This window comes from Phodopus roborovskii, unplaced genomic scaffold, assembly GCF_943737965.1.
Source record: "Phodopus roborovskii unplaced genomic scaffold, PHOROB, whole genome shotgun sequence".
NCBI classification, from domain to species: Eukaryota; Metazoa; Chordata; class Mammalia; order Rodentia; family Cricetidae; genus Phodopus; species Phodopus roborovskii.
Genome location: NW_026126629.1, coordinates 4,086,222 through 4,230,400, shown reverse-complemented (window position 1 = coordinate 4,230,400; position 144,179 = coordinate 4,086,222). Strand labels below are relative to the sequence as shown.

The following is a 144,179-nucleotide window of genomic DNA, read 5'->3' as shown; positions in this document are numbered from 1 at the left end:
CCAAGTAGGCAGCACAAGAGAATGTCTGCTAGTTCATCAACTAGCTGACTACACAGCCAGACAAAGAAGCGTTTGAACATCTCATGTGTAAAATAAAGGTTCGTGATTGCCCTAGTCAAGAGTCTTAACTCCTTAGTGCTCTTCATAGCAACCTCTCTGCTAGACCACCAGGCACATCTTCCTCTTCTGTCCTAGATGGAATGGTTGCTGGGCCATCTATTTCATGACTTGTGATAGCAAAATTACCAGGACAAATGAGCTGGTGCTGGTTGGGCTGCCCTCTCAGAAGCTGGACTTCCTGCAGTCTTGTGAAGTCTTCTCAAGGCCATGCTCGTGGTGGCTGTTGCTGACACAAGGGTGTCCTCTGGTTGTTTGACATACAGTCATTTTGCTCATGACAGCCAGCTAGACCAGGAAGACAGCATCTAATTAGAAAGTTCAATTGCCCTCTTTCCCAGTGCCTTTGCTTATTTCTAGGAAAGGGACCACAGAAAGGAATGTTCACTACAGTGCTCAGAGAACCGAGCCATTAACACTGAGTGATTTTAAGTGACTAATACATTGCCAAGTGCCCCAGAGAGAGGTGCCCTCCCACATGTCTCAGCTTAGCTCCAAGAGAATCTCTAAAGTGGTGGGACCCTTGCCAACGGGAACCTCAAGGATGCTGTGAGAGGTTCACAAGGACTATGCCACTTCCTGTCATGCCCCACAGCTGCACACTGCCAGATTCCTCTCCATCTTTCTAGGTAAAGAGCTAGCTGCAGGTGGGCTTTGTGTAAAGCATCAAATTCCTGAATCCTGCTGATTTCCACCATCAGCAAAAGGCAGTTATCTCGGAACAGAATCTACAGCATGCAAAATATCAAGCAAGGGTTGATTAGGATGATTTGCTTTTACCTATTTGTTTCATTATCTTACATTTATGTCAGATAGTAAGAGGTATTCTTTACAACAGGAAGCATTTCCTTATAAAGAAAGTTTATTGATTAAACAAAAGCTGAGTCAATTCAAAGAAGACATAAAGGCAGTACAAGAGGGTGTGACTGCACATGCTGGTAATCTCTGCTATTCCAAAGACTAGAGTGGGAGGATAGCAGGTTTGAGGCCAACTTTGTTGACTAAGACACTGCCTCAAAATTAGATAAGAAAGGGCTGGGCAGTGGTGGTGCATGCCTTTAATCCCAGTACTTAGGAGGCAGAGACAGATGGATCTCTGTGAGTTCAAGGCCAACCTGGTCTACAGAGTGAGTTTAAGACAGCCTACAAAGCTACAGAGAAACCCTGTCTTGAAAAAAAAAATTAGTTAAGAAAGGATGTGTCTCTAAGGCAGACACTTGTCAAGCATGTGAGTAGCATCAGATCATCCCCAGCATCACATGATCAGTGTTGCCAAGAGCTATGAAGCTGATTCCCACAGAGACCCGTTAGGAACCTCCACCCTGAAGCAACAGTTCTCATTATATGACCTGGGACTTTCAGTGTCATGTGTGCTACTTACTCACTCCCTGTCTGGCCACACTGATGAATATTGTGTTCTCTGCAGCTTGTGTCATTGCAGATATGCAGGTCCCTGGTCCTTTTTGTCAGGCAACTGATTCTGAATTCTTTCTATTTCGGTTTACTTTTCTTTCTCCAGAAAATTCTCCTGGTCTGCCTGCTCTTTATTTCAATTGGCTGAAGCCAGTGGATAGGCTTTGGAGGGTTATTATTTTTAATTTGCTACATTACAGCTATCTTATAAAAGCACAGTGCCAATGCATGAGGACCAGCCCCAAGGAGCCAGGAGACTGAAGAAAGAGGGGCAGGTACACCTAGGATTGCACAGAGATAAAGAAAGGCCCATGAGACACTTGGCATTTGGATCTGGAAAAGGTGCATGCTTATGGATTAGAAGAAGAGTGACATCATCCTTCCTGGAATGTACCAAGCTCATCTTAAGCTGATATTATTGTAAGACATGTCCCAGAAGCAACCACTGTAGTGATTTTTGTCAGTGTATAGTTTGCTGGAAAACTACGTGGAAAGACTGGCAGGAGTCACTTTGGGACAATCCTAGAGATTATGACTCAAGGAAGCTTTAGCATGACAAGGTGAACCCACTCTTAGGTCATCTCCTTTCCTATTTCTATAGACCAGTCAGTCTAGTGGACTTGAACCTATGTAAGGGAATGATTACAATATGGTATAGTAATCACAATGCCAGAAGCAAAGAAAGTTTACTCCATGTCTATTATGCACATTCTTATACATGATGCTGAAGTTATCATCATAGTAGTAATAGTAATTGGGAAGGGTCCAATCAGTATCAGATCTTTGAGAATACCACGTTATGGGGATTCTATACCTGCCTCAAGGCCAATGAACTAGCAATGAACAGTTGAAAAGGGAAAACAGCAAAGATGGCTGTTCTTATAGTTGTATATTGATTAGTTCAATGCACACTTAAATAGAAATGCACCTGGGTGTCATCATCTTAAATATGTGACAACATGCTGAGAGCAAGAGTCATGGCCAGAGATCTTCCCTGAAGCAGGACCCACAGCACCCAAGAGTTATTCTTTCCACTGCCAGGCTGTGGCTTCCATATTGGAACCTCTGACTTTCTATCCTGTGAAGCCACTGTTGTACTGGTGGGGACTTTAACACTTAGGATATAGACTAGTGCCTGGAAGTGCTGTAGTGATTGCCCAAGGCAGCCTGCTAGAAGAAGCAAATTGCATTCCCCTCATATTAGAAAATGACTTTCATTATCTCTTCTGCAGCCCAAATGCAATTCACTGCAATGGAATAGCATTGAGTTTCATTCCATTATCTCATTTCTGCGTATATGCACCCTGGGTTGGCTGACCTCTCCTTATAAAGTAAGGTATGCTTTCTTAGCCCTATTTTATAATTAAGGAAAGCAGCACTCAGAATGCCCAATGTCACACAGCTGCCTCCTGCTTGGAGTGAGGACTTGAATGTGAACAGTTATTTCCAGACCCAGAGCTTCTTTCCACAAGGCAGTACACCTTTAGCATTGTTTGGTATACAGTGGCCTCTATGAGGAAACATCAGTGTTTGTTATTTGTGGTTCGTACTACCTGTAAAAATGATAACAGCCTAGGAAAGCATGAGGAAATGTTAAGATCACTAACAACAAATCCTGAATTGGGCTTCTTTGTGCACCACAATGCAGCCACACTCTGGTCTGCAGGAAGGTCATGTTTGGACTGTCTCATAAGGGGAAATCTTCAGTGTTGCTACAGGAACCAGGACTGATTCCTTTCCCCCTCACCAGATGCTCTGTGTGCCCAGTGAGCCATCAGGCAGGTGGCTAAGATCTGGCCCTTCCTATCATCTGCCTTTTATTTGCTTCCCATCAGAAGATCTAGTCTAAGGAGCTGGGTGCTAGCAATCCCCAGTGTCCCAGAAGCTTGGCTCTGTGCCATTGTCTTCAGACACTGATGCAAAAACCTGTCCACCAGAGGCACAATATGGACAGCATTCAATGCTCTCTTCCTGTGGTGCACTGTTGGAATATCTTTGTCTCCAGTGTCCCTCTTACCTTTGCCTAAAATTTCTCTATATCCATAACATTCATCTCTCTTCCGCAGCTTTCAATAGCTTTCCATCCCCTTAGCCCTTAGAGCACCACACCTCCTCATGCAGAAACCCCAGACTGAGAGGCAAAACCTTAAAGTCAGCTGGTCCAGTTTCAGTCTCCTACTCCTCCAGTTTAGATAATAACCTGGAGAACTTTTCATTGCTCTGAACATCTCTGATGAGGTGGGATCTGAATGACATAGTGCCACAATGGAGACAGTTTATTTTCTGTATTTTGCTATGAGTAAGATTTAGCCCTATAAATGTCAAGAAGCAGTCCCCTGGGTGCCTGCCATGTATTTACTGAAGCCTCCATTTCCCAGGTGGTTCTGACTTTGTACATCCCAAAGGGACTGACTGGAGAATGAGAGGAGGAAGGAAGATGCAAAGATTGAAGCCAGTACAGGCCTTTCCTTGCCATTATTGCCCATTTCTTTCTCCTCGTATTTATCTGGATCCTCTTCAGACCCAGCGCTCACATACTATGGGCCTTGGAAGACACACACTGCTTCTATGAGCTGTTACTGCAGCAGCAGCATCTTTCACAGTGCTTCACACATGGGCATTTGGCACACAAGTGAATAAACCCGGAGACCACGATGGTCTACTAAATCCATGGGGAGCAGTATACACCATCACATTTCTGCAAGCAAAACCTGCACTCTGTACTTTTACAGCCCCTCCAACATGCTAATAATAAAGGCTCTGTGTGTGCTACTTGGAAGAATGAATGAATAAATAAATAACCCTTTTCTTTTCTGGAAAGCCAGACAAAGCTCCTGGCCCTTCCCTGGTCTGACTCTGGTGCATCAGCCCCTACGGCTTCATCTGGGTAGCTTACTCATGTTTAAAAACGAAGATGACACCTCATATTAGAAACACTCTAGTCTCCCGCTGCTATTTTTAAAAGGGTCAAGTGCAATTGTGGGTATGGATCTATGTGAGGACTTTATTGTTTGTTGTACTGTGAGGTGATTCCAACACTATGGTTCATTTCTTCCCTTTCTCTCCTCATTGGGTTTTCTTTTCCCAAGCTAGATAATGTGCTGCCATGATCAGAAGAAAATAGCACTCAATCTGTAAGCAGGTGTGTGTCTAGGCGGTGTGGGAAGCTCCCCCCCACCTCACTCATACAATGAGGAGCATACCCTGACCCTAGTCACATCCAATCAAAGTTATGCAAGGCACTGGGAGAGATACAAACAGAATTAACTTTCTTTTCCATTTCTCTATGTTATGAGAAGGATAAGGAAAAGCCCTGCCCTCTACATTCTGAATACAGGTATGTCAAAGGAGGGAAACCTCCACCAGGGCAGCTGTCAGATTTCTTTAAAGAAGCAACTTTGGGCTCTAGTCTGTAACTCTGTTTTGACCTCTGACTCTCTGTATCTCTCTGACCCTGCCTGCCTGTCTATCTGTCTCTGCCCACTTTCCCACCCCTACCTTTCTCTCTCCTGCCCCGTTTCCCTCTCCCTACTCTCCCTGTTCTTTGAGTAAACACGTGCAGGTGGTGAGAAGTGAAGCTTCCTGAATGTTTGTGAGTGAACAGTGATCGTCAGTGATGCTCCATGTTGTCTCCAACCCTGAGCAATGTGTGCTAGCACAGCTTCAAGAGACCCTCTGCTAGGACCATCCATCAGAATCATTCTAGAGGATTCCTGAGGCTTGAAGTGTCTGGGAGAGGTCATCAGCATGCCATTTTAATCTGCTAAGAGTGAAAGCAACTTGTTATGCAACAGCAGTTAACGAACACAGTTTGGTGCTTAGTGCAAGTCAGAAGCAAGCCAAACAGGAAAACCGTCATTTGTTAGCTATGACTGCAGTACACTGAACACATTCCTTACCTTTCTGAGCCTTAAGTTTCTCCAAAAAATACAAACTTCATCTCATAATACCCACCATAGAAAGAGATGATTAAATTGAGAGAAATGTGTTCCAACAGACTCAGCTCTGGAGTTGCTTCTCATATTTCCAAGCTTGTTCATTCAAAACTAATCTACAGAATGCCCAAGATTAATCAAAATAGTAACAAACCACCTTCTTCTATCTGCATCTAGTGTAAAGACAGTTCTAATTAGGATTCCAGTGAGCATAACTAAGACATTATGGAAAACAATATAGAGTCCACAAAATTATACACACACACACACACACACACACACACACACACACACACACACACATATCAAGTAACCCCGTAAGTGAGCACATGCACAAAATGCTATCAGCATGTTAAGATTTCTGCACTCCAATTAACATTGAAGTACCATTCATAAAAACTAAGAGAAACAACTTATGTTTTCATCAACTGACTGATAAAGCACACCCCCCCCCCGGTGCATTCTCTCTCTCTCTCTCTCTCTCTCTCTCTCTCTCTCTCTCTCTCTCTCTCTCTCTCTCTCTTCCTCATACACACAACAGAGAGAGAGATGTTATTCAACTATGAAGAGGAATGAAATCTTGACATTTGGATTCACCAAAGTTGAGAGTAAGTGGAGGTTCCAGGAGGGAGGATGCTCTGAAGAGTGAAGATTTCCTGTAGAGAGCAATAGTAGTGGTGTCTCCTCTGTGTTGGTCTTGGATATGAAGATTTCTTAATGATCTTATCCCTAATCAGAACTTGAGAATCTGAAATGGCTGCTGGATTTGCAGACCAATTCTATTAAGCTACCAATTTCATGCAAATATTTTGGGCCATTCTACCTCTCAAACTGGGACTTCAGACAGGGGAATTTGCTAAATTTGTGGTGGTTTGTTTAAATTCTCATGGAATTGGGTCCATGCCAGTCTGCAACTGGGCTGAGGAACACACTGCTTGTTTTAAAAGGCCTCAGCCATTGGATCCACAGAGGTTCACAAAGATGCTAGACCCACAGAGGAGTTCCCTGCAATGTGTTCTCCACTTTCCGGTTTCCTCACATGATTTTCTCCTTTGCCTCCTCATATATTTTCTCAGCTCTGTGGACGGATTTTTGATATGCATCACAAGTATTTATCATAATGTTCAGATACATGATTCCCTTGTGAAATGATTTTCCCAGTCAAGCTAACTGCCCTGCCCATCAGTTCCTGTCATTAGCTTTCAGCATGAGAACACTTCAAGACCTACTTACTGGATACATATAAAGCAAAGAGTTCATTTTATTAACATTGTGATGTGCCACAGATCCTGAGGAAGTAGTTACCTCATAGCTGAATGTGTGTGCCATCAGCACACAGCTGTCAGTTTCCCAGCCCTTCCATTTCTTGCACAACTGCTCTACTCTCTCTTTCTCATGGCTCAATCATTGTGGAGAAGAGTATGTACTATGTGTTTTTCCATTCCTGATCTATTTCCTTTAGCATCATTTCCTCTCAGCTCACCCATGCTACAAATGTAAAAATAGCCTTTCTTAACAGAATTGTAGTTCATGGCATGCATATGCTTGTACATGCATGATGTTCACATGTGCACATGAACATGTGTGTATATACATGTAGGCCATTTCCTTCTTTGCACTGTGGTAGATAGATAGATCTGCAATGAACATGGCAGTGTAGATATCTTTTAGACATTCTGGCTTCTCTGTTCCTCTGGGTGTGTGTTCACCAGTTAGATTACATGGCATGTCTATTTTTAGCTTTCTGGAAGTATTAAAATGGCTTTCCATAATGGCATCACTGGCATACATCCTCCCAACAATGTGCACTGCCACCCTTTGCTCTGAAGGCTCCCCAGTGCTCCTTATGCTTTGGCCTTTTTACTTTAACTGTCCTAAGGTGTGGTTTGATACTACATGGCTCTAATCTGCACTGAGGATTAGCAACTGACAATGCTAAACGTCTTTTCATGCATGTTGCACTTTTTAATTTTGAACAAGTTTGAGTCCTTTGCCTGCCTTTTAATCAGATTTTTATTTTTTCTATTGATTTGTGTAAGTTACTTACATGATTTAGATTTTAACTGAATCCAATGAACTGACCGTGAGTCTTTTCTCACAACTTTAAGTCTGTCCTTGCATTTTGCTGTTTCTTTTACTGGTGTGGCTGTGTCTGTCTCTTCTTGTCCCAATTTGTGACTTTGCTGTCTCTTTCCTGGTCTCACTAGAGTTGTCACATAACTAACTATTACTCTGTTAGTTGCCACCTCTGATGCCTGTACTGCTTCTCCCATGTGGATCATGTGATACTTAAAGGTAGATAATCTGTACATTGTCATCTGCAAGCAACACAGAGCATTCTACTTCCTAGACATACGGGAAATACATGCTAAATAGGACACTCTAAGCACAACTGAACTGACGAATGTGTATTGTTTTAAAATAGCCTATTACAATGGGGCACACACACACATACAGAGAGAGAGAGAGAGAGAGAGAGAGAGAGAGAGGAAAGGAGAGAGAGAAGAGAAGAGAAGAGAAGAGAAGAGAAGAGAAGAGAAGAGAGAGACGAGAAGAGAATTCAAACCCACAGGAGACTCACCAAAACCATAGGAAAGAAGGCAGAAGTCACACATAAAATTCTTCAAAGAATTTGAAATCTACCTTTAGAATACAACTGTAAACATACAGAAAAATGACCAGTATCATGAATGATATAAATAATGAATGCCAGGAAGCAGAGAGAACAGAAATAGCTGCACTTGATGGGCAGGCCATACTAACATCATAAGTAGGGACTAAATTGGGCTAAAACTTTAGGAATGAGTAGTGATAAAGTTTATAGAGAGGAACTCTGTGCTGGTACTTTTATATCAACTTGACACAAGCTAAAATCATCTGAGGGGAGAGAATATCAGTTAAGAAAATGCTTCAGTAAAATCAACTTATAGGCAAGTTTGTAAGACATTTTCTTAATGAGTGATTGATGTGGGAGGGCCAGGCCATTGTGTATAGTGCCATGCCAGGATTGGTGGTCCTAGTGTCATAAGAAAGCAGGCTGAGCAAGCCTTGAGGAACAAGCCAATAAGTACCATCCCTCTGCATCAGCTCCTGCCTCCAGGTTCCTGCCCAGTTAGAGTTCCTATTTTGGCTTCCCTCATTGGACTGCGGCTCAGGATGTAAGTTAAATAAACTCTTTCCCATCCAAGTTGCTTTTGTCATGGTGTTTTATCACAGCAATAGAAACTCTTACCAAAAGAGACTCAGAAAAGGGAAATGCATAGACTTCTAAAGATTCACTATCACAGAGCAAAGCCTGAACTCATTTCCTTGTTTAGGGTCATTCCTTTCCTTAACTATGCAGCCTGTACCTTCCAAGTACACATCCCCAGGGTCAGCAATTCTCTATCACAGACTTCATGTTGGGTGTTGTAGATACAGTAGTGATCCAAACTTTAGAGGGTCTGTGTCCCCCACAGAGGGGAGTGAAGCTGCAAAGAATAACTAGGGCAGGCCACCATGAAGAGGGGACTTGTAGGTTTTCTCTGAGGACACATTGTGTTCTGAATTGGTGATGAGAAGACATTCATCCCAAGGAAGGGGAGAACACTGGGAAACAATAAGCTAAGGTGAATTTTGTCATTATTGAGGAATGCAAGTCAGCCATTGTGGCTGAGGTGAGGGGAATGGTAAATACATCCCAGGGAATCCAAGATGGTGCCACACCCTACATACTTAACTTGGAGTTGAGGAAGGGCCTTTGAGCTCATAGCACAACTTGATTCTTATTTCAGCCAATTCTTGAAAATATTTTTGAACTGGGAATAGAAGCAAAAGTGGGAGTAGAAATTATATCTATGGAACCCTTGCATCCAGCAGTGGACAATCCCAGGCCATGCCTTATTAGTGCCAATGGGGATAATAGATAGATTCAGAATGAACAAGAACACCCTGACCCCACCCTAGATCACTCATGATACATGCTCCACATCCCTACTTCTGGGAACCCATCAGATTTGGAGTCCCCAAAGGCCTTCCACAGCATCCATTCAAATTCATCTCTATTCCTGCCATCCCTGTCTATACCACACTTCTAGTAATTGTGACAATTGGCTTTTAAGTGGAGTTATTAATATACACTGTCTCTCAGACTAGAGCTGGTTGCAGCCGAGTGTTTCTTGCTATTATTTTAGATGCAGAAGACACTGAGTACCAGTCACTTCCACTGAATTAAAGTAACTGAGATAAAGAGAAGAGTTCCAGCTGTTGAGCTTGGAGAAGCCCTCATAGCCTGATAAGGATCACAGGGATATTGATCCCAGCTTCCAGTTACAAAATGTAGGTTGACTATTGTGCTGAGTACCTTATGCAGTCAAGCCTCACAGTACAGCTAGGCAGAAATCTTGGCTGTCCTTCCCAATTAATCATTATTCACTGTCATGTAGAAGCTGGGAGTCATGGAGGCTTAAAGTACACTACCTTGCTTATGACCTTAGCATCATCCAGAGGGTGGATATGTGGGAGAATGTATATGCTAGCCTTTACTCTTGGAAAGCTCGCTCCTATGGAAAGATTACCCTTTTGATTATGTGAAAGATCAGGTGTAAGGTGACAGGAGTAGAGATAAGAAAACTAAGTAGGACACTGTGTGAGAACTCATTCAATAACTGGTAAACTGGAGTCTGTGGTTCTGACTTAGATCTGAAACATAATTATTAGGCAGCAATTACAATAACTGGTGGCTAACTAGATGCAGTGAGTTTTTGAAGTCAGGAGAGTAGCTGTGGATTACCTTGATTGATATTGTAGAGAAAGTGAATCTTGCAGAGGAAAATGTCTGTAGATATTATGGTTTGATGTATTGACATCGAGAGGCTGGGAGGCCCGAGGTCTGTAAAACCCTGATGTTGTCAACATAATATCAACACATTAAGGAATCATTTGAGCACAGGAATAAGGCTACATCTGCATGGTGTGAAGTACTAGAATGCAGGAGGAAGACCTACCTGTTCTGGGCCACAGGAAAGTGAGAGGACTCATATACATTCATATTCAAAGAACTTTACACTACTTGGATGTGAGACACACCTACCCACAGTTGATACTTCAACTTTCTGATTAACATCACAGTAACTCACAGAAAACAGCCACTCCAAGGCACATTTCTATAAACATCCAGGATTTCTTCAGGGTAAAGTACCTTATTGGAGACTTCTGTATGTTAGTTTCTTGGCCATTCAACATGTGTACAATTGTGATACTTCTTTACTCAGGTTTCTCCTTTTTCTGTTGAGTATTGTGTCATGAAATATTAGTTCAAGATGTGTTACATTAGTTTATACTGTGGAATATTTGTTTAATGATGCAATGCTGTGTTGTATTGTTTAATGCTGCATTTGTTTAACTCTATAAAGCAGTGCTACTTTGCCTGTTTAAAATACCTGATTGGTCTAATAAAGAGCTGAACAGCTAATAGCTAGGCAGGCGAGGGATAGGCGTGTCTGGCAGGAAGAGAGAATATACAGGAGAAATCTAGGCTCAAAATGAGGATGAGGAGTGAGAAGAGAAGGAGAGGAGGATGCCAGGGGCAGCCACCAAGCCACACAGACACACACTCATCCACCCACATAGCCACACAGACACACAGCCACCAAGCCACACAGACACACAAACACCCAGCATTCAGCCACACACACACACACACACACACACACACACACACACACACACACACACAGTATCCAGTCACAGAGTAAGAAGGAGAGAAAGATATAGAGAATAAAAAAAGTAAAAAGTCCAGAGGCAAAACACAAAGAGAAATGGGATAATTTAAATTAGGAAAGCCTGGTAAAAACAATTCAAGCTAATACCAAGATTCATAAATAAGAATAAAGTCTTCATGTATTTATTTGGAAGCTGGGTGGCAGGTGCCCCAAAAATGTTAAAAAAGAAAAAGAAAAACCAACTACAGTATTGAGTTGGTCCATTTAGGCTACTACAACAAAGTAGCAAAGACATGGTATTTTATAAAGAAGAATCATTTATTTCTTTTAGTTCTGGAAAAATCAAGCCACCTGAAGGTTCAGCAACATCACAGTGTCCTATCCTTATGATCTAACTACCTCCTGAGGCCCTCACCTCCCAGTGCCTCCTCCTCGGGGGTTAAGCTTGTAGCTCTTGAATATGGAGCATACAAACTCAGTGTATCACAGCTATTGATGGGGCTTGGCATTGACTTTTATTTCATGATTTTTTTTCATGCTGTCAGAATGCATCTGTCTTATTATACCAGAACACAGAGTGGTTAATTGGTTGGTTGGGGGATGTGGGTCATAGACTTTTTAGTCATAAGTGGGTTGGTGGTGTCAAAGTCAGAAACCACTAAGAGTTCTTGGAATGATCTTTTGGGGAAAGGAGAGCACTGAGCATGGGCTCCAATACACAGCACCTACACAGATAAAGAACCACAGAGATGAACCAGTGAGCCAAGTGAGAGGAAGGATTTAGAATCCACAGAGAAAGGACATTTCTAGAAGGGAAGTATGGTTATAAATTGTAAAGGTCAGTGTAGCAATCTTTCTCGTTGGACATTCTTGGACCTCCAGACCAGATATAATGACATGGAGACTTACTGTTAATTATGAAAATTTGACTTTAGCTTGGGCTTTTTTCCCCCAATTACCTCTGATAACTCATATTAACCTGTTTTATTAATGTAAATTCTGCCAAGTGGCTCAGTTACCTCTTCTTAGTATGGCACATCTGGCTTTCTCTGAGTCTGCTGGTGAAATTGCATGCCTAGATTCTCCTCCACCCAGTTTTTCTCTCTTTCTCTGCCCAGAAATCCCACATATTCTCTCCTGCCTAGCTACTGGTCATTTAACTCTTTGTTTAACAAATCATAAATCATGTTAGGCAGAAATACATCTTTACAGTGTAAATAAATACTCCTCCACAGATCATATGTAATCTGTTGGTCAAAGAGAATGAGATTAAGAAATAGCCATGGGAGTCTCTATTTGATTATTGATCTTTCTGTTAAAAGTACAACCAGAAGAGAAGACCCTTTAAGTACCCTAAAAAGCAGATATCAGAGCCATTTCACATCAAACTCAGACATACATAACTTATAAAAAGATTTTATTTAAACTCCAGGGAAACTGGAATTGGAGGAAAGGTGAAGGGAGAGGACCCCACAGTAATGGGACCACAGAGTTGTCACTCTCAGTTCCCACACTGAGAAGTTTATGATATTAAGCATATCTAGACACCGTTCTCTAGAAATGCATCCTTGCATTATAATTTATGAACTGTGTGATTTCTACATCTAGCCAGAGAACTTATTGCTTTGCCATTTTTACAAAGGATTGCTTGTCATACCTAGTACAACACCCACTTCTGTGTAAGCCAAGCCATTTGGATCACAGTGCCAGAATGAAACTTTACCTACTTGTCAACAATATCATCTAATATCTAGCAAAGCCTTGGGTGCCTAATACAGTTCCCTTATAGAATCTAAACAAAGGCAGGAAACTATGAGTGGTATGTTTCCTACTTAGCATGAATTGTACTTCTCTCTTTCTCTCTCAATATCAGGAACTTAAAGTTAAGCTGTACAACATGTTCTTATAACTCCAAAGTAGTTCTTACTAATTAGCAGAAACAAAGACAAGACAGTGAAATGATCACTGCCCAGTCCTAGGCAGTAGCAGCACTATCCAACAAAACATTGGTGCATTAGTGTGCAAGAAAATGAGGTCAAGGCTTAGAATGATCAGATGTGGTCAAGATACAACTAGTGAAGGCATCTACCATTACCATAGAGGTTGTTTTATATTCCTTTAGCTTCTCAATCAACTATGAATATGATGAGGTTGGAAAACCCTGTGTAAGATCATATTTCTCCAAAGACATAAATAAAAAATAAATGAATAAAATATAGAATGCAAATAGGATTTCTGAGGGATGGCTGAAATGGCTTCATTTAATTATTATTCAAAGTTGGTAATAAAATGATCTCTTCTCATCTTTAAATCAGATCTTCTACCAATTTGCTTAGGCCCCTCCACTGTTACCTGAGACTTGTTAAAATGTCTCATTGTAAATCACTCAGAGCATTTCAAGGAGAAGGTGCTAGCTGGGATTGCAGATACTGCAGACATGTTGCCTTGCATTAGAAGAATTTCCCCAGGACATCAGCCATATGATGTTCAAGACCACTGTGAATAGCCCTGTGCCAAGTAGCAGGACTTCAAGATAGTACTTGGGGTTATTAAAAATGGCTACAATTGTGAGCTATGAGTCTTTGATATTGGTAAACATGAGAAAATACTCCTAGTGTGACTCCATGTCCCTCTCACATGACAGGAGCACACCATCATACCTGTGCTGTGAGCTTGGTTGCTGCAGTCTCTAGTTAGTGAAGAATAGTATGTGGTATAAGAACTTCTCCCAGTGAGATGATGTACTACAGCCCCTACTCTACTGAGCAGACAATGGCCAAGGCCGCCTACTTTCCTGTTAGATGAACCAGTTCTGTGCCATATCTCATACTCCAGGATAGAGGACACCAGTTAATCTACTTAGATTCCTTCCTTCCCTTTCCTGATTCTGCTTCCTATGTTTTTCTTCCCCGAGTCTATGGAAGCTGATTCAAAAATGCAGGGAGTCCAGATACCAGTGGCTAGGTATATGCTTGTGTGCCCATACGAAGGTCCTTGCATCTCAACTCCATCTCTGTGGTAGATACAGTGAGCAAGAGGAGGAACAGGAACAATTGGAGCTCAGGGGACTGTAGAAAGAGGTGACATCATGTTCTTTTCGATGATCAAAGGGAGTGTGATGAACCCTGAGCTGTACAGACTTCTCCCAGGGAGAAATTTGTCTCATTGGCCTAAAGCCAAAGCTCCAGGCAAGTACAGTTCTGTCATCCTCCAAGCTTGTATCACAGTTAATGGGAAGGATTTTTCCCTGCCTCACCATTCCTGTTCAGTTTACACATTTAGTATCATCAGTCCAAAACAGTCCATGAAATTTCTGTCTTATTAATTTTGTATTATTAAAAGTTTGCCTTATTAATTAAAAGACCATGTGTCTTACATGAATTAAAAATAGTTGGAGATATCTCCTTTTGTTCATGACTCATCAAGTACCTGAGAAATATCTTGACTTATTGGTTATGCTTAGTCCACAAAGATAGATGTGAGTCCTGTTAAAGTATAATTTTACAGTCTTGAGTGAATTTAACATGTTCTTGGACAACTATTATTTTTAAGTGCATTGTCACCAAGTTAAAGGGGAATTTGGGTTTTCTCTGTGCTCTGAACACACTCCACACTTTTGGTAGACATAATTGCTATGAAAGTAAAGATAAACCCTCTCTTCTCCATGCTGAGAGCTGGTCTAGGAACTAAACACAATGGAACAACCAAAACCCCTGTACCCTCAACACTTCCTTTCTAATAAATGTATTGTACCATGACAGCAAGCATGCATACATGAGAGGAGAAGACACAACCAGAATGTTCCTCCCCTCAGAGGAGAGACAGTTTAGCTAAGATAGTGAGCTAATGATGTTTCTTGGACGATGTGAATATTCAGGTAAGACTGACAGGAAGTGAAGGTCCAAGACTCAGATGTTCAGAAGAGCTTTCAAGTTGGAATCAACCAGTTTCCTGTCCTGGAGTTTGAAACATGATTGATTGGCAAGTCCTGAACACTCAGGTCAGTGAGTGGAGCACAGACAGCAATCGGGGTATAAAGTATTTTCTATACCCTGATTTAGGAGTTCAAAAATACCTTCGGCTAATCATCTTTACAATCTCTCAGATGCAGAAAAATTTCCTTGCAGCCTACAGCAAGTCTGCCCCATACTTGTCTTCATGCACTAAAATACTATGTTAGTCCCACTGGACAACTAAGGAAGGAAGTATGGCAATTGTGGCTGCTGAGTAGAAAGTAGAGTGAATGGGTGGTGAAATGAAAGAGAAAAACCCAGAATGTAGCTTAATTGTGTCTTCCTGCTATGCATGATGCCCTGAGTTTGACCCCAAGCATCCCTTAAACCAGACATGGTAGCACAAGATATACATGGCCAAGAAGCTCATAAGCAGAAGAATCAGAAGCCCTAGATCCCAAGAGAGGGGTGAGAAGTGCAGATATTAATAAGACCATTCATGATAAGAAAAGATGGAATGGTAAGAACTCAGTGAGGTGGGATCCAGCTGGTGTGAGGACTCGATTGAAAGTGGAGCTGTTAACTTGCTGACGCTGGACATGAATTGTTGAGAGTAGAAATGAAAGAGAAAGGTTGTAGAAAACTTTCAGATCTACGGTTTTTACTACTCTTGATTTTGTTTATAAGAGCATGTTGAACTACTATAGGAGCTACTTATCCTTCCCTTGTGGGTCTTGAGAAAGGGGTGTATGGGGAAGGAGACTGTGTGTTCATGTGTGTTAGCCTTTACACACTGCTAAACTGCCTTGAGTTCCTGTCTTGACTTCACTCAGTGTTGGAATGTCAATTGTGAGAAATATAGTAAGCCAAATGAAGTTTCCTATTTTGGTATGCATGTTATGACTAGATTCTCTCTCTCTCTCTCTCTCTCTCTCTCTCTCTCTCTCTCTCTCTCTCTCTCTCTCTCTCTCCTCTGCCCTTTCTCCCTCTATCTCCCTCCCTCTGTGAGTGTGTGTGTATGTGTGTGTTTGTGTATGCTCCCTCTATTTGAATGACCTGTATTAAATACAGAGTTTCTACTTCATTAAATCTTTCAATGCTTTTCGTTAAGTGAAAAAGTTAAATCGATTTTCTATATTTATCCTTGCATCCTTGCTCCTGTAGGCTCAGCCCCTTTTAAGGAAGGCAGTCTGCTAGAAGGGGCCTTCCATTTGGGGCCTTTCGTGAGTTCTGTGAGACCAGGGATTTCCTTCCTGGTCTTATTCAGCAAACAGAGTTTGGTGCTAAATCCTGAATTGATCTGGGGCATCGATTGCTTTCAATTAAGCACTTATATATCCAGAGCAGTCCCTTGAGGGCTGGATCTGGTGCCTTTGAAAGAAGCAACCTTGAAATGTCTTTCATTATTCCAGTGTCAAATAAGCAATGTTGTTTTAGGAAGAGCACAGGGATGTGGACCCCTGTACAAAACACTCAAAATCCATCAGGCATATTTGTTGAGGAAGAGCACTCCTGCAAAGGTGGTTTCACAGGCAAATAGGAAACATCTGTAGCCTAAAGCAAGCTTCAGAATCTTTTGTGCCTAGTTACTAAAAGTTCATTGGCCAAAGTAAAGGCTAAATATTTTCATATTTACTGCTTTAGTCAATAGACATTTGAATGTTTAGTTTCTGTGAAGCTAAATGATGGGTAAAAAGAGAAATGCAGAAGTAGACAGGTGATGGTGTCTACCCTTCAGACATTCATGGGGCTGTAAGGGCTAATTGCCATGCCTAGCTCCCAAAGTACTATGAGTATACTGTACTGTAAGTGACAACATTAAGTGTCTTGCTTAGAGAGTGTGGTCAGATACTCTAGAATAACAAAATAAAGTACAATAATTCCATTACACACAGAGAAGTACATTGTAATAAGAGAGTACTTTCTGGTGGTATGAAAGAGGAATTAATTCTATTTCACACAGAGCAGTACATTGTAATGAGAGAGTGCTTCCAGGTGTAAGAAATGGGAATTATTTCTACTTCCACACAGAGCAGTACATTGTATTGGGAGAAACAGGACTCCCGATTCTAAGTGGCTTTAGCTTGAGCTGGTTATCTGGTTAAAAATGCACACACTATTCAGTGGGATAATTATCAAGATTCTTTAGTTTTAAGTTCTAGGCATTAACACAGTTGGTTCACTGACAACTTTTGGAGTAGCAAGAACTGATGGGGTACGTCCTTCTGTATATATGTTTCTCTTATTAGTTAATGAATAATACACTGTTTGGACAATAGAGACAGGAAGATAGGCGGGACTAGGAGGCAACAAGAATTCTGGGAAAGGTAGGCAGAGAGGTGTCAGAAGAGATGCTATGTAGCAGAGGAAGGAATAACAGGTCTGGACCTTTCTCTGGTAAGATAAGACCACGTGGAAATACTTAGATTAATAGAAATGAGTAAATAATTAAGACAGACCTAGCCAATAATAAGCCATAGCCACTGGCCAATAGTTTTATAACTAATATAGCATCTCTGTGTGTTTATTTGGGGCTAAAGGGCACTAAGACCAGACTTGGAAGAAAAAAAGCAGCAACAGTGAACTTTAAAATATGTTTCTGTACTATTTTTACATAGCCAATGCCTGGCTGTATGTCATTATCACAGTATTAGAATAGTTCAAACAATGCCTTGAAGGACCTTGGCCATTTCTTTTCTTTCAATCTTCTGTCCTTGACCTACTGAGTTTTGCCTTCTGTATTTCACCTCATGATCTCCAGATGGTTGCACTGCTTCCAGGCATTAAGTAATACTTATTGCAGGAACATGACCAAACAGTGTTTTGCTCCTCTAGAATTCTTTTAAGGGTTGGGGGGGAAGCTTTGTCTAGAAACATCTTTGTCAATGTCTAGGTTCACACTGATGCTTGTTCTTCCAGTGCATGGGCAAGGAGGAAAGTAGACTTTTAGCATACAGGAGATACAAGCTATGTGGAAAAAATCTTGGTTATTGGATTTGCAACCCACTATGTCTGCCACAGAGGAACTGTGATGGCATGGGGATCCTGTAGAATGAGGATGACCCCCTAACTTAATGCATGGACATTTTGCTAAGATCAGACACATTTTCTTGCTGCAAAACTTTCTCCCTTCATTTGTCCATGCCTCACCAAATCTCAGACTAAAGTTGGAATACCGGCTTCTCACCTTGAATACTATGAAGTTGTATTAGTCACTTTTCTTGATGCTCAGACAAAATACCTGAGAAAGGGACCTTGAGGAAGTTTTATGTTATATTATAGTTAGTGGGTGTAGTTTACCTCCATGAGGAAGAGCATAGAGGCAGGTGCTGGGGGCAACTCACCACATTGTGTCACATTCAAGAAGTAGAGAGACATGAATGTTTGTGTTCAACTCACTTGTCTTTTAGTTAAACCAGGGCCCCAGTCCATGAGATGGTGCTATCCCATTATACCTCAGTTATTCTAATTTGGAAATCTAGGTGATTCTAGATTCTGTCAGATTCACAGTCAAGATGAACCACATTAGACTGGCTAGACTGCTCTGGAAAATCTACTTGACACACAAGCCAGGCAGCCTGAGTTTGATCCCTAGAACCCAGGTCAAAATAGAACCCAGGCTTTACAAGGCTGTCCTCTGGCCCTGATATACACACATACCCACACAATATAATAATAGTTTTAAAAAATATATTGCAATTGCAGATGAGTTTTCAATGACCTCACCATCTCCATCCCTTAATAGAAACCTTCCATCCACCTCAAAGTCACAGCCAGAGATGTCTATCCAGTAAACATGGAGAGATGCACCTTGTTCAAAATCTACAGTAAGATTCTCCCACAATATCCCTGATGAGGTCTTAGCTCCACCATGCATTCTTACAACTCCTCACAATTCCCTTTGTGTGGCTTTCCCAATCTTATTTTCTGTCCTTCTCCATTGGAAGTGACAGTTGCATTCTTGAATATTTAAGAGAACTGATAAATACTTTTCTACAATCATTGCATAAGATTTGTATATTTGAGAAATTCTCTCAGTGTCTAGTGTCTTCCCAGCTCATGCTTCCAGGATTCCGCTCATATGTGTGACATCTACATTTGTAGTCCAGTTTACCTGATAGATGCCTAAGCAATGTCATCTTTAATTCCTACACAAACAAGAGCACTTTCTGTCTTATTTTTTCAACATGTATAATTTTTGTTAAAATTATCTGCTCTCATTACTTATTTTTTTTTTTTTTTTTACTTTTATCTGCATTTATTTTATGCCGAGTTTATTCCTGTGCCATAAGTTTTTGTTTCTTCAGTTTCTTCTGGGATATCTTCTCCTTCTGTGCAACGTCCTCTTCTGGTTTTGGAATAATCTGCTCCTTTTCCATGAGGATCATCTTAATGTGGCAGGGGGAGCTCATGTACGGGTTAATCTGCATCTTAGGTGCTTTGTTCACCTGGATGTGTTCAATGACCAGAGAATCTATGTCTAGACCCTTAAGCTCAGCATTACACTCTGCGTTTTTAAGCATATGCAGCAACACTTCAGCACTCTTTTTTTGGCTAAGGACCCTGTGTCCAGCCTTTGGCCTGGGCACACCTGCCTACTCCACCAATGTACCGCCGGAATGGCACACATTGCTTCTTCAACGTGACATCTTTCAGGTATTTGGTGGCTTTTCGGATATGCATGCCATTGATGGCCTGGGCAGTTCTTAAAGTGAACCCGAAAATTCGATCCTCTTGACTTGCATGATTTCGTGGGGTTTTATGGGTGGAGAGAATAGCAAACCATCTTCACAGGTCACCTCAGGCCACTTACAGGAAGAGGAAGTCTTCATTACTCTTATTATTCTACTAGATCCATCCAGTCTAGTCTTCTTTTTCTTGTATGCACAACCCAAATGTGAAAGCTTTAATGAAAAATTTGAGTGAGGAGACTAATATACTCCAGGTACTTCATGAATGCCTTTTCCTTCTCTTCTTTAGGCATTCTGGGAGTGCCCATTATCTGGTTTGGTTATTGGGAAATCCAATCCATGGTCATAGTTTCAGGTAATTATGTTCAAGGTCACCATGAAAACTCTATCTAATCTCATGATTGCTATGCTGTAAGTATGTAGATGGAACAGTGATTATACAAACAATGTTAACTTTAGAAATGTAAAACCTAACTCAAGGAGATATCAGAAAACTACCTCAAGAGGGTGCTGGTAGGTGATGCCTGAAGAGTAAGGAGAAGGTGCCTGAGTGAGGTGCTCAAATCAGAAAGCATTCCACAAGGAAGCACGCTGTGACATGTGACTTTGCCTGAACCACAGGAGAAGGGAGACTAGTAAACAATGAAGCTAACAGAACAGCTAGGGACAACTGTAATTCAACTTGTTTGATGAAGTTAAAATGTTATCACTAACCACTGAAGAATTCTGAACAAGACATGTCACAGTCACTTTTCAGACTTGACGCTGCTGTACACAGAATGAGGGTGTGGTAGGCAAGAGAAGAGGCAAGGGTGGGGTAGGGAGACCTCTTAAGGAAGTGAAATAATGCTCAAGTGAGGATTGATAATATTCTCAATCAACATAGCAGTGTAGGAGAGGGAAGAGAATGATATGATGTGGTCCAAGAAGGAGGGATGCTTGGTTCTAGTTGAGGGTGTGGATGGGAGAGAAAAGCACCTGTGCAGAGAGAAAGGAAGCTATTCTTCTGGTGCTCTTGTCTTGAGAAAGTCCTCCTTTGCCGAAGTGCTCCCTTGGCCCCTCATATGCAGAGTATGGGCCAGACCTACTCAAGAACCTGCTTCACAGAACCCCATCTCCTCGCCAAGCAAGCCAGCTGTTCCCCCTTTTAACTAGTGTGGAAGTGACGACAGTGACTCATAGAAGCAACACACTGGCCACATCTAACTGTTGTACTTTTTCCTCTCGGAATATGATCTCAAATTTTCTTGAACTACTGCCAGGAGGCCATGCCACATTGCCAGCAAGCACACTGAAAATAGAATGAAGGCAATTGCCTTAGGAAAGATTAAGGCAAAGAGTAAGACTGTACTTATGTAATACTCACCCTCCAAGTACTTGGGCAGCCTTGTGGAAGTCTCTTCATAGCTGTGTGGGTATCATATGGTGTGGGTACACCCTGCTGGAGAGGGTGTCTGTGTGGGAATCTGAACAACACACGGGCCCGCACTGGAAGGGATACCTGTGTTGGAGTCTTCTAATACAGCATACCATCAGGCCCAAACTGGAGAGGTATCCCTGTGGCTCTTCTGACATAGTATCACACATGGCCCATATTCTACAGAGAGCATCTGTGTGGCTATCCTGACACAGCATACCTCCCAAGCCCATGCTGGAGAGGTTGTCTGTGTAGGAGTCTTTTGACATAGCATACAACCTGGGCCCACACTGAAGTGTGTGTCTGTGTGGATATCCTGATAGAATTCACCACCCAGGTCCATGCTGGGAGGGAACATCTGTGTGGGCGTACCCTGACAGAATATACCACCCAGACAGGGCTGAAGGAGGCATTTGTGTGTGGGTATCCTCACAGAGCACACCATATAGGCCCACCTGGAGAAAGTGTTTATGTGGAAAGACCCAGACACAGTACCCAGCCCAGGCCCATGCCTAAGGGGTTATCTTTGTGGATATTCTGACAAAATACACACTACCCAGGCCACACTGGACTGAAGGTTTGTGTGGTTGTAACCTGGTAGTTCCCACCACCCAGGCAGGCCTGGAGGAGATATCCATGTGGCATCCTGTCAGCACACCACTCAGGTTCATGTTTTGGGAGTCCCTCACTTTAACCCACTATTCACATGCTTGCTAATTCTCTTGGAGGGAGCTGATCTCAGAACACAAATCTGCTTCAATTGCTGATATCCCAGCAAAAAGCTACCCAAATGAGACTTCATTAACCAATAAACACATCTGCACTCCATTGTGTTTGTCAGCTTTTGTTTGCAAACCTTTAGAGATGCTTGTGTTTGGAGATTATGGAGCCTGTTTGGGGAATACCTGTTCTAAAAGGAGCTTTGGAGACAGTGGAGCAAGTCTCTCATTTTCTGTCAAAGTAAACCAATGGCTGGGAAGTCCCATGGCCTCCCCGGAGCTTCCTGTGTTCTTCAAGTTTAGAGGAGGGTCTATAACCCCAGCCTGTAATATAGGAAAGGCTTTTCCCTCATGCCCTTGGCTTCTTACAATGAAATGTGGACAGCCAGAAGCTTCCTTGTCAGATCTTTTGAACACCCCCGGGGGGTGGAGAAAACATTAGTACAAAAGAAGGAAATTATAGATACTGAACTGACTCCAGGCCAACTAGCAAGAGTATTGTGCTGGCTTCCCTAAGCACCATAGAGGGAGGGAGGTGAGGCTGCCTCAGCCAGTCACAGCTCATAAACAGGCATAGAGCAACAGTGGCATGTCTGCAATGCCTGACTGGAAATGCAAACTAGAATGAGTAGCTGCTGATGAGGACCTCTGCAGTATCATTTGTTAATGTCACTCAGCTTTCTTTTTTCCTTTCCTTTAAAACCTTTGACATTCAGACTGAGCTGGCCAGTTCCACTAAATGGTAAGAATAAAACTCCAAAAAGACCTCATAGGTCCAAATATCCACCTGAAGAATGTCAAGAAGACATAGTGGATAAAGGCAATCCAAAGAAAAAATGAGATGATCAGGACATTGAGGTGCTTCTAGCGTCTACTCCTAGGCTGTTATCTAGTTGGAGAGAGGGAAGACCAGTAGAGAGAGAATAAGTAGAGTCATCATGTATCCTAATATAAACTTTGCCATCACGTGTATGGAACCACAATAGCTTTGTTTAGATGGAATCTATGTGCACATGTTTCTACGACTTTTAGTATATTCACAGATCAGTACAATTGCTGCACTGGGAGATCTTAAAAAAACAACCATCTCTTCAAAAGGACCCTTACCCACAAGCCCAGCCCCAAGGAACCACAAATCTACTGTGAGTTTGTAGATCCCGCTGTTACAGTATGTGATGGAGTCAAACTGCATGTAGTCTTAGCAAAGTAGTTTCTTTGGTAGACAATGATGCTTTCAAGGTCTACCCATGGACTTCACTTAAAAAAGTATTTCTATTTTTAATAGACATTTGTTACCTACCATATGTATCGGGGAGTACAGTGTGATAATCCAACACATTTACATAAAATGGAATGATGCAATCAGGGTAACCAGCACACCTCTCACCCTAGTCATGTGCCATTTCTTGGTGTAGGAAATGTGACCACTGCCCTTGGCTGCCCCCATGATATTAATGGTAAGATTGTATTGCTGAAGACTCTACACACATTGGAGGTGGAATGAAAATAAGCCATGTTGGATGGGCTTCATTGAAAGCTTCCTGCTGTTCTGCAGACAGTGGGGAAAGGAAAGGTTGGTGATTATCTTTTCCAGCTTTGGACTCTGCGTACAATGGTAATAGCTTGCCAGGCAAGCTGTGCCTCCTCATGGAATAGTGACACAGCTGTTATGGGTAATCAGCCGATTTCTTTTCAATTGATTCTTCATGAATTTCATATCATGCACTGCAATCTCCTTCATCTCTCCATCCCTTTGTCTGCCCTATGCCCTTACAACCATCTCCTGAAAGAAAGCAAATAAATAAATAAATACATAAATAAATAAATAAAATAATAAAATAATTTAAAAATAAAAATCAAATTAGAGACAAAAGACAAATACCAACTCTTGCAGTGAAAGCTGTGATGTGTAACTGTGTGTCACCCACTCTATCCTTTACCTAAATAGCTTTGCTCATAAATGTTCACTGCAATAAGTGAATTCATATTCTAGGTCAAGGCCACTGCCTTCTGCTATACTATCAACACTGGAGCCACACAAGGATTCCTCTCCAAATCCCTATTGTTGCCCCGTGTCATGGAGAAGCTGCAGCTTTGGTTCTGCAGGGCCTTGACATGCTCTAGCCCGTCACAGGTGGGGTGGAAGTTGGGATGGGCTGACTCAACACTCTGAATCTGGACCTGCACTATAGCTGAATTGGTCAGTCTGTCTGCTCTCCTCTGCCAGAGCCACCAGCACAATCTCTCCAGCTTTGTTCAGGTGAGAGGCAGACCCAGCTCTTCCACTATTGGCTCATGCCCTTGGTGCCCACTCACCCATTTACCTGCCTTCACACCACCAGGGCTAGTGTACTGTCCTGGCAAGGTGTAAGGCCCACCCTCCTGAGTGTTGCAGCTAGCTAGGGGTGGGGCCAATCAACTGATTTCCTAATTGGATCTGAGACCTGCTCTAAAGGAGGAATGCCATTGCTCTGGTCAAAAGTCCATGTTTGGGGAGATCAAAAGCACTAGGGGTAACCCTACTTTATCTGTATTACTGAATTTGTTACCAAACTTCCTTTTAACTATCAATGTTTATTACCATAGTTTAGTATTATCCTCAGCCTTAGTCAAAGAAGCTTATCTTTGTAGTGAATGCAGTTACTATGGAGACTTGAGGCTAATCGAGGTATTTAGTACAAGTCACTACTGAGCACTCAGACTTAAGTAGGACACCCACATCATATGCTGAAAGTTCATAGGACATCACAGCAGAGTGGACAAAAAGAACCTAAGAGCTGGGCAATAGAGAAGAGCATGGTGAAACACTGTCTTATAGGAGTGACATGACATGATGCTCAAACACTCAAGGCTTGTGTGAACACTCAGTCATAGATGGGAGGGATTCATCTGGCCTCACCTCACTCAGCACAATTAACAGCAGTCAAGGACTCTGCTTGTAGGAAACCATCTATAACCACTGAGGAGCTACGTATGCTACAGCAGATAAACTCACACCCATGTCCATGACAGTATCCCTAGCAAAATCTAGTGGGTAAAAAAGCAAATAAATATCACAGAGACAGATGGATCTCTGTGAGTTCAAGGCAAGCCTGGTCTACAGAGCAAGTTCCAGGACAGGCTCCAAAGCAATAGAGAAAACCTGTTTCAAAAAACAAAAACAACCCCCCCAAAAAAACAAAAAACAACCAAACAAAAAAAAAGCATAAATAAATAAATTTTAAAATAGAGACTTGTTGGGGAGGGTGGGTAGGTACGAGAAGAGAGTAATGTGAGGGAGTGTAACCGGAATGTGTCATATACATGTATGAAATTGTTCAATAATGAATTAATTAAAATAAATTTTAAATGTCCCAATCATAAAAATGCTGAGAACAAAAGAGGAAGTTTCATAGGTGTAAAAGCAGGGGAAAGCTTTAAATCAGAGAAAAGACGAGGTAATGACGGCAGAGGATGCTAGAACAACAAAAGAGCCTGGATAACCCAAGACTTACAGGTCAAAATGGGAAGGCCACTAAACTATCAGATTCTAATTGGAGGTCAGGGAAATAATTTTTATAATGAATAAAAGTGCCACCTACTTCAAAAGTCCTTTCATCCAGATAGTTTGAAATAGTAAATTAACTTTAGTCCTTCCTATAACCAAGCAATATTCCAAATGATAATTGCATAGATATATTTCATCTTCCTCTCAGTTGATCAATGTTTGGGTGGCTTTTTCACTGCTATGAGTCATGTGGACCTAATTTTGATAGAGATGAAAACATCCATCCTGATGCTTTTGAGCCTTATTCAAAAATATGATCTCGGCTCTCTGAAGTAAGCTGGCTTGTCTATTTGGCCATTAAGACATTCCCAGGAGGGATGTCCAGGACATCACAGAGGGCACTCTAAATCATGTGCCCTATATTTGTTAAAGGGGGGAATCCAATTCATAAAGATACACCGCGATCTGACCCTCTTCTTTGGGGACCAAGAGTAAACAGGCCAGAGGCATGCTCAGGTTAGCCGGGAGGCAGATGCTGCACAAGGGTGTGGATTTGAGCAGTTTGGTCTGCTTCTGAGAGAGTAGAAAGACATGGAAAGGAGAAAAGCTGGTTAGTTTTATGGATAATGGGGACTTACCACCCAGAACAGGTTTCAGCTTTTTAGTGAGCTACATTAAGAAGATTGTGGTACAATAGATAAAAAAAAAAAAAAAAAAAAAAAAAAAACCATTTCAGAGACATTAGGTTTAAATCATGATCACAGCAAAAAGAACATGGGTGCCCTAGAGCAAACTATTTAATCTATGAGAACAAGTCCTCTTGATCCATAGCCGGCTGGGCCCACACCCTCGGGGCTGTAAGAAGCTGAGTGAGGTTCTGAGAGTGCTTCAGTACAGTGGCTGGTTTATAGATAGAATGAGTTAGCAAAATGTAATTTTTCATTATTTCCAATGGGAGTGAGGAGGAGGTATAAACGTGTGAACTCACTAAGTGGAAATGCACAAACGTGCAAAATTCTCTTGGAGTTGTCAGGGTACAGGGGCAAACAACCCAGTCCTCTGCCCTCAGGACGCCTTCATTTAGCCAAGTGCCTTTTCTGTGGCTGGGTTCTACATTTGAGGCAAAATTTGTATTTCTAGAAGCTGACTTCTATTGTGTAAGGTGCTTTTGACTTCCTGAGAGGAAACCCTCCTGTGGAAGCGTATGAGCAGATGCTGTCTCTAACCTTTAGTCAGATGTTCCCTGGGAGGGAATGCAAAAAGTGGCCCCAATAGCTGAAGCCAGGGTAGAAGGCCATCTAAAGGCCATCTAGGGAGCCACTACCTCTTACATTATCCCAGTGTGACAGCTTAAGACTCATTTTGCAGATGGTGGACAAACATGTATATTCCAAGTAGGCTTCACATATGGTAGATTCAGCTGCCATGGTCTAACCTGATTCTCACAGGTTAGAAAATTTCCAGAAAATTCAGCCAGACAAGGATCTCTATTAGACTGTTAGGTCGCTAGGAAGATGATAGGATATGGTCAGAGCACTTCTGCTGCCCATGGGTACCCATCCCGACTAATAAGACAGAAGCCGGGAAGCCTGAGGTCATGTCACCTTCTTGGTAACCAATGTGCATTAATAGAAGCTCTCCACACTAAAAAGTGAGTAAACAATAGAGCTAGAAGAGGCCACAATGTGTCCCTAAGAGAAAGGAGCCAACAATATGTGTTGAGTATATTCACAACAAAGACATTAAGAGGGGATTATTCACCATTTATATGTCAGGGAAGTAGTAATAATGTTTTTATTACACATATTAGTGTTCTTGAGTGCCTTTAAAGTACTGTGAAACTTCGAAATATTTTCTAGTTTCAGAGAATTAATTAGCTTCCCCGTGGAGTAGCTCAGAAGTGATGTTGCTGTTTTGGAGATAGGAAAGGTAAGGGATTCCAGATTGTTCAGCTTTTCAGTAAGCTTGTAGCAAGTTTATGCTCTGTGCATGAATCTGGCCTTCAAGTCAAGGGGGCATGAACTGATTGGTGGAAAGCTAGAGGTATTTATGAGACCACAGGGAGTGTTAAATTACAGAGTTCCTTAAGATCATGGTAAGGACTTTAGTCTTTACTATATGGAACCATTGTTAAAATCAAACAATATGTAATATTATTAATGTAATTAACTGTCTAGTTCTCCAATTCTTTATAAAATTAGCCCTATACTTGGGAAGAGTTGATTCACTGTCAAAATTATTCAGATATTTGATGATTCTCTAGTTTGTGTGCTGATACTTTCTGGATTAATTTTTATGACATTATGTAAAGACTGGATAAGCCTGTGTCATTTTTATTCATGAATCATCAGATATTCATTATTTGGGGGAGATTTGATTACACTTGAGCCTCCCTGTCCTTGTGAATCAAGCCACACCCAATGATAAAAACCTAGAGCTCCCTGAGAGCTGTGTGTATAGAGATCACCACCAGGCCCTCAGCTCCCATGGAGCTTAGTAGAGCCCAGCCTTCTTTTGCTTGAGGGTGAGCTCTACAGCAAGCATGCTCTTAAGGAAACTCCTTGCCCAAATTCCAGCTTTAGATTGCTTTTCAATGGCTTCCCATTAACTGGAATATCTTCAGCAAAGGTTTTGTTGAAGCAATAACTTCATGCCTTGAGTTTTTTCATTCCATAGACAACAGGACTTCGGGCAACCCAACTGTCTGAATTTGAAAATTTTAGCCCTACCTCCTCAAGAGTCAAGCATTCACACTTTTGTAGAAATGTTGCAATTGGGAATATGATGCAGAATTGAAGGAATTTCTTGTACATGCAAAGGTTCTTAGAACATATTGACTGAAACAAAGCATTCCATCCCTAAAGGAAGTTAAACAGAAAGAATCACTAAATCCCATCCCCTGGATATCTTTGTAACATTCCTTGAGTGTGCAGACAATGTTTACAAATGGCCCAGCTCTTAGGCAGAAGAGCCCTGAAGGTGAATCTGAAGGTCAGTCAGTTTCGTGATCCTTTCACACTAAGTTCCTTCTCTGGTTCTCCAATTAAGTTTTAGGTAGCGCTTCCAAGACGCGTCCTTTCTCCTGTTTCATTTTTTAAATTGCATGTTAGCACAAGCAGAGGAAACAACCAATCAAGAGTCTCATATTAAATACCATATTTTGCTGAGCTGGACTTGATTCCTGGTTGCTACAAAACAAATCTAAGTTTATAGCAGAGGTGACAAACTCCATGCCCTGTCATTTATCCTTTTTATAGCACGGGTGTCACCAATAGTCAACAAGTCATGTTGACAACTTGGTGAGGCAACCAAACCATAAAGGTTATCTGAGACAGGGTCAGAATATATTTTTTAAGTTTAACTAAATTTATGCGTTATGGACATTAGTTCTATTTCATTTAAAACACAGCATCAATATAATCACACAGCAGAGAAACTAAAGCTTTAGATGAAAGGTTGTATAGTCAGCAATTGGGAAGCCTGGATATAAGCCAGATCTGTAAAGCCCAGATTCTGAACCTCATTATGTTCTGTGTCTTCTTGTGCCTCTGGAACCCTCCAACTAAACTTCATCCATGATAATACTCATCTATAACAACTCAACATGTGAAATAGTTCACTATTCATCTCTCATTCCTCTCAGTCTATCAAGCACCTCTATAGATGAGTCTGGTTATATGTTCCCAGTTATCTCCTGAGTTGTGAGAAGTAGAGTCATTGGCGCAGTATCACAAACAAATTTTATACTTTAAATAAGAATGTCAAATTTCCCTCAGAATACTTAACACTACATTGCATGCCTGCTGTCCATATGTATTTATTTCTAGGTCATAAGAGTCTCAGTTTAGAACTGTAAAACACTGTTAATGATAATTCAAATCCAGACTAATCAAATCACATCATGAAATATTAGAAATACAAGCCATGGAATATAAGAGTGTCTAATACGGGACTTTTTGGTAGGTGTGTCAGTGGTTTTCACTTTTGAAGTGTGTCTAGAACCAGTATTCCTACCTCTTCAGAGTTCAGCAGTGAAACACTGCCCAACTTCTAAATGTATCTGCAATAAGAAAGCATTATTGCAAGTATGGGGAATGTCACCAGGCTTTCAACAAGCTTGATACAGGTCACCAAATGTTAGACATTTATGGTTAATCCCCATCTGGAATGGGTTTGCTCTGGGTGCTAGCTTCGGTATGCTTGACTTGCCCTGTGCTTGAGCTCAGCCTGTGGCTTTCTGGCCCGGGGGAATGAACTCAACAGAGAAGTGAGATGGTCACTGGGAGCAGATAAACTAGGAACAAAGAGGAAGGAAATAGCTGTGTGCTGTCAGCAAAGGGGCCTGTGGAGATCACTGTATGCCCTATTGTCCGATTCCTTCATAAACTCCTAGAGGTTCCATCACAACAACAGTCCTTTTTTCCAGGGACACTGGGTTCACTGCTCTTGAAGGAGAGGATCTTTAGACAAGCATTCTTTGTACCCGGTGGACTCAGCAGATACCATCACTGTTGAATGCTGCACCTGGAAGGGGTCTCACTGGTGAGTGAAATGATAAAATCTATCAGTGTGTCAGTCCTACAAGTGATGGGAGATGAAAGTCTGTGACAGCATAGAGAAGAGAAAGTTTCATTTGGCCTGGGGTGGAGGTTAGGAGGAAGGAGCCTTGATTGTTGAGGCTGGAAAAGCTAGGTATTCAACCTTAAATTGGTTTCTGGTGCTGATCTTATAATTAAAGTCATGAAACAAGAATATTATGGAAACCAGTAATCATTTCTCTGTCTCAGTCTCTGTCTACCTTTAGTACACATACACACACACACACACACACACACACACACACACACACACCTCAAGAGACTATTTCTGTTGCACATTTAAAGCCATCCGTGGGAGGGACAGGGACTCCCTAAATGTTGGGCACCATGAATTCAGGGTACACTCATCTGGATATCGGACAACTGAACCGTGGGTTGGAGATATGGAGCCCTCTCTCTTCTCTCACTCATCTTCCTTCACAACAGCCTAGCACAGTACTTGACACCCACTAAGAAGTCATTTGTAGAGTTAATTTTAAATATTTGCTTTTTCTCTGTTGACAGCAATGAGCCTTGGTTAAACAGTTGCCCTGTTTAGTAATCAGGAAAACGGGGGGGGGGGGTAAATAAATAAACGGGCCCGTAGCAACCTGTCCTGGAACTGCACAAGGGGATGCTAGAGAGAGGAGGCGGCTAAGGCTCCTGCCTCAGCTCTGGTTTCTTTAGCAAACACTGAAGTCCTTCCCCTCCCTATTTAGGACCCTTCAGCTAGAAGACAGAAACCGGTGCTAGCAAGGAGATAGCCTGTCACGTTCACTCGTTCACTCCTAGCTCTTCTAGTCCCCAGAAGCCTCGCCCCTCCTCCATCCCCAGCCCAGGTTTGGAGGCGAGTCCCCTCTAGTGACTGAGCCGCCTGCATGTTGGCGAGTGGCTTTCTGCCTCCCTCGCATCTTTGTCTCCTCCTCCAGCGAGGCTCTTGCTCCCGCACAGGGTCTGCAGCGGCCGCCGCCGCAGCGAAAGCCAAGTCGTGCCCCACACGGCAGCCCGGGGCCGCACCCTCGCTTGGTGGCGGCGCGCAAAGACGCCAGCCGCGCCACGCACAGCCTGCGTCCTGCGCCCTGGCCACAGCGCATCCACGCCGCCGCGGCGGTCGCTCCAGAGCGGAGCCCGGCCGGCGGGCCGGGTCACGGTGGGCAGCCCAGTTTGCAGCCTGCTGGAGGTGGCGGCCGCTGCAGCCCTGGAAGCGCGCACGCCCCTAGGCATACGCACCAAACGCCTCCTCCCTGCGCCACGAGGATGGAGCAGCCATCCCAACCCAGGACTGGCGCAAGGTAAGGTGCAGCCGCCTGTTGCTTTACGCAGAGCGCGGGATCAGATCCTAGTCAGGTAGTCTAGGCCATCTCTCTGGAAAGCAGAGAACCGTCACCGCAGCTCTGAGTCGTAACAGTCCAAATCCCTGGTCCGTTTGACACAGATCTTTGGAGAGACTCTGCCTGGAGAAGAGAAGTCGACCCTTTTCGCTCTTGTGCAACCAGGTGCCATGCAGCAGTCTGCAAACTTTTGTGACCCTCCGTGTGGTTCTCACCTGGTGCGGTGCCTGTTCATTTCTTGCATTCGCCCTTCCCCCAGCTCCCCTTTCCTTAATGCATTTGCCCATTTCTCTCACTGTGTTCTTGCAGTTCGACTTTTCGCTCCCTGCAGCTCCAGTTCCCAGGGTGAGGGAGGGCTTGGGATCTAGCGATGCTTCTCCTGCCTGTCACAGCTGGGTAGGGGCAGAGAAGAACCAGGAGAGGTGGGACTTAAGGGAAGGCTGCTGCCACCCGGGGTCAGCATCCAGAGCTGTGGGGTTCAGACCACTTGAGCTTGCCATCCCCAACTCGATAATAAAATCCTCGGAGTGGCTTTCGGTTATGGTTTGTGCTATGGGAAACGCAAGTGCGGATATGGGTGGGTGAAGTAAGTGATTCTGGGAGGAAAAGGTCTCTCTTGAGGACGCCTGAGGCAGCTGGAGGGAGCGTGAGATCTGCCTAAGGATGAGGGGACAGAAAGGCTCTGCTAATGTGGGCAAAGGGGCAGCCCAGCGTGGTCATTGAATGGGATTTAAAAGAGATTGAAAGTCCGGTGGGGGTGGGGGGCGCCGGCCTGGATGTGTAAATACAGGGGGAGGGGCTAGGTACCTGAGAGGTCCAGAGGTTGGAAGCAGGAGGTGGGAAGCAGCTCCTGGAATTCCTGCCCCTGGGTATTTAGGAAGATTGGCTGCTTCTGCCTAGGGTAGAAAGAGCTCCCTCCCCAGGAACAAACAAACCTCTCGGCTACATTCTGAATGCGTTGGCATCTTGGGCGGTGACTGAATGTTCAGATCATGGACCGAGGTCGCTGTTCCTGGCTCCAAGAGGACCACAGCCCCTCTCCTCTCCTGCACCTGGCACCCGCTCGCTTCTACTCCCCTTCTTCATCTTCGCAACCGGGTCGGTAGATCTATACCCGCAGTCCCTAACAGCACTGGGGCTTCAAGGATGTCTCCAAGTCCCCGTAATGGGAAAGGAGACTCCTACCTGATCCCTAGGGGTGTGTGTGTGGAAAGCAAAGGGGAGTCCCCAGCGCTCAGCATATAGGCTGGGGTCCCAACTCTCCAGAGGAGAGTACAGGGCGGAGGCTGCACCCAGAGCCACCTTTCCACTGATGCTTCAAGGTTTGCACCTGGGCGGAGCAAAGAAGGGAGTGGGTGAGCACTGAGCTGGGCTGGGGAAGATCTTTAGCTTAGAACTCGAGGGTGTGTGGAGAGTCTCAGATGAAGGGGGTGTGCACAGGTCCTCTTATGAAGGAAGACCCATCGTATTGACTTGGCCTCTGCATGAGATGTGGGTCTATCCACTTTGCAATCCCCAGATAAATGGTCCTGGTTGTTTCTGATGGTTTGGCGGATGTAGGAATCCTTTTCATCCCAGCCATATGGCCTTCAATACCACTTGTGGGAAGGGGCCTAGTGTGCCCATTTCCAAGAAAGAGCATCCTCCGTGGGTTTAACTCCAAACTCCTCCTCTCTTTCTGGCTGGGGAACACACCACCATGGCTAGGAGAGGAGGTGCACAGCCCTCCTCACCTTATCTCCCCAGACACTTTGCTTTGAGAGTCCTGTCTATCTCCAGTGGGTGGGGAAGCATTTGAAGGTTGTGCTGGTGTGGGGCTGTGGACAGCTCCCAGGTTCTTCCTGCCTGAACTTCTCATATTCTAGTTTCTAGGAGAACAGCCTGTCCTAGGTTGCCCAGTGACAGCCTCTCCTATCCTGCATTAGCCGGAAGAAAGCAGGATTGGAGTCACTTTGCTTGCCTTTTTGGTCAGAATCTCCTAGAAGAGATGTGGACTATCAGGGCTCTAGGAGGAATTTTATGGTAGTCACTCCCATCCATCCCCAAGCCTACCTGGAGCTGCTAGCTCCCTGCTTCAAAACAGTCAGCTCTAGAGCCAGAGGAGCAAGAATGGGGATTCCCTTCATACAAGCTTCTGATGCATTTCTGGGGCACAAAGGCCACACCTTCACCAGCCAGACCTGGCTGGTGACAGCATGCAGCTTCTTCTGAATTACCTGGATATGGAGGTAGGATCCTAGACCTCAACCACTCTGAGGGGTTTCTGGATGTTTCTCGCCTGTATTAGAGCTCTTCCCTTTTCACAGAAATATACCCAGGTGTCTCCTGTCTTGGGAACTTGCCTGCAGTGGCTTTGGGCTAGTGGTTGATAGTGCCTCTTAGCATTCATTGGGTTGGTTCTGCATACAGGGCCAGTCACTACCCTGGATATTATACATACTTGTATCACTGTTATTTACACAATAGCCATGAAAGCTAGGTGAAGTGATTTTAAATGACCTATAGGTGGGGAAATCAAGTCATGGAGAATCAGTTTGCTCTTTGTCACCCAGGCAGTACATCGTAGGCTGGGTTTCCCTGGAGGGTAAGCTGTAGGTCCCAAAGTCACAGGCAGAGTTTGCAAGAAAGTCTGCTCCAGAGGGGAGGATGAATGAATGCTTCTGTCTAAGCCTAGAAGTGTATCGTGCATGCTAGCCTCTCCTCTAGACTCTAGAGTGTGGGACTAACATTGTATGTCTAGAGTCCTCTGGGTGTACTAGGAGCCTGTCTAAGGAACTGCTTGTTGTTGAGCTTCTCCTTTCAACCTGTTGGCAGATGTTTCTTTTAAAACTCAGAGCTGGATGTCTATGTGTGATCTGCTATGTGCTAAAAAATCAGAGGCATTTGGGGTAGCAACGGTACTCCACAGGAGAATGAATGCCGTTCTGGGAGCTGAATGAGAACAGAAGCACTGACTGAGAGCTTAGAGACCATGGTTCCTCCTGCAGAGGCCAGTTGGTGCTGGGCACCACTCTTCAGTGAGCTTGTGGCATAAGTAGCGTGGGAACTATGGCCTTTCGACCCTTGGGTTCATTGAGCTTTGTTTTATGCACAAATAGTTGTTTATTTCTGATGTTTTCAGCATCTTTAAAATACTTGGTGGGAAAAGTCTTTCTTACTTTAAAAATGAGAGTTCTACTTAATTTTCCTAAGCTACCACAAACCCAGATCTTTGTGTATGTGTGTGTGGGGGGGTGCAGTACACTATTTATAATCCTTCAAATCAACAAAATTTAACTAAACATGTAAACCTTTAATGATTCCAAATAAGATTGAGAGAATCCCCAGCCATTTTTGAAAGGTCTTATCAACTTTGAGAGTTTTGTCCTACCCTACTCACAACCATTTATAGAAGTAGAGAAACTTTAGAACATGGCAGGGAAGGCTCCTTTTGATGAAACCAAACACATGGGTAGATTTCTCCCCTTTATCTGGCCATTGCATTAGACTTCCTGGCTGACATAATTGTAAGTGTTACTCTGTACTTAGGACTGGAATACTTCCCTATAGCGAGCACTTCCCAGCTACCTAAGCACTCTGTCATCCTCTAAGCTGCTATGTGGGGTAGATTTCTGGCTGCTATGGCTAGGTCATAGATCCAGGATGACTTCCTCTTGAAGAGAAACAAAGAATATCCAGCTGGAGAGTGAGAAAAATCCATTTCTCAGCTTCACCAGGATGGCAGTGGTTACAAGTGAACATGGACACTGAGTTTGATGGCATATCAGTACCGAGATCCTAGGAAGTGACTTATGGGGGAGAAGAAGGTGAGGCCTGCTTGAGACTCTGGATGATATGACCTCCACAAGCAAGGGGTATGCCAGCAAGACTATTCATCTCATCTCTTTCATCCATTTGCCTCCACCTGCTACCTGTGTCTGTCTGGAAAATCCCAGGGTCCCAGGTCTCCAGGGGCTGCATTCACTTTCTAGAGAGTTCATTAAAAATGAATCATGATTTTATGTGGGTAGGAAAATTCATACACCTGCCCCACTCTTTCAGGAGGGCCGTGAGCAGTTTCCCCCACAAAATGTAACTGTCTCAAGGTTGGGACCCTGGTTTTGTTAAGGCACAACAGCTAATGAGTACGATGTATCCTTGAAATCCATTGTGACAGCATGCCAAGAGATGTTCTCTATTCTCAGCCACAGAAAGGGGAATCCTGAGAAGCTGGGTGGATTCCCTGGACAGCCATTTCAGGCTTTTCAGAGGTGGGAGTTAGCTGCAGTCTCTGCCTCCTGTGACCCATGTCCCCTCTTCTTACTCGGTGGGTATGTCTGTGATATCTTATCAAGGGGCTCATAGGAGGCTATCACAGTCTCAAGGATGTATTCATTCTAAATCCTAACATGTGAGTTTGTGAACAAGAGGAAAACTAAAAAATTATGAGAGTACTCACAAGAAAAACGAGGACTTCTTTTGGAACACGTTGCCTGTAAATGCTCACGTTCTAATGCTGTGAATATACATTATTTTCATTTCAGGTTAATTTTTAAAAATTAATAATTAAGATCAAGAGTATCCAACTTAGATTTTTGATAATAGCAAGATAAGCCAAAATATATTCTAAGGAAGGGTTTGAAGACAATTCCATAAATGAAACAAACAAACAAAACAAAAGAACAAAAGAGAACCAGAGAGGTTTTAGCCTTGTCAATTCTATCTTAAACCATTATACAGTATTTTAAACCATCTCTATGAGACTAAAAATTTAGCACTGTATTCATTTTATCTGTAGATTGTGACTCTGAATATATCTTGACAATGCAGGGTGGACCAGGCTTTTAGATCAGAAGATGGCCATCTGCTTTGGTGTACTCTTTACAAAAATGTTAGAAGATTTATACATCTCAGCCTAGCATGTGGCATGGTCATTTACTGACAGTGAAGTCTGAAGTCTTCTCTTGAGCCAGTGGTCTGTCCCTGAAGGAGTAAATTGATAGGAAGGCCCATACAATTCTTCATAAATGAATGACTTAAGTCTTGGAGACAGAACTAGTCCCATAAGAATGTATTTTTATCTTTGAGGGATAAATGAACAGATTAGGGAAGGTTACAATGTTTATGGTTCCATTCCATGCTAAGATCCTAAGCACATTTTATGTTAATACTTGCCTAATAAAAATGTCACTACACTCTTAGGCTGGTTTTGGTTGTGTTGTGTGTGTGTGTGTGTGTGTGTGTGTGTGTGTGTGTGTTTTAGTGCCTTTTGTTAAGAAAATACAATGGAAACAAATATGTATCTCAAATTATTTCCAATATCATGGAGCAAACTTGATAGTGCACTTTGTTCCCAAGTATAGGATGGCTTCCCGGTTTTCTTTCCTTTTCCCTTTCTCCAGGCCTCCCTCCCTCTTTCCTGCCCTGTCTTTCTTCCTTGGGTTAGTGATAGGATAGGCATTCTCTCCACTACCTTACAGGGAGAAGCATTCACAGGACATGTCTCTGGACAAGGGAAGGGCTTCAGGAACAGAGCCCTGTGTGTTTATCTACAGCATGAGTTGTGAGGCTTTTCCCTGGTTCTCCCCCAATCTTCTAACCTCACCTCTGACATAGAGGAACAGGCTTTCTCCAGGCCTGCACTAGGAGCTCCCTGCTTGTAGTGACTAAGCAAAAGTCCTTGGCTGAGAGTTTGGACAGGCGCATGGTCCTGGTCTGGCCTCTGGGGTTTCTTAGAGTGGGACCATTAGAATTAGCCAGCAGGATGCTTTCCACCCACCTCACAGGTTAAGCTTTCATCTCCCTGTTAGTAGTAGTGTACAGGCATTTATCAGGATGACCAATTTATTCTTCCTACTGTGTCTCAGAAATATCTCCCATCAGTAACATGTATTTTATTCCTGAGTATAATGGGGTCTATCTGTGACCAACACTTCTGCTGCAGAGACTAAGGAGTGGCCAGCAGGTCCTGGAGGGACAGGCGACAGGCAAGAGTAGCAGAGAAGAAGGCAGGCCCAAGAGAAGCAGAGAGACCACAGAGAATTGAACCAGGCAAAGGAAGGAAGCCTCAGCACAAGAGAGTAACACCTATGTCACTCCCAAACCCAAGGACAAGGAAGAAACCAAAAAGGAGACAAACACAGTGTGAGGTATGTCACCTGGACTGGTGATGAATGTTAGAGAAAAGTGAGCTGATTGTATAAATCTGCTCAGAGGGCCAAGTTTCTTTCTCACATGCCAGAACAACTCATTACTGTCACTCCCCTGTCCCCAGACCTGGACTCTCATGGCCATTTGTGCCACAGTGCCCTTGGCAGATCAGATGAAGCCATGGGACACTGGAATAAATTGTTCAAATGTATTGCATATATATATATATATATATATATGTATATATATATATATATGGTTACAGATAAGATTCATTTCCAGCCATCATGGCTGCCATCCATGGTTCCCATGAAATGCATGCATTAATATAACTTCTGTGGTTGGAGCAGGTGCTGCCACTTCAAAGTAGCTATGGGAAGCTGCACTAAGGACTGGGGGGAAGAGCATTTGAGAGCAGCTGCCCCAGGAGCACCTGTGATCATGTGCAGTGAGCACTGACTGCGTTTTAGCTTCCAGAAACAGCCCCTTTGGATATGAGCCCCATGGCTTTGCCAGCATGACCTGAAGTGACCTCCAACATGTTTCCCTTTCAGCTGAACTATTGGTAGTTTTGAAAAGCTTACTTCCTTTCCTGGAACACTTACTTTTAAGCTATCAGGAAACTTCAAAAATTCAGGCAGGTGGTTAAAGACCCATAGAAAAAGTCCAGGATCTAAAGAACTCTTAAGCTGAGGGATGGCCAGTGGACTGTAGTCATGGTGTGTTTCCTAAACAGATGTCTCTCATCATCCAGCATTGGGGACAATGAGTGAATGTCCAGCTCCTGAGAGGAAATGAACAGTTTTGTTTGCTCTGACTGATGAAACAGAACCTCCTTAGCAAAAAAAAAAAAAAAAAAAAAAAAAAAAAAGTTCTTCAACAAAACCTTTGGCTTGGAGAGGCAACAGCTCAGAAAACAAAGTAGTTTTCATGTGTATGTACGTTCAGCTTTCTGATTATATGCTGCCTTTGGGTTTGTGAATAAATGCTCAGTGAGAGGACTAATTGTAACTCAGAACCTTCAAAAGCCTCCAAGCATGGGCTGTAATGATTAAGGGTGTGTCTTTGTGTTTTTAATCCAAGCATGGGCTGTGTGTCTTTGTGTTTTTGGTCCGTTTACTAGCTTTCCCATCCTGGAATCTTGAGCATCAATGATACCTGGAACATATTTTTGCAACCCTAACATTAGCATATGGGAGCAGAGGTTGCAGAAATTTAAGATCTGGGTGGCAAAGGGTGGTATGGGGAAGGGTATGAATAAGAGGGTTGCATCTCTAGGATGGCCTCACAGTCCTTCACTGGCTGTTCAATGCTTCTTTATTCTTTGGCATGCTATTAGCACCTCTGAGCTTATCTGTACAGACAAATGTCCATTCTTCTCTACAGCTCTGTGTTGATATTTAGCCAATAGGGCCAGTGTTTAGACACTTGCCCAGAAATCTAGTGGTGAAATTACCTTGCACTCACCACAGCCTTGCTCCATTCTTACCATCTTATTCTCAAAGGTGTGCCGCTCTCTCCATCTCTCCCTCCCCTCTCTTTGTCTCAATGTGGAGCTTTCATCTACCTACCCACAGGTCCCTGCACCTACAAATAACCCAACTAGACCAAATACCAGCGCCGCTCCTGTCATTAACAGCCAACTGAGCGACTGGGTCATCCTCCTGTCCTTAGTATGTCTCAGTTTTCTCTATGTGAAATGGGTACGGGAGTAGACAGTTGAGAGACATGAGAGTATTATGTGTGCAAAGTTCTTTTTACTGTGTCTGGAAAGCAGCAAATAACACTTAAGGCTTTGTCATTGACTCTAGGCAGAGCAGTATTGACAGCTGCCTGTGCTCAGCATTGAACATGTACCAGTGAAAGAGATGAAAAGGCAGCCCCATGGTTCAGAGAACCTGTTGCTCTTGCACAGTACCTGGGTTCAGTTCTTAGCATTTACATGGCAGCTCAGAACTATCCATAACTCCAGTTCAATGGGACCCAACACCCTCTTCAAGCCCCCATGGGCACTGCATTCATATAATACAGAGACCTACATGCAGACAAAACACCTGTACACATAAAATCAAAATTAAAACAAACAAACAAATAAAACGAGCATAAGAGGAAGTTCCAGAACCCCAGAAAAGCTTGTTGCGTATTCCAGTGTTATCAAAATTGACTTCCTAGAGCCTAAGGCAGTTAGGCTGCCTCCAAAAGGTGATCATAGGTACCCATCCAGTAGCGAAGGTAGATGAGGCAACACATTAGCAGAGCCCAAGAGGAGGCCAGATGAAAAGCCTATTAGGATTTGGTCCTAGAGCCTGTGCTTCTAGAGGAGGAGGATTTAATCTGCTTGAGGCTCCAGGGAGTAAGCTGCTGCCTCCTCTGGTCTATTGACTGGGCCAGGGCAGAGCTTCAGCACAGGTCTGAAACCAGCATTCCTCAGTTCCGTGGTTGGATTCAGTCAACTAAAGTGGTCATGAGATCCTGCATGGCACTATGTGACTATAATCTCAACCCTCAGAAGCTGAGGCAGGAGAATCTTGAGCTTGAGACTAGCTTGGGCTACGTAGTGCAGCCTTTTATTAGTGCAAACAATAAGAAAGCAAGAGAGGACACAAGTTCAGGCTATGTTCAGTCTCCCACCACAAAGGGGAGCCTGAGTTCCCAAGCCTGTTTAAAGGTACTAAGATATGCAACTGAAATTCCTCATTTTGAATGTGATTCTGCCTGCCAGTGTATGTGAGCACAGGCGAGTCCCATAAGCTCTGAGCATCACCTTTCTGCCAAATGCTTACTGTATTTCTTGTCCTCTGTACCTTACTGTGGGAGATCTTTGGATGGTGGATATCAAGCCCATGCAAATCAGACAAGTGTTGGTATAATTCACAGGTCCCTGGGTGCTGTGACAGCCGCACACCCAGAGCAGACCCAAAATAGCACAGTCATTCAAGGATTCCCAAATGCCCACACATACCTCTTAAATTCCAACAGTGGATGGGGAGAGACCCATAGGTGTGTTCCCTGCTTCCTTCTGTGCATAGCACTCTGAGAGTCTGTGTTTGCATACTGGAAGTCAGCAATCCAGCCTGGAGTCACTGATTGTATGGCAAGGATGCAAGACAATGGGTGGCACTGAGCTCCTCTGAGTATATGCAGCTAGCTCCTTCCAGGAGACCTTCTGCTCAGGACTCATCTACATCCAATCCGTCAGGGAGATCTCACCCTGAACTTGGCATTGTCACTGTTCTCCCTTAATCCTAGTTTTGACCATGCAGGATTTCAAGGAGATGATCAAATCCTACAAGAGTCTAATTTTTTTTCTTTTTCTTTTTCTTTTTTTCTTTTTTTTTGATTAAGGGACTGAGCTCAGGGGATACTGGCTTTGATGTTGTCAGGAGACAGACACACACCCCACACACATCACTCCACCCACATCAATCACATCGTTGGATTGAAAGAAATCTGCGATTGAAGCTTTGTGAAAACTGCAGGCTTACTATACCATTAACCATATTGTTGTCTAATTTGTGTCACCCTTATTTGGTTTTGTGTTGCCCAATTCTGTTTGGTCACAGGCAGTTTCAAAGAAGCAGGCAAGTCCTGAAATGGAGGTAACTGACTCACAAAAGCTCCGTTGTTGAACTTTGACCCCAGTATTTCAGGAGCTCACTCGAACTTTGGAGTTCTACTTAGTGCTACACACTCAAAGCCTAAGCCGTCTGAGTCCCAGGTACTGAAGAGTCTTTTGTCTTTTTAGATCTTCCTCAGCTGTCTTTCTGACCACTGTAAGTGCTGGTCCCTGGAGCAGTCCATGCATCCCTCTTCTGGGTAGATACATGTCACACATGACACGTGGCCTGCTAGGTATTGGTAATATTGAATGTCCTGGGCATAGTGATGGAATAGCAAGATTTGTATTAAGTATGCATCATAATTCAAGCTGCTGTTGTGACGTTTTGAGATGCATCTTTTAAAACACGGTTAAGAGCAGAGGCGGCCATAAAGGTGGTCCTTGAAATAGAGTTGCTTCCCCATAAGAAGAGACACCAACCCTTTCTTCCTCCTTTACACACAAAGAAAACCATGCAAAGGCCCAGTGAGAACACATTCACTGCTATCCAAGCAAAACCCATGCCAGACTCAGCCCTGCTGCACCGTTTCCAGAAAGATAAGAGAAAAATTCCTGTTGTTGAAGCCACCCTGCCTAATACCACTCTGAGAGGAAGTTACTATAGGCTAATTTGGGTACTTGCCCACTTATTGATAAAGTCTGACCTGCAGTAGCCTTTCAATAACCATGTACTGACTGAAACTCTAGCAAAGCAAATATCATATACCCACCTAATAGTTTGGAAACACTTCATCTGATGTTAAAGAATTCCTGCAATGGTAAATAGAAATATGATAAGTTTGATTATCTTAGTGATGTATAGACACACAATCTCTCTCACACGTATACCACACCCCAAGATGTTAATGAGCTCTGCTTTTCTTGCTGGCTCACCCCATGGAGACATAATGATAGTAAAATAAATGCAGTCAGCATGCTTTCCTATTTCCCCAGCATGCAGCAAGTAACTGTATCTACGCATTAGTGATTTCATCCAGGTCTCCTAGAACTAACTCTTCTCAGTAGACAGCTTTCAAGTCTGGATGCTAACTTGCCAAATCCTGCTGTCCTGGAGCTTAAAGAAAGAAAACCCTCTGATCCTTCCTTTCCCAAAGCTTAGAACTCTGGTATAGACAGGCCCTGTCCGAACCCAGTGGTCTGTCCAGATCCAATGATCTGTTCCAGATCCAGAAGTCTGTCTAGGTCCAGTGATCTGTCCAAGTCCAGTGGTCTTTTCAGGTCCAGTAGTCTCTCCAGGTCTAGTGGTCTGTCCGGGTATATTGGTCTGTCCAGACCTAGTGGTCTGACTTTCACAACAAGTAGGATTTTCTGCCAAATGGTGGCTGTAAAATTCTGTTTTTCTATAAGAAGTGACTTAGACACTCCACGGAATTCACTACACAGGGCTTGCTGCTTGTCGGCAGAAGCCTCTTTTCCTCAAGGTACTCTTCCTCGCTACCACACTGGGTGCAGCTGAGTTCAGAATGTGTGGGTGTGAGGTTTGCAGAGTTTGATGTGCTTAGGTAACAGCATTCCAGTTGTGTAATGAAGAAAACATATTGACAGTATTAAACAGTGGGCTGAAACTCTCTCTCTCTTCATGTGTGTTAAAACAAGGGAAAATATTTCTAAAGTCAATAGTGCTGTTTTTGGTCAGGGCTGTTTCTGTCTGTTGGGCAATAGTCATGCTATGCAGGTCTCTGGCATGAGCTCCTTTCTCTTGTCTACTGAGCCTCACATTGCAATCTGTCTGGAGGGTACTACAGTGCTATGTGGAGTAGCTGAGGGAAGTCATTTTAGTTATACCAGGGAAGATGAATTCACTTTTCTTGCCGAAGGTGGAAGAGTCACCTGCTTGCTGGAAAAACTGCGGATTTATTGAGCTACTAGGAGATTGCTGTTAGCTGCCCATCATCTAAAAGCTTTCAGTTGCCATCAGCTCTGGGACTTCCTTCTGTGAGCCTTTCTTTTAAAAGTCCAGTTCCTTCCTTCTCTTTCCCCTGTGAAGACGGCAATAATGAACTTCTCTTTAGTTTGCACTGAGTTGAAAGCATAAGCATGACTCTGATCAGGGCCAGGTACAGAAGTGGACTATACAGACACCAGGGGCTTCCAGCCACTGGTCCTCTAGAGCAGGGATCTAAGCCATTGCTCTTTCAGAGGACCCCTTTGGCAGTCTGCTTGAACCTGCATATAACTTTGTCATGTAAACATGGAGAGAGAGGCAGACAGACAGACAGATAGACAAGACAGAGAGCCCAAACTGACCTCTGACTCATAGTCCTCCCACCTCAGACTCCACTCCTAAGTGCCAGGACTACCAGCACAAAGCACCCAGAGCATTATACAAGACTGTGCTGTTGCCGACTGTGTTATCACTAATTAAAAAATTATCTTAAGTTTCACACCAGTAAGTTCTCTTAGGCACTAGACAGATGTGTTTGACTTGCCTGGGCTTGCCTAGTTGCCCACATCCCTATCATATTTGAAAAGACAATTAATGAAGAATTAAAAATTCTGATTTGAATTTTCTAATTTTGTTTTAATGACCACATTCTTCTGGCCTAGGAATGCAGATCAAGTGCGCACAGGAAGGCTTGCAGCATCACAGACACCTGCCCCTGAGTATCAGTAGCTTCCATTAAAACCCTCTATGGAGTATGAGTTTTGAGATCAGGAGGGACCAACCACATGGTCTTAAAGCTATACTATTTAATTTTACAGTTTCAGGAGCTGTATTGTCCTATGTAAAACTTGATTTTTATTGATGACTTCAAGGGAACAGATAATGGTGATGTAATCAGTGACATGCCTTTAGCATGGAAGAGAACACCCAATGCTAGTTAGAGGTCAATGGGAAAAAACTCAGAAAATATCCCAGATAATTACAAACTGGCATTGTCGCCATGCAGATGAAACCTGTACACAGATTCTAAAGTATTGTCTGTGTTTGTTCATTTTTAAAAATATAGGTACCGTAATTCAACCTAAAATGTGGTTAGCTCATAATTGGTCCCGTAGGGGAGAAATACTTTTTCATTTATTTAGAACAAGGTTAGGTCATCTTTAACAATAATGGAAAATGTTTTAAATATCCTCATCACTGTTTTCTGCTATTTTTTATCTAGTAATGGAGACTGAAGTTCATGGCTTTGCACATGCCAGGCCATTACTGTGCTGGAAAGCACCCAGCCACCAATGTTTATTCTTCAGCTTCTTTGGAGTGTGAGTGGTGTTTGGAACGTACAATATTATCTGGAATAAGGATGCTGAATATGGATGTGACCAGGATACTGGAATAAGACCTGAAACTCTCTGTTTCTTTTCCAAATGACTCATAAATTGTTCAAGCTTCTCAGGCATAGGCAGGGCCAGCTGGACAGGGTTCAGCTAGCCTTGCATTTTCAGATGATGGTATCCTTGGAGTCAACCCCTGGAGTGGCTACCTTAGATACAGATGCTCATTACCCTCCATCATAGTGTTCTACTAGTTTTTTTTAATGCTTAGTAACAATATTCAATAATCATAAATTTGTATATTTTTTGTTTTTAAGAGACAAGTTCTCTCTATGTAGCCCAAGCTGGCCTCGAACCCACGATCATCTTTTCTCAGCCTCTTAAGTGTAGGTTTACAAATGTTTGTTGTCATGCCCAGCTTTTAATATTCACATTCCATTTGGTCTTGGATAGTGTTGTATTGTTCAACAGAAATTCATTGTCACTAGCTTTTAGATAATTAAATTTTTTCTTAGTTAGGATATTTATTGCTCTGATAAATACTATAACCAAAACAACTTGGAGAAGGAAGAGTTTATCTGACCTTCTGTGGCCTGGACATAGTCTGCTATGAAGGAAAGTCAGACATGAAGGAAAGGCAGAAACCTGGAGACAGGAACTGAAGCATGGTCATAGAATACTGCTGCTTACCAGCTCTGCCTGCTCTTATATAACTCAGCACAACCTGCCCAGGATTGGCACTAGCAAGAATGTGCTAGACCCTCCTATACCAATCATTTGTTAAGAAAGTGCTAGACAAACTCATCTACTGACCAATCTAATGAAGGCTCTGAATTGAGAGTCCCTTTTCTGAAATGACTCTGTCTTGTATAATGTTGACAAAACAAACAAACAAACAAAAAACAAAAACAAAAATAAAAAAGAAACCAATAACACCACACAAAGCATGTAAAAAGGAAAATAAAAAATTAATTTCAACAATATGCTTGTCTCAAATACATTAAAATATTCCAACAAATAATCAAATTAAACGTTACTGACTTTTATTTATAAGTTTCCAAGAGCCTACATTTTGACTTACACAACTCAACGTGGTAATTTCTGAACTTCCTTCACAAATATTTGGCTTCATTTTATATTTCATAAAATGTATGGTTTATGTATATGGCATATAGCCATGGTTAGCCCTATATATTTAAACATTATCCAATGATTTAAAAAATGTGTTTCTACATTTGGTTTTATACTCAAAACTCATAGGCCTGGCTGTCCTGTAACTCATTTTGTAGAACAGGCTGGCCTTGAACTCATAGATATCTCTACCTGCCTCTGCCTTCCAAGTACTGGGATTAAAGGCATGCACCACCACACCCTGCTAGAAAAACTATTTTTAAGTTTAACTTAATCACAATTAAATATAATTAAGCAATTTTTTCTTCATTCACACTAGACATGTTCTAAGTGCTCAGTAGCCCAACATGGCTAACAGACATATGTTGGGAAGGGTTCATGGGCACATTGTTGACATTGGCCTGCACTTTTAATTTCTTTTTAATCTTTTTTGTGAACCAAGTGTTTTCCCTAAACCCTTCATCATCTCTCTTTTATATTGCCCCCAAAGGTTTCCTCATGACTATCATTATTTGTATACTGGGTACCCAGTGGTTTCTGTTCCATAGGCAGAAAGTTCAGGGACAAGTTTGGGTGGAGAAATCAAGGATGAAAATTGATCCTTCTACTCCTGTCATAAAGAAAACTCTTGTTTTTCTTCCGTGAGTTGGGCAGAAGGAATCATACTATAGATATCTTGGATTCTGAAGATATGTGCTGGAGATAGAAAGCCAAGTTTTTCTGTTCTCCTTCCAGCCCCCAAACTCTCCCTTAAATGATCTAAAAGATCCTCATTTTAGAACTTTGCCTTTAAGCACCCTTCCTTGTGGTTCTTTTGGAAGTGGCTCTCAAGATGTGTTCCAAAGACTTTGTTCATGAGGACAGAAGTTCTATACCCTGCCTCAAACCAACTAGGGAAGAACATATAAACATATAAAGTACCTTGTTTTGAGCAAACTCCCTTTGTAATTCTTATACCTAAAAACCTCAAAATCGATTGCTATATGTAGACTCTCAACTTATAAATGTGAGTTTTGTGTTGGCATTGTTATCTGAGGAAGGGCTCCATCATTTCATATAGGCTAGCCTCCAGTTACACAGCCTCCAGTCTCAGCTTCCTGAGAGCTGAAAGAGAGCTAGGATGGCATCTGTGTACCACCATATCTGGTCTGGATTCCTCAGCCCTGGTTTCTTTTCCATCTTCTTTCTCCATTCCTGGAATGTGAGTCCTCCTGAAGGGCTCGCAGTGTGGTGTTTACTATACTGTCCAGGTCATCTAACTGGTGCTGGGGCTCACACTGTGGTATATTCTATACTGTTTAGGTCATACAACTATGGTACTTGGGTACCAACATATGATTTGTGAGATACTTTCAGATGCAGAAGGCAGAGAAGCCTGTGGCAAACTAAGTCTATAAGATGGTTATAGATGAAAGGGCTACACAGGCGTTCTGTGTGCCATGAGGATATAAAGATGAGAGTCATATCCCCTTTGGTTGGTAGTTGGGCAAAGAGACACAAATGGCCGAAAGGGTTCTGGGTTGGTTAAGAAAAGATGCATTTGGTTTTCTGCCAAACATGGATCTGAGAAAGAACACTGGAGGCTTAAGATAAATTAAGATCTTAGCAGGGAAGCAGAACTTGTGAATGATAGGGATAATATATTAATTGCTGAGTCAGATACTTCACAACTGTGGGAGATACACAGAGTGCGAGGGCCTGATTTGAGGATCAAGGGCAAGTTAATGATCAGGGACCATGAGAGAACAGCAAGAGACCCATGGACAACAACATACCCTGAGACAGGTGATGGGCCTAAATTGATTCTAGGCCAGTTGGGCTCAGAAACAGGTCAGGGCACACAGAGGGAGAAGCCATGGCTGCCTAGAACCTGAGAATGGGAACTATGTCCTATGTTTTAGCAGCCCAAGTAGCAAGAAGAAACCCGAGACCTTGGCCTCAGAGTTGCACACACCGACAGACACTGAGGCTGTGGAGCCAGGAGGAGCTGGGAAAGCTGCAGGATCACCGAACTCACAATGTGTGATGTACTAGCAATGCTATGGCACAGAGACTGCCTTCTCAGTTCTACACTTCCAAGTCTCGGGCCGACTTATCTTACCAGGAACCCTATGGCCCAATACCAACATGGGGTCCACCACCAAGTCAACAGAACAGAGTCACTGTTCCACATACCCAGCTGGGTGAAGAGCCACCTGCCTTGGACCTAGCTCACAGAGCCAGAACCATTCATCACACTCAGATAAGCAAAAAATCGTGCCATTGGTCCATGCAATATGGAGTCACCCATCCATGCATCCATTTCAGTGCAAGCCCTGGACTACATGTGGCAGAATGGAACATGAAAAATGTTGGGGAGAGTAATGAGATAGTAAACCGGGTGTTGGTCCCAGTAATGATGGGGCTCAGGGCCCTGCCAAATACTCTGTCCACTGCCTTCAGCATATTAATGGACTAGAAAAGCAGGGTAAATTGATTAAATAAGTGTTCTCTTTAAAAATCACTATTACGTGTGGGGTTTCCTGGGGTTTTTTTGGTTGTTTGTTTGTTTTTGTTTTTTAACAACAGAAACTTATAGAATCAAAATTTTTAGAGTTTTGGGTTATGTGATAACCATGATAAGAATGAACACATATAGATGTTTATTAACTTATTAAAATAACAATAATGAAATGGTTATTAAATTCATGTAAAAGGAATTATTTTTTCTAAAAACTTAAATATGAATAGGAGCTGGGCATAGCTCCTATTTTTGTGCTGCCTGGTGTAACAAAGGACAGCTGGACACACATATGCTTCTGTGTTCACTGTGTCTTTTAAAGATGTATTTATATTGTGCATGGCTGTGTGCTAGATGTGTAGGTACCAGCAGAGGCCAGAGGCATAGGATTTCATACAAGCCACCTGAACATGGGTGGTGGTAATTTAACAGGGGTTCTATACAGCCACTGAGCCATCTCTCCAGCCCCGTGTGTTCACTGTGTTGCCATGTACATGTGAGGAAGCTTTCAGAACCTTCCATGTATACTTGTAAGAGAACAGGCACAGAGAAAATGAAGGCATGTATCACAGCATGCCCACAGGGAAGAAGAAAGGGATGGAGACAAGCTAGTAACCTGTCACAGTAACAGAATGGAGGACACAAGAATCTCTGAAATGCCCTGGCCAGTGACAAGCAAGCTGCCTGCAGACTATAGGTATGGATATGGGGATGCTTCCCACACCAAACAGTGCTGTCCTGCTCCATGAGGCTGGCCTGAGGTGAGACAGGGGAGAGGTCTAGTGTCAGAGCAGTGAGCCCCTATAGCCTAGTCTCACAAGGGCTGGAGTCAGAATGAGCAGTTACTAGGAGCACTCAAGTCACCCTGTAGCTGTATGATCTTGGAAAGCACACCCATGGTCTCTGTGCTCAGGATCCCAGATTGGTAAGAATAGAGTGGAAAAGGACAAGAATTATGTGACAGGTCTGAAGAGTGATCTGGTAGACACAGGGATTCATTTTTGTCACTGTTTGCTGTAGAAGCATTTTCTTGAGGCCTTTCGAGGCTTGGAAATGAATAAGAAACCCAACAGTCAGATTTCAGAGGAATGTGTGACTCAAAAGGTGTGGTCTTGTTGGCTTAGTGCAGTCCCCTTAGGCCTTAAACCTGGCACCTTCTTTTTTTTCACACTCCCTATTTTAGTTTTTTTAACACTTGCTTTGGAAGGGAGGGGTTGAGGCGAGCATATGTAGCATGGTAGTATGTGGAAGACAGAGGGGAATCCTGTGAGAATCAGCTCTCTCTTTCCACCATGTGGGTTCTGAGGATGAACTCAAATCATAGGGGCTGCCAGCAGGTGCCTTTCATTCACACATCATCTCACTGGCTCCAGTGTCCATACTTATTGAACAAACGTTTTGCCAGCTAAGAATGCATAGACACAGGGCCATATCTGTTCTCACACATTGCTTAAGAAATGGAGCCATGTTCTGCTCAGTGTGCCCTAGCATACATAGCACCATGCTGTTTGAAGGGATTTCAAATGGGTAAACTTTTGCGCATTTTTATAAGTACTTCCATAGTCATGAGAAAAAATACAGCAAGCATTGCAAAATCATTCATATTAATCTCAATTTTTGCTGGTAATTTAAGAAAATGGCATTTGAGAGAGAGCTCATTGGCAGTAGGACAAATGGAATGTGATGCAGTAAAGCCCCCATGCTTGTATCAAGTAACTGGCAGGTGGGAAGCGCTAGCATGATCATGTGATGGAGGCTTTTGTTCTGAGGACCACTTTAGTAGGTGACCACATGACCAGGTGACATATGGCACCTGCCAGGATTGTATGTAATCTTCATTGGTTTGAAAACTTATCCTAAAACATCCTTTTGGAAACCTGAGCTGTTTCACATTTACTTCTGAGGTACTTAGAATGTTAAACATTAACCTGGATATAATTAGAGGAAACAAGCAGACAAATTAAATGAAAAGAAATTATGTAATATAACTGGTCCTAGGGTCTACACAAATATCAGTGTCGTAATATACAAGGAAAAACTGGGCTGCAGGCATTCAAGTTAAAGGAGATTGGAGAGAAATGGCCACAGAATCAGCTCTTCATGGGACCCAGACAAAAATAAAATGCTATGAGCACATGCTGGAACTCTTGCAATTTGAGAGATGAATTGCTTACTAGAAAACGGGGTAGTTATAAACTTTAGACTTCCTAAATGTGATAATATTATTACAGACTATATTCTTAACTTCAGAGCTTCATCCTGAAGTACTGAAGTCTGTAATGCATCCATGTCTCCAACCATTATCCCAAAAGCTCAGTCAGTGTATGCATACCCACACTAATTCTCACACAGATTGTTCCCATATATAGGTATATGTGTATAGGTATATGTGTAAATAATGCACACATGTGCATATGCATACACATATATACAAACATAGATCCCACAGGCACATAGGTATATAGGCATTGATTTAGTCATAGACATATGCATATACATGATAACACATATGCACATATAGATTCATGCAAAAATGTATACACAGACATACATATTTAAGCATATATCTAGACTTCTACATCCTTGCTTATATACTTAAGACAGAACAAATATGATAGGCTATAAACAGTCAATTTGGGTCATTCTTTTTCCATTATTGCAATCTTTGTGCAGACTTACACTTAAGATATTTCAAAAATAAGTTTAAAAAAAAACTATTAAATCATTTTGAGTTTGGCATGTCTTAGACACAAATTCAAAAATCTAAAAGGTTTCGAGGTGATGCATAAAATTTTCCTTGAGCCAGAGGAATGTGTCTTTACCCTCCTGAGACCACATAAGGCCTTTTAGCTAATTATTCCACAAGCAAGCTCTCATTGCAAAGGTGGGCTCTGGTTCCTGTAGTTGAGGACAGTTTTGACTGACTACCTTCCAATGGGTTCAGACATTGCCTAGTATCATTAATCAATGAATGCCCACACCCACAGCTCAGACTCTGCTGCTGTCTGCGTGGTTTTGTGAATTTGCTGTTCCTTCAGTGAGTATTTAGCATGGTCAACGTGTACAGGTCTTGTTCTGAGAGCTGGGGATAAGGCGGCTCATATTCCACTTGCATTTTGGAGATTGAGGGAGAGAAAGTAGCTGAACAGATCAGTAAGTGGATGAGAGACCTCAAACACTGTGACATATTTTAAAGGAAGCACAAACAAGCAAGGATCAGAGCAAGCTGTCCTCTGAGGAGACCACCAGCCACCATGTTCAAGGGGGAAATGCCTGATTCTTGTTTTCATGCCTTTTTCCTGACTGACTGAACCCTAAGGTCAAAAGCAAAGAGTCATCTACATCTCCTGACTCTGCTGGACCAACACAGGTCTGTGTTCTGGGCCCTCGTCACATGACCACAGGTTGGAACCAACTGAAGATGACACACTTGTTCTCTTCCTCTGACAGATACACATGTTGTCCTTGTCCCTTAGTACTGCAGCAAAGCCCCAAATGTCTTCCAAGATGCTGATCTCCAACCCACCACAAATCCCATCCCTCTTCATACTGAAAGGGAGAAGAAAGAACTAGATCTCCCCTACCCCCAAAGATGCTTTAGGAAGCCTTTCCACAGCAGTCCTCAGCACTGCCACCCTGGCATGCCTCTGAATTACTCTCTGCTTTTGCTAATTCGATGTGACAGGTTTCTAAAGCAATTTCAGTTTGTGTCCAAGCAGGGTGGGGGAGAATAGACACTCCATTCGCCTTGTGATGCTCATCAAATCCATTTGGACTCGTTTCCTGGAGGCATTAAATATGTTTTATCTTTTCTTCAGTCACCTTTCCAGTTTGCTCCAGTAATTATATTCGATCTGCAGTGCTCAAGTTTCCCCCAGAGTGTGGAGCCCGTGATGGGACTTCAGCCAGGAGGCCACCAAGGACAAAGAACAAAAGCAATACCTCTTTGTATTGAGGAGAATTTCAGATTTGAAAGCCAGGAAAAAAGGTTGCCTCTTGTGTGGGATTTGAGGAGACAGGCTGTGCAGGGTTCAGTCACTCTGATTCCATGTACTTGTTTCTACCTGCATGAGCCATGCTGTCTCCAGATGGTTGGGCTTGGAAGAAGCAGCATGAAGTATCCTAAGATGAGTAGGAGTTGGTCATCATGGGACCATGAACCTGGCTCAAGGCCCTTGTACAAGTTGATAGCCTCCTGCTCCATCACGATTCCTTGTCCTCAATGGTGGTCCCTTCCCACAAGCCCTCCCCCCTCCACTACAGCAGTCTGTGTGTAGAGAACCCCACCATCTCTCTGCAGAGCTCCTGAACTCATACTTCCTACTGCTAGGCATGCCCTGGTTTCTGATGAATCACCCACCCTTGCTGTTCAACTTTCTGAGTTTTTAGCTCAAAAGTCACTACAAGAACAGTGCCACCCGTAGTTCTTTATCCTTTAGCATTTTACCTCGATGGATTTTCTTCATAGCCTCTTGGACAAGACTTACTTGGATTCTGTAAGAAATAGAACAGCCCCACATGCACATTCTTGGGATCAAATAACAAGGTTTCAGTATAAACACTAAGAAAACTACACTTTATTAATCTCTGCCATGTTGCTGGTGTACATCACTGTAGAGATGTTATGTTCCTGACAATCCTGATGCAATCCATAGGAATTTTGGAGGGAAACTTGAAGCAGGAGAATCTTAAAACTTGCTACCCAACCAATAGCTCATAGATACCAGCTCCAGTCCCACAGAGTACATGACATTTAAACAGTGTCCAATGCCATGTAGTGACTTTGTTCAATTTAAGCCTCATGCAACTTAACTGCACCAAGACTGGACTCGGGAAAATAACATCATGTCCCAGAATTGAGGAGCAGGGAGTGGAGCATAGAGACCAGCTCAGTGACAACTCTGTGGCTGGCTTATTGTACCTCTGCGAGACAATAGTGCCATAATGAACAGCACTTGATGGCGAACACATCCTGGCTGTGGATGGCATATGTGATTTTCTTCATCTACTTACCTTTGTGGAAAGTTTTCAACCTCTGCTATTTATAACCCTTTCAGACTTCAATCAGTATGTGGAGTATGTTGGCTCTGAAAGAGGCTTGATTTAAATTGTGGAGGAAGAGGAAGGGGGTTTCAGTAATCTCAATCCATTATTCATGATGTTTAGAAAGACATGGATTTTTTAGAAGTGTGAAAATTATCCTGGTGGAAACCGAATTAGGCAGAGTGCTGATGTCAAATGGTAGGAACCCTTCCTTCATTCCCTGGTACTTGCAGATAAGGTGTTGAAGGTGCTACCAACCCCCCCCCCCGCCCTCATTTTCATAAGAACTGAGAAAGGTTCCTTCATTTCAGAGGAAATGAACAAACCCAGCCTAAGAGAATGGGACCAAGTCTTGAGTCAGGGAAATTACTTTACTTTGAGCTCTAAAACTGTTTTCTTTCTATTTCCTGAAGCTCAAAGACAGCCTCTCTTGCTTGTCTGCTTGTGAGAGAATCAGCATCCTGCCTGCAAGGCCTCCCATGTGGGGTCTCTGTTAATCTCGGGAGAGGAGCCCTCCCAGGAGTCCTCTCCAGCCTCTGTGAAATGTGTATAGCACAGATGTTCTTGACCATAATATTCTCACTGAAGCATTTTCACTTCTAATTTGCCTGTCTTAAACAAACAGCAGTTACCACACCAAATTTGTCCTGTGAACTGTGCTTTGGATAGGGCAACCTACTCAGGACAGAGATAATAACTAACCTGGCTACCTTAAATCCCAACAACATGCATTGCTCTGTTAGGACATCTTATGAATAACAATGGGTATGCATTGTGGGGGCAGCAACAGGTTCCCTAAGAGCAGCAATATTGGAGTCACAGATAGTACAGTTAGAAAATGACCACCTCCCAGAGGATGGACTAACACAGCTTTTAGAAATGTTTCTAATTGGGAGCCACTTACATAATCAAGAAAAATAATTAGAAGTAGAGGCTGGGGTTCCGGTTGGCACAGGCTCTCCTCTCTGTATCATCTGACTTAATGTTGGGCTGTCTGAGAAGGCAGAATCATCTCACAGAATTTGCTTAGAATGGTGTGAGCCATCCTTTCCCTTGTGTATAAGTCTGGGAAGCTATTGTTCTCATGGAGAAACTGACATTTGCATTCTGATGCTGACAGCAGCACCTGGCCCCTTCTCCTTTCTTCTGTGTTCTGTTTCCTGGAGAGGCTTTAACTCAGAGTCTTTAACAAGTAAACCCAAGTGAAGGAACCGAAGAGCACATTCCTAGATGCCAACTGAGTATCTATTTTTACCAGACCCTTTTTGTTATATTCCTCAGAATAAAAATAGACACATGTTCTGCGTTTCGGTTTCATGACAGGAGACCTCTTGGTGGACACACATTTCCATTACATGGGGAAATGGCCTTCCTCAGTTGGGTTCTTCATCATGCACACCTGGGTTCAAAACTGCTCCTTCTTTGCCCTTCCTCTTGGCTCACCCTGCGCAATACCACCAGATCCATTTTCCTAAGATGCCACTTTAATTGATTACCTTCTTGTTTAAACCATTTGGTAACTCAACTCTCTGATGCCACATGTATGTCTGAGTTCGTGAAGCTGATCATCGAGATTGTTGCTTTACTTTCTGCTTCCCGCCATCTTTGGTGTGGCCTCCACTTGGAACATCCCTCTTCCTTTGTCCTCATGTATCCAATACTATTATATCCTTGTGACCCAGGACAGAAACTAGAATAGAAGTTTCCCCCAGCTCTGGGGATAGTAACCCCTATTTGATAAACTAATACCTTTTACATTTACTTCATTTGTATTTTCTGCCTCATTGAGTAGGCCATATATTTGTATTTTACATTTCAACCTTGATTTAAAAATAACCACAGATCTAAGATGATGTCCCACACTCTGAGTACTCCCTCATCATCCCAATGATCTCTAAACTCCAAGCTCTGCAGGGTCATGTGATGCTCTGTGTCTGTGTTGCTATTCAGCATCTACAAAAGTATCTGGCATGAAGTCGGTGCCCAGTAGGTATAACATGAGTGAAGCAACTGAAGATTTTGAGAAGGGCCACTATGCCCTAAGACACTTGTGTTCAGATTCGTATCCTGGGGGTTAACCTGAACTGTCAAGCATGAAATGAGCTTCCTGTGGGCTACAGAATGTTCTTGTTCTTAAAGAATGGGATCCATTTGTCTGTTGATAGATCAGGAATTTTATTCAGGTACAAAGAAAAATGAAATTGTGGTCATTATATTAAGTAAAATCTGCCATAGCCAGACAAATTGTGCATTTTCTCTCATATAGGGTGTTTATCCATGTGTGGTGTGTGTGTGAAGGCTATGAAAATAAAAAATAAAAAATGTCTTAGTTAGGATTTTGTAGCTGGGTTAAAACCATGGCCAAAAGCAACTTGAGGAGGAAAAAGTCCATGGTGGGGACCCGGTAGTAGGAAATGAAACAGAAACCATGAAAGAATACTGCTGGATGGCTTACTCTGATTGCTCTTTTTTTTTTTTTTTTTTAAACTAACCTAAGTTGTTCCCAGGAGAAGCACAACCCACCCATGGTAGACTTAGCCCTTACCCATCAATCATCAGTTAAGAAAATGACCCAGCATACTTGTTTACAGGCCAGTCTGATGAAGACAAATCCTTAATTAAGATTTCCTCTTCTCCACAAACTCTGGTTTATGACAAACACTAACCCTATCAGGCATCTTAAGAGGGATGCAAACACCTTAGCAGTGGGGGAGCTTGTGTGACTAGAAAGCCCAAAGGGGTATACTTTGGGGGGGGGGGCTGCAAAGAAGGAAGAAGGCAGCAGCGGGGAAGGGGAAATAAACATATAAATAGATTCCTTAATGAAAGCCGTTAGTTTGTATACTAACTTAGAGAGGCTTTTAAAGGTGGGGTTCTCTTGAAGTGGTTGGAAACTGCTTCTGTTTCTCTGCTTGTCAGCTAAGCCTGTACACCACACTAAGGAATAACTACAGTTGGGATGTTTGGTTTTTATTACATCCCTGCCAAGTGACCACACTAGAAAGTACATGGGTCCTATTACCAACAAGTAGGAGAGCCTGGGATCGAACCCAGGACTGGCTGCAGAACCACTTTCACTATCACAGGTGTCTAATGTCTGGCCTTCTGCCACGCTGTCCTCCCTCCTCCCTGGTGGCAAGGGAAGCCAGGGCTTTGGAGACAGTATGTGATCCCACAACACCTCCTGGATCATGAAGAGGAAACAGCTAGCTGAGGTGGCCTTTGGCTCCTGCGAAGCCCAGAGAAAGCTGTGTGTACCTGTGGAACCCCAGCAGTGCAACCAGCTGAGACTCTGTCCCAGAGGCCTGCAGGAGAGCCATCCCACCCACACGCCTCTGTGGGATCCTCTCCTTCTTACAGACTCTGCTTTGGCACCTGTTCCTGGTAGCATATGCTGCAGGAAAATGTTAGATATCACCCCATAGCTGTGAAGTTGGGTGGAAGACAGAAGCCAAGGAATGGCACCCTGGAGCTGGGAAAGAAAATGCTGGCTGAGGAAAGGAGGGAAGGCAAAGGAAGTGGCAGTATCTGGGAGGTTATCCCTGCAGAGCGTGCACTGGAACCCCTCAGTCCACACTCTGGGACAGGATGGATGGCCATCCTTCCATGTTTAGGTATAAGTCAACCCTGGCAAACATGCCCAGTGTTAGGATGACTTTAAAAACAAACAAACAAAACAACAGATATTTCAAGGATGGAATCTATTTTTCATTTAAAATTCTACTAACTACATCATGATAGCTTAAGCAAAGTAAGCTGTGTTTCCCCGAGTAGCACCCTGCTAAAAACACATTGATTTTTTTTTCCCCATTTGGGCTCTTTCTCGGTGCTGTTCTTGATTATATCCATGCACGTTTTACCAGGGCAGAAGCCCAGAATTCTTATGTGCTGGAATCTCTTTCTGAAGGAAACTTGCCAGTATACAGCATCACCTGGGGCAAGGATAAGGGGGTAGGGATGACAGCATACCTGGTAAATCTACACATAGGTAGAGGTGGCCTCCAAACTCAGGATGAAATGGGTGGAGTGAAAAGACAATGAATGAGCATCCAGGGGAAAAGGGGCCTGGTGAGAGGATAACAATGCCTAAAAGATGTGCACAGCTGTGGAACCAGGGAACTAGGAAAAGAGAAAAGGGGAAGGTGTGAGTAGCAATTAATGAAAAGACATGGCTTGACTCTCCCTGCACATTAGCCTCGCTGCCTGTGGTAGCCAGGGCCAATTCTGAGTAGATTCTCCCACAATCAAGAGTGCTTGTCATTTTACCCCAGATTGAAGTATGCAGACAAAGAACAAGTGGATATACACATGAGTTCAGATGGTGCAGACACTGACCTATCTTTAATAATGGTTTAGAAGTAGCTGACATGTCAATTCTCACTTACCTGAGCCTTGGGGAGGCAGATAGAGGACTATAACACACACACACACACACACACACACACAGAGAGAGAGAGAGAGAGAGAGAGAGAGAGAGAGAGAGAGAGAGAGAGAGAGAGAGAGAGAGAGAGAGAATGCACAGGACAGAAAGCCAACATTGTCCTCAATGCTTCAGTAAGATAACCTGAGGTTCTGAGAAGCCTTGGCTGTGACATGTGATTCAGGGTCTGAAGTGATTTCTCTGACACTAGCTCAAAGCCAAGTTTGAGATTATTATTCCCTCTAAGATCTGTCTATTGACAAGAGCCAAGTGTCTCCTTGGTATGTCGAGCTCAGTGAGGCTATGGAGATACTCTGTAGTTTCTACAGAAATGAGTTGTGTTTTATGGGTAGTGGAGAGAATTCTTATAGTGTCCATACCTGGTGGCACCAGATGGCTCTATTTTTTCCATGACTAATTAACAACCTAAAATAACCTGCATGATACATTTCCTAGATGGGGGGAAGCAGTCCAGAGCCTGGCAGAATTGCTGTGATGTTCTTCCGTTCCCAGTCTGATTCTAATAACCTGCAATAATGGAATGGAATCATGATTTCAAATCACTCGGAGATTAGGTGTCCTTGAACAATGCTGGGGTGGACTTAGAAAAACCCTGAAGTGGATACTCAAGTATTTCCCTGCTGCCCTGTCTAAGCAAGTCAAGCAAGCAGGTGCCAACTGCAATTGCAAGGGCTTGGCAAAAGTCTGGCTATGTAGTGCAATGACACACACACTTCTCTCTACCCCTAGACTTTTCCTGAAAGATTTAACACATCTAAGCTCCAAGCTACAATCCATACAAATTGAGTCAGAATTTCCAAGCTGGGACTAAGGGACCGATTATTTAAATTTTTCCAGGTGGTTCAGATGCTCGGCTATAAATAAGGTGTGGTACAGCAAGCCCGATGAGAAATGCCAGTATACCACAGAAACGCTTCATAGAGAAGAGAAATAGCAAAGACAAGCAGACTCTAAAGGCAGGGAAAACAATAGATGCACAGAGATGAGAAAAACATGGAAAGGAGAGGTGCAAACTTCCGTATAACTGGCCCAGAGGCATGAAGGCAGCAGGGTGCTCCCTGAGTCCAGAAATACCCAGACACTGAGCTTTCCTGGGCATTTTCATAGAGTATCTGAGCAAGAAAAGAGCAATTGTTTGCTTAATGTTCAGAGTAAACAACTTAGGGAGAAAGCAGGAAGTGTAAACGAGTCACATGAGGAAGCTGGTGGTGCTTTAGAATGGCATGGCATTTAAAGAGGTGTGTGTAGCATTTACAGGTATATTTTTTTAAATGGACATTTTCTAACCCAAGCCATTATGTTGCATCTCCAGGGATTTGTATGGTATTTCCCGGTATATTTCTTTAAACGGACTTGCTGACTTTTACTTAAATGTATCTATAAAAGCTATCTGTCTATATGTCCACTTCTCTATCTACTAAACATCCCCCAAGATAGAAAGCTATAGCCTTTTTCAATAGATGGTAAACTTCTGAAACCAATGTCACAAAAATAAATGGAGGTGATACCTTAGATACTTGCCACTCACCCTGTGTCTGAGGTGCTGTCCTTGTACAGAAAGAGGAAATCAGTAAATGGTGTTGAAACAAAACATCACCAATCAGGGTAGGCACCAAGGATGAAGAGTGGGGGATGGCAGTAATAGCCTATAGGTAGGTAGGGCCCAGGACCTGTCAGATCCCTGCATGGAGATGTTGGGCATTTTGCTGAAGTTGCCCTGAGAATGTGAGCAGAGTTGGTCTTGTGTCAACTGGAATGCTCACATAAATGCTGGGGGTGTGGTTGAGGATCCTGACAAAAATCACAACAGACCATCTCCAAACTTTTAGCAGATAGAGCCATCTCTTCTTATTCTGTCTTCAGAAAAGGGCAGACCCTCTTGTCACAATAATCCTAGCAATGATACATTTGCTCTGAATGTAAATGAACCTAGCTATACACACGATGAAGAGACCATGACTTAAGGAGGCTGGGGGAGTAGCCAGGCTTTGCATAACTAATTCACAATAAGGTTGAATCTTACATTGAGCTCTGTTTGACTACAAAGCATGCCCTCATCCACTTCGGTACCTGCCTCCATAGCACTGTGCCTGACTGTTCATTTCCCCCAGATGATTTTGGCTCAGCAATTTATGAGAGCCCTAAAGAATCTCTGCAGGGATGGAATTGATAGTCTCTGTAAAGCAAAGGAAGAGGAATGCTTCTGCTGCTGCTGCCCCAAAGAGCTGGCATGCAGGGTTGGGCATGTATTGTAACTAAAAGTTAAAGACAAATTAGTTCAGCCCCAGAGTGGCTCAGCTCAATATAAGTCTTGGAGACATGGTTGTCTGAGGATGTTTAAGGCTGGTGATGGTGTGGGCTTGAAGATAACTTTGCTTTGCTCAGAAAGGAAGGATTTATTTGGCTAATTGTGCCAGGAGATATGGTCATGGCAGGTAAGGGATGAGGTAGGAGCAGTAAGTGGCCACATTGTATCCACAGCCAAGAAAGAGATGGATGAATGTCTTTGCTAAGCTTGATTTCCCCTTTTTAATCCAGTCTGGGCCCCCCAGATGTGGAATGACACGGTCCACACTCAACCTAATCTAGATATACCTTCTTAGGCATGCTCAGAGGTTTGTTTCTCTAATAATTTGAAATCACCTCAAAGTAACAATCAAGATTACTCATCACATTGTCTTTCAAGAACTCAACTGGCTGTGGTTTAGCTGTCATCAGTACATGGCCTCTAGGATTGCTATTGTTCCCATTCTAGCCATCCACTAATGAGAACCAGGCTGAGTGAACTCAGAGACCAAGTCTCAGAAGAGACATCTGTTCCTTGAACTCATACTTCCTTGGCCAGAATTGCCAGAATTCAATTCCATGGCTGAAAAAAGGAAAAGAAAAAGAAAGGAAGCCAAGCAAACAAAAATGGATTCTAGAAGGCATCTCTACCAGAGAAACAAAAGAAATGTACCGTGTATAGAAATCTGAAGATGGAATAAAAGCCTCCAGTTAGGAGAGCCACTTAGCAAGTCTGCATATCTGAAGTCACAATCAAGTGGCCCTGTTGCTCTCTACTCCACAGAGTAGTGGAATATCAAAATAGAAGTGAAATGATGTGCAGAGCTTCCTAAAACAAGCGAGGGCTTAGTATTTGAGACACACAGTCCCAGACAGGGCTTGAAAAACCAGGTTCACATTGTACCTTCTGCCATTATGTAGCCCTGTAAGCCAGTTCATTTATCCCAGACCTGTGACCTGAACAGTTTTTAATTCAGGAAAAACAGTGATGGTGGTATCTTCCTTATGTGTAGAAACAAAGGCCCCTGAGAAGATGTACGAAAACTCTGAGGTGTCAAATAGGTGTCAGGATCCTATTTGCTCCATCTGTAACTCAACTAAGTTCAACTTTGAAACCTGCTCTCTAGGTAGTGGCAGGGTCTGGTGGCTGCATAGAGGTAAGGACTCACCCACTCCCTGGCATGGAGTGCGATCCTTGCCCCCCCCCCCATCTGTATCTCTCTCCTCAGTCATCCCATTCTACCTCCCTCAGGGTTGTGGTTAGTCATTCAGATGGACTTGTTTCTGCCTTGAGGAGCTTCAGAATTAGAGCCATTCATTATTCTACTTTGCTTTTGTCCCTTTCCCCCTTCCTGGAGTTGTTTGGAGCATCTGTGTCTGGTTGGGATGCTTATTGCCTTTGATGTTGTGTCCTGAGCTGCTGGACAGAGGGTGATAGCCCAGCCTTGCTTTCTGTACTTGCTGAGCTAATACAGCATGAATTGACAGGCATAGCCTGTTCTAATGATGGAGCAGAATGACTCATTCATATCCTGGCTGGTGCAGGTGAGGCTGCATCCGTCTTTTAAAGCTGTAATATGGAAATAATAAGAGAGAAAATCAGGACAAGACTTGCTACTTTGATTACAAAATCTGTGTTATACCTGAGGTCTATCACATCAAGATAATCTTGACCCCACCCCCCAAACACACACACATAAGCCAACTAACAGAGTACCAACCTTTCTAAGACCAACTCGGTAAAAGACAATACACAACCCTAGTGCCTGCATAGAGGTAGCTGTGTGGTTTTCACGTGTGCAGGACTCACCTGGGATCTTAAAATGCAGGGATTTGGTATCTGCACACAGGTTCTGGGGATGCTAGTGGACCAACCCCCCATACCCTGGATTTCTGGGAGCTGATGAGGCAGATCCCAATTTTACCAATCCTTCCTCTTATAGAAACCACTTTCAGATGCATTATGTCTACGAGAAATGACCAGGCTGCTCTTACAATAATAAGAAGAAATTGCAATCTGAGGAGAGCAGACCTTTTGTTTTCCAATCCACAGTGCTTGCACAAAGGGCCTCTTCTAGGTCCTTCTGAATATGCATCATCTAAACAGGTCCCACCTTCACAGCTGCATCTGCCCTGACCATGATGAAGACACGATCCGAAGCTTTTCCCTCTCTGTGGTAGTAGTAGTGATCAGGCCATGAGGACAGCAAAATAATGGAGGACCGATTGTCAACCATGAGGGTGGGTGTGCATAGGAATCCACAGGAGACTGATGGTCAGAGCTGGGGTTGGGTGCTAGCTTGCTTAACTACAGTTTTGTGGTATTTGATAAAAATATTGGCAACAATTTCAAATAGACTCCTTTCATTTCCTTTCTTCTGCTCTTTTTCCTCTGCAGTGACAGGCAGCAAGCCTGGGTCTCTCTGCCTATTAGGCAAGTGCTCCACAACAGGGCTGCATCCCTAGTGCCTTGTTGATTTATTATGTTTATCTTGAAGCAGGGTCTCCAAAAGTTGCTCAGTCTGGCCTTGAACTCACTCTGTAGCCCAGTCAGGGTTTACTCTTCTGGCCTTCCTGTTGTAGTTTCCCAAGTAGTTGGAATTACAGGCCAGGGCCACATTGTACAAACACTGCTACTAATAGCACACAAATTGCATTTGCTGGTTGCCAAGTGCTGTGCCCATGTTAATTCCTTTAAATTCTCACAGCAGTCATACAAAGCGGATACAACTGCGGTCTCCAGCAGATGAAACATAGAGTTACACAAAGGCTAAGTATGGTTCCCCAGATCAACAGAGATCAGAGTTCAAGTCAGAGCAGGCTGGCTCCCTCTTTTATGCTACGACTCTTCCCTGGGCTGCCATAGGCTCTCATACTCACATGCATAGGTCTTAAGAGCAACCTTCCACTAGCTTTTGCCTTTTAATAAATTCTTTGGTCTTCATCTACTAACCAAGAAACGGGCTTTGCAGTGCTCTGGAAACCTCCCAGGATTTCTGGGAAATTGAAATAAGATAATCCAAGAGGAATTCTACAAATAACAGGCAGAAGTACAGAGGAAGTCCAGGACTAATAGAGAAATCCATGGATAGAACACTGGATTAGTACTGAGATAATTTGAATAGCAAATTCTAAATATCTAATGTATGTATGTTAGTCTCTATCCCCATGTTTTGGTGAGTTCTTTGGGAAGAATTCTTTTGAACCTGGACTCTTAGTGAAATGAAAGCCAAGCCTGTTTGAATTTTCTTGGTTTAGGTCTGCAGAGATGGTGTTCGGTGGAGGCTGAACACCGATAAAAGATTCATAGGCTGCTTTTATTCATTCATGTATTGTGAAGGAGTATTTCCTATAGTTTGTTCTGGGAAGTGTCATCACATCTGGGTTGAAATGATTCTCCACACTGCCTGTATTTAGATCTTAGGTGTTTCATGATGAAAGTGATTTCACCCTAGCATTTTCACACTCAAATTTAGACCATGACTCTTGCTGTTTGCCTCATCCCCACGAGTATTCATTCTGCAAAAGCTCTCACATTTGTGGGAGTGTAAGGCTTGTAGCTTCACACAATCCCTCCAACCCCTCTGAAATTCAGCAGGAGATGAGATACAGATCCCCTAACCACTGACTACTCTGTTGTGGAAGAATTTAGGAGCCTGTGGCTGAGTGTGATTGCACCCACCTGTGATTCCAGCACTCAAAAGGTGGTAGCTATCAAGGATTCTAGGACATCCTCAGCTAACTAAATAGTTTGAGAATTTCAAATTGGTTTGAGCTACATAAGACTACATAAGACACTGTTTAGCCCCCCCACACACACACACATACACAATCCCTAAACTCACCAAGATTCCCCTTCTCCCAACAGCTATCAATCACCAAGATTTCCACAGTAAAGGGTGGGTTGGGGCTTAGGAACACCTCTTTCCTCTATGCTGGTAGAGTCCACATGGTCCAGTGGATGGGCCCATACCATACACATATGGATATCTCTAACTGGACCTGAGTCATAAAATAAATAAAGAATACCATGGAGTTAGGAGAGGGGCTTTTGGGAGGAAGTTGATAGGAATGAAGTAGGAAAAAGGGGTAAATACAATTGTTTTATTGTAAACATGTATGAAGTTCTTGTGAATAAAGAAAAACTTAATACAGTCAAAATACAAACTAAGCCAAAGAATTGAGGAATCTGAGTGTGTGGATTTAGTACAAGGAAGGGCTGCGATGCTGCTTGAGGTGGTAGGGCCTCCTGACCACAACAAGAGACTTTTAAACGAGCCCTTCCTTTTTGTTTATTTTATTTAAGCAGATCACAATTTGTTTCCTTTGGACCACAGGCTATCATCAATCTTTAGTAAATGCTACTGTAAGATATGATTCTTTCTTGTAGGTAAAATTATCAAAGTCAAAACAGAACAGGAATGGAATGAGTTGTGTGTGTAACTCAGTAACAGTTTTAAAATGATTCAGTGAGAGCAGAGTGCCGGTCGGTAGTGTCACCATTTCCTTTGCTTGGTGCTACTCATTTAGGCTTTGAAGTGGTCTTTGCCAGACAGAGTGGTGTCTTCCAAAGCATTGGGCTAGTTCTCTAGAATTGTTATAGAGAAAAGTTGAATAAAGTAGGGAGGTCTGTGAGGTCTGGGTCATAAGACACTTTCACTAAAACATGTGGACAGCAAGCGAAGGTGAGGGCACCAACTGGGAGAGCGAGCGCCCTGTCAAAGCTGCCTGTGCCTGAGCCCAGCTGTGGGAAAGTGGGCAGAGCCCTTTCTTTCCCAGCCCTCTACTTTTTGTCTTTACCATGGAGGTGAAAAGAGTACTTATCCCAGGAGCATTGGGTGGTGATGACAGTCAGAGAATAGCATACAGAAAATATCCCTCACTACAATAGAAATTGTCAGTGTAAGAAAAACAAATTTGTCGTTGATCTACTAGGACTCTACAAGCCATTATAAGCACTCCAGTAATTTTCTTTAGAAAATGAAACAATTCCAAATAGATTATTAGCACCTTTCAGGCAACTAAATAGAAATGACCCAAGAGGTGTGTGTCTAAAATCTCCTCAGTGTGTCCATATACACATACACCAAGGGGCTTATGCACAGGAAATGTGTTTCTCACTGTGGACCCAAGTGGTTCCTCTCTTACGACCATGTTTACACCAAGCTTTGTACCTCAGCCCTGTAACCATAACACTCAGGAGACTGCAGGAGGAGCCTGGGCTCTGTAATGAGATCCTGTCTCAAAAATAATAAATAAATAAATAAATAAATGTTATTTATTTATTATCTGTGGAAATCAGCAGGTATCATAAGTGACCATACCTTCTTCCAAACTTGCTGTGGTTTTCAGTAGCATCCTGTGGTTACAGCATGCTTATTTATAGTAAATTGGGAAAATGCTAATAAGTAAGATGCAAGTGTATCATGCCAACCTCTCATTCTTCACACCTGTGAAATATATGCCTTTGGCTGTTCTGTCATCAGTCCCAATCACCTGAAAGTTAATGTCTTCCCTTTTACCACTGATGCATCCTTGTAAATAGCCGCACGATCTCACATCCAGTGGATCATGACAGGCAGTTAACCAGCCTCATTGCAAGGCATCTCCCAGTTCTTCATTGTGGTGAGTTGTGCAGCCCTGAGTGTCTTTGTGAATACCTTGTCTGGCGCTTATGGAGATAGGCACACTCACCAAGACACACAGCAAATCTGTAATGTCACTTAAGCTACAGTGCCTTATTGCAGCTGACCTTGCTCTCTGGTGCATATTTCATGATCTTGTTCGATTATTTCAGCTCAAGTTCAATGGCCAGGCTGGTTTCTCTTACAGGCTTTTAAAGTTTGGAATTTCAGGAAACCCATAATGGCTCAAATGGACAGCATTTACTTGGAAAATGGCTGTATTCTCAGAATCCTTTAGAAACTTCTAGTAATCCGAAGATATGGGTATCCTAAAATTCTCCAAGAATGCAGTTGTTCTTAGCACTCACTTATCTGTTCCAAAATTCACTCGTATTATCCTCAACATTAAAGAAATATGAATTTTAGGCCTTTCACTGAAAGTTGTCTTCACCCTTCTCTTGAGTTACACAATTGGATCACTTTTTCTAGCTATTAATGTTAGCCTGCTCTGTCATCTTTTCCTCTAGACCATTATAGACAATTACACTAACTTATTGTCCTTAGAATTGCTCATGTCCGCTTGTACTCCAAATTCATAAATTTGAATCCTTTAGTACAAGATAACATTCTTGTTTGCTAACATCATTTTGGTCTGTTATGCATGAGCGTAAACAGTTGTTGGAATTAATAGTGATTAGTTATTTCTACTACTTTGTCTTATTAAAGTACCTCTACTCATTCTTTAGCTGCTTCTCATTCCTGATATAATAGTTCCAACCCATCCTCTGAAATCTCTATCAACTAGATCTTAACCCTTCCCAGTTAACACAAGTTGTTGATGCTATTTTGTTGATAGACAAATAACCATGATGATAGATAACAGATCAACTATGTATACATAGTTGATAGATGATCTTTGTATGTATGAGGATGATAGATATAATGGATGAATGGATAAATGAAAGATAACTTGTAGATACTAGATAAACATAACTAAAAGATATATGGCTAGATGATAGAGATAGATAGAAAGAGATGATAGACAGACTGGGGATGGCATGTTGACTATGTGTGTATGTATCTGTTTTAACACTATATGCCTCTTTTTTTCTATTTGAGTTAAGAGCTATGTTTCTTGGGAAGAAAGTGGATATTTTGTGATTCTTTTGATTCGAGTCACAGCCTCATGTTCTCACTGACCCAGCTGCTTCTAAGGTGAACAAAGACGGTGGCTCAGGGTGATAGAGAAGTAGAAAGCCCCATGCTCACCTCCATTACTTTTATGAAAGCCTAGCACTTCCCGACAATTGCCTGGTTGTCACTTCTCTCATCTCAGGCTCCAAAACTGCAAAGTTAAAAGGAGCAGGAGGAAGATAGCCTAAAGAGTGGACATCTATTATGTTGGGTCCCTTCTGGGTTTTATTGGCAGAATTCCTGACAGACAGCCAGACAGGCTGCTGGATGCTTGTGTTGGTTGAGCCTTGCTGCCACTTCTCCCAATGCATTGAACTCAGAAAGAGTTTAGGGGGGTCATACTGTCAACCATTCCATGAGCAATGGCAGCAGAGAAAACATTTTGCAAGCTGTTCTCCTGGGCTCGTTTCCCCACAGCTTTTGGCTTGATTGAGCTGTGCCTTTGAGTAACGTACACACTTGAGAGCAATGTTTCTGAACTGGAGTTAGGTATCGTGTTTGCTGTGACTGTAGAGTGAGATCCTGCAGTTTTCCTCACCAAATTATGTTTTCACCACCTCACCCCAACAAAAATACATCTTAATTTTAATGTTTGCTATTCTAGTAAACATGTGCATGTCTCTATGACTAATTCTCTTAAAACTTAGAATTTTATTAATTGCTTAAACAGTACTGAAAAACTCATAAATGCTTCAGTTAAAATAATCATACACAAGTTGTAATTAACTGAAAAGACTTGAGTATTAATTGTGCCTGGTGATTTTTCTGATTGAACATTCTACATTAGTGGTAATTGGAGTTGTGTGTCTAGCAGCATGGATGAAGTTTTCTGTGAACACTTTAAATTTAGGATGTCAGTGTCTAGCTTTCCAAGGTGGGACACTGATCCTCAATATGACTAATTTAGTCCTTGTCCTGAAATGGCAAAATGAAAACACTAATGACTCTGTGATAATTGCATTGTTCAATCTAGAGCATGAATTCAGCTTTGCCTCCTTCCTTCCTCTCATTCAGCTCAATATTTAGTCAACACCTTAACGCCATGCTTACCTCCTTCATTCTATGATTTAAGTGAATAGCTAAGTTCCTTGGGATGAAAGTGGATACTTGTGCTGGGGATTCTCTTGATTCTTGCCAATTTCACTGCTTCCTGGGGTATGTGCTCCTCAAATACTAGTGTGTCTTATTTGTGCCATTACCATACCTCCTACCTGATCTCTCTGCTGATAGATTTGTCTCCCGTTCTCCTTTAATCAAACTAAGAGGCCTACCTCCTTCCTTCTCTCTCTTCCTGTCAGTCTTCTCTTCTCTCTGTGGTGTTGCAGATGAACTGGGGTCTTCACACATCAGTGTCTGCTCACTCAGCTGGATCCCTAGCCCTGGATCTTTTGTTTTGTTTCAGAAGACTGGATTTGTCTTTATGTAATTCAGGCTTGCCTCAATCTCAGGATCCTTCTGCCCCTGTCATTTCTTAGGTGCTAAGATTACAACATGCCCTATCAGGTCCAGAACAGTGCATTTTCCTAAGAGCACAATCAGATACACATTTTAAAACTTCTGTGTTTAAAACTTGTCATTGCATACCCACTGCCTAAGGGAGAAGGCTGTCTCTACTAGAGGTCCAGGGCTTTTCATAAACTTTGCAATATCGTTAGTTTTTCAGTGTCTTCACTGGTCTTCTTCCATCACAACCTGATACCATCGCAAAGCAAACCCATCCTGGGTCTCCTGTTCCTTACTCTCATATATTGGCATTGAAAATGTTGCAGTTTGATGTCTTGGTTCTGTGATAAAACTCTTTCCTTGAATAAGGAAAGAGTTTGTATGGTTATAGGTCACAGTCCAACATCAAAGGAAACTGATGTAGAAGCTCAAGAAAGAAACCTGGAAGCAGAGACCATGATGTAGGAATGCTACTTACTGGTTTGTTTCCCACTGGCTTGCTCAGTTTGCTTTCTTATGTGGCCCCAGGAACACTTGCTTAGGGGTGGTATAACACCCATGGTGGGCTGGGCCCTCTTATATTAATTAGTGGTCACAGAAATTCTCCACAGACATGCCCACAGGCAAGTCTGATGGAAACAATTCCTTAACTGATTTCCTCTTCTTGGAAATCTCGGTTTGTGTCTATATTTGTGTCAAGTTGACAACACCTAAATATTACATTGTATTGACATCAAATTCCTCCTGGGTTTCCTCTGTTTCTTACTCCTGTATTTTAGGTCATGGTTTTTTGCTAGCATATTTTGTTTGCTTTTCATATGCTGACTAACCTCCACCCATACTTGACACTTAGTTTGACCTATGTCTCTTCCTAGAAACCAGGGCCAATGTTTTCTTACCACCTTTGGGAAATGCAAACCCATTCATGTATCTTTACATCTCTGTGAGTGTTACTGGCTGTGATTTCTCTGAGGGCAGAGGGGATTCCCATTTCCTTGTTGTCCTCAGCTCCTCCTGTAGTGCTGCTGTCTAGCAGCCATTACTAATACAGTGACAGCTCACCACCAAGGGAGATATTTTTAGCACAATCATCTACAAGATAGCCCTGAGCTGAAGATGTGCATGGAATGAGTTTACTAGAAAAACTCATAGAGGGGTGGAACAAAAACAAGGAAGTTACAAACTGAAGTGCCACTTAAGAAGGTCTCATAGAAGATCATTTTGTCTTGCCTTTCCAGAGAATTTTGGCTCCCTTCGGAGGTAGCTAAGGTGTTTATAGTGTAAGATCCATCAGCACTGTCTAGAGGCTGCCTCAACCATCAGTGTGTTGGCTTTCCTGTGTCTGTCAATCTCAAAATCCAACATGTATTAGAGTGACATAAAAGGCCCAAATGACTTCAGATTCTGTGACAAACACTATGATGAAAAGCAACTTTGGAGAAGAATGCATTTTTTTTTTTGACTTATAATTTACAAGTCAGTCTCTGAGGGAAACTGGGACAAGAACTCAAAAGCAAAAACCATGGAGGAACACTCCTTGATGGGGTGGGCCCGCTTACCTCAAGTAGCCATCAAGAAAAACCCACATGATCACAGGCTAGTCTAATCTGGTCTATCTTTCAGTTGAGATTTATTTCTTGGATGGCTCTAGATTATGTCCAGTTAAAGCTACTGAAGACAGGCCTCATCCCCAGAGAGTCTAAGAGATCTAGAGTAGAATCCAAGAGTTTGTATGGTCAAACAATTTGCTAGTAATGTTAATGTTGCTATCTGTGGCTTATTCTTTTTGGAGCTCTGGCTTAAGGGGAAAAGTCATGGCTACTGAAGGCCACTCCAATAAAGACATGGTCATGGGCAGGTGGGGGTGAAATCACACCAGAATGTCCTGTATTTAGATATCAAGGTGGTGGGAAGAGTTTAACACCATCTATCAGTCCCATTTTTTATTACAGGGCTAGAGCTCAGTTTGAAGGACTGACTTATCTTCAGATACAGCTTCTAAATCAAACATCACTTTGTTGAGATTGAAATCACACATACCAAAGCATTTCTTCTTATCATTCTTGCTCTTTTCCAACCTTCCTCATTCATTTCTGCTAAGAATAGTTCCTGATGACTCTCTTTCTTTTCCTTGTGGGTATGTTTTTCTTGCCAACTGACACCTCTTATATTCTCTTTTAATGCAGTCTACTAAAACAAACTTCAAAATGCTATTATCTCAGAAAGGAGTAGAATTTAGTATTGACAAGTATAGAGAGCAGGGTTGAAGCACAAAAATACACAGTGAAAAACAAATAACCAGAAACTAAAATTGGCTGGGTAAACAGAAAAGGATCTGAAATTTAAAAAAAAAAATTAGTTTGCTGATTTACAAAGCATTCTTTGTGAATAAAGAAGAAGCCCCTCACAGTCCTGAATAAAGAAGAAGCCCCTCACAGTCCTGAGAACATAGTCAGTTCTATGACATGCTTTTGTTTTACTGAAGGAGTTTCTTTCTGTGTTACTGGTTATATGAATGCACCTCTGGAGCCCCAAGGGGCAGGCAATAGTCACCAAAGTAGCTCATGTACTAGAAATCTTTCCAACTTAGTGCTTTGACATAAATATGGGCCAGCCAACACTTATTGTCATAATTAAGTCTGACATCACACCGGAGCATTTCCAAATGTCATATATCATCCAAAATACATGAACAAAGCCTTTTACTAATTTTTTGTTTCTTAGTTCAAACTCAGTACACAGAAAGCTCCTGAGAAGTGAATCTGTGTTCAGCATGGGAAGGAGAACTATGGAGAAACCAGGGCCTCTGTTCTTAGCCATGACTGATTCTTGGAGCATAGAAGCACCATTTGGGCCTGGCATGTGTTAAATTTAGGAGAAAACTGTTAAACTGCTTCTAGAAAGAAAGTAGAGCAACTGAAGAATAGGTAGTTTATTGTGGAGGCAAAAAGGGTATAGAAATAGGAATTCTAATTTATGAACATTTTTACAGAAAAATGGATTCTTCCTTGCTGAGACATAGTACACATACATAAAAGCACTTCTTTAATAGGATAAAAACAATTGGTGGGATATGGAGAATTCTGTTTGAAAGAAGGATATTTTCATTTACTTGATTCCCACTGTCAGGTCAAAGCTTTGTCACTTAATGTGTAACAATTCCCACAACAACCTGTCAAGAGGTATATGTCCTCCCCTTTTATTTACAATTCACTTAGTTGTGTCACTGAAGATGGAGTCTAGAGCTCCTTTGTCTCCTACTCCATGCCTCATATCTCATGGCATACTGTAGTGTGGTTGCTTGCCACAGTTTAGACAAGTGCAAGCAGATTACCATCAGCTGAACTCCAGACACTATTCAGCTAGCCCATGTCCCCCACCAATGTGGCTTTCTATTCCAGGATTCTGTCATACATTTTTGATCACCCTTCCACAACCCCCTCTCCATATCTTCTGGTCTGTGACAATTTCTCAAAGTTCCCTTTTTTATATTGCTATCTTCGTGTTGACAGTTTTTAGCAATCATGGTTAGATATGCTGTAGAAAGAAATTGCTGTTTCAAAAGTAATATACCAACTATATCATTTCCATCAAAGACATGAGTTGGGGCTGAAAAGAGAGAGATCATATACTAGCCATTCTGCTAAAATAATTAATATAAGAAGTTGTTGTTTTGTAGGAAAGCCTGACCTCTCTGAATTCTGGAAATACTGTCTCATTGTCTCTCAGTGACTTTTTTCCACTGTAAATAAAGGTTCATGGTCAAGAAAACCATCCCTGCTTAGACTGGTCTACCCAAATTATGACCTTTCATCCCTTGAGAGATCTGATGCAAGTAGAACCTTCTAAGTAGATTCCCAAAGATTGTTAATGTTTGGTAGACATGTATTAGACTGGTACATGGGGTTTATTGGGGGTTCTAATGAAGTATCCTGCTAAAACATCTGACAATTCCCACAAATCTACAAATTCCTTAATATTGTTTGGCTGTAAGTAGAAGGCTGTAAAAAATCTTGCATTCATATCTATATATGCAAATATGAGAGGAACTATTGGGACTTCATAGAGTGACCCTGGGAGCTATAGAAATGATTGGCAAGCCTGTACCTCTTCTATCTCACTCTTCTACATGCCTAATATATGATCAGCCTCATCCTATGACTTAGAGAAGCTGAGGAAACTCCAGCCATTATATCTGTATTCCAAGAATCAGATGGAACAAAAGGAGAATGTAACTTTTCTTTTCTGAGAACATTTTCTGCAAGTGCTGCCTGATGTTTTCTCTTTTATGAGTGAAACCTTTGTTTTAGGGCATTTCTAAGCTCACTGGACACTGAGGAACATGATGGGTATTGTTGATGAGGTTTCTGGCAGGAGTGGAGTTCTTCTCATGAGACAGATGGAGATAGTAGACACTGCAGGATGAAGAGCGGTCACTGCCACTTTGGCAATGTTGACCAACACCTCATAAACACACAGGCAGAAACAACTGGATTATAGAAATATTTCAGAACATCATTAATTCTTATTTTTTTTTTACTGATTTGGAACTATCCTCAATATTTATATAAGCTCTGTTCTACAAAGAGTAATGAGAACAGGCCTACATTAAAATTAAATGTCTTAGGTAATAGTTCTGCTCTCTGTATAATCTATGTTAGGAGTGCACACAGTATTGTTTGTTTTTCATGAAATAAATGAAGTGTATGAGGATAATTAGAAGCCTTCTTCAACACAAAATCCAAGCAGTCACAAAGATAGTATCTATAAAGGCCCCCGCAGAGCAGAGCTAGCTACTAAAGGAATGGGTACCATGAGGCCAGGGAAGCTGGTGGACAGGAACAGAAAGCTCTGGGGTCATGAAGTCACCAGATGGCTCAACAGGAGAGGCATGGAAGGCATTAGGGGATGTGTTAGGGACTTCTGTGTTAGAAATACTATTGTCCTGGTCAAGGAAGGCATCAGGGGACATGTTAGGACTTCTACATTAGAAATACCATTGCCCTAGTCAATGTGAAGGAAAGTTTCTGAAAGAAGCCATATCTGACATTGGACCTTCTTCAAGGCTGACTAGAACTTCAGTGATTTGGAGTGGTTGGAATGTTGCATGTCCAGAGTCTAATGACAATGTTCTTGATTTGTCATATATTTAGCCTATGAAACTTTTCCTTGCCCACCTCCTTGTCTGACCTAACTTCCTTATGACTATCATATGGAACTTCAAAATGTAATGTAAGACCACTATAACAAAGGTTCCTCTGCTTTCTCTAGCTGATGTTCCCACCATTGTATTTGAAAAATTCTAATTTATGTCTTTTTTGTTTGTTTGTTTTGTTTTGTTACTTCATTGTTACTTCATTGAACAGTTACCACATTGGAATAAGGGGTTTGGGTTAACCTAAATTTGATTTCTCAGGCAACAGTCACCCATATTTAGATCTTGAATAATCAATCTCTTACTCTTTTAGAGATGAGAGTTGTGTTCTGTATCAACATCAAAAAGCATATCTTTTTTATGTAGTGTCATGTATAAGAACGCACATGTCAGGTACCATCATTCCACTGCCATTCTATAGGAACAGGTCTCTAGGAACAAGTTGAGAATAGCAGCTGGGGACATTTGACAAGAACCTAGAATTTTAAGTTTACCTAAAACTAGGATTTCCTGATCTAGTGGTGTTGGGACTGTGTCTTAAGTCTTTTGTGATTGGACTTCTTTTTCAAAGGGGGAAATTATTATCATATAACATTAATGTAACCCAGAAAACAAATGTATCACCCCAAAATGTTACAGCCAGTGGTAAACAGTTGCTATTTCAATGTGTAATTGTTTTACTCTTTTCCAACACACAAGGACTGTAAATATTTGCAGGATGACATACTGACGTTCCCTCTAAAAGTCTACTTGGCAGCAGGTGGTCTACTAAAATAGAGAGGGTTGAATGATTTCTTTCCAGCAGTTGAATTATCCTGAAAAGTTATGTACCCCTACAGAGGTCTCCAAATCCACATGCTCACTAGACTCTATCTACCCTGTGATTGCACCAGTGTGTTCTACAAATAGTCAACTATTAGGTAAACATACAATGCTGTTTTTGTTGATATTAGTAAATAAATTCATTTTTAAAAAGTTTTTCTGAGTGTAGTGTGACTTGTACAATGTTTTTCATTTTTTCAATCAATGAACATTGAATGAGTGTGGATTATCTATGTTATGACAGACGTAAAGATCCACTGAGGTACCAAAGATTCCTCATGTTAGTAGAGATGAAAACCCTAAATGTGACAGGAGAATAAGTAACTGGTTGAGCATTTGCTGTTTCTACATTTCGTTATTACTGTGCTATGACTGTGAAGAACATCACAAGCAAGGCAGCTTTAAAAGGAAAGCATTTAATTTGGGGGGTGGGGCTCCTTAAAGTTTCAGAGGGTTAGTCCATGACCATCATGATGTGAAGCATGGCAGCAGACAGGCTTCCATGGTGCTAGGGCATTAGCTGAGAATGTACATCCTGAACCACAGCAGGAGGCTGGGGGAAAAAAGTGAAACTGGGCCTGGCTTAGTCTTTTGAAATCTTAAAGTTTGCACCTAATAACACATCACCTCCAACAAGGCCACACCTCCTAATCTTTCCCAAAGAGTTTGACCTACTGGGGACCAAACATTCAAATACGTGACCTTATCAGATCTTCTCATCCAAACCACCACACCCAAGTCCTGCTTGAGACATGCAGCTCCTTGCAGAAGACCTTGTAATTCCTTTGGGATCCCCCCTTCAGCTTCTCTGCTAAGGCAGAGTAATTGCTCATGTTGTGGGGTGGTCTTTCTTCCAGAGTTGGATGAACAAACTGGAACTTGAATCACCTATCAGGCAATGAAAGGATTCCCTGAATGTATGAACATTTCTAAAATGTTCTAAATGTCTAAAATGAATATTTCCATTTAAGCCCAGAATGGCACTGAAAACCATGTAGCTGAATCCTGTATTCACTAATTGCTTCATTCTTATTCTTTGAGATTTACTTTCTTGGAAAAAAAATCTGTTGTATTGAGAGAACAACCAGCAACATGGAAAATAAGAGTTTCCTATTTGCCATTAAAGATAAAACTATTTCACACTTCATTACTTCTTCCCCAAAGTTGAATCTTTCTTCATGGTCCTATAGTAAAAGATGATTTCTTGGGTTTTCCATAATCAGGTGTGTAAAGGAAGGCTATTTTATATTGACCATTTCAGGTTATTTTGGTTAGATCTTGTTTGGCCAGGTTAAGTTCAATTTTAACTCATGGGATAAGACTATCCTTAGACATTCCATTGCTTTCTAATTTCACATTACCTCGAGCTTGATAAAATATTTTTCCCCTCTCTGCCCTCCTTAGGAATTTTTAAGCTTTATTCATATTTTATGCATTTGGATGCTTTGCATATGTACATGTGCATACAGAGTGTGCAGAGGTCAGAAGAGGCCATCTGATGCTCTGGAGGGGAAGTTGTGAGGCGCCATATGGGTGCTGGGGATCCAGCCCAGATCCTCTGAAGTTATTTGAATTATTGTCCCTATGTTTTCTGAGTGAGTTTAGTTCCTTGCAGTTACCATTTCTCTTCTTTGATGCTTTATCCTGTGTGCTCTGCTAATGAATTCAGATTTTTATCACATAAGACTCAGGGCTGCTTAGGAAAAGGTGTACATCCCCCACTGGATGCCTAGATAAAAACTGCGCCCCCCAAAATACCTTGTTTCATCCCTTTGCCTGTCACCCACAAGGAGAATACAACAGGGTCCTAATGGTGTCCTGGGCTTCTCATACCTGTGGCTTTAGTGCACCCACTATGTATAAAGAAGATGGACCTTGTGGTAGAAAATTCAGTGTGTTGTGGCTCCAATGACTTGTTCATCCTGCTACTTACATCTTTAGGAAAATACTTTTGCCCCTGAGTTTTGGGTTCTAATTGAATGGAGCAAACGATGCTCCCAGCCTGTTTGGTAAACTCATGCAATGTGGCAGGTCAAAGGTCAGGAATCATTGCAATGTTAAGGGTTTAATTGATCATCAAAAGGCCAAAGCCATTTGTTCCCTTACTGAATAGAGAAGAAGTAAGTCAGGAGTGCATCTTGGTATTGTTGTATGACTTCTGTGTCTCTCTCCTAACAGGGTATAGAGGTCACCTTAGCGTTGCATCTGTAGGCTGGGAGAATGGAAAGCAGCAATGTCCACGGCAAGTTCTGTATGACAGTAGCATGCAGTTAGAGCTCAGTAACCAATAATGGTTTCATTGTTACGTGCAAAGAACTTCCAGTGAGCATCTTGGCACCTAGGTGTGTGAGTCACTGTGTGCTCCCATCTGTATGCCACTTGTGTAATGCTATGCTTAGCACTGAGAGATGGACAAGGCTCACCTTCTCATATGTCTTACACATAAATGTTTTACAGATGGAGTGGGCAAGTCTAGACTCATTTCACAGATTAAGATGCTGAAGTTCACAGGGGACACATACTCAAGAGTGTGCAGTGGGTGATCTTAAACAGAACCTCACTCTGTATCCTCAGACTTGTTCTGAAATTTATCCTTCCTAACTCTGAACTCAGCATTGACCTCCTTCCTCAGCAGCAAGCCTCTAGACAGGCAGAGGCTAAAAATGCACCTACTCTAAATGTAACATCTATTTAGTCTGTGGAAATTAAAAGCCCAGGAAAGTTAACTAGAACTTTTTGCCACGCTCATTTTAAATATATTTTAAATACCTTCATAAACAGTGATCTGTGTGTATCCTGTTCCCCTCCTGATTCTAACTAACTGCAATTAGATGAAGTGCACTATTGTCCACCATTGATCTAACCAAACACCTGTTTATTCTTATGAAGCTACACAGCCATTCTTTATTTATGAATTCACAGGAAAAACAATCCATACATATCAAATGTACATGTACATAAATGAATATATAGTGCATAAGATACATGTTATACTATGAATAAATATTGATTATGTATTTACTTGCACATATGTATGCACATATACACATATATCCTAAAGCAATGTCAATCTTGTAAAATACAATCCTTTAAGGTTAAACATACTCTTTGCACTTGAGGAGACTGAGCCTACAGGATCATAAATTTGAAGCCAGTTAGGGTACCTAGTGTCAAAAATAAACAATCAAAGAACAACAAAAATTAAAACTAAGTAAAAATTTTGGCAACCAAAATCATTCTGAAGAGAATGTTTGTGTGGCATGTGTTCTATTCATGTGGAGGCTGGAGGCTGATCTCCAGTGTCCTCCTCAAATGTTCTGTCTCACAGTGTTTAGACAGAGCCTGGAGCTTGCCGTTTGGTAAGGTGTCTGGCTATCAACTGCAGACACACACACACACACACACACACACACACACACACACACACACGTTTCCACAGAAATTGTTTTGCCCACTGTGTGACTTTCCCACATCAAGAATAGCTTTTCAAAAGGTAAAGCATAATTTTTCAAAAAGGAACAGGGAGAGGAGGGGATCACTCATTTCATAATATAAGATGTAACTCCCTGGGAACCACAGTCAGTGTCATCTTCCATTGTAGGGGTGACAAACTGTTTGTGACCAGTCTGCCTAAATTCTACTTAACCTTCATCTCAGTTTGTAACTATTGGAAAGAGCTTGTTATGAAGCTGAGAGATGAGCGTTTTTTTTTAGTAATGTCAAGATGATTAATTGCAAGTTATCAAACGCATGTCTTTCAGTTGGTGACAGCACTCTGTAAGTCACCAGACTTGAAAAGAAAATTTCTCTATCACCTGCTCCTGGCAGATTGTATCCATAACCTGTTCGCTGCCTGCTACCAATGGTGTTATCATTTTTTGTTGTGAAACACAAAAATATCAAAATTGTATTAGTAATTATAATCTTTAAATCTATTGCTAAAATCAGAGTAGATATTGCTTAAGTTTTTTTAGGGGGAGGATTACTATATTTGACTTTTCTCCCATTCTTTGAAAGAATTTCTAGTAGATTTTATATAACTCTGGAACATCTTCATTCAGACATAACTCTAGAGCATGCCCTTTGGGGCAGAGGGGGCATTTTTGGGGTGCAAAAGAACGGCTGTACATGGTGGGCTGAGAATGCCAGGTACGAGCTATGCGTACTTGCCGCTTGATAAAGTGTCCCTCATCTCTTCTTAGTCCATGCCCTCAGCATCTGTGACTCAAAACCCAGCCTTGGCAAATGTCAATGCTGCTCACTGGGGCGACTCTCAGGGATTACTCTCACATAATCCGGACAGAGCTGTGCTGTAGATCATGCTTTGTACAAATGTCAAATAAAAAATATCAGATTGTTCAGTCTCCTCTTACTTTTTTCTTTCATCATATTCTTTTTCTTAATTGAAAATCATTTTTTCATATAATATATTCTGATTATGGTTGCTCCTCCCCAAATTTCACCCAGATCCGTCCCACTTCCCCCACTCACCCAAACCCACACCCTTTCTTTTTCTCTCTCATTAGAATACAAATAAGCATTAATAATTAATAATAATAAAAACAAACTCAAATAGGACAAAACAAACAGGAAGAGTCAAGAAATGGCATAAGAAATACATACAGACACTGAGAAAGACACATTTGCACACACAGAAAACCCATAAACACAAAATCAGGAACCATAATATGTAAGCAAAAGGTATGTGAGGAAAAGAAAATGTTCAGACAAAGCATTGTGAGACAAAAGATAAAACCTCCAAAAATATCATTAAGTTTATTTTGTGCTAGCCACAGAATAGTGGCCATTGGGCTAGTGAAACCACATTGAAAAATCTATTTTTCCTTTGTAGGTAGTTATCCATTGGAGAGGGTTAGGGATGGGGGCTTGTGTCTACTTCCCCCCTCACAGTACTGGGATCCCATCTGGTTGAGACCCGCACAGGCCCTGTGCATGCTGCCACAGTCTTCGTGAGTTCACAAGTGCATCATTCCTTCTATGTCTGGAAAACACTGTTTACTTGGTGCCTTCCTTCCCTACCAGGCCTTATACTCTTTCTTCTCCCACTTATGCAGAGTTCTCTGAGCCCTGAAGGGAGAGATTTGATGGAGACATTCTACTTAGGACTGAGTATTTCAGTGTCTTTCACTCTCTGCACATTGTTCAGCAAAAGGTCATTGGGATTCATTGTTTTGACATGTTCCTTTAGCAGAATAGTAGCATTTGGTTTCCCCCCTAGATCCCTCACTCATCTAGTCTCAGGTTCTTGGCCACCTGGGCAGTGTCAGGCATCTGTTCCATCTCATAGACTGTTCCTTAATTCCAATCAGATAGTGGTTGGTTACTCCCACATATTTTGTGCCACTATTACACGAGCATACCTTGCAGGTCTGCCACCATTGTGAAATGAAGGTTTTGTAGCTGGGTTGGTGTTTACCTTTCTCCTGTGGTAGTGTACAAAGAACTTTCCAGTGCCATGAACACTAGTCAATAGGAGTGAAGTGTCTAGATAGGAACCAACCCAACTTCTCCTTGTTCGGTGAGTTTTGTAGGTATTGTATTCAGCAGTAGAACCTTAACATCAGTTTGGACAGAGCAACCAATATCATAGGCAATGGCCTGTGTTGTTTGGGGGTTTTCATGGGACCCCTATGGCCAGCAACTCAAGTAGATGTAACCCATTCACAGCACTGGCACTGAAGGTTTCATTCAATGGAGAAAGATATTTAGTTAGGGCTATGTCTCTCCTGACATTTGGTGATTCCAAATTAGATTCCTTCCATATATGATTTTAAGAAATTTCTACTGTATCGGGTACCCATATGACATTCTCAAATGGCTCTTAGTTTTATCTGTCCTTCCTTCTATTACTTCCTTTACCCCCATTTCCCTCCTCCCCCTTGGAATAGAAGGATATAAATTGTATTCTTTATAGAACATCTAAAACTGAGCTTATAAATTTTTATTTTTCTTGTCCTTGACTTTTCACTTCAAGCCACATGGATGGATGGCAGTGTCCTTAGTGGTGCTATGTTTGTGTGTAAACCCAGTGATATCAAAGAAAAGAGGTCCCAGAGGTCCATAAGCATGAAGAATCACTAGCTCAGTGCTGAGCCACAGAGCAAGACAAACACGCTTTGTTAGGTTGCTATTAGGGAGGATTTGATGAGCCATGCTAGAATCTGAGGCAGCCCAGTAAGCCTCCCCGACAAACCCCAGTGGCATGGCAGCCAGGGAATGGAGGTGTCCTGGGTTCTATCTAAAGTCTGAGCAAATCAGCCACTTTCTTCCTCACTAGTCACACCTAGCACAGTGAATATCAATGCTGAATAATTTAGATGGTTTGTGTGGATGCAGAAACACCTACAATACATCATAGGTTAAAAGTCCCACAATTTCCTCAACTCTCTTGGAGTTTCTCAAGAATGGGTCTATTCTTGTCCTCTTCTTGTCTCACCTAATTCATAAGCTACCCTCCAGAGTCTCCCTCCCTTCTCAGCCAGCAGCTTCCCTGACACTGTCCTGGTCAAGTTCCCTCCTCTTAAATGGTTTTCAAATGGAAGGTGCTTAGATATGATGATGAAAAACTGAGAGATATTTTTCACTGTGTTCTTTCTATGTTGGGTCCTGTGACTGAACCATCGAACTCATCCTGAGCTCACATAGCCAGAAAAGACAATGAATCTCCACATGGTAACTAGTTTTGGACATTTATCTATGCACTGTAGTAGTTCCCTCACTTGCTTGTTCTCACTTGACTTGTACAGTGTAAGACTAGATGTCTGTGCTGATAATTCAGAACTGGGGATGGCCAGTCTTTCTCCTAAAGCAATAAAATCAAAACACTGAGAAGCATTGAGACATGGCATGCACATAGTCTGTGGTTCTTTTTTTTTTTTTTTTTAATTTAAATTAGAGTCAAGCTTGTTTTGCATGTCAATCCCAATTCCCTTCTCCCTCCCTCCTCCCTTGCCCCCCACCAACCCTTTATCCCATCCCCTTTCTGCTCCCCAGGGAGGGTGAGGCCTTCCATGGGGAATCTTCAAAGTCTATCATATAATTCGGAGCAGGGCCCAGGCCCTCCCCCATGTGTCTAGCCTGAGAGAGTATCACTCTATGGGGAATGGGCTCCCAAAGTCCATTCGTATACTAGGGATAAATACTGATCCACTGCCAGAGGTCCCAAAGATTGCCCAGGTCTCCTAACTGACACCCAGGTTCAGGGGTCTGTGTCAGTCCTATGCTAGTTTCCCAGCTATCAGTCTGGAGTGTGTGTGTGTGTGTGTGTGTGTGTGTGTGTGTGTGTGTGTGTGTACAGCCCAAGTGTGGATGTCAAAGAATAACAACCCAGAGTTGGTTCTTTCCTTGTACCTTTACACGGGATCTAGAGTTCAAAGTGTGGTTGTCAGGCTTGGGCTGCAGCACTCTTACCTCCTGAATAATTTTACCACACACACACACACACACACACACACACACACACACACACAAACGCACACGATATATATATGCTCGGGATTGAATGTGGCTCTTGCATACCCTCACATATGTGATCTACCCAAACCCTACCCCTAGCCCTGTGGTTCCATAACAGGGTCTGCATGTCAGTGTCTGGAATGTCTTTCTTTCACAGATGCCTCCAGCTGGTGGGTGGGTTGGGCCTGTGGCATCACCCCTTGTCCCAGCAGTGGTTTTCAGTGCCACATTACCCTGCCTAGAGCACTTGTTCCCTTCAGCTAGACACACAGTCTGCCAGCTACCCACGGTCTCCCTGGAGCTCCAGAAAGAGGGTGGGAAATCCGCTGGTGGCATGGAAACAATTAATTCTCAACTTATTCAGTTTGCTCAGAATATTCCAAGCTGTGTGAAGAAGCCTTAGCAAATGATATTTTCATTTTTGCCAAATGGTGTGAAACTGGAGGTTTGACAATGGTATTGATTAAAAAAAGAGATTAACTGGAATAACTGCTTTTTTTTTGCATTGTTAGCACATATACCATTGAATATGTATATATGCATACTTGGATGTGAGCCTTTTATAAATTAAGTAATTGCATACAAAATCACAATAACAGTATCACTTTAGCCTTTTGCTTTTCAAAAGTAAGCTATTATAACACACTTTGATGCTTGCTCTTCGTGGGAAACTAGCTGTTATTCTAAATGGCTTCCTTCATATTCTGGATGGTGAAACATGTCCCTGATTTTATGATTGCAGTGACCTTTGACAGTAAGTAATGTGGCTGGCCCTCTGTTCTTTGTTTTAAACATTTGGTGACCAGGACAAAGAGTCCAACAATACGCTTTGGAAGATGCGAGATCAAGGTTCACTGATGCTCACTGAATGGTAGTGGACCACAGAAGTTGTCAGGTTTCAGAGCCACACTATAATACAGAAGTCTGCTGAGAAGAAACAGCACGAGTCCAAGACTCATACATCAGCCTCAGGGTCAGAGAGCAAACTAGTTCCATCAGGAGAGTCACAGAGATGAGTCATCAGTGCCCTCCACAGCCATGTGGAAATAAAGCCACTGTTTTCCTCAGGGGAATGCTGAACTGTCAGGAAAAATAACATGTACCAAATATGTGAAAACTGCCCTACTACACAACAATACACAAAAGAATGTGGAGCTCATACTTGCCTCTAGGCAGTGGGAAATGGGTGATGTGGAAAATATTGAACCCCTAGGTCTGAGAGCTGTGCAGACAGCACTATTGACCTGGAGGGAAGCCCAGCCAGCGGCCAATGTTCTAGGCAAGCATTTGCCTGTCATGGAACTGGCATGGCTGTCAGGGCACAGCTCTTCCACCTCTCTGCTAGCCCAGTTGAGACGGTGAGTGCCAGAAAGAGAGCAGCTGTATGAGTCACAACAAATCGGCAGAGGGCCAGTTGTTGGGGGCTGTCGGGAGCAGCTCCTTTCTAGTGCTACAGCAATGAGATGAGAGATCATGCTCCCCAAGTTCCAGAGAGATACTTTATGAGCGATCTTCTCATTCATTGCAGAAACTGAACAGTTGATAGAATCAGTGGCCACGCATGGATTTTTATAATCTGTAATCCCAGATTCGCAGGAAAGCCCAAACATTCCTCCTGGTAAAATTTGCAAATGTCTGCAGAAAGGGCAGGCGTTCTCCATCCTTACTGGTGCCTGAGGAATCAGAATCTGTTTACTGAGGACCATTTCTACTCAAGATTTACAACAAACAGCAGGGCTCCCAGAGCCATAGAAGCAAAGGCTTCTGGAGATGGTTCCAAGCATGCCAACATGGGCTGCAGAATCAGAGGCACAGGAGACCAGACATCAAATAGCCTTTGAAGGTTGAACAGTTCCCAATTTATATTCCGTTGAAGGTTGGAACAAAAGCCTGTGAGATCTAAGAGGAAACAAACGCTTTCTGGAAGGAAGCATTAGGGATTCTTCCCAGGAAAAAAAATGAAAGATTACAGGGGTAGGGGGAGTGGAGATTGGTATCTTTAAGATCAGATTAGCAATATTTGAGTGGACTCTTCATACAAAGGCTGCTGTCCTACACAGAACTCAAGCATATTGGTGATGAAATAGCTCATCACCTGCAGCACAGGTGATGATTTTGCTTTGGGTAGCTGTGGTGGAGAGTGCTGGACCTCTCCTTTACTAACTCAGTCTTCCAAAGTTGCTCTAGGGTGGAGCAGAGTCCTCCTGGAGGGGCACCCTGTCAAGGAATCAAAAAGTGGGTTGCTTTGTCAACCTCATGAAATAAAAACAAAAACATCCCTTCCAATCACAAAGCCACAACCACTGTGGGACCTTTGAGGTGAGCTCTTCTGCTGCTACCCCTTGTGCTGTGGCTGACCACAGACTTTTCCTTCTTTTGTCTAAGATGTGGAGGTGACTCTGAGCATTGATGCCTGCAGTGACTTTTGCCTTCAGAGACAGCCACATCAGTAAAGTTTTCTGCACCCATTTACGACCAGGAGGCACTGTTGTTAAAAGTTCCTGTCTGTAGTGATGTCATCATTCCACCAAATGTTACTCCCTCACATCAAGGGATGTATGTGCAAAGCTTCCTGAGGGTAGATATCTGCTCTGCCACACTACCAGCTCTATTGGGAACAGTGCCTGGCAAATGAAGAATTCAAAAGGAAATGTTTGTTGTAGGAGCAAATGGGTGAATGAGAAGGGTAGGATACAAGAAATGAGCTGGAATGCCTAAGCCTCAGTTCTCCATCACCACAGTCTCTGCAGCTCACACATTTCCTTAACCCCTTCAGCCACCAGAAGAGGCCTAAGGTGGTGGAGCCTGTCAATCTGCATTTCGAAGAATCTCTGAGGTACCAGGTGCCTGCCTGGTGCCTACTGGGCCAGGAATGACAGGAGTTAATAAGCACACCAACCAGGAGGAAAAGGTCCCAGCCTTCTGGTCTCCTCTCCCTAGCTGTTTCCTGCATCTTGTAGCCTCATCAGTGAAGGGACAATAAGGAAAGGGCCTGATTAGCTTCAGGATGAGTCAGTCTACCCTGGGGCAAACTCACTTAATTTGAAACTAAGTTGTTACAGGCAATAGTGGAGGAAACTGTAAAATAGCAGTCAACCTCAGATAGCCAGGAAATCTGAGATTTACATATTTTGACTAAACTTATTTTAGAAAATAAATATTGACCCAGGCTTTGTTTTACGTTTCAAAAGAGAAAAGGCCTGTCCTAGGCCCTTGCCCCTTGAATAACCACCCAATTCCACTTTCCACGTGGCTGTCTTTAACCACACTGCCAAAAAAGTGTTGCTGGCATAGCTCAGTGGCTATAGCTACTTGTCAACAAGCTTAATGACTTGAGTCTGTTCCCAGGGACCCACATGAAGAGCAATGGCTCTCAGAAACTATCCTCTGACCCCCACATGTGTGGCACAGCAGGTACATACCTACATGTATACACACACACAGGTGCACACACACACACACACACACACACACACACACACACACACACAGTAACAACAGTCTTTTTTAAAAGCCAAAGAAACAAGAGAGCGTTTTATCCATAGAAATTTTTTCTTATCTATTTTTTTATTTATTATTTTACATGTCAATCCCAGTTCCCTCTCCCTTCTTCCCTCTCTCCCTCCCTCCCTCACTTTTACCCTCTCTGACCTCTCACATGCACCCTGACCACCCTCCCCTCCCATCCCCCCACCCCAATTCCATATGTAGGGCAATGCCATCCAGGTGGGGTCATGTAGATCTGACAGGTCATGTGAAGTAGGGACTTGGGCTTCTCTCCTGTCTCTAGGTTAAGGCAGTTATCCCTCCATGGGGGATGTGTTCGCAAGGTCCTTTTGTGCACCAGGGTTACATCCTGGTTCCACTGTCTGAGGTCCCTTAGACTGCTCAGTCCTTATGACTGAGACCAATATTCAGGGGGGCCTGAGTCAGTCCCATCCATAGAACTTCTTAAAGCAGTTTAGTATCAACCCACAAAGGGGCACTTATTAGCCTTCCTTCTCATTGGGAAGGCCTCCTTTTCTGATGACCTGTATGAGAATTGGCACCTTGTTAGCTCACATGATTAGGGATTTCCTCAACATTTCAAGTCTCCAGGCAAAGAGACACTCACCCTTGTTAAGTAAGCAGCTGTGAGCACTTGGTTCCCATAGCCCTTACTAATATCTTTGCCAGAACAAGAAAGTATCTTTTCTGGGTTTCATTTGCAAGTAGCAGCAGACTGAAAAAGGCATGAAAGACCATGTAGGCTTGCTTTCATTTTATAAAAAACTCACACAATATTAGATCCTTTAGGCCATCTGCCCTGAACCACAGCACCCAACCAATACTGTGTAGCATTGAGCTCAGGGCTCACTCTTTCTCCCCATGACCCCTTGTTGTCTCCAGTATTTAGATATGGGAGTTAATTGTCAAATGATAGGCAATGGCTCCCTTGTGTAATGCCTAGTCACTGTTATGGACTGGACTCTGTGCCGTGTTTATTATGCATCTTTAGCTTCTTAGTGTCTGGGTTGAATGAATGGAGCTGCTGACAGTTGCTACTGTGAATGTTCTGTCTCATGGAGACTTTCTCTCATCTGTGGCTAAGTCATGGTGATATGCACTATCATTATCTCAGGTCTCAGGCTTACCTTAATCATGTATGTCTTTCTGTCCTCTAGGTGTCCATTCACTGCTCTGACTCTACCCAGCCCCTACTCAAATGGACAGAGTCATCAGTGTTATTCTTGGAATAATTATCTAAAATCCCTTATTTAAAAAAAAAAAAAGTCTGCCAGTGTATCTGCTCTGCCAGGCACCTGAATGAGAAGCAAAGCCCAGCCCAGCGGCCTTAGGATTCGGGATCTAGGTGGCAGGTTAGCACCCTCCTGTCACAGCACACACCATGCAAGCCAGTACTTTATCCTTTTCCTCTGCAGTAGTTACAGCTTACAGTGGACATCTTTGTGTCATTGTAACTGGCAGGTGTAAAGAATGAAGAGCTGCTCTGAGGATCCATGGATCCTGGCTGTTTTCTGTCTTCTGAGATAGATGGCCTCCTTTGCCAGAGTACCAGAATTTCCAGGTAGCATTGGGACCATTTTTTGGTCCACCTGCAGACCTGAATCCCCTGTCCTCACTCCATCTAGATAAAGCAGAAAATGTGATGACTGTGAACCTCAAGGAAGAAACAGCTGTTGACCCTGTCTTACAGGTGGAAAGGCTGAGTAACAGAAAGAAATGACTTACTGGAAATTATGCAGGTGATAATCATCGGATCCAGGCCCACAAGGTCTGACATTATAGAAGAAATGTCAAATATGATTGATAATTAAGCCTATTTTATTGTTTTTTTTTAATGAAAAAGGGAAGCACAAACCATTAACTATTAACTGAAATTAATGCTCAGAAAATTCCACAGGGATATGAGTCTCCTGGCTCCTGCTGCAGCCAACATTTTACTATTTTTATGAACCCAAAGATATCAATAAGTTTTGTTTATTTCCTCACAGCCCTTGGCATTCATTTCCCCATGAAAAATTTTCATTGAGGAGGAAAAAAATCAAATACACAGTTTACTTTGCTGTTTGTGCTTGGGTATCCTGCTAAGTTGCACTTTTGAGCTGCGTGTGTTTTCCTACCTAGGGAGTAGCCTGTACCTTAGCTTCACAAGTCCAGGGAATGAGAATTCTGCTGTGGTTTCTCTTGTATGCAGTCTGTGCCATGTCAGGAATTGGAACTTTCTCTATGGACACTGGAAATGTGACTTTATAGCTCACCCATTTGCTCACCATGAAAAGCCACATGTAAGATTTCTCAGTAATCCAGTAAGCCTCTGTATCAAGCATACCAAGCATGCAGCTTTCCCTCTAGAACAAACAGCTAATGCACAGATGGCCTCCACACCTTCCCACACAATGCAGAGCCATGTGTAATGTGGGGAAACTGGTTGGCTTATAGCATTCATAGAAAAAACTACATGTCTCATCCCAATGGCTTTTTTTTTTTAATCAAAATCAAAGCATGGCATGGTCTACTGCACAGCTGGGAATCTGTTTTGACATATCTATACACAGATTTACATGTATTTTAAAAAATTATCCTTATCTGGGTGTGGCTTACTTTCCTATTTTGTTTTTAGCCACTGGATTTTGTCTCTGAAGCTAAAGACTGAGGGGATATTGGACAGAGAGGAAGAAACATGATCTCTTGTTTTCTCAAATGTTTATTTTGCCATTTATATACTAAGAAAGACATTGTGCTGTCTAGTTTTATGTCAAATTAGCTCACTCTGAATTCATCTGAAAGGAGGGAACCTCAATTTAGGAAATGCCTCCATGAGATCTGACTGAAGGGCATTTTCTTAACTAGTGATTGATGGGGGAGGGCACAGACCATTGTGGTTGTGCCATCCATGGGCTGTTGGTCTTGGGTTCTATAAGAAGGCACGGTGAACAAGCCAGTAAGCAGCACCCCTCCATGGCCTCTGCATCAGCTCCTGCCTCCAGGTTCCTTCCCTGTTTGAGTTCCTGCCCTGACTTCTTCAGTCATGCACTACAGTGTGGAAGTGTAAGTCAAATAAACTCTTTCCTCCCCAACTTGCTTTTGGTCACAGTGTTTCATTGCAGCAATAGAAATCCTAACCAGAACAATAATTTAATGACAGTGTTCCTGCAGAAGAGAGAAAGAAAGAGAGAAAGGGGGAAGGCAAGTCCATCCTTTTCCAATTGATGTGTACTTAAATATTTTTATTAATCTTTTTGTTATGAAAGGTTTTTAAACTTATCATGATGCTAATTCTGTGTGAACACACTAAATCCCATTAACAAACAAATATAAGTATAGATTTTGTGAAGAAAATGTTGTATTGACTATGTAGTTGTAACAGGACAATTGATTTGAAAGCTAAATTACATTTCTTTTAATGGCATCATAACAGTGGCGTATGAAATCACTCTTCCTCCTAGCCTCCTGGGACAGAATATACACAAACCTATTGTCTCTCCTTTGCAAGAGGCAACAGTGCATAATGTGTAGGAAACCAAGCTCTTGAGTTGGAAGATCAAGACTAGGCTTTTTAACCGATGTCAACAGGTTTCTCTGCGCCTTGATTTCCTCAGCTATAAAAAGGGCAACAGTTAATGGTTTAGGCTCTTTATGGTGGTTCTGAAGGCACAGCAGGTGCATGTGTAAGCACAGAGCACAAAGTCCTGAATAAGACTTCTTCAACATCAGCCACAACAGTCATAATAGTTATTCTTATACTACATTAGCTTTAGTGCCAACTACTGTCTGGTAGAAGAGCTGCCAGACGACTCATGATCTTGGTATAAATAAAAGTATTTCTGAAATGACTGACGGTTCTTGAATGTTTAAACCAAGTTATTCATTTAATAATCATTTAATAATCAGTATATGAATTGTGTTTAACTAGTGGTTAACTAGGTCCATTCTGTACTGTAGCCAAGTGAAATCATGCAGACTCAGTCAATGGCTTTATGCCAGCCCTTCCTCATGCCCAACTTGTGATACCTTGCCTATGATGCAAGCCTCTCTGTATATAACCTGCACCCCATGACCACTATCGTGTCCTAGAGAATGTTCAAGTTAATTCAAGTCCTCCTGACTTGTGATACCTTGCCTATGATGCAAACCTTTCTGTATATAACCTGCACCCCATGACCACTATCGTGTTCTAGAGAATGTTCAAGTTCATTCAAGTCCTCCCTGGCTTCCTCTTTGTCCCACCCCAAGCACACCACAGTGTCCCTTATAAAAAGGTCTCTGGATCTATCAAGTCTCCTGGTTACTTGAGAAACCACACTTCTATTTGCTTTGCTTTTGGTGGGAAGAGCTATTTATTTTCCCCCAGAAAGTCCTATTGTGGGGTAGGGCATTGGTTCCAGTCCAATGCTGTTGGAAAGATAGTCCCCCACGTGGACGAACTGGAACAAATATTTGAAGATGGCTATCCTTCGCCATGACACTGCACTGGCCCCATAAGCACCCTCCCAAGTGCCTCACATGGGGGTGGCAGTACTCCAGGGGATGGCCTCTTCTTTGCCATTGAACATCACATGTTACCGTACAATGGTGTCAGTTCACTGGCTTCCCTTTACCTTGGTTAGCTTTGTGTTTCCTGTTTCACTCTTCCAGTGTGCTTACAGAAGACAGTGTAAGAACTGAGATTTCCTGATTGGTGCCCAGGTCTCTCTATACAAACACCTGTGGCAGGCAGAAGCAATCTGTCTTAGTTAGGGTTTCTATTGCTGTGAAGATCACCATGACCACAGCAGCTCCTATAAATGAAAACATTTCATTGAGGCTATCTTACAGTTTCAAATGTTTAGTTCATTATTGTCATGATGAGAAACATAGCATCATGCAAGCAGACATGGTAATGGAGAAGGAGCTCAGAGTTCTACATCTTTATCCACAGGAAACAGAAGGAGACTATGTGCCACACTGTGCAATGCTTGAACATATAAGACCTCAAAGCCTACCTCTATGGTAACACACTTCCTCCAAAATGGCCACAACTGCAAAAATTACCACTCTCTATGGGCCAGGCATTCAAACACATGAGTCTTTGAAGAACATTCCTATTCAAATCTCCACATAATCCCAGATTTTTTTTTATTTAGGTCTTTAGCTCTCTCGGCATAATTTGAAGATTTTTGTTTCTTTTCTCTTTTTCTTTTTTCTTTGCCAGGCAGTGTCTCATTATATAGCTCAAGATATCCTAGAACTTATGAATCTGCAGGTACCACTTCATCAGACTTTGAGAACTTTTGTTTTTTAGTCATAGTTAGGACATGCTAGGTCTTCCAGGGTACAAATTAGGAAGTGTCGGGAGAGGTCATAGCAGAAAGACAAAGCTAGAAAACTATACATGGCCTTCTTTGTTCTTTGCTTTGAGTTACCCATCTCTCTTTAGGACATAGCCTGCACATGAACTTCAAAAGTCAAGTGAAAGGAAGGGAATACATGGTAAACACTGTCGTACTTCAAGATGGTATCTCAACTGCATGGCTTCTCATCTGTTGAGCACACTGTGGTGGTGGTTTCCAAATGTCAAAGTTGTATGGGACAACTTGTACTATGATGGTTTCATCAGTCAGGCCTAAGGCCCTTCATGGTCTTAGGAAATGCACATGCTAGACACATAGTAGAGTGTCACCAAGATTTCTGAATACATAAGGGGATTTTTTGTGATTTAGTCCAACATGGAATAGAAGGGTCATGGGTGAATAAGCCCACAGTTCTTAGGGACTACATCCCTATCAAGAAGCGAAACTAATTCAAGACGCCAAGCCTAAAATCATTCCAACTAAAAACAAGGCCACCCACTACCCTGTCCAGCCCACTAGGCATCTGTTCTATCAGACCCAACATTCCAGCCTAGTCACATTTCCACTCTGCGTTGCTCTCTTGCTGTCTGGGCAGAGCTGGGCTGTGGCACATCATCAGATTCCCTCAGGAAGAAACGTCTGTTCTCACTTCAGTGCCTTTTGTCTGGTGAATCTTGGTGTGAGGCAGTCTGACCCTTATTCCACAGATTGTTCCTTTCAGTATTTTCATGGCTCCTTCCAGCTGGCTGGTCCTGTGTGGATCCATCCCATTTCTGCTGGTGAATCAGCCAATTCAGATGATTTGCTCAAGTTATTCACTCAGGTCCATGGCTGGCTGAACAATTTCTTGGAAGAGCTTCCTGTCTTGAAAAACAAAGTTGATAGCATTTTTGGTCTGTCTGCAAAGACTTCTTAGTTATGAAGAGTGACTGAGCAGATTATACTGAACCAGCCCAACTGGTTCTCGTGAAATCAAGTCAACTTCAATCAATGGGGCATCAAAGGACAATGCAGCATTGGGCATCTGGCAGGTTGGTGGACAGTATCATGGCCTTGGCTCTTCATGTGGTACATGTTACCACCTCTCTTCTGTCTCTTGTTGGCAGTGTCTGCTCTACTGCTTCTGTCTATGGCAGGCATAGTGACAAGTCCCTCTCTTGGCAGTCAGTTTTACATTGCTGTACAGAATACCCAAATGGCTTATTGTGAACAGAAATTTACTTCTTGTAATCCTGAAGACTGAGCAGTTCAAGGGTCTAGTGTCTGCTAAGGGCCTTTCTTGCTACACCATTAAATGGCAAGAAAAAGGGAAAAGAGCAGGAGTCTCACTTACCCCCTTACAATGGCATGAATCTTCTTTTCTCAAAGGTCCCTAATCATCATGCTGCTACAATGACTATTGCTTTAATGATAAATCCAGATGACAAACATTCAAGCCATAGCTCTCACTCTGGGAACATCTAAGTTCCGAATGAACTCCTTGCTTCTGCTGCATTCCAGACTTGAGTTCCAGCTTCTTTACTCTGTCCTCACACACGTGGGATGCTATAAGAGTTCATGTTCATCTTTCATGGCCTTGAGTATCTTGTTACCTTCAGTGATTTCTTCACCCACATCGCTTTCCAAAGTGCTGGCCATCTCACTAGTATATGACAAGGACAAAGATGGTATGACTCTGAGCCTCCATCTCTTTATTTGCAAAAGGTAAACTTCACAGTACAGGGGCAATAATGTGCTCCAAATCACAGTTCCTCAAAAGAGGGGAGTTTCTTTCTCAGTCATGTAAGTTCCCAACCTGGACACCTGCACTTCCCAGTTAAACCCTGACTTAGGGAGATTGGTAAAAGTATATGTTAACTTGAGGGAGGACAACAGCTCACACAAGTTATCCTCAGAATTCATTAGTCCATGGGTTTCCATGACCAAAAAGATTAGAGGAAGGTGATTCTCCAATGTCTTAGTAGGATAAGACATTTTGACTTTCTTAAAGGAGTGTGGTGATGTGACACCATCCACATAGAAGATGGTATCAAGAGCTGGAATAAAGTCAGGGTGCATAGAGTCAAATATACCCATCTCCATTGTATTTAAAAGCAACCTGTGCTGTCAATACTGTCTTACATCCATCCCTTGCTCTACTTAGGCACATCAGTTGATGGAAATTTTCTATAAAGTAATTCAGATAGGTGTCGTGTTCCCAAATCCTTATTCCCTTCATATCTGGAGTCTGAATCTGATGCCATTCAGCGGTACAGTGCTGTAGTATGCTAAGATGTCCCATGTCGAATGGGTCACTCAGCTTCTCAGCGGCAGTGTCTTTCTCTGGTGGCAAGCATTTGCTAAATGTACATTGCCAGTAGCTCCCCTAGATAGAAAATACCATGTTTTCAGGCTCAGCCAAAATGAACAGCAGCCAGCTCATTCACAGAATGGGGTCGCCCCAGGTCACACCCATCGCCTTAGCTCTCTTTTCCCCCAGTACAGATTGGATTTTTGTTTTAAATGAAGGATGTAGCTGTTGGTCCTTAGTGATCTCATTTCTGACACTAACTTCAGCTTTGCTTCTTTTAGTACTGAAGCTTAAAATGCTCACTTGATCCCCTCCTGCATCACCCAGAGTCTTCTCTCCTGAGGCTTTCCCCTTCCTACCTTGCTTGTCCATTTTTTGTTTGTTTGTTGGTTTTTAATGAGTAACATAATCTCTCTTTTGTGACAAATACCAATTTTATATAACATACTAAGGTAAATCTTAAACTAAGAGGGAAGTGATGAGCAGTATGCTAAACAAACGAACAACTGCCTGTTTGGACTCTAGAAAACCTGAGGGCAGGGTTGCCATTTAGAAAGTTTACTGAGGAGTACCCTGACAACTAATACTTGGGGTGGATGGGACTGGAGACTGGGAAAATGTGGCTTTGATGCAGCCACGTGACAGACACAGCCCACTTCACAGCATTTCAAGATTTAGAGTAGTACCCAAACAGGTGCTGGGAACTGAACCCAGGTCCTCTACAAGGTCCCCTAGCTGGGGTGAGATGCCAGGCCCTGTTCCTTTTACTGGGAAAATGTGGCTTTGATGCAGCCACGTGACAGACACAGCCCACTTCACAGCATTTCAAGATTTAGAGTAGTACCCAAACAGGTGCTGGGAACTGAACCCAGGTCCTCTACAAGGTCCCCTAGCTGGGGTGAGATGCCAGGCCCTGTTCCTTTTGATCGTCACTCACTGGCTGTGGCTGTTCCTGGAGGATCTGTGGGTGTCTGTCACAGAGACAAGCCTCAAAGAAGCCAACACCACAGAACTGTCTGCTTCCAGCTCTCCCAGTGTTCTCGGGCCCTTGTTGGAGGGTACCTGCACACTCGTGTGGTACCCATTGGCCATCGTGACAGGGGAAGTAGGAGGTTAGGGACCAGCCTGCCTCTGTTCTATGCAGCAAATCTGGAGTAAAGAAAGTAGTTTGTCTTCTCTATGTCATGCTCCCGGCACCCTATAGGTATCAGTGACAGTGCAGTCATTTAAAGTCTTGCTGTATTTTCTCCCCTTTTCCAACTCTGTTATGATTCAACATGCTCTTGCCTTTGTGGTCCTTGGCTTGGTCATTAGGGACATTCATTATCATCTTGTGGCTGTGATAATCAATGCTCTCTCTCTCCATTTCCTCTGGTGTTGATGAGATCATGTGCATCCAAACACAGGTTTGTTTAATAAGTTTGGCTGTTTTTGGTGACATGCCGCTCACAGCATAACACCCGTTTCCCTCTTTAAAGAAGCTTCACTGGGAAAGAGCTCCCCCTTTCTTCTCTCATCCCACAGATCATTTCCATACAGCCCACTCAAGATTGCCTGGCAGCACAGGGGACGGATGGGAATAACACAGAGAATTGAAACCAGAGAAGCGACACTGACTGCAGCCTCCTCCCTGTGTGTACTGGGAGCTGAGTGGCTTACAAGTGGCTGAATTGACTCATTTGAATTTCATCACTCTTCCTTTCCTCTGCTTTCCCTCTGGTACTGGAGATAATGAGTGGCAAAACTGACCAGGGACCACCAAGGAGTCAGATTGGAAAGGGTGAGGTAATCCACAGTTGAAATAGTCAAAACCTGGCCTCTATCACCTCATGCAACCTTATCTCATCCATCCCTGGTTACTGAGCAGAGCAGCAACACAGGCAGACGGTTTCCCTGCAGCCTCCAGAAAGATCCTTTGCTAATTCTTTCTTGTGTTGTTTCTGTAACGATATCTCATAGAAGCTTTCACTGTGGCCATCTCAAGTGGGACTCGGGTGTTGCTGACACCTTGTAAGGATGACAGGAATATCCTAAGACTGGGAGACAAGATAGGGGAAAGGGGGTGAGTATGATCAACAAACCTTATTTGTTTGCATGAATCTCACTATTGTGTACAATTAATATAGGTTAATGAAGCATTTAAAATTTTGCAAATTAATATTAGTGGGATGAATGTCCCAGTTAGCTTCAGCTGCATACTCAACATAGCCTAGCGTCATCTGGGGGAGTCTCAGTGGGGAAATTACTTAGATCAGATTGACTTGTGTCTGTTTCTCTTAGTGTTTGTCTTGATGGTTGCTATAGGCGGGCCCAGACCAATGCAGGCATTGCTATTCCTAGCAGGTGTTTCTGGACCTTATATAAGAAAGCTAGCTGAGCATGAGCTTGAGAACAAGCCAGAGGGTGAGCCAGAAAACAGAATTACTCCATGGTTCTTGCTTCCTGATTCCTGCCTTGAGTTCCTGCCCCGGCTTCTCTCAGTGACAGAGTGTGACTTGGCAGTGTAGGCCAAACAAGCCCTTTCCTCCTCTAAAGTGTTTTGGTCATGATGTTTGTCACAACAATAATGAAACTGGGACAATGAATGTTCAAAAGTATGTTGGCATCTTCCAACCACCATAACATTTAACCCTTTTCTGACCAGCAAAGAAGGATGCCCAGAGAAGGAACCCGGCACACACTTTATATAGAAGACCACAGAAAGAATACTGCCGCTCCTTTGTGCTGGCGGAAGTTTACCCTGAGGAAGAATGACTTGTCAGCACCAGCAGGGGCCAGTGGCTGTTCCTAGCTCACCCCCATAATCAGTGCCTGGAGTCTACTACCCAGCCCTTCTGTGGCTCTGCTCTCACTTAGCGCTGGTCTTTTGGGAACTCACTCCTCCTCTGTTTGGCAAGTATCAGTTCTCTGTGTAAGCAGAGCCTTGCTTTTCCTGTCACAGACAAGTGCCAGGTTATTTCAGTGGGAGATGCTGACCCAGGGGCCTAACAGCCAAGCCTGGGAACCCTGAAGATGTAGTCACCCATATCTGCCCAGGGTCCAGGGTGATGTCTTTCCCTCCAAACACGCAGAAAGAGGAAGAAATCCCTTTCCAGGCCCATCTCTCCTTGCCTTTCACTCCCCGTGAGTATTTTGCCTTCACATTTCAAGTGTGTTTCTGAAAATGATGGGAAAGACCCATGTCACGGGATTGGGGACAGTGCATTTGGACACCAGAATCAGTCCTGACTGATTACAGAGTTAGCCTCTCTGTTTCTATTTTGAATCTAAGTGAGGAACAGCTCTCATTAAGTGGCTCTCAGGTCTTCCTTTCCTCCCTCATGTCCCTATGCACTGCACACAGCTCAGAGGAGGCCAAGTCAGCCCTGGGTAGCATCAAAGCCCAGCTCTTCCCATGAGCGTTTTAGGCTCACGTGATGTTCTATCCTGTTTTCATCCATTCAGGCCTTCATTGAACAGCTTGTCCTGCACAGCAGTCCTGGGGGATGCCCACAGTTCTGCATTTCCTGGTGGCTTAGGCTCTCTGTTTTGATTTCGAACATAATTGCATTAGGAATGTCTCTCAATTATAGCTCTTTCTCTCCTTCCAACATCATTTTTGTGCTCTGCTGTCTGAACCATGCATGGACATCTTGCTTTACTCAGCCCAAGCTTCCTGTCTGTGACCTTAGCAACTGTTGAACTCAAAGCAGGGAAAGAAGTACTCAGTGAGTTGTGCTCCTCAGCCCAATGTTCGTAAGTGAGGGAGTCTGGGAGACCGGAAGATGCATTCTTCCGGTCCTCACAAGCTGTGACTCAGGGTAAAAATAAAACAGTTGCACCTGGCTAAACACGTGTGTGTGCTGACTGTGTATAAAGACTGGTTCTGTAAGGTAGCATTGGCATTCTGCATCCTTATGTTGACTTACTTCTGTGAGCCATCCAACAGGAGAAACAAAGGAAAAACAAAGGAATCTGTGCAGGAAAAGTGTAGAGGCTAGCAGAAGGGAGATGCCCCTTCCTAAACAAGACACTGTAAATCCCATCTGATCAGATAGCAGCCTTCATGTGGACTCTGCTGCCTTCATTTCCTGCTGCATTTCCTGGTGGCTTAGGCTCTCTGTTTTGATTTTGAACATAATTGCATTAGGAATGTCTCTCAATTATAGCTGTCTCTCTCTCCTTCCAACATCATTTTTGTGCAACTATACCACAAGCAGTGAAATTTAGAACAGGGTGCCAGTACTGATGGTCTGAATTAGAGCTCATGCAAGTGTTCTGCTGTGACTTGCTCCCTTCTCCTGGTCTCTCGGCTTCCCCTGAATAGGTTCCTGCCTCCCTTCTCTGTCACCTGCTGGCTGGTTTACAGTAGTGTCCCTAGGAAAATGCAAAAAAAACAAAAAAAAAAAAAAACAAAAAAAACTGTCCTGTTCTGTCGTCAGAGCAAGAAGACAGGGAAGTCTCACTGCTCAGGAAGACAATTAATGGGACTTGGAAAGTTTTATTTGGTGTGTTGTTGACAAAGCCAAGTCCCTGGGTGGCTGTTAATTTTTCCGGGTACTTCCCAGAGGAGACCCATGAAACTCAGGCCATGTTTCCCAGGACAGTTTTGCTGCACTGCACAGGACACAGAGGATAATAATCCCAGGTCACATGTCCTTTCATTTGGGTCATTTCTTTCTAGAGAATGATTGCTTTTGTTTGAAAAATAGTGTCTATATTAACATGAGCATGGAGAGAACCCTATAATGGCCTAAAAATGACAGCTTTTGGGGCCCACTGAAATCCTAGGTAAGCAGAGGTGATCTATCTGTGACCCTTCTGTCAGAACCAAAGGCCCACTGACAGCATCCATGCTGTGTGAACGCCCTGTCCCAAGTTATTAGTCAGAGGGTTTACACTCCACATGACCTTTAAGGGTGTCAGCTTTTTAAAAAATATACATGACAATATGGAACCTGTGAGATTGACCTTGACCTCTCATGATCCTCTATGTGATCATGGAGAAGGTAGGTTTAAAAATGCACATGCAGGTGGTTAGCAAAATGAAACTGGGAATCTAAAATCAAAGGGACATTGCATAGATGTTGATGATGGTTTTATGCCAGTTGCTTTTCCAGGCAGATTAGATGCTTTCTGTTGAATATGCTGAGCAGTGGCCCTGGAAAGGACAACTGTTCTGCCAAGTGTGAGATGGTCCTGCACTCTTCTGGGATTCCTGTGTATGCATCTTTCCTGTAGCCTGCCTCCATGCCTACCTCACTCACATCTCTGCCTCTGCCCTGCTTAGGAAGAACAGGTGGTGGATGGATAAGCTGAGAGATGCCTTAGAGAGATTTATGGGAGGTCACAGGTCTGGATATTGCTCGTGGAGAGGAAATGACCAAGGTACAAATGGGAGAGCACTCCATGACTTTCTAGTGTAGCAAGGACTGGACTCTGTTTAGAGGGAGAGGGGACTTCATGCCAGACACATGTTGGCAGTGAGTCCTGAATTGATACATTGTTATTTATTGTACCTTTGTATCATAGGATCACCAAGACATGATGCTCAATTCCCATTGGATTTCTATAACTGTTGCTTCCTTTGACATTTGTCTGTTTGCAGGGCGAATCCGAGAGCCAGAGAGAAATATGGGCTTTGTTTCCCATGATCACATTGGAAACAAAAACAGTTCAACAAAGGCACATGATTCAGATTCATTGTCCTCAGACTAGATCCAGGTTCTGTGCAGGTGTCTTATCTAAATCTCATTTTATCCCTATAAAATGCAGAAGCAGTAAGGATTTCTGTGGCTCTCCGCTAACGCACAGGGGGATCAAGGCAAGTACAATGAAGAACCTGGGGTTTTGACAGTCTGGCTCTAAAGCTCTTAGTCCTGAGCCCGCACAAGGTACATGTTTCCACTTCACCCATTGTTCTAGATGTCAGGAATACATAAGCAAACAGTATTTCAATTTGTTATTCAAGTTTGACCTTCAGATTGCATAAATATCTTTCATCTATGTGTCAGGTTTTCTGGACTGCTCAGAGGTTACCATAACAACCTAGAATATTATTGACTGTGATGGTCAGCAAATAGAATTAAGTAATTTGTTTTCTAATGACAGTGGAATGAATTGCAGTGTCCTTCAGCACCGAGCAATGACAGCACTTGTGAATGAGGTCTCTGTTACACTTTATTAAAGAGCATACACTTATTAGTTGTTGAAGGTAAACAAGTACCAGTCATGCATGTGATTAGGAACAAATGTATTAAGGTATTTAATTGGAAGATGCTATCTTGTATATCATGTGTATCTATTATCTACATTTTAAAAAATATCCGAAAGGCACTTGTCATCATTCACAGGTGTGGTTAGCTTGGTTCTGATCCCATTGGCTCACTCAAATGCATCAACTAAAGAGTAGATAATTGTATCTTATGACTCAGGCTGGACTTTCTCATACATATGAAGCTAAGATAGCTCAAGCTTGAAAACGTCATGTGGAACAGTTGGCTTTCATTTCATGTGGCTTCATAATCCAGCAGGCTCCATGGAGTGAGCCTGGCAGGATCCTCAGGAAACAATCACTCAGTCTCATATCTGCAACCCTGTCACTTCTGCCTGCTGCTGTGGCTAAAGCAAGTCTTTAGTCAGGTAGATCCAAGACTCTATCCCTGAAAGGGAAGAGACCTAAGGTCACATTGCAAAGGGGCATGACTGCTATAGTGTGAGGAATAAGCATTAGAAATAAATATTTCTAAACTCATTTTACATTTGGAAATGCTGATGTGAAATGTTAAATAGGACACCCTAAACAAATCACAAAACTATTGACTATCAAAGTACTCTGACTCACTAATAATTATCAAGTAGTTGTTGGATAACAAAGTTAGATGCTAAGCCATGTCTAACTCCAAAGCTCTTTTTTGCCTTAAAATTTTTTGGTCATCTGATTAGTTGGTTGAATAATAAATGATGCTGAGTGCTAAGCATGCACTGGATTCTATCCACAGCTCTATTTTTACTCTTGAATTTGAGACAGTCTCTCTAAGTTATCCAGGCTGGCTTTATACTCATTCTGTAGCCTGGGGTGACCTTAAACTTATGATCTTCCTGCCTCAGCATCCCTGAACAACTGAGATTATAGGCCTGAATTCATATATACATCAGGCCCAGGCAAAGCTTTGTGGTCATTGTTTTATTTTCTTTGCACGGGGGTCTTATGTAGCTCAGGTAGCTTCAAACTCAGAATGTTGGCAAGGGTGACCTTGAACTCCTCTCCTACCCAAATGTTAGGATTGTAAATGTTCAATGAAATTGGTGACCAAAGATGAGGAAATACCAAAGTATGCAATTCAAGCAGCAATAGTCCTTTTATTTTCATTACTAGAGGCATGGACTCTGTCAATTAAGGGATATTGCTTTAATTAAACAAAAATCTATCCCTGAATGATAGTTACAAGTTATTATCTTCACATCTCTGCCTGGGTAGGCCTTAGCTGGGAAGATGTTTCTCACGGTAATACTGCACAGATTGGTACTAATCAAGTGTGCAACTGGAATCCTGTACACGAGCCCTTCACCTCCCACTCCTCCAGAGCATGCTGTAAGGGGCATCGCTGGCAGGCACTGTAGCAGAGGGAGTGTTGATACCATTCAGTTCCTTCTGAATTTAGAGTGGAGTACTGTATAAACACAATACTGTATGGGGACTCTCTGGCAGGGGCTCATGTGCTTGAGAAAATCTGGGTTATGACTTCATCTGGTGTTGATTTTCAGAAACTCTAACAGACTGATGTCCACTGTTTTCTCAAAACCAGAAGGATGACTTTAGAATATTCATTTGTCGTAACATATAGACACTTGGAATCCCATGGAACCCTTTGAAAATACAAAATTGGCTTGATCACCATCCAGATACATATCAGCCTCACCAGCGCCTGTGAGAACGAAACGGGAATACACTCATTTATAGAGTGGGATCTGGGACCAGAGCACTGTTTGTCCTGGGGCCTCAGCTGGAACTGAGAGAGGAACCTGGATTTGCATGGATTCAGGCCTATGCCATCTCCTGTATACTTTTCTAAGATTCAGAAAGTTTACAGTGTCCAGGGTGGCTAGGTGGTAAGGATAAATGTGTCTCCTGTATGCATTTATCCTCTGTAGGTCCTTAAGAAGGTTAGGGTAACAGTCAGGGCTGACAAGCCCATCCTTTTCATTATTGTCTGGCTTCTAATCACACTTACCCAAGTGTTTGCAGCATAAGTTAGCTAGCAGAGCTTTCTCCTGGATGTGTAAGTGTTAACAATTGTTGGTGTTCATTCATACTTTGAAAGCTTTTGTTAGTGTGTATGTGTGTGTGTACAAGTATGTGTGTACATATATGTGTACAGGTATGTGTGTGTGTGTGTGTGTGTGTGTGTGTGTGTGTACAGGTGTGCATGTGCACTGGGTGATTTTTTTCTAATCTCTCCTCACCTAGCACTTTTCAATAAAGCCAGACTGGCTAGCCAACATGTCTCAGGGACCTTGCCTCCACCACCCTAGTATTGGGATTATGTCCTTGCACCTCACACTTGATTTTTAACTTGGGTTCTGGGCATGAAGCTCCATTCCTCAGGCTTGCACAGAAAACACTTTACTCACTGAGCCTTCTCTCCAGTGCCAACAGGCTTCTTTGTTTTGGGGTTTTTTTTTTTTTTTTGGTTTGTTTGTTTGTTTCCCTTTTTTTATTTAAAATTTTTATTAAATTAAAATTTTAATTATTAAATTATTTTAATTATTATTTTCAATTATTTAATTACATTTTAATTTAAATTTGAAACAAGCTTGTCATACATGTCAATCCCAGTTCCTTCTCCCACCTCTCCTCCCCTGTCCCCGTCCTCCAACCCTTATCCAATCCCTTTTCTGCTCCCTAGGGAGGGTGAGGCCTTCCATGGAAATCTTCAAAGTCTGTCATATCATTTGGAGCAGGACCAAGGCCCTCCCACATGTGTCTAGACTACGGTAGTATCCCTCTAGGTGGAATGGGCTCCCAAATCCATTTGTATACTAGGGATAAATACTGCTCCACTACCAGAGGCCCATAGACAGCCCAGGTCCCCTAACACCACATTCAGGGAATCGGGGTCAGTTCTATGCTGGTTTCCCAGCTATCAGAACAGCGTCCATGAAGTTCCCCCTTGTTCAGGTCAGCAGTTTCTATGGGTTATTCCAACCTGGTCTTGACCCCTCTGCTCATCACACCTCCCTATCCGCAACTGGATTCCAAGAGTTCAGCTCAGTGTTTAGCTGTGGGTGTCTGATTCTGCTTCCATCTGCTACTGGATGAGGACTCTAGAGTGGCATACAAGGTAGTCATCAATCTCATTATTGGGGAAGGGCATTTAAGGTAGCCTCTCCACTGTTGCTTACATTGGGATCATCTTTGCATATCTCTGGACATTTTCCTAGTGCCAGATTTCTCTTTAAACCTGTAATGGCTCCCTCTATTGTGGTATCTCTTTTCTTGCTCTCCTCCATTCTGCCTCCAGTTCCATCTTCCTGCTCACTCATGTCCTTCTCTCCCCTCCTCTTCTCCCCTTCTCTTTCTCCTAATTCCCTCTCCCTTTCCCCCATGCCCCCAAGTTGCTTAGGATATCTTGTCCCTTTCTCCTTCTTCAGGGGACCGTGTATCTCTCTCTCTTAGAGTTCTCCTTGTTTCCTAGCTTCTCTAGTGGTGTGTGTGGATTGTAGGCTGGTAATACTTTGCTCTACGTCTATAATCCATATATGAGTGAGTACATACTTTTTTGTCTTTCTGTGACTGGATTACCTCACTCAGGATGGTACTTCCAGTTTCATCCATTTGTGTGCGAATTTCAAGATTCCATCCCCCCCCCCACTGAGTAGTACTCCATTGTGTACATATACCACACTTTCTTTATCCATTCTTCAGTTGAGGAGCATCTAGGTTGCTTCCAGGTTCTGGCTATAAAAATATTGCTATGAACATAGTTGAACAGATGTCCTTTTGTGCATCTTTTAGGTATATGCCTAAGAGTGTAATTGCTGGATCTTTTGGTAGACCAATTCCCATTTTCCTGAGGAACTGCCATACTGATTTCCAAAGTGGCTGTACGAGTTTGCACTCCTACCAGCAATGGAGGAGTGTTCTCTTTTCTCCACATCCTCTCCAACATAAACTGTCTTTGGTGTTTTTGATTTTAGCCATTCTGACAGGAGTAAGATGGTATCTCAGAGTTGTTTTGATTTGCATTTCCCTGATGGCTAAGGATATCGAACACTTTCTTAAGTGTCTTTCAGCCATTTTAGATTTCTCTATTGAGAATTCTCTATTTGGTTCTGTACCCCACTTTTTAATTGTATTATTTGGTGTTTTGGTAACAAGCTTCTTGAGTTCTTTGTATATTTTGGAAATCAGCCTTCTATTAGATGGTAAATATCTTTCCCATTCTGTGGGCTGCTGTTTCGTCTTGTTGACTATTTCCTTTGCCTTACAGAAGCTTCTGAGTCTATTATTAATTGTCAATCTCAGTGTCTGTGCTACTGGTGTTATGTTCAGAGAATGGTCTTCTATACCAATTCATTCAAGGTTACCTCCCAATTTCTCTTCTAAGAGTTCAGTGTGGCTGGACTTATATTGAAGTCTTTGATCCATTTGGACTTAAGTTTTGTGCATAATGATAAATATGGATTTATCTGCAGTCTTCTATGTGCCAGCATAGAGTTATGCCAGCACCATTTGTTGAAGATGCTTTCTTTTTCGCATTGTACAATTTTAGCTTCTTTGTCAAAAACAGGTGTTCCTAGATTTGTGGATTAATAACAGAGTTTTTTATTTGATTCATTGGTCTACCTGTCTATTTTTGTGCCAATACCATGCTGTTTTCATGGCTATTGCTCTATAATAGAGCTTGAAGTCAGGGATGGTGATGCCTTGGGAGGTTCCTTTATTATACAGGGTTGTTTGGCTATCCTGGGTCTTTGTTTTTCCATATAAAATTGATTATTATTCTTTAAAGTTCAGTGAAGAATTGTGCTGGGATGTTGATGGGGAATGCATTGAACCTGTAGATTGCTTTTGGCAAGACTGCCATTTTTACTATGTTGATCCTACCTATCTAAGAGCAAGTGAGATCTTTCATTTTCTGGTATCTTCTTTAATTTCTTTCTTTAGAGACTCAACGTTCTTAGTTTTTAAATCTTTTGTGTTTCATTTTAAAACAATCTTTTCTTATTTTACTTCAACAGGTTTCTTAAAATATATTTTTGATAAAAGAAGTAGCACCCCATCTTCCTGATCTTCTCTTACACAGAAAGTGGATAGTCTGAGGTAGTCTCCCCATCAGACTCCTCAGCTACAATTGACTAGACATAAAAGAGGAGACCTGGATTCATCAAGAGACCTCTTTCTCAAGGACTGGCCCAGTTCTGTGTGGTTCACTTTCTATGCTGTAGGCACAGATGTTCCACAAACTGGACAAGTCTAATGAATCTCCCAATTTAAAGCCATTGTCCATTCATTGTGTTATTTAGTGGCTTTTCAACAATACAAATCATGAATGGAGTGTTTCCATTTGATATCAGTTCAGTAGCAAAATAAGGGAGACAGTATAAATATCTAACCAAAATGTAATGTATTAATCAATATTGTATAATCCCACTTTGCTAGAGTTACCAAGCCATGGCCATTTAGGACTTTGGAAAAGAGAGACATACAAACTTGATTAGCTGGTGATTATAAAATGAATTTTGTTTACATGCCTGAAAGAATTGATTTGTTTTTCTTCCATATAACAACTCCTAATATATCTTACTTAAAAGGAAGTCTATTTTACAATATGACTTGTGAAATTTTACCATAACAAGTCATACAAGTTTGTCTATACCAATGCCTGGGAAACCCATGAGAAATACAGTGAAGTCTGCTTGACTCCTGGCCTAGGATAAACATAGATTTTCAGAAATCTCTATGATGTCTATATGAGAAGAATCTGTATCTGCTAATCCTGGACTGCTCATCTGGACCAGTTTTCCCACACTAGCATCATTTCTTGTTAAATGTGAGGCCAGCTTTGTAAAATCTTCTCTGTGGAGAAATGCTCACACTGCCTCATTTTCCATCCCACCCTGTTCTCATGCCACTAGGAACGCAACTTTGCATGGTATAGAAAGTCTCTGACAAGTTTTGATTCTATATTAATGGAACTGATGTATTAGAAAGCACACATTTTCCACTTTGACATTTTTGCTTTCTTCCCTTGGATGCCAGGAAACTCAGAGCTAAAACAGGTACTGTAACACAAGTAATATAACCCTACAGACAGGTATTGAGGCTCAAGTTAAAAGATCAGAGAAGCAAAGCAGGCGGTCACTAGCCCGTACCTCTACCTCAGACCAAAATAGGTGAATCCTGTCTCCACAGATCCTCAGAGTGCAAACCAGACTGCACTGCTCTCCATGAAGCCTCAGACTGCAGTCCCCTCAGTTCCTGTCTCCTCCCACTTTATATTCCTCTCTCTACCCAGACATATCACTCTTGTACCCACTTCCCTACTGCTGGGATTAAAGGTAAGTGATCCCAAGTGCTAGGATCACCTTTGTATGGGCTGTTTCTCTTTTAGACTAGACAAATTTCTTGTAATTCAGTGTGGCCTTGAGCTAACAGATTTATCTGCCTCTGTCTGCCTAGTCCTGGGATTAAAGGTGTATACCACCACCTCCTGGCATCTGTGGCTATGACTAGCTTTGCATTTTGATCCTCAGTGGCTTTATTAGATCATAAACAATATGTCACCACAATGTACTCAATTGTAGCAAAAGTTCTTCACCCACGTAGGAAGAAGTTCAATTGAAGTAATTCTGCTTTCCATTCTCCTCCATTGTTGCATTAGGGCCTCATGGCTTATTCAAGAAGGTGTCAGTGATTTGACCCCCAAACTAACAGGCATCTATCCTCTTGTGGCTGGTTCCAGAGGCAGAAGACTGAAGCTGGCTTCACTGGAGAAAAGCAAATTTGCTTTTCAGGTGTGATGTGTGTTTGTAATTCCAGCTTTCAGAAGGCTGAGGCTAGAGGATAGGAATCTTGAGGGCAGCCTGGGTATAGAGTGAAACCCAGTGTCCAGTACCAGAACAAGAAAGCTACGTAAGAACTATATATACAGTCAACATGCTATCCTGACCTCTATGTAACCTGGGCATGTAAGAGTCCTCTTGCTACTTTGTGATCTCTTTTTATCTTGTCAGGCTGAAAGCCTTTATAAAGCACCATCAAGCATTTTGAAAACTCATTTTCTCAAAATAAGCATGCCAAAAATATCTTTGTTAGTTTGAATTCTTTGATCAATATGGTTTGAAAGGCCACCAAGAGAAAAGATTTTCTTTCTTAGGAAATCCACACTCACACTCAGCCTAGAGTGGGTACTATCATGCTACTGTCCATGTCTTATGTATTTCTTGCTGCCAATCTCTTAATGTTTATGCTTAATTCTATATAAAACATTTTCTTCATAAACATCAAGATTATTCTAAAAAAAAAAAAAAAAAAAAAGAACATCAATGTCCTAGACAGTCACACTCCTGCCAGAGACTACAAGGGAGAATCCATCTTTGAGATTTCCAGCTTCTAGTGGTGGCTGGATTTCTGGCCTCATCTCTTTAATCTCTAGCTCATCAGTAGTTACAGGATCTTGTCTTCTCTGTTGAATCTCCCTTTTTGTCCTTCCTCTGGTGCTATACAAATTGTTCACTGTCATCCTGCATGTAAAACATATACATTATATCTCGGCAACCTCAGAACATTTCTACACACTTATACAATCAGTTCAAGGTTCAATATCACATCTAAATATCACCAGCTCAGAAAGTCCCAAGCCTCATCATAAATTGTCTCAGGTCAGACTGAGACAGCTCTGAGAAAGAGCAGTTGTGAGATTCTGGCTTCCATCTTTAAAGTCAAGCATCTGGTACAGTGCCTTGCACACAGTTGGTACCCACATACAGTAGCTTGAAGGGCGCCATCCCCTTTCATTCATTGCATTCTGCATTTGCTGTACCATTTCATTTTTCTGCTGCAGATTAATTTTTCACTATGGGCCACTAGAATCTTCTTCCTAGGCTCTTGGATCCTGTGCTGTGGACTTTTAAGAGTATTTTTTAAACCTATTTATGATGCCATTGACAAGTGTCTACCCACCCCCAGGCACTACCTTCCTTTCATTACATTCTTCTGCAATTTGCCAAGGTCAAAATGTCACTGTGACCCATCCCCTTACCATCTTGCTAAGATGGTAGCTGGTAGCCATGCTGTGTGGCTGCCAGGAAAGTGGCCTGGCTTCATATGTAATTTCTGGTATGGCTGGAAGAATCTAACTTCAGCTTTAAGGTTATGTGGCCAAGGGACATTCTATCCAACATGAGACACAGCCACCGAGGAGCAGCCTCCCTTTTCTTTCTCCCCTCCACTCAAATCTTCTCCCTGCCTCCTTGGTCAGGATGAAGCTACCATGTGCTCTCCTGCTCAGACCTGCCAGGTTCCCACTTTAACTAGTTCCCAGACTAACATTTGTTAGTCTGACAGCAGGTGACAGTCACTTTTGGACAGCACATGACTGAAGCTGCTCTGTGTTTGGCTCCTACCATTTCAATCCTGGCATATGGACCACTATTATTCCAAGATAAGAAAAAGCAGATGGAGAGACTAGATTAGAAAGTGACCAGCCCATAATACCTGCAATCACCCATTAAAACCATATCTATCCCTCATAAGACTCACAGAAAAATGTGCATGAGATCTGGGTTACACAGGAGTCACAAAGATCCCTGCTTACTCCTCCCTGGGCTTCCACTTGAAAATTAAGAGGAACTGATGTCTACCTCTAGGGTTGCTAAGACATGCCCACTGCACTGGGAAGGCCTCTTTTTTTCTTGGTGTTCTGTTTTATATGTCTCAGTAGCTCCCCTATACCAGATTTCCATCTGAAATTTAAAAATAAATCTTTCAGAGAATTAAAAAAAAAAAAATGTTACAACGACCTTATCCTGGCATTCCCTTACCTATTGTAACAACCTTGCTCCCGTGTCTTTATACTCACAGACAAATGCAGTTCTGTTTGCTGAGCAGTTGTTCTGAGGATTCATTCCCAGTACTTCCACATGGATCCTGAGAGTAAGGACCATCTCTGACCTACTCAAATCGTCAGGAAGCCTAGGAAATGTTAAGTTGGTGCAATATCATCTAAAACTCACTCTGCACTCAGGCTTCTCCAGCTCTTCAAGTAACATCTATTTTTCAGAACGTTTTTTTAAGGTAGAAACTCATTTTTTTCTGATGTCTTGGTGAAGGAGCTTTCCCTTTCATCTGGAAGTTGTATGTCCTGTCTTTCTGTTGTTGTTGCTGTGGTTTCCTTTTGTGTTGTTCTGTTTGTTTCTCTTCTGTAACTGCTCACTCTGGAGCCCTGCAGATCTGTTAGTTTAACTCTTCCATCTCAGCTGGATTCAGGTGGTGAGTCTGAGCTGGCATGCCTGAGGTACAAACCATTTCCTTTATGTATAAGACAATAACTGAAATTCTCCAACAAAATTGCGTGCTATTTTTTTGTCATAGCTACTGAAATCTAAGACAGAATCCTCTTTAGCGAATAAAGCTTCTTGAAACATCTTGTCCCTGAACTTGTCCAATATCCTGTTATCTCTGTCAGCCCTGAGGTGGATGTTTTGGCTTGCCCTTGGGTTGGTACTAAAGTATCTGAACTGTGGAAGTATGTGACTTGCTAGATTCCTGGACACTGCTCCTAGAAGAATGGATGTTGAATCCAAATGTACACATTGGTTTGGGATCTAAATCCCACACTTTCCCTCCCAAACCAGTGCCTATCATCAATTTAATATGAAATAGATAGAGGCAGGGTTAAAAGGGATAAGCTGTTTTTAAAAAGGTAATAGTCACTCACCAACACAGAGCAATATCTGAATCCAGCATCAGTTAGGTCTTTGTAAAAGTGACCTTCAAGCAACCTGCACTCTGGTGAGACATTGAGAGCTTAATTTATGGAGATTATATTTTTAAAGTTTCCAAAGCTCACTACTATAGATATATAAGCACACGCTGAGAAATAATAATAGAGAAGCAGAGAGAAGCCAAGGTGGATGAGTTCCCATTTAATCTCATACACTTACAGCATGCTGTATAATACTTATGGACATTAGTCAAGATGTGGGAATAGCTTTACCTTGAGCTCTGAACTCACAGCAGGAAAAATTCTTGGCTGGAAAAAAAAAAAAAGGAGTCTGAGACTCCTTGTTTTTCCAGTGAATTCATGAACAAGAAGAGTTTTTTTTTTTTAACCCTTCTGGGCACTGTGACCATTAGATCGTGTAGGGAGGAGGTAAGATGTTCAGAAAGCTTGGTTTTTGCCTGCTATGTCAAGGTTTCACTTAATGATGTGTCCTAGTTAGGGTTTCATCTATGTGATGAAACCATGACCAAAAGTGGAGAAGAACGGGTTTATTTGGCCTATACTTCCACATCTTAGTCCATCATTGAAGGAAATCAGGATGGGAACTCAAACGGGGAAGGAACCTGGAGGCAGTAGCTGATGCAGAAGCCATGGAGGGGTGATTCTCGCTGGCTTGCTCAGCCTGCTTTTTTATAAAACTAGAACTACAATGGGCTTGTCCATCCTCCATCAATCACTAATTGGTGGAATTCGACACAGTAGCATGCTGTACTAATCTCAGGAGAGCAACGTCTTACCTGGGAACACCTGAGATTCCAGGTTTTATCTAGGGGACATCTGGGATCTGTCTTCTGTCCTGGGGCGACACCTAAGATTCAGGTTCTGTCTTGGGAATATAGGTTCTCAGTTCTTTAGTTCATGACTTCTGGACTCCAGGGCTCTGTTCTTAGTGGATCAGTGTCTGAGATCTGTGCTGAGAGATGTTTGTATTCCAAACTCTGTCCTGGGGCACCTCTGTAGTCTAGGTTCTGTCCTGACAGTACCTTCTTCCCTCCTCTTCTAGCACCATCATTTTCACAACACATAACACTTTGTGTAGCAACAAACTGGCATTTAAGTAGCATTAAAGTAACAGGAAACAGACCATGATTAAGCATTAGTACAGCATGCTACTGTGTCGAATTCCACCAAGGCTGAAACACTAGACTCAAGGTTCTGCTTCTGACACTGAACAAGTGCCTCACAAGCAAGCTGGAACCCATGTAATCCTTTGTTCATCACACAAGGGGCACAGCTGCTCCTAGACAGTTAGGAGGGTCTTCGTGCATCCCTGAGAAGATGCAGTTCCACTTTCTCCCCCAGCATTTTCTTACTCACTGTTCCTTTGATTGACCTCAGCCTTAAAATGAGAGCACCATTCAGCCCCATAGTTTCATGATTAGCTTAAGGTAGTAGATAATCTTACCATCATTTTAACTAACAAACTTAAATAGAAATTTATTTTAGAAGATTAATTATAACATTGAATCTTATATTCAACTTTTTCCTAATCTTTTGTTTTGGGCTAAAAGAGAAAGGGGGAATTATTTTCTCCTCTCTGTTCTATCCACTCCACTCTCATATCAGGTGAGGTATCTATCAGCTGCCCTTGAATGTATGAATGGATGGAAGATTCACGGTCACTTAATCAGGTGATTCATTCCTGAGTCTCTTCCATGATTCTGGAACCATATGAATTCCAGATGTCCATACATCTAAACCTAAACATGGCATTCCTTGATTAGGATTCATGATTCTCCCTTATTTTTTGTTTCTGTGACACTTTTGCCCTAAACATATTCTGGTTTAGAGGAAATCTTTGTCTTTGGTGACCCTCTGGCCCATAGGAACCAGCTTAACATCTCTAAACAGATTAAGGAGCACACATTAAGTAGCAAGCCCTCTCAGCCTCCAAATATTACCAAGACCATCTCCAAATAACACATTGCCCTGGCTCTGATTCTAGATCACTCTCCTCCACCAACCCCAAGGGTCATGTAATATGGTGAAAAATATGGTGAATGAGTTGCATTTTTCATCCTTCAAGTAGGTTTGAAAATGTTAGACTACTATGGCATGTACCAGTCAATCATCATATGGTGATTTAACATGTCACTTGGGAATTCTACATCCATTTTACCAAGGCCCTGATCAGAATTTCAGTTACCACCTTATTAGATGGGTGCATCTCTACACAAATGATTGGCATGTAATAAATGCCAAATGGTAGCTGTGCATGGTTAAATGAGAACATATCCAAATTCATTTCAATAAATTTTTACTAAGGTGACTGATGTGAAAATGGTAGGGCACTGAATCCTCTCTGTGATCACATAATCTAGTAATTTGTAACAGCGATGTAGTTATTAGGAAAGAAAGTGATACTAAGTGGCAGTTGGGATGCAACAGAAGCAGAGGTTGGGGTCTCAGGAAGCAACCGCACTCTCTGTTGAATGAGCAATCCCAACTGGCATTATTGAGGGTCTCCAGGCTGGTTGCTGCAGGGTGTGGCTCAACTTTTGGTTTTGCCTTTTATTCATTGATGTTTCAGTCTCTCATCCTGAAATGTGATCTGTCTTTGTTCCCTGGGCTGCCACTGTCCAGCCCTTGCATGGGGAGAACAATTACTTGCTAAATAACTACATTGGGTTAGTTTTCTAGCTACTCCATGGTACCTTTGTGCTGTTATCATTTCGATGTTTATAATAGTTGTATGCCATAAATGTTCCAAACCATACAGAAGTAGGTAATACACAGTCTTTCTTCTGTCAGGCTGAGTCATGCTCGAGTTAGCCATTACTAACTTTTCCTTTTGGAAACTGCCTGAGCAGAGTGGATGTATGCTTTCATTGCATGTTTACCTCTTTAAAATATTTACCTCTTTAAAAACAGTGTACATGCATGGGAGTCATCTGTGATAATCTCCTTTGCCAAGCCATTTTTGGGGTCACCCTTTGCTATCATTGCATCTGCAGAGCTGTCTCTAAATTTAGAATGGCACTACTTGAGAAAAGAGTTCACTGCTCTGCACTCACAAGGGGCTGAGAATGTTTTGTTCTTTCCACATTTGTTGACATTAGGTATTCTTCCTATTTAAAAAAAAGAAGAACATAAATGTGCTTTACTTGTAATGATATTCTATGGTTTACATGGCATGTAATATATGTGTGTGTGTGTTTATGTGTGTGCTTGATATAGCAGAAGTTCATTTTTCATGATTCTGTATAATAGGATATCCAAGATAAATCAAGGTTTCAAAAGTTTGTGTGTGTAGTGGAGGCTCATTTCCTACTTCAAAGATGGTAATCTCTGTGTGTCCTCATGTAGTGCAGAGACAAGAACTTCTCTGGAAATTCTTACATGGATACTAATGCTGCCTGTGAGGAACCTGCTGTTCCACAAACATGTTTGTGTTACCCTTGTATTGGTATTAGATTTCAACACGTGAGTCATCATAGTCCATAATATTCAGGCCATCTCAACATTCTGTAACTCTTGTCACTACATCCAAGATTGGGGTATAAACCAAGTCACAGTAGCTGAGCTATCTAGTTAATCTCAAAAGACTTGTCTTTCTTCGTTTTTCAATTATCACAGCAAAATGAAACACTTGTTTGGAGCCAACATCTCTGGAAGAAAGAGATGTTCTGTATTAGTTTTCTTAACAAGCATTCCATGCATGGATAGCCAATTGAGGACAAGGGATCCTGTCTCAAGATGAGCTTCAAGCACTCTTACACTGAGACCTCTGTGTGAGTCAAAGCCATTTCTTATGTGTGACCATGGCTACTGAAATGGTAATTCTAAAGCACAGAGGAGTCTAATGACAAAAAGATCAATCGTTCCATCTCCCCAAATGCCTATTCTCACAGTTTTCCCAAGCTTGACCATGTTGTCATGTGGAACAAGTACATTTAATGAGTTGGCTTTTAAGTTCAAGATAGTTAACAGTTGTCACTATGAGTAATAAAAAGCATAGATAGTCTTCATTTCACTCACTAATAATATTTATGTCTTACAATGTGCCAGTTACTATTAGATGGTGGGTGTACATCCAAGAAAGGTGATAGTAACTATAGCTGATAAGTATTGAGCTCTTATTGTCTATATATTACCTCATACAATCCTTCAGATCAACTTTGTAATATTGAATCAAAGATAAAAGAACAGTATTTAGAGAGATAAGGATAATGTTAACAAGGATGAAAGCTGGATCACATAGTGCTTATGGACCATTTACTGTTATTTCCACATGAGACAGACAGAAGTCTATAACCTCAAAGAATTCATTCTCTGAAGTAAGGAACACATCTACCCTGAAACCAGTCACTTAAAAAATCTCAGAAGTGTGAAGGCCCCCAAAGAGCTCACTACCTTCCAGTTAATCTATGGCTAAGGCACACACTGTTTCTGCAAATCTCATGCTGAATGTGGGCTTCCTCTATCTCCAACAAGCCATTTTGTCTTGTCCCCCATGTCCTCCTGGCATCCCCAGTGTATACTGTGCCCCTCTATGCTTTGTCTGTATGCTCCCTCCCTTTCCTGCTCCCTTGGTCTCTCTCCCACCTAGATAATTATTAGGTTCTCAAATGTCACAGTGTAGCTTCAGAGGAGAACATGGGAGGAAAGAACATCTGACACAAGTGAAACGAGGTATTGACATAGGGCTGGGCTCATCTGGGGGGGGGTCTTTATGCTTTCTGGTGTTTAATGGACTTAAGAAAACCAGGGATCCACTGATTTCCCAATGTACTGGGCTCCTTCCTTCCTTCGTCCTGGCACTCCAGGCATGCAGAATTCCAAAAGCACATCCACACCACTCTGTTGTTGTTAATCTAATTTTTCCATGATTAACAACTTGGTTCATTATGTTTCCAGCTCACATTAATCATCTTTTCTGCAAGTTTGGTAACATTTGGAATCATTTCCCTATGAATTTCTCCATCTGGGATCTCTATAAAAGATGTGTTTGCACAAAGCTGTTTTGCTGCTCACTGCTGAGAATGAAGTTCTTATTGTGCCCTGAATCCTGAGAGGATACTTCTGAAGTCAACTGTGGTTCCTTCACCATTAATGGGCCCTTCAGTTGAGCTCCGTGTGGTTCCCAACATGGATCAGAGAGGTTTAGGCTACAACCTAATAGTAATGAAAGTCCCTAAAAGCAGTACTCTGTAGAGCCTGCCTGCACCTCTGGAGCAGATGGGAGTATAGGGAGCTGTGGAGGCATCGGAAATAGAGGAGAGATGGATGAGTCACAGCCAAAACCCTGGCAGGAGTCCTGACTTTACACCTACAAACTATTTGACCTTAGAGAAGACACATGCCTCACTAAGATCCATGCACTGCTCCTATGAGCCACTATCATAGAGTAGTTCTGAATGTTGGCTTGCATTCTCTCCTCTGCTCTCTGCTGTTGAGAACATTCTGCAATGTTTTAATGATACTCAATTATGCAATTCCTACACTTTCCAAACTAACAATGTCTATGTGTGCATGTGTATATATATATAACATATAATACATATAAGAAAGAAAAAAGCAACTATTGGGGAATTTCCATGGCTGCTTCTAACACTAACAATTGTGTATGTATCTGTGTGTTTTTTGCCCACACAATATACACACATGTATAACATATACATATGTATATGTATTCATATATGTATGTATAATACATATACATATGTATATGTATTCATACATATGTATAACATATTCATATACATATATCAACAATATGTATATGAATAATATATGTGGCATGTACATATCTGTAAATGTATTGGCAAACATCAGTAAAAGAACAAATAGCCTATTGTGGTTGTCTTAGAAGCCAGTATTTCTTAACTACCTTTTTTTATACAAAAAAAAAAAAAAAAAAAAAAAAGCAACGTGCCTTGTTTGAGCTGGGAAGAGGACATGTTGTTTAGGAAACAGACAGAGAATCCTTTGGGATGCAGTTGTGAGCATCCTCCCGGGTACTGTGTAGTCTCAGAGGCTAAGAAAGAAAGCAGTTCCTGTGGAGGCCCTTGCTGGTTTGCCCCCAGCACCATCATGAAGCTCAGAGGCATCCGTCCACTTAACTCAAATCAGATGTTTCTTTAGAGGCAATATTCTCCATTGAGTACTTTCTCAAAGCCCATGACAGACATTTTTGTCTATGATCATTAACCTTGAATTATAGGTAGTGGTTTTTGTTGCTGCCCAACAAAGGATTGAATTGCATAATGTCTGTGTTACTGTAGGAATGGTAAAAGACGTGATTCAATTTTATTGACATAGAAATATCCGGGAGTGGAGTAGAAGAGATGGGAAATGTTTGTTCTAATTCTGCCCTGACTGAAAACAAGGTGATGGGATGTGGAAATGTTGACCTCTGTTGAATCTCTTCCCAACACTGGGGATTTCAGCAGATTTCCATTACACAGGAAACCTCCAGTGGCCTTGACGGAAATTACCTGCCTAACTCACCTTCCTGCCCCTGTGGAAGGCCAGACACCTGAGGGCACATTTTAATTGCCATGTTCCTCTCTTTGCAAGTGAACTAATTGTATCTGCTTCCCTTTCTTTTAGGTTTCCAAGCAAGGACAGGAATAATGAAGACTGCGTGCTAGCTGTGTCCTTTTGAAGCACCCAGGAAATCCAGAGTGTGGTCAGAACTGTTGCACCACTCGGAGTAAATGAGGAATGGACTCGAGATTATGCTGAGATTCCAGAATGAATCTGGTCGACCTGTGGCTATCCCGTTCCCTCTCCATGTGTCTCCTCCTCCAAAGCTTTGTCCTGATGATCCTGTGCTTTCATTCTGCCAGTATGTGTCCCAAAGGCTGCCTTTGTTCTTCCTCTGGGGGTTTAAATGTCACCTGTAGCAATGCAAACCTCAAGGAAATACCCAGAGATCTCCCTCCTGAAACAGTTTTGCTGTATCTGGACTCCAATCAGATCACATCCATCCCCAATGAGATTTTTAAGGACCTCCATCAGCTGAGAGTTCTCAACCTGTCTAAAAACGGCATTGAGTTTATTGATGAGCATGCATTCAAAGGGGTAGCAGAAACCTTGCAGACCCTGGACCTGTCTGACAACAGGATTCAAAGTGTGCACAAAAATGCCTTCAACAATCTGAAGGCTAGGGCCAGAATCGCCAACAACCCCTGGCATTGTGACTGTACTCTCCAGCAAGTTCTGAGAAGCATGGCATCCAATCACGAGACAGCACACAATGTAATTTGCAAGACTTCAGTGTTGGATGAACATGCTGGAAGACCGTTCCTCAATGCTGCCAACGATGCGGACCTTTGTAACCTCCCTAAAAAGACCACTGACTATGCCATGCTCGTCACCATGTTTGGCTGGTTCACCATGGTGATCTCTTATGTGGTATATTATGTGAGGCAGAATCAGGAAGATGCCCGGAGACACCTTGAATACTTGAAATCCCTGCCAAGCAGGCAAAAGAAGGCAGATGAGCCTGATGACGTTAGCACTGTGGTATAATGACCACGTTGACTGGCACTGGGGAAGTAGCATCTGGTTGTAGTAGAGTAAGTGGTTCACTTTTCCCTCCATTGTACACGTTTAAAACTTTGTATTTTAGTTTCTTCAGGATCGTGGCACTGTTGAACTTTCCACAAACACTACCACACTAATAATTTTAGTTTAGGTGATCTCCCCCCATTAATTGTGCCCCTGGTTCCTGAGTAACAAACTCTCTGAACATTAGTTAGACCCATCTCACTATTTAATAATGAAATTTATTTTTTTAATTTAAAACTGAATAAAAGCTTAACTTTGAACCATGGAAAAGAGTGTGACTTATTGGTTAAGAAACAACACAGTCAATCCACTTATTTTAAAGAGAAAAGGGAAATCCTGCTACTCTAAAGGACTCTTATATTGAAAGGTAAATCATTACAAGCCCCGTGGCACCCTGGGGATGCAGAGCTGAATTATTGACAGGTCCAGTGTCTGCCAGACTTTAGCTAGCCAAGATGATTATACAAATGTGCTTCCTCCACACTAGCTATGTGAGGAAACCCACTGACTAGCATCTAATTTTCAAAATGAGTAGGTTTAGCAATAAAAAAATAAATTCTTAGCAATAAAAAACAAATAATCTGTGCTGGATGTAATGGGAAAGTAAAAAAAAAAAAATGGCATGTATCTTATCCTCAGGATTGCCTTATGGTGGGCAGGAATGTGTGGTGAGTATAGAAATAGCTATGCTAGGAAAGGGAGAGAGCACCCACCCTGTGGGAGCACTGTGTGGGGATGATAACACCACTAATGTCCCTAAACTCTCTCACCAGCAGAGGAGAAAGTGACCATCAACCTGTACATATAAAGCAGAGGTCCAGAACCCTGCCAGGTAGAGAGTATTAGAGTTTAAATTTGAACCAGGTCTTTTCTGAATAAAAGTCTTCCAGTCGATAGTCCTTCTACATTGGTTTAAAAACAGAATTCACATGGTAAAAAAGCACTAGCATGAAGTTTCATGAGTTTTGTTATTGCATACAGTCTGCCTTACAAAGGAAATGTCATGTCCCAACATGACATCAGGAATACTGGAAGCACATCTGGCTTCTGGAATGGGCCTGATGGTTTGCTTGTTTGTTTTAGGATGAATGTGACCAAGTAAGCATGAAGGACCAAAGCTAGGGGCACATAAGAACAAGGGTGGGGAGCCATTCCCAGTGAAGGAATCTATGTAGAGAGTGAGATATAAGTCCAAAGCCTCTAGTGACTTTAAACTGGAGAACAGTCATAGTCTATCACACACCATTTGTGAAAGGAACATTTATTTGCTCCAAATCCATATCTAAGTCATCTTAATTAATGCTAACAAGATCCTATGAGATGGTTTAGTTATAAAATAGATTCAGGACCCCAGCACTTGTAAGAAGCATGGCTTATGCACCAACATTAAATTTAAAGTTTTGAAATTGTATGCCCCTGCTCAGGACACATATAGTAACACCCATAGTTTCTGGACCACTCCTGTTCTGCCATTCTGTCATAGGCTCGGCTTGCTACACAAGATGGCCAGTTCCTCGGCCACATGGTTTTCAAATACCTACATGACAATTTCATGTAAAAGCAGAAGGAAATTGCTCTGTATAAGGCCCATGTAGGAAAGAGTGTTACCGTGTAGGAAAGAGAGACAGATGGTGTTGTCCAGCCCACATGAGATTGTCTTCAGGGTGCCAAAACTCACAATTCTACCCCCAAAAAGCCCTGGAGCTCTAACTACAACCACAATCTGCTGAAAGGATTGCTGAAGAAATCAGGAAGATACACAGAGTGTTGGCCATTGTGTACTCACCGCCACTTTAACCATTCTGAGATGTATTAGTCTACCCCAAAATTCCGAAATAACTCTCAGATGTGAAATCTGTGTTAGGGCCTAGAACTTCTGCACACAGGAGACTAAATGTTCTTGAATCTCAGTGGGAGAACTAGCCAGAAGAGTCAGAACTGTGTCAAAGGGATAGCGCCCCCTGGAGGACAGTGCCATAATATACTGCAAGTACTACATAGGAAAACTGCCATGGACAAAAGTTTAGCTTTAGGAGTCTTTTGAAAATTAAGCAAAGAGTGTTTATTTGAATGTATGAGTCATATTCATTTTGGAAAATCTTCCACAAATGTATTAGATAATCCATTCCAGGTGATGACTCCCTCCAAGATCATCTTTATGTCCTTAGTAATAAAAGCTTATTTTCCTCCTGGCTAATCCATTAATCCAATGAATGTTTTCATAGATGGAATGTCTCTGAGGATTTGGTGAGAAGAGTCATAGCCTTGATCTGATGGAAAACAGTTAAATACCCACGCACCTGGCTGCAGTTCTCTATGTAGAGCTGAGTGATGTGCCGCAAGTTACAGTTCCCTCATTCCGTCTGTAGAATATCAGGTTACTGCATCTTCAGTGCTTCAAAAAGCCAAACATTAATTGAATGGAAGTTTATTAGATAATAAGAAGCAAATAAAAATAATTAAAGTAGCAAATTAGCATGTCTATTTGTGACCTGAACAGAAGGGAAATGATCTTATTGCCATCATGTGAGAATGTCTACCCAAGAGGCTAACAGTATGCGGAGTTGATGAGTAGAGGAACCTGTTAATGGAGAGCCTGCAGTCTTGATTGTAGATTGATGCCTCATTTCCCAGCCCTCTGTGGGAGTTTCTGTTCATGGTGACCCATGGGAAGACTTGGAATTAAGCACCACCTATTATCCTTGGCACACAATACTTTAAGTGGTAGTACCTTTTCTCAGACCATGTTTGCTCTCAACCTCCACCTTTCAGATTAAAAAGAATGCCCCCGGGGAATTTTAATCTAATCTTTGACAATGTGCTTATCTCTGAAGCAGAGCAAACCATAAAACATGCCAACTCATCTAGAACACATTTAAAAGTGATAAAACTTACATAATGGAAGATTGAACTTCCAATAACACTTGCACAAATTGTAGTCACTGCTGTACGGTGAGCAGTTTGAGCACTGTCCTTTTTCTTGTCTGTCCCGGATTCCCCGCAGTAATTCTTGCTTTGATATCACCAAGTATACAGTAGTCTGTGGTGTCATGAGGTTTCCATATTGACTCAAGTCTTTCACACAGTTAGTTCTCTCAGTTTGCTGGCAGAGAGATGCAATGGAAAATTTTGCTTATCACTGCTCAGTTCCTGAAGGCTGACACATTCCTACAGTGTCAGAGTCCTTGGAATAGTCTCATCTACCCACTTCACAGGTGCAGACACTGAAATGCTTGGTGCTTTGGGGATATGCCTCTGTCTCTGTTTTCCCGTAGAACACACTAACTGCCTTCCTAATGAGTTCTTTCAAGATGATCAAAGACAGGTCGTGAACACCATAACAACATGCACAGGAAAAATGTCACTGCATACTAGCAAATGTCTTTGAGGGTTCCTACTTTACTGTGGAGCCAGACTACCCATGATTCTGCAGTTTTAATTGTTCCTTCAAGATCAGGTGGCAGGATCTGCTTGCCTTTACAAGTAGCCCAGAATAACGTTTTTAAATGTGTGTTTGACCTGGCCTCCCAAATGGGGAAATGATGTTGGTACAATGGCCCTGAAAGAGAGAAAGGGATCACATTAATTTCCTTGAGCAAAACCATAAGTGATCAAGTTCAACCAAGCTGTCAAGACAAGGCTGCCCTTCTTCAATGCCCTTCTCCATTTCAGGCCTCTTGTCTGGCAGGATTCCCAAAGTGGTGTCACTGATTCATTCAGTTGCCTAGTTCTGTCCCAGGAAATAGAAACAAGAAGCCTGTTGGTCACTTTTGGCTTTGGTTTTTGGTTTTGTCAACTTGTAAACTAGGCTCATCTGAGAGGAGGGAACTTCAACTGAGAACATACCACCATTAGATTAGCCTGTGAGCAAGTCTTTGGAGCAATCTCTGGATGAATGATTGATGCCCACTACTGCGGGAAGGGCCATCCCTGGGCAGGTGATCCTGGGTTGTATAAGAAATCAGGATGCTGTAAGGCATCACCCTCCCTGTGTAGTGGGGGGGATTAGATGGGGGGTGGTCGGGAGGCATAGGAGGGAGGGGGAGAGTGAGGGAGAGGGAACTGGGATCGATATATAAAATAAATAAATAAATAAATAAATAAATAATAATAAAAATCAGGCTCTGAGGATCAAGTTGGTAAGTAGCACTCCTCCTGTTTTCTTCAGTTACTGCCTCCAGGTCCTTGCTTGAACTCCTGCCCTGACTTACCTCAGTGATGCAATATAATATAGGATGCAGCAGCCATTAAACCCTGTCTTCCCCAAGTTCCTTCTGCTCATGTTGTTTTGGCAATAGAAAGCAAACTAACACAGTGAGCAAGCTCAATTTCCACACAAGAGGAAATCTACATTACAAACCAGAGCAGGAAAGAAAGACCTGCCTGCGTTCTGCATAGTGCATTTGCCCTCTCACATGTTGGTTCAGAATATACCCAAAGACCCAGTCAGGGCCCAAGAAAATTTTCACTCATCTCAAGAAAATGATTAATTTGAGTCTTTTGAGTCTACTAAGTGGACAGAGAGTCCCATGGTTTCCTGAGTTGTGACAGTAAAAAGAAACATAATTAACATGCATTCATGGAACTATCTATATATCTATGTATTCACCCACCCATCCATCCATCCATCCATCCATCCATCCATCCATCCATCCATCCATCCATCTATCTATCTATATATCATCTATCTATGTCTATCTGTCTATGTATTCATCTATCTGTCTATCCACCAATCTATCATCTATCCATCTATCATTTATCCATCCATCCATCCATTTCTCTATCTGTTTATCTATCCATTTGTCTGTCTGTCCATCCATCAGCACACCCATCATCTATCCATCTATCTATCATCTATTCATCCATCAATCTATCGATCCATCCATCCCTCTATTTCTGCTTTCTCTCTCTCCCTCCTTTTTTCCCTCCCTCCCTCACCCCTCCCTCCATATTTCTATGACACAAATGAGTTTGAAAAGTTAGGGAAAGAATGGATAAGATTCTGAAGAAGACTCACCTTTAACAGTAACTCTGCCAAGAGAAGGTCTGAGTTACTTAAGATCAGGGGAAATTTGTAAAAGTATTTTTAAAGCTGCCCCCAAGTTCACTGCAAACAGTGAGTTAATCAACTTTGTGAACTATATTTCTTCCAAGTTTGGCAAGTGTTCTGCAACTTACTATTAGAAGAAGAAAGTTGATTTTGTTTGTTTGTTTGTTTGTTTTCTTGTACATACACAGACATGTAAATGGCAGACAGTCTTACCTAAGAAGCTGCCTTGAACAGAACACTGCAGCTCTCTCTGGGGTTCAGATCAAACCCTATGCTTTCTTACAGGTATATCTATTTTGCTTTTTCTTGAAGTGTCTATAAAATAGAGGGCAATCTGAAATCTGGTTGTTGCCTAGATATTATTAAGCTGTCTATTGAGCTAATGCCATTGATTGTTGGAAATAGAATGGCTAATGGGAGTTGGATGGGTTAACTCACAGATTTCTTGGGATCATCTGCATTTCCTTTGTGGAAAAACAGGAAAGAAGCTGACTATCTCTCATAGCCTTTCAACCCACTACAATCTTGCCAATTACCAGACTCTCTGAGTAGTCAGCCCCTATCACTAGAGAAAATGTAAAATTGAAAGAAAGAATATCTAGGAATGTATTGCCTGCAGGAAGGTCCTAGAGAGACAATTCAGACTGACATTCCCATCACTTTATCATCAAGACTGGCGTCTCCAAGCTTAACTATAGACAGAGGAATCCATGGGTAAGTCACAAATAAAGACAAAAGATGCAAGCATATTCTAAAAGACATTTACTTTGCCTAATACAGAGTTTTATTTCTCTTGTCCTTAGTTCCTACATTTACCACCAAGTGTATTGTGGGGTCTCCGCAAACATCACAGCTAGCAGAGCAATGATCCTTGTGAGGCAAGCAAGAAATCCAGCTCAACCCAACTCAACAGCCAGTGTTGGTTCAAAGGTCATAGTCTTACACTGGGCAGTTTATTTTAGGCATATTTAAGCACAGTACAATTTATGAAGAGTATATTAATGATAATTAACTCAACCCTTTGTGTACAATAAAGCTTAAGGCATGACCTTGACCCATTTTATAGATGAGTAAAATAAGACTTAGAAAATATCCCACCAAGATCAGCAAGAAAGATGAAATGTTGGAGTCTGGCCAGCTGTGTTCAAATAACTTTATTTTGTGAATGTTATGTCACCTACTTAGGAGCATCTAATTAAGAATAATTAATTGCATTTGTTAATTATTAAATAACAATTATTGTGGAATAATATTGATTATTAAGAAACAAACAATATAATTGGTAAAACTATTAATTAGTTTTATTAACTATCACATTTTAATTAATAATAAAAATAATGAAAATTAAGAAAAGATAGTTTTAGGTTTTGACCATGAAAATGATGACCCTGGATTTCAGGTTGCTCCTAGGACATCAACAAAGGTAGACACAATCTGTGCTTGGCAGCAACAGGCCAGTCCTAGCTGAGGACATTTCCATGTATGGTGGGCAAATGACAACGGCACCTCCTTCATGCAGTTGCCTGAGTGTTTTCTTTGGCAATGATAGCACACTGTGTCTCTCACAGAACCAGTTAGGGATGCCAGGGTACACTTAGTCTCTAATAAGAGTTCCCCCGATAATAACTGAGAACTTGGTGTATATAATAAAGTTCTATCAGTCTCTGCATCATGGATTCTAGTCCGAGTTCAGGTTCCCTGGTAGAAAAGATCTCTGCAGGCCATTGTGGGGAGAGATCTTGGGAAGTGCACACTTCCTTATTCCCTCCCTTCCCCATGCCTTCCTTGGTAGATTCTGCACCTCCAAACAAATTCTGCTTACAAGTCACTAACTTGGTGTCTGAATATTGGAGGAATCCAAACTAAATTGTCTGAATAGTTTACCAGATAGCATTTCTTCAAATCCCACGTACAGCCAGTTATACTGAGAGCACCCAGTTATCTATTTTGCACTCACAACTTCTGAGATGGTATCTGCAGAGGTTGGATTAGCCTCCCATCTTCTGCTGGCCCATTCCAGTAGACTGCAACCAGTCAGGGTAGGAACCCTGACCACAGTGATACAGGCTCTGTTGTTTCTGTTTTGTTGCTTTGTTCTGTTTTGTTGGGCAACATTGTGGTTGGCAGAACTTTGATGATATAAAAGCATGGACTCTGTTCTCTTATGGAGTAGCTTGTGAAATTTGTAATAAGAATGTTCCCCCTTTGCCTCACAGACAGGCTGCACTCACACAGACAGGGAAGCTGTGCGCGTGATCACTAGCCAGGGAGCATTTGGAAGGTTTCACTGGGGGTAATCAAGGAAAGTGGTAGAAAATGTAATTAACCTCTTCAGGTCCTTAACACCTGGCTGTATCTGTTTTGGTCTTAGCTTTCAGGAGCATCTTTGTTTTTTAAATGAACTTGTCTTCTGAATAGGATTCCTGCTGAGAAGTGAGTACAGGAGTGAGGACTCCCTTGCAGATGTGTCAACAAAGAGACAAAATGGCCTACTAGCTTCATGTCTACAAAACTATTTTATCATCCTTCTCAAAGCCATTGGTGATAGGACATGAAAAGCAGAAGACTGCTATAATTATCTACATGTCCCACATCTGATCACACACAGCTCTTACTCTACCTTCTGTCCCCCTGGATTGACTCACTGAGAATTTTCCTCATAGCACAAAGTTCCTAATAACCCATCAGAAGAGCCCTCTTCAGAACAGAACACCTGAAGTAAAGAAAGGGTATTCTCAGTCTGTTCCAGATATTTCTACCACAGACAGGCTCAGTTAGTAGCTCCAAGACTGTCCCTTTGATGAGAAATTTTTAAAAATTCTCACCAGGATTGTGCCCAGAGAAATTGTCTAGAAGTCCCATTATTAGAATCAGAGATGCACATGATTGAATCGGCCAGGGAAGTCTCAGCGGCCATCTCCAGGCAAGGCAATAGAAGCCCAAGACACCTGAGGTCTTGCAGAGCTCCACTCGCAGTGACTCTGTATCACAGCAGCCCCATTTGGAAGAGTGTTGGAATTTGCCTTACATATGAGTAAAAAATAAAGAACAAACTAACTGTAATGCTTGTGTTTATATTGCTTGTAAAATGATGACTAGATCAATGTTTAACAATTTAAGGATACAGCTGGAAAGACGGCTCAGTAATTCCAGTATTTTTAGCTCTTGCAGAGGATCTGAGTTCAATTCCTAACACTCTGGTGGCTCACATCCACCTATAACTCCAGGTCCAGGGAGAAGTAGCAGCTCTCTGGCTGTTAGGCACAGACACCTAACTCCACATGCATATACCCCCTAAACATACACGAACACACATAATTAAAAACAAAAAAAAAAAATCTTTTTTTTTTTTTTTTTAAGGTTAGGGTATAGCCAGAAGACCAGAGACCTTGACCCTGATCACGTTGCACAATTAATATTTGCAAATAAAGCTGTTTGGACAAAAGGGTATACTGCATGACACTCAGCAACTCCCAGTGCCACTAAGACAAATGAGGAAGTAATGGAGAGGTGGGAAAGAAGGAGAGATGGAGGAGTAAAGTGTTTGGGTTTTTGTGTTTAGTCGGCTAGGTTTTTTGTTTGTTAATTAATGTTCTTTTCTATTTTTATTTTTCTTATCATTTCTTTAAAAAAATTTCGGGAAATGCTGCAAGGGTAAAGGACAGATATGAAATGACAGCAATGAGTGGCATTGGGGTGCATGATGTAAAATTCCCAAAGAATCGATTAAAAATTCTGTTTAAAAAAATATTGAGGGGATGGTGAGTGTGACCATGAGCAGGAAGCTGATGACCAGCCTGGGTTATAGTAAGTTTGAGACTAGCTTGCTTGAGCTATATAACAACAACACCAACAAAACAAAAAACATCAACAAAATGAAGGATGCAGAATCTTCCAGAATGTTAAAATGTGGTAATATTGTGAACTATAATAAAGAAAATATCTTTTCCTAAATATCGTCACCATCACTTGGAGATAAAGATTTTCATTACTTCATAGTATATACATTCATAAAACACCACATAAGATAATATATTATGAATGTGTTCTGATAGGTTTAATAATATTTTACATTTTTTTAAAAATTAAATGTTTTTTAACTGATAAAGACTGTATGCATCTATGGGCCCCAGTGTGATGTTTATCTTTGTGTGTACATAGTGTGAGTTGAAATCACAGTATCTCCTTGAACACTGAACATTTCTTCATACTGGAAACATTTAAATCCCACACTGTCACTTTTGAAACACTTCTTGCTACATGGTCACATGGTCACTTGCTGTGCAACAGTACACAGGGTGGTCTTCTATCACTTCACAGCCTCTGATCACATGTGAGACCAACATTTTAAGACTCTTCTAACAAACACTATCCCACCATGCTTGCCTTTCTGCACCTGCTTTATTCCCCTTAACATAATGGTCCCCAGTCCCTCTATCTCCTGCAAATGACAAGTTTTGTTCCATGTATGGCTAAGTAGCATTCCCTTGTTTATATGTGCCACATTTTCCTTATCTATGCTTCAGTTGGGGGAGTTCCTTCCATTTCTTGCCCTTTGTGATTAGCGTGCCTCCAGGGTTCACACCAGACCTCTTACAGACAATATAAACATTTTTCTGAAAAATGATGTAAATGTATATTCACTGTGCTAAGTGGATTTTATGACAGTTTTTACTTAAGTGTCTCATGCAAATGACCATCTTCATTATCCATCGCCCCCTCTTTCCCCTTCTCCTTCTGCTAGCTCCCTTCCCATTCCCAAATAACTTCCTTTCTAGTTTCCTGTGTCCTGTGTATATGTGTATAAGTATATGCAAGTGCATATGTGTAACCTATGTGTCACACATGAGAGAAAGCATCAGGCTTCCTTGATCTGGCTCATGTTACTCAATACTAACATGGTCCTGCTTAGCGTCCCTAGCTTGAATTTTTAAAACAACACCCTTCCCCACTCTGAGGTCCTCTGAAGAGTTCCGAACTTGGATGGGAGTATGGCCAGCTTCTGCTTTTAAAAACCTCCCTGGCTACAGCACTAGGGCTGAGATCTAGGCCCAGAGAGCCAGGCACTTGGTGTTCTAATCCCAAGTGAGAAAAGTCTGTGGCCTAGGCTAGAGGTGAATTTGGAAGGCGTTCAAGTGCTGCCCACGGCACTGTGAGTCAGTAGTCATCCTCCTCCTCATTGCCATTGTCGTCATTTTAGCACTTATTATTTTGTTGTGTTCTGCCCCTTACATTTAATGGTTATGAAGCTGATGATGAAATATACAGAACTAATGAGCCTTCATGAACCACAGTAATTATTCTTCTAAGCTCAACCTGACATAATTGAAATTAGACTTGATTCTAACTGAACCATAGATGAAATGGTCTGAAATTTCTAGTGACTGTCTGAAACTGATGGAGCTAGTTCTATCCGAAGACTTTGTTTAATAATAGGTTTCATTGGAACTGCTTGTCACCTTGCAGAAAGCTGACTGGCCTCAGTATATACTTGACTAAATTTCTTGATCAATTCTTGGCTGATAGGTGCCATCTTCTAGCATCTCTGTCCTGTCTTTTTAGCTTCTCCCATATGCCCACACAGTCAAGGGCACATTGCCTGGAAACCCTACATTACTTCATGCTCTTTTTTCAGGGAGAGGGTTGGGATGCTGTACCTCAAATTCAGCCACAGGTGTCTTTTAGAGGTGGATGGAAAAACTGAATATTCTTTCTAAAGATATTGGGTATTATCACTAGGAGTCTAAAAACAGTTAAAAAAAATGCTGCAGTATAAAGAGATAATATCTGGTTATCAAAATAAGATAGATAAAATTGATTTTAGGACTCAATATAATAAAATGATCTTTAGGACCCTATTGTGTGGCATAATCAACACATAATACAAAACAATAAATTCAGTTCTATGTGTCAGGCATCTAACTGGCCCCGTGCTCCCTTGACACGTCAGAACTCTGACATTCCTAGTCCAGCTTCTGATGGTTGAGTCAAGTGGATTCCAAGGAAGAGACTATCATTGAATCAAGCTATCATGATTTAATAAAATTCTCATTCATCAAAATAATAGACTAAGTGTTTTGAGAACTGCATAAATTTCTAACTTCCACCTGGTTTTCTATGCTGCCAGTGCTCAGTATCAATCACTTTAAGAGTTGGTAGTTTGACTGGTTGTGGTGTTGATGCTTCTAATCTCAGCACCCAGGAGACAAAAAATAGGCCAATCTCTATGAGTTTGAGGCTAGCCTGTTCTACATGGGTAGTTCCAGGGTAGCCATAGCTATATACAGAGACCCTGTCTCCAAAACAAAATGAAAAAAGAATTGATAATTATAGACAAGGAAAAATTACTACTTGAGACTTTAAATCAAAATGTATCATATTATGAACTGAACTAGGAATATTTTTCATCTCAAATATTTTCATTTGAAATATATATGTAATTAAATTACAAAAATAATTATTTTTTATTTTTATCAATATATGTCATATTTGTACATAATACACTTTCTTTTCAATGACTAGAATATTTTCAGGTCTATTTTTATTTAAAGGACTTGAATTTGCAACCTTTTCATAATTAAACTATGAAATGATTTGAGATTTATAGTTGGCTAATGTTATCCCCTATGGGGGTCTCTGTGTCAGGACAGGTAGCGATTCATGAAACAAAAGAGGTGAGCACAGACTCTCAGTTCAGGTGGACTTCTTTGTTAACCTCTATCAGACTTTGGGGAGTCTGTGTCAGTATGTCTGAACACAACCTAATTTGGAAAATGGTGTAATACAGCCCCTGGTACTCAAGGAAGCATGATTATATTGAAAATCAACTGAGAGAACATGTCATTTATTCCAAGAAGATGGAATATGAAGGTAGTCTACCTGTACTAGCTTAAGGGCCTAGGAGAGACCTTACCTGGTCTCCATCATATAGAGAGTATAGAGGTCATTTGGGTGATCAGTCGCCTCTAGCCCTGGTTGTGAGAGCTTGTATTATTAACTTCCAACTCCCACTTCCTGAAAAAACAGGATTGTTCCTCCTTTTGGAAAGACAATCCTGAGTACATAACATTCCTGGTTTCCTTGGAAATTCTTGGGCACAAGGACCTTTGTGCTCCCAACAGTTCAATCTTGCACATTTTGTTCAGTTTTTATGACCTTGACCATGAAGAACACTGGCCAGGTGTTCTGTAATATACTTTTGTCTTTTTCTACAGCTTTTCTATGATAAGATGGGAAGTGTGCAATTTTTGATAAAGAACACATAGAGGCATAAGGTCAAACTCAGGGAGCAGGGAACACTCCTACATAATAAATCACTGAACATGGCTATGATGCTGCTGCTAACACCGATCACATAGTTCATAGAGTGTCCAGCCAATTCCCACCCCACTCCACCATGAAGATGTGATTTCCGCCCCCCCCCTTTCATTCTCTGTTCATTGAAATAAATCTCCTGCTTACCTAAGGGAAGTGAAACTGAGGAAGAGAGGGTATTTACACAGTGCCTGGAATTCAGCAAAGATTGGTGGGTTCTTTCTTATTTTTGTGTTTATTCAAGCATTAATTTATGTTTTATGGGCTCTTGGAGATTCTATCCTTGGTCTTTACTAAGTTACAATCATTGTTACTTTGTTCCTTTTATTGTTTGATTTAACCATAATGTACTCTTTTTAAATACAGGGTTTCTTTGTATAGCCCTGGCTGTCCTGGAACTAGCTCTGAAGACCAGGCTGGCCTGGAACTCATGAACTCATGGAGATTTGCCTGCCTCTACCTGGTATTGAAGGCATGTGCCACCATCACCTGCTATATTTTACTCTTTAAGGCAATTTCCACCTTCCCTCCCTTCCTTGCTAATTCATTCTTGGCTTTTTCTTTTATTAGTAATATTTTTTTAGTTAGCAAACAAAAATAATAGATTTTATTATATTGTTTTTATGTTCTTATATCATTGTACTTCTTTCAAATTCATCCCCTTTTGATTACCTTCCTATATCCTTCTACTCGCTTTATTAATATTGTAAATATGAGACAAAATTTTCAAAACACCATGATTTTCCCCACATTATTCCCTTATTCCCAACTTTTCACTACTTCAGAGAATACCCTTTCTTCTTTAAGGACACACACACATACACACACGATTCCAGTTGCAATTCTTGTCCCTATGAGCTTGGCTTATTTTGTTTAACATGATGATCCTTAGTTCTATCCATTTTTCTTATCCATGATGTAATTTCATTCTTTACTGTGGCCAATCAAAGGTCCATTAAATGTATATTGCACATTTTTAACTACTTCCTATTGAAGGATCTCTAAGCTGGTTTTAAGAGACTGGGAGTTACACAGAATTCCCAGTAGGCAGACAAATAGGGAGAGGGGGCCAAGGCTAGATAGTAAAGGTGGTGAATTTCCAAGATGACCAGCTTCTTTCACACCCTCCTTATTTGAGACAAAAACAATTTGACAGCTTAAAACAAAGGTTTTGCTTGGTTCTGTCTAATACCAGCAGGCTACCTGCTGATGTACTGACTCAACAAGTTCAAGGCCAGCTCAGGAAGACACAGCAGTTTGGGACATCAACCACCTAACTGACCAACCCTGAGTTAGGGGAGGAAGATCCTTCAGCGGCTTCAAAACACCAGCCCTGGAGATGAAACTGGAGCTTGTGATTTCTCAGCCCCACCCCCTCATGCTTAACAGATGGTCTTTTGTTCTGTGTGTTTGCTGCATGTCCATGTTTCCTCATCCCCAACAAACACCTTTCTTCAACTGCTAATTCTATTTGTGGTACATGAGATCTTTCTGCTAATGCCTGTTGAGCTTCAGATTTATCCTCCCCTCCCCCGCTGCCTTTCAATTCTTTAACAGTCTGAGAAAACGAACCAGAGCAAGACTCCATAGACGGTATCAGTTTCGCATCTTGACTTTTATGAAAAGTGCATCAAAAAGCATGTGGGCATCTCTGTAGTGAGCTAGATTTCTTTGATTGTATTCCTAGGAGAGGGATAGCAAGATAATGTGGCAGTTTCAGCTTCATCTTTGTGAGAACCCAGGCTCATATTTCCTATGCCATGGAAATCTTTTTAAGAGTGAATGCTTTCAACTATATCTCACAATGTCCTAGCAGCTTCAAAATTTCAGGTCCCGCATCGAAGTGTTTGATCTCTTTTACATCATTTTTTTAATGAAAGATAAAAGATATGGCTCTAGTCTCATCCTGTACATGGAGAAACCCCCTGTTCCCAGTACCACATGTCTGAGAAGCTGCATTCCCACCAGTGTATACAGATATCTACAGAATATTTCACCCAAACGCAAAAGAATATATACTTTCTTTCCAGCACCTCATAGAACCTTCTCAAAATCAACCACATACTCCCTAACCAAAAAAAAAAAAAAAAAAAAAAAAAAAGAAAGAAATAAACCCCTGTACCCTATCAGATCACCACAGCTTAAAGTTAGAATTCAACAGCAACATTAATTTCAGAAAGCCCACAAACACATGGAAATTGAACAATGAGCAACTGAACCACCTAAACATAATAAAGGCAATGTACAGTAACCCAATAGCCAACATCAAACTAAATGGAGAGAAACTCAAAGCAATTGCAGTGAAATCAGGAATAAGACAAGGCTTTCCACTCTCTCCATATTTATTCTACATAGTACTCAAAGTTCTAGCTAGAGAAATAATACAACAAAAGAAGATCAAAGGGATATAAATTGGAAAAGAAGTCAAACTCTCACTATTTGCTAATGATATGATAGTATACATGTGACCCCAAAAATTCTACAGAGAACTCCAACAACTGATAAATACCTTCAGTAATGTAGCAGGATACAAGATTATCTCAAAAAAAAAAAAAAAAAAAGAAAAGAAAAAGAAAAAAAGAAAGAAAAAGAAAAAGAAAGAAAGAAAAGAAAGAAAAAAGAAAGAAAAGAAGAGAAAAAGGGAAAAAGAAATTAGTAGTCCTCCTATATACAAATGATAAACAGGCTAAGAGGGAAATCAACAAAACATCCACCTTTAACATAGCCACAAACAACATAAAATATCTTGGGGCAACTCTAATCAAGCACCAAGCAAGTGAAAGACCTATATGACAAGAACTTGTCATCCATGCTCTTGGATAGGTAGGTTCAACATAGTAAAAATGGCAATTTTACCAAAAGTAATCTACAGATTCAATGAAATCCCCATCAAAATTTGTTTTTTGTTTTTTTGTTTGTTTGTTTGTTTTAATTAAGAATTCACAGCATCAAAACTTCCTCATAGATCTGCCATTGCTGTATTCCAGAGATTCGGAGAAGTAATAATTTCATATCCATTTTATTCTAAGGATTTCCTATCAGATGTCTTCAATGGTCCAACCTTCTGTTCATTCAAGAGTATATTTGTCTGTCTCCAGGTCATTCTATATTTTCTTCTAATATTGATTTGCAGATTTAATCCACTATTCTATGACACAATACTTTATTTTAATTTTTACTTGTTAAGACTATAAAGACTAAAACATCATCTAGTTTAGAGAATGGTCCATGAAATTCTGAGAAGAACATATGCCCTGTAGATTTTGAATGGAATACCTATAAATGTCTGCTAAGTCCATTTTGGTCTCTAATATAGTTACCACTGAAGTTTCTTTGTTGTTGTTATTGTTTTCTCCAAATGACCTTTCTTTTTTATGAGAAATGGTTGTTCAAGTTAGTTAGTAGCTATAACTGTCTCTAGGCCTATTTGGCCTGTTACGGCCATTAGCATTTCTTTTCCAAAACTATGTTCATCAATGTTTAGTGCACACATAGTTAAAAATATATTTTATTTTGTATTTTCCCCGTATTTATATGACATGATCTTTGCCTCCTCTGACTAGTTTTGACTTTCAGTGTATGTTACCAGTTATATGGATAGTTAATCTTGCTTATTTGAGGCTTCTGTTTGCTCAGTCTGCGGCACCACTCGGTTGGGGGGAAATAAACACATGGATCTGCAGCATTGGCTGTGTTATTCTCTCTTTGTGGTTTCCAATGTTCTTCTAATCTCTCTCTCTCTCTCTCTCTCTCTCTGTGTGTGTGTGTGTGTGTGTGTGTGTGTGCGTGCGCACGCACACATGTGTGTTCTCTTTCTTGCAGAATTTAATCTTTATTGATCTTTACTGTTTTGAGTCTTCTAGTCGTGTAGAAACAACTATAATCTGCTGTCTTACCTCAGAAGTTCCTGAACCCCAGTTCTTGGATGTTCACAATGATTTCTCTGTGATAGATTGAGCTCTTTAGTCACAACATAGATGCTTTTTCTGGCAGAAAGTATGCAATTTTTCCTAAGTAAGATAGATATCTCAAAATATGACATTCTTATTCATCCTGAAAATGAAAGGAAAAGAAAACCAGAAGCCAGAAGCTTTGGAAAGTAAAATAATCCTTGTATAATTTTAGTCTTCATTTTCCTAGTGTTTAGATTTTTTTCCTAAATTGAAAGGTGGTTTAAATCAGTTTTCACCATAGCTCTTTGCTCTGTTTTCATATAGACAAGACTTAAGGAGCTAAGGGAGAAAACAAAAGCTCCAGTAGTAATCTTCCTACCACATCTGATCCAAAGCTGGTGCCATGCAGCTCCCGCACACCCCCACGCCTGCCACCCACCACCCACCCCTTCCAGCACACACACACACACACACACACACACACAGAGAGAGAGAGAGAGGCCCCAAAGCAGGGCCAACAGTGTGCCAGTTCACAGACTTGACACAGGGGTGGCAAAGTCTCCCTTTCCCAGCTGTTCATTATGAGAAGGATATATGTCTCAGGAATTTTGGTTATAGGAGGGTGGGAGTCCCCTAAAGCAGACCTCCTTAACTCCTGGAGATGGACCACTTGGTGGCAATCACCCTTGCTGAGGATCAAGAAAGTGAGCAACACAAGTAACTGCTTCTTCATTGAGGACAGTAAGTCGTTTGATTGCTCATTAAGCAGTGTGGTGGTCACTAATAGGTTTTTTTTTTTTTTTTTTGTAGCCTGACAATAGGTTTCTCTGCTGACACAGTAAACCAGATCAAGCCAAACTGAAAAAGTAAAAAAAAAAAAAAAAAACAATGTTATTTGAGCAAACCAACTCCCGGATGAGTTCTCCAGCCCCAGAAATCCAGGCAGGAGAAACCACACCCAAACTAAAGCAGGGAGCCTATATACCCTGTTGGTAAGGGGTGATGATGATGTGTCCTCCACAAACTGGGTTTGTGCCCAAGTATGGTCAAAAGCCAGAACGCTTGGGTGGGGAGCTGCCTTAGCCTCCAAGTATGCTGGACTGGCCTTTTTGGTGCCTTTCCTTTCTTGGAGATTCTCTGAGAGGGCGGGGTTTAGAGAGAGAGGAATGGAGCTTTCTGGGTCCAGCAGGCATGAGCTGGAGTTCCCAGCAGAACAGTTCCAACACTTGACTATGACAACCCATAAAAATAACTGAAATACAATTTAAGGTGAAGAGATGAAGCAATGGACTCTCAAAGATTCTGTCCTCTGCCATGCGTGAATGACCCCGGCATTATGGAGAAACTGGTCAGTGCTATAGCACTCTGGGCCGGAGGACATAGCTGCTTTGTTTTATAGAGGACTATTAATTGATCTGCTCATAGAAATAACCATCCTCATCCTTTGGCAAATTATATGGGAAAAAAATCCTTCATCAATATCTTGTATATTCATCTAGACTCTGACAAATGACGAGTGACAGTCCACATGGATGTCAATTAATATTTCATCCACATCTGAAAATAGCCATGGGAAAGCTTGATTTCAACCATGTCTGAATGCCTCCCTGATACTGAATTGAAAATACCATAAAACTTGGGATAATTACAAGCTGGAGAAGTGGGATTTGTCAAGGTTTTACAAGCACATAAGCACACTGCTCAAGGAGCAGGGCTCTTCCTGTGGGTTCCACTCAGCTGAGCCTCAGAATCCTGAACTTCAAAAGCAGGTGTCAGGTGTCCAATCCCCCTCTTCTCTCTGTCTCCTTTTCTCTTTCCTTCCCCTTTCCTTTCCCCCTCTTTATTCTGGTGTTAAAGGCTTGCTAATAGGAATCATAGCCTGATATGAGTTACAAAAGCTATCTCATAACCCATAGAGATAGATCCAGATCAGAATCTTGGCGTTTTCTTTTTCTAGGGAGGTTTTCTTGAGTATTTCAATCTCAGTTTCCTCTTTGATTACATTGATTGATTGCTTGATTGATTGTATGGGGATCAAGGGCTAGCCACAACCCAGGCGTGGGTGCCAAATAACAACCTGTAGGAGTCGGTCCTCTTCTTCTATTATATGAGTTCTACAGATCTACCAGGTCAGAAGGCTTGGTGGCAAGTGCTCTTACCTTGATCATACAACACCAGGAGGTGACAGCTCTCTAGTAGAGTTAAGAGGATTGAATGAGATGACAGTGTGATTGTGTGATCATTAGGCCTCAGATGAAGGCTTACTGCTCTGTCCTGCCTCGATGGCTTAATGTAATTGATAGGACCCTACAAGACTCAACTGTTAATGTTTTGTTTCCATGAGTGGGGTCTCTTGGTTGAACACTGATCTCATTTGCAGGACTGTGCTTAGGTCTTTCTCTATAGAATAACTCTGAGATTTATTCAAAAGACCATCTACATAATTTGATGTTCTGAGTTTCATGCTATCCTCTTGACATAGCTTCTACCCCAGGCCTGAGTTCCACCTGTGTTTGTCACTGTATATGTTACAGTGGTGTCTCTGTGTGTGTGTGTGTGTGTGTGTGTGTGTGTGTGTGTGTAAAGCAAATGTTACTGATGATTTATGTTTATTTGTCCAGCCAAGGTCATGTGCTGAGTATTTGACATCTAAACAGGCAGATCTGAGGGAAAAAACAAAAACAAAAACAACAACAAAACACTTCAACAGCAATGATGTGAATTGGGAGATCCAAACAAACTTCTGACACATTGGAAAAACAAATACAAATTATGTCAAAGCTTCAAAGAATCAAACCAGTGTCTTGTTCTTCATGAGTTTCCCTCAAAGTAGAGTCCTTGTCAGATGCTGTCTGGCCATACAGAGCTGATTTTGAGATTCTAGGATACAGGGAACTAAATCAGGAATACAACAGGATAGTAAGGTAACTTTAGGCTATGAATCCCTTTGGACATGGCTCACAGTGCTAAGAAATGATAAAAAGTCAAGTGCAAAAATAGCTATAATCAGTTAGGCAGTGGTGGTGCACACCTTTAATCCTAGCACTCAGGAGGCAGAGGCAGATGGATCTCTGTGAGTTCAAGGCCAGCTTGGTATACAGAGCTAGTTCCAGGACAGCGAGGGCTGTTAGACATAGCAATACCATTACACAGAGGACCCTCCACACCAAATATAGCTGAAATCACTTCACTGTCTCCAGGATCTTTGATCTATCATAGTTTTAGGGGACAAGCCCCATGTCCTACTCAGGTTTCTGTTACTGTAATAAACACCAAGACCAAAAACAATGTGGAAAGGAAAGGGTTCATTTGGATAGTTCATCATTGAGGAAAGTCAGTGAAGGCACTCAAGCAGAAACATAAAGGCAAAAATGAATCAGAGATCCTGGAAGAAAGAGACTTGAAGAATACGACTTACTGACTTGTTTTCCCTGGCATACTTGGTCTGCTTTTTTATATACCCCAAGGTCATAAATATCAAGCCCAGGGAGGTTATCCTCCATAGTAGACTGGCCTCTTTCGCATCAACCATTGTCTTAAGATTTCTATTACTGTGAAGAGATATAACAGACAAAGCAACTCTGATTTTAGAGGTTTAGTCCATTATCATCATGATGGGAAATATGGCATACAGGCCAGTTTGGTGCTGAAGATGGAGTTTTGAGTCCTACATCTTGACTTGCAGGCAGCAGGAAGTGGTCTGAGACACTGGGCATGGCTTGAGTATATATAAGACTTCAATGACCACCTCCACAATGACACACTTCCTCCAACCTACTCCAACAAAACTACACCCAATAAAGTTCCCTTTGTGGGTCATTTTCTTTCAAACCACAATAGCCATTGACAAGGAAAATTGTCCCACATTTTTGCCTAAAGAGCAATTGGATAGAGACAATTCCCAAATGAAGCTCCTTTCTCTCAAGTGACTCTAGTTTTTGTAAAGTTGACAAAAACAAAAATCAAAAACAATAACAACAACAAACTAGCCAACACATGCAGGGACATGTCAGTTACTGGCTGTGTCTCTGAACCCTGAGGGTCCCCTGGCTGTGAGCTTGGAGATACGTGTTCCCCTGAATGAGTGAGGAGAAACTTAAGTTCAAAGAGAACCCCTGAGAGTTTTTATTTATATGGCTCAATGTGTACAGTACATTCTCAGTTGCTGGTTCTTGCTTCCTCCAAGAACTAGATGTTTCTGAAGCTTCCACCATTAGAACAGGAGGAAGACTGGCTGCTTTATTCACTTCACACTGGGGGAACCTAACCAACTGGATCTCACATTGAGGTGAAGGGAAAAACAATATGTAAAAGAAAAATGTGGAGCTGAGACTTGTCTGGGAACTCACTTTATAGCCCAGGCTAACCTGGAAACTCACACGGTAGCTTAGGCCGGCCTCATATTGGAGACCCTTTGACTCACCTTGGCTCCCAGCACAGACCACGATGCCCAGATCAAAAGACAAAAAAAATGTTTTTGTAGTTTTGTCAAAGGAGTAAGACAGCTGATCTGCCTTCTACTTTACAGAAGTTCTGATATCACAGGAGCAGGTCATCTAACTGATCTGCCTTCTACTTTACAGAAGTTCTGAGATCATAAGGACAGGTCATCTAAGTAGTTCAAAGCAAAGAGCTGTGAAATGTGCCTCTGTAGAATAGGCCTGCCTAGGGGCTGGAAGCCCAGGCTACTGCAGCTCTGGGTAGACTAGGCGTGTCTATGGGCAGGGAGCCTGTGAGTTACTGCAGCCCTGGCTCTGCCAGCTTTGTATCTCCCCCCTGCACCTTGCAGGGCTGTTGGCAAATTTGCATTCAAAGAGTGGCTATAGGAGGTGAGGTGAAGAGGTGGCCAGTTGGACAATGGCTGAACTGGTGTCCTTTGGAGCTGATGATAAACTCCTCTAACTGCAGTACTGAAAATAGTCTGGGTACATGGCAAAATCCAGACTAAGAACAGACCAACAGAAACAGGAGGCTTCTTTAAATTCCTGGTTTTTTAAAAAAGCTTTTTAAAGATTTTTGTTGTTGTTGTTTTTATTCATGGGTATCTGTGTATGAGGGATTGCCCTGTGTGTGTTGGGGTCTGAGGTCTGAAGTTATAGGAGTTCCCTGATGCCACTTGGAACTAGACTCAGTCCTCTGGAGAGCAGTTCCTGCTTTGACCCTCTTAGCCATCTCTCCAACCCTGAGTATGGTGTGTGTGTGTGTGTGTGTGTGTGTGTGTGTGTGTGTGTGTGTGTATGTGTGTGTGTATGTTGTGTTTGTGTGTCTCTGTGTATATTGTATATTTGTGTCTGTGTGTGTGTTGAGATATGTGTCTGTGCATGTATCTGTGAGTGTTGTGTGTATCTCTGTGTATGTCTTGTGTATATGTCTCTCTGTGTTGTGTATCTATGTGTCTGTGTGTGTGTTGTGTATGTGTCTGTGTGTGTGTTGTGTATATGTGTCTGTGTGTATTGTGTGTATCTCTGTGTATGTCTTGTGTTTATGTCTCTCTGTGTTGTGTGTCTATGTGTCTGTGTTATGTATTGTATGTGTACATATATATGCATGTGGGTACTTATGGAGGTCAGAAAAGAGAGGTGCATCACTTGGAGTGGAAGTTACAGGCAGTTGAAAGTCACCTAATATGGCTTCTGGGTTCCAAACTCCAGTTCTCTGCAGGAGCAGCTAGCATTCTTAGCCTAAACTCCTAATTCTAACAGCGTTCTTTACAGCGTTTGCAGCACTGTCAACAAACTTGTATTAAAGGAATTATTGACTGAATGAAAGTTAGTATATAAATGACGGAATTTACTGCTAGGCATAAGAATATAAAAATTATAAATCTGTATTTTTTACGTGACACATAAGGCAAATGGAACTTGATGTATGAAGGAAAACTGGATGGTGGCTCTCTCAGGAAGCAAAACTAAGGGAGTCTAAAGGGAGCCGAAACCAAACTGGCTGGGGTGGGCAGGGGACTAAGAACTTGGGCTTGTCACCACATGCTGCATGCACTCCACATAAGGACAGCAATGAGAGTGCAGCTCACTCTGTACCTGGTGTCCTACACAGGACACCCCAGCTTTTACATTACATCATCTCGTATGACATAAATGAAAGGATTTCCAGTGGAGAAAGGAACAGGGTTTTGTCCTAGTTAGGTTTCCCTTGAACAGCAACAATATCCATTTTTGAAGGTTCTCATTTATAAAAAACAAAGCAAATCACCTTGAAGAACAGGCAAGGAGGACTCAAGCCTTCCTAAGAGACAAGAAGCCGAATTCTTGCTCTGCATGGTGGGGGTGTGGTTCCATCACAATATTGAATTGAAAGTTGAAATCTAGTCTTAAGTGCCTGGATTAATGGACAAAATCACATCAGCCTCTAGAAAGAGCTGTCAAGGAAAAGCAGCTCCCATGAGATGATGGCTTCTGGTTGGAGGGTCACCTTATCATGGGGTAACCTATTAGCAAGGAACTACAGCTTCTGGAATCCAAGGGTGGCTGCAGGTTTAGGGCAATGTCTGTAGATTTTAAGGTGTACTTTTGGGACATAAGGAGAGGATACTGTAATGGTTTAACAGTGAAAGGTAACCCTGGCGGGTTGGAGCCAAGAGGCAACACAGAGTCACACTATGTAACAAAGCTCATATGGGAGGTTTATTTTTTGGCGGAGAGGGGTGTGCAGAGATAGTGTCTAAGTGAGAGAAGAAAGGGGTTGAGATGGGCTTGCTTTTCGTAAGGGGATATAACAGAGTGCTCTATATAACTCAGTGGTGGCAGTAGTCACAGTGTCCCATCTTGGCTGCTGCGGATGACATGTCCTGCTAGGTCCCCAAGGGTAATAAAGTGAACAGTAAAGTGCCTAAAGGGGAAAGGGAAAGGTTAGGAATCACTGATGTTTAGGTGGACAACCCTAGACTCATTTGTTTTGTTACTTGATTTTATTTCAGTTTTTGTGTCAGGGTCTGATTACAGATTATATAGCCAGGCATGAAACTTATTATGTAGCCTAGGCTATCTTTGAACTCATTATCAGCCTCCATAGTCTTGGGATTATACATGTGCTTCACCACACCCAAGGTTTTAAGATGAAGGAGACACATACTGAATAAGGTGGAGATGCCAGGCTTGTATCACACTTTGTTTTGCAGTCCCTGGTCCTTGTAAGCACTTTTCAGTAAAAGCAGCCAGGGTGAATCCATGTGGGTCTCCATCTTAGAAACACTGTGAAATCATCTGGAGAACTTTGGAAGTCCTTGTCCTCAGCCCCAGTTAACTCGGTGTCCTATGGGCAGCTTCCAGCAGGTGGTGGAGAAATTTTAAAACACCAAGTAATTCCAATGTGCAAGTGAAAGTGGGGATCACTGGCCATTTATTTGTCAAGAAACTGTTAGGAGGCATCAATTCAACTCCTTGGTGACTGGATGTTTGAGCTATGGTGTTAATGGCAAAGGTTCTCAGCCTTGACTGCATATCACAATCCTTTCAGAGCTCCATGGAAACCAATACTGCCGGGTCACAGGCCAGACCAATCCCAGCAGAACTCTATAGTCACAGAAGTGGCTATCAATGCCTTTATGTTTCTTTGATTATTTTAAGAAGAATTTTCATGGCTTACACTGAAGGAGATCACAGAAAGTGAGGGTTCCTTCCTGGACCCTGGATTAGACACAAACCACATCCAAAACACCTGTTTCCACAGAGTTCTTTTGTTATGCTGGAAAGAAAAGTTAAAATGATTGCTTTCTGACTCAGGCAGAAAATGACATTGTAGGTGTAATGTTTGAGAGAAAAGGGGAAGGTCTGTGTTAGAATGGGCTGGATGCAGTGGTATAGGAGATAGAGGACCAGGAAAGGAGGGCAGGGACAAGGGAAGAGAAAGGGGGAAGGAGTATTTGTCCTGGATAAAAGACAGCCTTTGAATAAAGGAGCTACAGATGTGGCACATAGGCAGTTTATAAAGGTAAATGGGGAAACCTGTGTTAGCATGAAGTATTTAATTTTAATTGGGCATGCTAATTGGGTGATCCAAGAGGCCTTCTGATTGCTGGATGTTGGTGGTCAGCCTCAGGAGGAGGAAGTAACCAAACTTGGGATTAGACCAAGGTGACTAGCTTTAGGGATATAATCTAATGGTTTTTAGCAAGACAGAGGGAATAGGGGGGGAAGGGCAAGGCCTGCCAGAGCCACACACTCAAGTGGACCAGTGTCCCTTCATACATTACTCAAATCTTACAAACAGGAACATCCTCTACTAAGGCATTCCTCACTGCTCCTAATAAATCACACCGGTCTGTGCAGCCAAACTGTAGTCTGACTTCTAGACAGAAAGCCACTGGAGGGTGTGACAAGCCCCAGGAGAAGTCCTTGCCCTATTGCTAACAACAGGATAAACACACACACACACACACACACACACCAAACAAAACCATATTCTTTGTTTACACACCATGCTCTTTCACAATAAGATCTTGGGAAATTAAATGTGTTCACCATTTTTGAGTCTGTGCATCCCATAAGAGCTTGGCATTTGGTCTTATTTTCACTAGGTGTGTTTAGCCGATATAGTGCCTCACACACTTCATGGAGACATGAGCACACACAGACACGGAGAGGCCAATGCAGATGCGACCTTCCAGTGGGGTGTTCTACACTTGCAAATAGGAAATAAATAGGGATCAGCAAGGGTCTCAAGAACTAAGATGTGACTTGTCCACAGTTTCCAGCATTCCAAACACTGTTGGCTTCTTCTGTTTATGAATTTGAAGTGGGTAATGGCAATTATCTAATCAATAAATTTCTATGATAATATCTAGAAATTTAAGATCCTAAGGACAGAAATTCTAGCATAAATAAACACATTTCCTTGTCCTACTACAGCCCCAGTGTATCAACAGCACCACAGAGAGTGGTTATTTAATGGCTGGGAGTTGTAATGATTGTAAGAGGTGAGTGTGTATAAACACAAGGGCAAATTAAATGTAGAGTAACATTGGTACCATTTGCCCTTTCCATTATTTAGGTACTTGGGCAAGACTTAAATATATATATATATATATATATATATATATGTATGTATGTATATGTATATGTATATGTATATATGTGAAGCTCCAGACTGTAACACTAATTCTAATTGGTCTTAATAATAAAAACCCAGAGTCAGATATTAGGGGGTGAAATCTGAAAGATCAGAGATACAGCCAGTCACTAGAGCTCTACAAAATCCTGAGACTGAAACGAGACAGAGTTCCTATCTCCCCCTGCCTGTATTCCTCTCTCTGCCCAGCCATCTCACTTCCTGTCTGTCTGTATAGACCTATAGACCTCCATGATTAACTAGTGGCTAGCTCTGTCCTCTGATCTTCAGGCAAGCTTTATTTGTATAAGCAAGATACCACCATACTGGACTTGGGAATTTATTATCTAGTAGCATGAGGAAACTGTAACTCAGGCTTCCGGGAGAGAAAAGCAGGACTCTAGGCTTACCCTTTCCTGCAATGGTTAATTTTTATCTGGAATCTTTTCATTTCTTCACAGAAGCATTAGATTTATTGCCTGTATCAGTAGAAGGCTATTTGTCGACACCAAATACACAAATGCAATCAGGCTTCAACTCAAGAGAATATTTTATGTGATTTTTAAGAAGATTTTATGTGATTTTCAAGTATGAAGGAAGACGTTACCCAGGAGATAATCAGAGCCATTCTCCAAAGCTCTGGAAAAGCAGGTCAGCACCAGTGGGTGGCACTTCACAGGTCCAAACTGTAGACCAGAAAAGACCAGTCCACAAGGGAAGGCTGCTCACACACCCTGTCTGCAACACTGGCTCCACTAAGTGTGCACTCTACCCGCTGAGTCCCTTCAAGCAGGAGCCAGGTGACACTATTGGAAAGGGTGTGTGGAGGAACTACTGGGCAGTGGGCATAGAAAGAAGCCCACGTGTTGCTTAGTCCTGGAGACTCAGAAGTTTATGGAAATGAATACTGAAATGTCATTGTCTTGATGGTAGACAACAACAATGCTAAAGTGTCTACACAAGCCAAGAAGAGGCAGAGGCAGAGTGTGCCAAGTCCTATTTTGCAATCATAATATAATGGGCAGGAATCTTAAAGGCAAAATTCCAGGAGGCAGTTTGAAACAATGAATGATAGGAATTGGCAGTCAGGACCAAGGAAAGGAAAATGAAGCAGAAAATAGAGCTGGAAAATAAATCTGAGCTTAAATTTAGCCTTGGAATCACAGCTGGAACTCACGGGGTCAGCCTGGGAGATGAGTTGTGTGGGAGACTCAGGGAATGGATTTGCTGAGAAATCCTCAGGGTTGGAAGGCAGAATTCCATGGTATCAGCTGAGTGACTGGAGACAGACAGTTCTAGAAACTCCAACACACACCTTCTTCCAGACCATGAGATGATATCCTCCACAGGGTATCTATGGTAATCAGATATGACAATCCTTACTGAGCATTGTGTAACCCTGAGAAATTCTCATCAGACAACCTGTAGGATACCCATCCTGGCACTGATACTGCAGCGGGAGTTAGCTGGTGAGCAGGAGATTCTTTTCCAGGAAATCTCATCTTCCAAGCAGCATCTTCCTTAACGTGAAGAGGACTTTGAACTTTAAGAGCCTTTCCATTGTTTTTGCCTTTCCTTCATTCTGAATGTGAGGGTGGTTCCTAGGGCCTCCTGATAGCCCACCCCTGCTCTCATTATTGCATGCTGGTCTTTAGTGACACTCAGAACCATTTGCAGACAGTCCATTGCTGTAAGGAGGAAGGTTTATTCGCCAGCCGCTGGTCTTGTCCCACCACTGCGCCAGCTCCAATTAACACACAGAGACATTATGTATTTGACATAATGCTGTTGGCCCATTACTTGTTTCTTATCGGCTAGCTCTATCTTAAGTATTGACCCATTTCTATTAATCTAAATATTTCCACGTGGTCTTACCTTACTGGAGAGAGGGGACTGACAGTTCTGCTCTCTCCAGACTCTCCATGTTGACTCCTCCTTCCTACTTCCTCTTTCCTCCTTGTCTCCTAGTCCCTCCTCTCTTGCTTTCCTATTGGCCAACAGTGCTTTATTCATTAACCAGTATGAGAAACATATTTACAGAATGAAATCTCCCATCACCATTGCCATGAAATAATTTTGAAAAGGTTCTGGGAGGGGTCCAAGTGGTAGAACTTGAACTGTGCTTCTCCTCACCGAGTTACCAGCCTTTCATTCTGAACTGAGCCTGTGAAACCATTGCGCTCTTCTCCTTAAATACCCAACTGTCAGATTTTATGTGAACCATCTAGGGCTTGTGTTTAAATATTAGGTTTAATTTTTAAAAAATCAGAATAAAAGAAGACATCATTCTTTGATTCAGCAAGTTAATCTGGATAATCCTACTAAGAATCTTTCTGTTAAAGGCAGATTTGTCAAGCCTTATCAGCACAATGGGAAGACGTTAGGTCCTGTAGGATGTTCACATCCTGCTGGAAAGGCAGCTTTTGGAGGAGAAAGGGCAAAATGCTATGCAGCAGAGACTCTTATGAAAGAGTCCCACAGTACCTGTAATTCTAGTTCCAGGGAATCTGCCTCCTTCTTCTGGTCTCTGTGGGCAACTGTACTCATGTACACAAAACCACGCCAAGATACACACACACACACACACACACACACACACACACACACACACACACACACATTAATTGTTTTTGAAGACCAAGAAAGTGCAGTTATGGCACTAATAACATATACACAGAAAAGTCTTTCCCATGTAACTGGTTTATCCCATCACATTCTTTCTTTTTTACTCTTTGCTTTAGGCTTTATCTTTGACTCTCCCTGTCTTGGTGTGTGTCTCTGTTTCTGTTCCTCTGTCTCTCTATATCCCT

The 144,179-nt window shown here is 42.0% G+C and overlaps 1 protein-coding gene and 1 pseudogene across 1 annotated transcript; one reads left to right on the top strand and one right to left on the bottom strand.

Annotated features, from left to right (window-relative positions):
• Nucleotides 1-19,394: 19,394 nt before the first annotated feature.
• Nucleotides 19,395-19,906, bottom strand: LOC127238267 (60S ribosomal protein L17-like; annotated as a pseudogene).
• Nucleotides 19,907-31,155: 11,249 nt separating this feature from the next.
• Nucleotides 31,156-116,309, top strand: Lrrc3b (leucine rich repeat containing 3B). The gene is made up of 2 exons (XM_051206814.1): nt 31,156-31,303; nt 115,087-116,309. Exon 2 carries the CDS (start codon nt 115,231-115,233, stop codon nt 116,008-116,010), a length of 780 nt encoding a protein of 259 aa, XP_051062771.1. The 5' UTR covers nt 31,156-31,303; nt 115,087-115,230; the 3' UTR covers nt 116,011-116,309.
• Nucleotides 116,310-144,179: the final 27,870 nt, after the last annotated feature.

Excerpts from the sequence above, each read along its gene's own strand:
- Lrrc3b (XM_051206814.1), top strand. The coding sequence starts at position 115,231 with ATGAATCTGGTCGACCTGTGGCTATCCCGTTCCCTCTCCATGTGTCTC.